The sequence below is a fragment of the Canis lupus genome, chromosome 14 (genome assembly GCF_003254725.2).
Source record: "Canis lupus dingo isolate Sandy chromosome 14, ASM325472v2, whole genome shotgun sequence".
Classification (NCBI taxonomy): domain Eukaryota; kingdom Metazoa; phylum Chordata; class Mammalia; order Carnivora; family Canidae; genus Canis; species Canis lupus.
In genome coordinates, this window is record NC_064256.1 from 6498356 (window position 1) to 6642534 (window position 144179).

At 41.0% G+C, this 144179-nt stretch overlaps 2 protein-coding genes, 1 long non-coding RNA gene and 1 other non-coding gene across 6 annotated transcripts; 3 read left to right on the forward strand and 1 right to left on the reverse strand.

Annotated features, from left to right (window-relative positions):
- Nucleotides 1–4221: 4221 nt before the first annotated feature.
- KLHDC10 (kelch domain containing 10) lies at nucleotides 4222–66165 on the reverse strand. Of its 2 annotated transcripts, XM_025471636.3 has the most exons (10): nucleotides 65878–66165; nucleotides 35295–35381; nucleotides 19608–19829; nucleotides 18139–18293; nucleotides 15622–15770; nucleotides 13954–14038; nucleotides 13044–13110; nucleotides 12427–12474; nucleotides 10274–10413; nucleotides 4222–9391 (listed from the first exon to the last, which is right to left on the reverse strand). In XM_025471636.3, the coding sequence occupies exons 1-10, from the start codon at nucleotides 66047–66049 to the stop codon at nucleotides 9182–9184; spliced, it is 1335 nt and encodes a 444-aa protein (XP_025327421.1). In that variant the 5' UTR covers nucleotides 66050–66165; the 3' UTR covers nucleotides 4222–9181. The 2 variants fall into 2 exon arrangements, with proteins under 2 accessions (XP_025327421.1, XP_048949431.1); XM_049093474.1 differs by lacking the exon at nucleotides 35295–35381 and having other exon boundaries at nucleotides 65878–66164.
- A 17455-nt stretch (nucleotides 66166–83620) lies between these two features.
- Nucleotides 83621–105872, forward strand: ZC3HC1 (zinc finger C3HC-type containing 1). 2 transcript variants are annotated; one of them, XM_025471635.3, is made up of 10 exons: nucleotides 83621–84273; nucleotides 85791–85902; nucleotides 90287–90437; nucleotides 90979–91062; nucleotides 96559–96686; nucleotides 99786–99940; nucleotides 101853–102096; nucleotides 102439–102651; nucleotides 103113–103319; nucleotides 105435–105872. In XM_025471635.3, the coding sequence occupies exons 1-10, from the start codon at nucleotides 84128–84130 to the stop codon at nucleotides 105501–105503; spliced, it is 1509 nt and encodes a 502-aa protein (XP_025327420.1). In that variant the 5' UTR covers nucleotides 83621–84127; the 3' UTR covers nucleotides 105504–105872. The 2 variants fall into 2 exon arrangements, with proteins under 2 accessions (XP_025327420.1, XP_035554504.1); XM_035698611.2 differs by lacking the exons at nucleotides 99786–99940; nucleotides 101853–102096 and having other exon boundaries at nucleotides 83982–84273.
- On the forward strand, nucleotides 86540–86612 carry TRNAM-CAU (transfer RNA methionine (anticodon CAU)). Its single transcript has one exon. It is a non-coding gene; the product is annotated as a tRNA-Met (tRNA).
- A 395-nt stretch (nucleotides 105873–106267) lies between the features above and the next one.
- Nucleotides 106268–114108, forward strand: LOC125752452 (uncharacterized). The gene is made up of 2 exons (XR_007401970.1): nucleotides 106268–108735; nucleotides 113623–114108. It is a non-coding gene; the product is annotated as an uncharacterized LOC125752452 (long non-coding RNA).
- Nucleotides 114109–144179: the final 30071 nt, after the last annotated feature.

Here is a 144179-nt window from a genome sequence, read left to right on the forward strand (position 1 = left end):
CGGAGGTCGCGGCGGGGGGAAGCGGTGCGCCCATCAGGCGCGCCCCCGCCCCAGCACCCTCCGGGTCAGCGTCCTCCGTGGGCGGGAGGTCAGCCTCCTAGTTTCCGGGGCGTCTGCGACGCAGGGGGAGCCAGGGGCGGAGGCCGGCATCAACTGTGGGGGATCCTGGCTGTTCAGCGCACACCCTACCCTGCCTTTCCCTCCAGGGTGAGCTTAGGTGGGGAATAAGCCCCCGGTGCCTGCACCTGTTACTGTGCGGCTGCCGGAGCAAGTAAGCTTGCTCACTTGGAGTGGGGGCGGTGTCGTCATCCCTGGCGGTCACAAGGAGAGCCACCTGAGCGCCGATAGCCAGACAGCTTCAGGTGGAAGGTTCAAGAGGGATGACCTGACCAGTCTGTCCTCTCTAAGGTGACACAGACTTGAGTATCAGCTGCTTTCTCCTCCTTTCACAGTTGCCATTTGCACTCCTGCTCTGCAGCTCCAGCCTGGTGTGGGCTCCTGAAATGGTTAAGCAACCAGAGCCGGCACCTGTCTCTGTCCTTCTCTCCTCCATAGCCCTGGTTACTGCCCTGCCTGCTTTGCCCTGCTTGGCATCTTCCTCCCTGCCAGGAGCTCAGACACACTTATGTGTTTGGAATCTGAGAAAAGTGTCTCACCATTGCATTTGAGATTTTGGGGCCAGAGCCCAAGGCCTTTTACAGGATGGGTGGATTTGCCAGGTCTGCTTTGTAGATCTCTCAGAAGCCCTCCATCTCCTCTCACCTCGCTGTGGAATATAGGAAAGAAAAAGCCTCTAAAGTAATATTCTTGATTTTATGAATGGACAGGATGGTGAGGAATGGGCTTTGGGCAACAGGATAAAACCACATCTAAACCTTGAGAGGCTGTGTTTTGGTTTGTTTTTTACTCTGCATTTTTTCCTCCTACTAGCTCCAAGATGGTTTTTTTTTTTTAAATATTTTATTTATTTACTTGACACAGAGCACAAGCAGGGGAAGCGGCAGGGGGAGAAGCAGAGGGAGAAGCAGCCTCTCCACTAAGCAGGGAGCCTGATGCAGGGCTCGATCCCAGGACTCTGGGATCATGACCTGAGCCGGAGGCAGGTGCTTAACTGCCTGAGCCACCCAGGCACCCCTAAGATTAGCTTTTTTTTTTTTTTTTTAACATTTTTATTTATCTATGAGAGACACACACACACACACAGAGGCAGAGACACAGGCAGAGGGAGAAGCAGGCCCCATGCAGGGAACCCAGCGTGGGACTCAATCCCTTGGTCTCCAGGATCACACCCTGGGTGAAGGCAGCGCTAAACCACTGAGCCACCCGGGCTGCCCAAGATTGGCTTTTAAATCAAAGATTTCCAAATACCAGTCAAGCTACATCTCAATGAAGAACTTAAAAATACTAATACTCCTGGGGTGCCTAGGTGGCTCAGTCTGTTAAGCATCTGACTCTTGATTTTGGCTCAGGCCATGATCTCAAGATTGTGAGACTGAGCCCATGGAATCTGCTTGAGATTCTCTCTCTCACTCTGCCCCTCTTCCTTACCCCACCCTCACACTCCCCTTGTGCACAGGTTCACTCTTCTCTAAAAATAAAAAATAGGGCAGCCCGGGTAGCTCAGCGGTTTAGTGCCGCCTTCAGCCCAGGGCCTGATCCTGGAGACCCAGGATTGAGTCCCACATCCGGCTCCCTGTGTGGAGCCTGCTTCTCCCTCTGCCTGTGTCTCTACCTCTCTCTCTCTCTGTGTCTCTCATGAATGAAGTCTTAAAAAAAAAAAAAATCCTAATACTCCAGCCATACCCTTTGAATAACCCAATTTTTTACAGCCTGATTTGGTCAGAAGGGACCCAGAATCACAGTACCTTGAAGAAGGGCTCAGTTGAAAGACCTGTGAAGGGTTGGAGTTTATAAAGGAGAAAATAGGGGGGAAAATGAACAAAAAACCATAAACATACTTTAAAAATCCAACAGCCCCTACTGTGGCCCTTTGCACCTCCCAGTCCATCTTGCTACTATTAGCTTTTGGGGCTGTTTTTTGTTTAGTTTTGGATACCTTCCTTTATGCCTCTAATTAAAATGCTTTTCTGGTTATTGCTTAATTTTGATACATTCTATATTTTACCTTCCTGCTATGGAAGATGAGATAAGATGCTCACTTATATCACCACCCAACTTCCTCGGTCTCATCCTCTTAGTTTCCTTATCGGTTAACTTTGTAACTTTTAGTAAATACTTCACCTTCACATTTTTTTTTCTTTTTTATTTATGATAGGCACACAGAGAGAGAGAGAGGCAGAGACATAGGCAGAGGGAGAAGCAGGCTCCATGCACCGGGAGCCCGACGTGGGATTCGATCCCGGGTTTCCAGGATCGCGCCCTGGGCCAAAGGCAGGCGCCAAACCGCTGCACCACCCAGGGATCCCAACCTTCATTTCTTATAACAGCAACTAGAGAGAGGGGTAGCAGTAAATATCTAATCATGTTTACTATGTGCCTGACATCCTGCAAAGCGCTTTATATATTATTTAAGCCACACAATAAAACTGACTGAGCCAAGAGCTAAACCTCTCCAGATCATCTCTTTCTAGAACTGCAACTGTGGTAGCCACTAGCCGTGTGTGACTGTTTACATTTAAATAAGTTAAAATTAAATAGAATTAAAAATGTAATTCTTCGGTCACACTAACCACATTTGAAGCGCCGAATAGCCAGTGGCTATCACATACTGGACAGTGCAAATAGAGAACATTCCCACCATCGCAGAAATCTCCTGGTTTTGTGCTGCTCGGGAAGCTAGGGCTTTTGTTTGAAGGTACTATGGAAACTGGATGGTTTAATCAACATCTTTTTCCCTTAAGCAATTACTGAAGAAGATTAACTGCAAGAGAACTGTTCCGTTATAATAGCTTAGTAATGGCATTTTGACAAACTCGAATTTTATACAGGGAACTGGAAGAACAAAACCACCCAAACCAACTAAGCCACAGACACCTCTTCCCACCCAAGATAAGCTGCGGCGTAACTAAGAACCAAATCAGATACAAACAGGAGTTCTTTTCAAAGCTCTGGCTGTCTAAAATCTAAAAGGTGGAGGGTCCACTTCTCATTCCTAGTAGGTGTCAGGGGACTCTACCTTGGAGGAGGTAGGAGAAAGAAAGCAAAGGAAACAAGACTGCTCTGTATAATAAGTGTATTAACTGTAAGGTGGGGCGCCTGGATGGCTCAGTGGGTTAAGTATCTGCATTCAGCTCAGGTCATGACCTCGGGGTCCTGGGATCAAGCCCCACATCGGGCTCCCTGCTTAATGGGGAGCATAGCCTGCTTCTGTCCACTGCTCATGCTCTCTTGCTCTCTTTCTCTCTCAAAGAAAATCTTTAAAAAACAAAACCAAACCTGTAAAGTGGGCTGGGGAGATACACACACACACATATTAAGGGGTAGAAACCAAATCCTGTTGGTTTATGATATCTAAGATTATTAGTCCCAGGAGGGTATATCTGATCCAATGGTTGGTTGATGGGAACACTGAAGACTAAGAGGTGCGTAGGCAATTCTGGATGGGAGACCTTAAAAGTGACCAGACTTGGAGTGTCCACACTGATGGCAGACTTCAGAGCTCGCATAAAAGTACTGCTTAACCTAATAGATGGTGAAGTGACAAAAGCAGAGGTCTTGGAGAAAGGAGCAGCTGGAAGACCAAGGCCAGAGCTAGGAACTGTGGTTTCATCCCCAAAGGACCCCAGAGAAGGGCTCAGCTCCTCTTGAGTCTTTTCTCTGGAATCGGAAACACAGTCGTGACTCCCAATGCTAAAGACTCACATTTTCCCTGTGAATTCCCTTGTAGCCCCCCAGCTCTGCAGAGAAGTCTTGATGTGTCCATACAGACTTGGCTAGGGGTAGCTTGGGGAATATACGGGATGGGACAGGCAAAGGGAATGTGACCTGCCCCCATGGTCATTCACTCCCTTGCTGATGTCCTGAGGGGAACCACGTTCTGCTGAGAGGATTGCGGTGTGTTCCAGAGTTCCAGGGGGTGAGCAGAGGGAAGGAGCCACAGCAGGCAGTGGTGAAGGCAGATGACTCACTGATATTACAGAGTAAAGTGGATGCTCGTGGGTTGGGAAAGGCGCAATGGAGGTGGGTGGCTTCTTCCATCATGGAGGTGAGCTCACAGACACATAAATTACCACCAGATAGTCAAGGCAGCCTTCAACCAAATAGATTTGGATAAGATTTATTGATCAGATTGTTTTTAGAAAACCAACAGCAAAACACTGACAAGGTACATAAATACAGATTGGACATTTTAGGGTAAATTCACTATTTCTCCTACTTGTCTGTAGGAAACCAGGTAAGGTGGAAAAGCTGTCCTGATCATATGGCATGCACACCAGACTGCAAAAGGACTTCCACACTACTTAACAGGACTGTGGCAAATAGCTTTAAAGTAAGGCAAGCATCGTGTGTGGCCTAAGCATACCCTGGACGAAGAGCCAAGCCCAGGCCCGCTCTCAGAGACTGCATGAGAGGTTTCCCTTTCTTGCCTACGTTCTTCTAGTCAAATCCTCATCGGCAGGTGCCTTTACAGGGAGATGCCTGGCGCTGTCCCTGCTCAGACTCTGTGTACAAGGAAGTGGCTTTGGAAAAGTCAGTGTGTTTCTGATGCCTCCTTTGTATTCTAAATGTGCAACTAGTAAAACAGCAATTACTACACCTTGGTGAAACTGCTTCTGACTCACCCTGTACACTGACTAAGCAGGGCCTTTTAAAAACTTCTGTAAAGTGAAAATAAAATAAAATGATGAAAATTATACTAAAAAGATGGTATCACTTTTGAAGCACAACTCAGAACTTCTTGTTGTAACACCAGGTAGGAGAAGAGGTCCCTTTCCGGCAAATCCAGTGACCTCAGAAGGGAAACGCCATCACCGGCACAATTTGTGCAACACACACAGAGAGTCCAGAGCCCTGCAAAGCCTGCCTTGGGCCCTGCCAACGCTCTGAGGGTCCCAAGGAATTTGGGGAACCAAAGCACTTGGAGCTAACAGTGAGTGACCAGTTTGGGGAGCTCACGATCACAGGACCATAAGCCCCCACCTGTCCTGGAGTGCAATGCCAGGACAATGTAGAAGAAGGAAATGGCTTTTGGTGCTACATCAGAGTGCTGGCAGCTGGACAACTTAGTGACGGTGCCACTTCCTAAACATCTGTAAGACCACATAAAAACAAACTGCTTTTACAGAATTAAGACCAACACAGACATAGAAGATAATTTGACCTTTCCTATGTGCCAAGCGATATGGCTGGAAAAGGTATTTCCAAAGGAAGAAATAAGGCTCCTGCAAGAACAGAGGAAAAGCAAGTATTTGTCAAGAGCCGAAGAAATGTGTTCAAATGATGGGATTTCCTCTGCATCACACACAGTAGCTGCTTCTTCCCACAGGCGCTGAGAGCTCTTTGGTGGTTAGAGGAGAGACAGCCTAGAACTCAGGGCAGGAACACTACGCGGAAGCAGAGGGGTGAAGAGTTAACATCTCAACTCAGGATTACCACCCGTGGGTCCTAATTTCAATATTCAACAGCTGTCATCAAATTGACAATTACAGCTAATAGGGCTGCTTATATGCTTGCTGGTTTCTAGCCCTCTGTGATTCTTCTTTTTCATTTCTAACTACTTATTAGCCCCATTCCACTGAAAAGGAGGTGCTTGTGGGAGAGGGCTAGGGAGGAAGAATATAAATGAATCAATTATTTGATAGAAAAGTTGAAACACTGATTATCTATGAATTTCAATTATATGTGCTTTACCCTTGCTACTATGGGTAACCAAAGGTCACTGTTAAAAACCTTTTGCTTAGAAATGTTAATGTTTATTATTATATGTTTAAATCTATGTAATGGACATGAATAATTTAGAGCAAATTTTTACACCATGTCACTAGGGCCCTGAAAAAAATTCTGCCAGTGGAAAGGATTTTAGTTTGGCCCCTGAAGAACAGTTAAAATTTCCATCTATTCTATACTGGTTTATAAATTTTTCCAGAATGTGGAAAATATTTTATTAAATGAAGAAAGCATCGTCTTCATTTAATAAAGCATTATGTTCACAGATAAATTAGTATGTACATGGGAAAACTGATAGTATTAAATATTAGGTTTTAATTCTCCATTTAGGAAATTCCTTACAGGTAGACTTTTTTGTGGGCAAAGAAATGTAGGGAGTTATGAACACATGAGATAGTACAAAGATGACTGGGGAAAAGTCTCAACTCTAACAAACCCTAGGAATATAAAGTCTCTAGGAATCGAAGTAAGAAAACAGACTTGAAAACCCAGACTGACCCAAGAGTTGGCTTACGCTAGCTGATCACACCTCAAATCCTTGACTCTAAAGGAATGAGCTGGCTTCCCCAAAGCAGATTAAAAAAAAAAAAAAAAAAGTAGTCTACCTGCTTTATAGTTACACCCTATATAAATATCTGTATATATTCATATGTGTTTCTATATATTGCACTTCAATTTACAGGACTGCAGTAAGATGGCAGGGAGTGCCTCAAAGAGGCAGAGAAGCAGCAGGCATAAACTTTCCTAAACCAAGTAACTGTCAGGAATTCAGGGTGCTGGTTATAGGTATACTAAATGGCTGGGGACCCCCTATATAAAATTCTAGTCATCTACATCTAAGTCATCATACACACAGACTCATTTGGCATCCAGAACATGTGCATATGTGTGGTTCTATAGCACTCAGAGATGGTCACACTACATCCTTTTCACTAGTGTTATATTAAAAGAAGACACTTCAGACCAAGGATATGTACTTTTATAAAATATAAAAATGTCACACACAAGGTCTTGGATGTCAGGCCTCCAAAGTCTACCTCAGAGAAGACTGCCCTCAGAAGGCTTAAATCCCTTTTTGCTAGCAAGTGTGGATTGAACTAGACCCTCTTTCTAGCTCTCCAGTGTAGCAAAGCTATAGAGACCTGCTTATTTTCCAAGGAGCATGGAAGGATAAGCACAGAGGCTTAGCAGTCAGGCTTTGGTCCCTATATAAATCCATGAAAAAAATCCTTTCACCACCCTAGACAGCACAGCTTATTTAACTGGATATATTCCACCAAATATCCAGAGTGGGCTGGAGTCATGCAGCAAAGCTTTGTTTTGAACTCATGGAGCTGCTCAACCTGACTTGCTCTGGAGAGAGCTCCTCACTGGAGTAAGCTTAGCAGCGGGTGGTAACAGGTTAAATGTCAAACAGACTTGGTCATGGCAAGATGGGGGTGGGACCTCTAGAGGAGTTGCTCCTTTTCCTGCCTCTGCCCCATACCCCTCACTTCCCCAAAAGGATCCAAACTCAGAGAGTAGTGATATTCTAAGACTCTTGCAGACTATTGGCTCCTTGAACTCAACCCAACATGGATGGGACGTCCTAATAAGGCATGAAAGTTAGGAGTCCAAGTCTAGAGACCATAGTTTTCTCTTCCCTAGAACTCCACACTGGATGGTAACTTTTTAGCCGTAACTCAAAGGTGATTTTAAATCCACACATGAGCTAAAGAGATCCCTTCTGGGATGAAGGAAAAAAGAAGACTAACTTTAAAAACTAAGTGGAAAAGAGGCACTTAAAGGAAAAATGTGTCCCAAATCTCCCACTGGAGTCTCCTGTTGTGAGGTGACCAACGGGATGATCAGCACTGTGCCTTCTTGTATGCCTGCAGCACCTTGTGTACACCTGAGGACTTCCAAATGCTCACATCTCAGTGACTTGTTCAATTATCTAGCAGCCTGATGGCAAAGAAGTGAAAATTCAGGTCACTCCTTTTTTAGAGTTAAAATACAAAACAAAACAAACCAGAACTAAAACTTCACACCAAAAAACTAATGATCCTCAGTTTCATTCCTTCCTCATGCTAGTTTTTAAAATGATACTTAGTTCTTTGGGAAGGATGACCTGTGGCTTCCCCTCCCCCCCAAGACCTTTTATCCAATAACTAGACAATTACTCACAGCACCATGCACATTAAAAGCAGACAAAAAAGGAGACAATAAGCTAAGGGGAAAAAAATCAAAGGCCAGTTGGCTTTCTAGAGATAAAATCTGTTGCCTGAGAGAATGGCAGGTGCATGGCTCGGTGTCAGAAAAGAAACAAGTTGTGAAAAGGAAGCGGGCAAAATGACCAGTGGGGCTCATAGCCTGGCACCCAAGCCCACTCTGCCCTGCTCTTCTCTGGCCTCTTACAAGCTTACTTTATGTCCCATGGCATTTCTGCCACATATTTAGGTCTACAAGCCCCCCCACGAAGAAGTCAAAAGAGATACTTGAAACCAATGAGCACAGGAGAATTTTGAAATTGCCCAGAACGAAGAACTTTGACCACCATAAATTCCTTGATTTGAAACGTTCGTGGTGCCATAATTTCTAAGAGCAACAATAAACAGCACGACTACAACACACAGAAGCCTCATGACGAGCCAAATCTAACCATTGCTGGCACCATAAAAATGAGAAAAGAAATCACTGATCAAGAGTTGCTGAGTCGCTTGACTTTCCTCCAAAATCAAAGGATGGGTTTGGGTATCTATGCTGCAAGATGTCGACCAGTGCCGCCATCAGATCCAGCTACTCAATTAGAAGCATCTTGAAAAACAGTAAGTTAAACATCTAGGTTTGCACATAACCTGCACAATTCTCAAGGTTAGCCTTTATCTATCCTGAAACTTCCTATTCTTGTTGCTGGATTTAAATTTTTCTAAATTTTGTTTGTTTTTGTCAGTGATGCTGCTTTAACTTGCAGAACACTGGCTGACATGGTCATAGTTTCAGAGTTCCTTTAAAAAATTCTTTATCTTATCTTGATTCACAACATTATTAAGGTACCTTCAAGACTTTCCCTCAAATCCATCAAGGAGGAGGGAGTATGTGAGTATGTGTGTGTGTGTGTGTGTGTGTGTGTGTGTGTTGGGGCAGGGGGGGAGAGAAGCAAAGAAAGAAGCACAAGGGAAAGTGAGATTTCCATAAACTTAAAACCAATTTACAGAAAGGCATCTGATGTATTTTCTGAATAAGGCCTTGATCAGGGTAACCAATCCTCTTTGTAGCACATTCTACACTGCCCATAAATAAAGGAGTCTCTTTAAATTAACATTTCCAGTATCAATGAACAGTCCAGAAATCCTCATTTCAAGCGCTCGATGAGTCCCTGTGTGAGTCCAAGGTGCAGAAGCTGTGTTCGGGAGAGGTTTGCTAGGTTAGGGAAGGCCGCAAGCAGCTTCTCCCATGCCAGTTCCAGCAGGCTAGGTACCACCAGCCAGATCTTAAACAATGACCCAGTCCGTTTGTTTTCATGGATGTTCACCACTCCTCCATGAATGTACATGCAACCAGCCTACGAACAAATGGCAGTCAAAAGAGGATAAATTCAAATGGGAGTGAAATCAATACCTAGGCTGAAGATTCAGCAAAAAAATATACAGTAGGCCAAACTGAGATGAGGTGAAGCAAAAAAGAATTTCTCACTGATCCCAACACAGTGCAGAGATCAAGAAGGGTTTAAATAATTTATGAGTTACTAGGGGAAAACTAGCTTCTTTTCCTTCCTTCCTACCTTCCTTTCTTCCTTCCTTCCTTCCTTCCTCCTCCCTCCCTCCCTCCCTCCCTCCTTCCCTCCTTCCTTCCTTCCTTCCTTCCTTCCTTCCTTCCTTCCTTCCTTCCTTTCCTTTCCTTTCCTTTCCTTTCCTTTCCTTTCCTTTCCTTTCCTTTCTTTCTTTTTCTCTCTCTCTCTCTTTCTTTCTTCTTCTCCTTCCTTCCTTCCTTCCTTCCCTCCCTCCCTCCCTCCCTTCCTTCCTTCTTTAACTTCAACAAACATTAAACTAACATTAAATTAAGTATTCACTGTGCCAAATACTGGGACTACAAAGATGAAAATAAAGGCCTTTGCTTTTGAGACACTAATGGGATCTTTGACAACAAGGCATCGTGGGGATAGAGCTATTCTGCCCTCCCAGAAAACACATTTTATGTAACGGCCAGGGACTGAACGCCACATGCAGCCTCTCTTTGACATTTATGCTGCTCTTTTAAACCGTGTATGATGGCTTCTCTCCCCTTTTCTCAGAGGAAGGGCCAGCTTTGTCTTGAAGAAAGTTTTAGAAACATATTCTTAATCCAAGGCTGGTAATTTCAAAATCTTTTTTTCTTGCTAGTATCACTAAAAAAATTTCCTTATCACCTGCAACTATGTAAGGAAGATAGGAAAATAAAAACTTACTGGTGTAACAGCTGCACAGTGAAAATAAACTGGCTCTGGCATGGTAGCTGGGAGCTTTACCCATTGGAAAGTCTGCAGATTCAACTTCCAGATATCTCCCAGGATCACTTCTCCATTATAGCCCCCACAAATAAACACATCTATTGAGAAAAGAGAGACCCAGATCACACAAAAGAAGAGAGTCACAGCTACAGCATGTTTTGAGGTACATCACCTGGCTAGCTGCCATGGGACCAGTTCAGTAGATGTGCCCCTACCACACAGGACTTTAGCTGGGTGGTCCCCTCTTGCTGCTGTCTTGTCCCTCAGTAAACTGTAGATATTATGTTGGGATATTTACTAGGCCTAGGGATGCAAGCCTCTAAGTAGGCTTCCTGTCTGGATCCTCAACTTCAAATACCTACAGGTACCAGACACAGGAAGTGAATGAACAAGGTCCAGGGAAAATAAGCAAACAGGAGTGCACATACTCTAAAGGAGGAGATGGTGATGCAGCACCAGCTGCACATGTAGAACTTAAGGTCGGCAACTGCCAGATCTTCCAATTTTTCCAGAGAAGCTGGAAATCTGGATATTTTTTTTTTTAAGTGAAACATTTTGATTTTTTCTTTAACATTTTGATTTTTTGGGCAGCCCAGGTGGCTCAGCGGTTTAGCGCCTGCCTTCAGTCCAGGGCCTGATCCTGGAGACCTGGGATCGAGCCCCACATTGGGCTCCCTGCATGAAGCCTGCTTCTCCCTCTGCCTGTGTCTCTGCCTCTTTTTCTCTCTGTGTGTCTCTCATGAATAAATAAATAAAATCTTTTTTTTTAAATTTTTAAGTGTTATCTGCTAATCCAAACAATTTTAATACATATATGAGCCAGACAAAACATAACTGCAGGCCACCAGTTTGCAAATTCTTCTTTCAAATAATGTCCTAGGAAGGATGGATATTTGTCTGCCCGTACAAACATCCTCTTATGTAGACATTTAACCTGCTGAGAAATATTCACTGCAATGTTCAGTTTGGGGGCATAAGTGGTTCTTCCAAGCTTTCCTTAGCCAAAGGGGACAGTGTGAAGTCCTATTTATCTATACAGTTCCTTACGTTCTTTCAACCTTCCCAAAAAATCAAGGGTTTTTAATTGTTGTTGTTGTTGTTGTTTTGTCAAATTAGATAGCTATAACTGGTCAACTTGTAACAAAGTCTATGTGAACATTCAAACTAAATGCCCCAAACTAAGGCTGAATTCTATTGGTGTGGTGCCTGGCCTCAGTGAATCACATGAATACAAGTCTTAATTCAGGTCTAGATCAAGTTTAAATCAATACTTAATTACACTATAAAATATACTGGAAACTTTTTTGGCTAAGATACAAGAAAATTTCAGTTCCAAAGCAAAGCTGAACAATCCCACTATCTACACATCTTATCCAGAAAGCAGCAACAAAATAAAAAGCGTCTGTACTGGAGATGGCAGCATAATCCTAGTTAAATCCTAACTCAACTGCTGAAAGGATATGGGCTATCAAACTCATTTAGACACACCTTCCTCCCAGGAAAAATGGAAGGTGATTTACCAAATTATAAAATAAGCTGTGAATTAAAAGACAGGAGGGTTGTCCAAAGAGGAGTCATTTATCACACTTGGATGAAGTAGCTGCAGCTGCTTTCTGAAGCCATACAATGCCTCTGTTGTAATAAGGCCAAAGAATGAGCCAAGAGTCCTATTTGGCATCAGATAGAGCACAGAATAAACTTTATGAAACACCACTCTGAAGGAGTTATTGTAATTTTAATACTATGTCCACCGAGGTCACTATTATATGTCAAGATTATCAGTATTACTCACTTACAGCCACAGATTATCTGTTGGGGGTGGGGTGTTAAAAGGTCAGGCAGTATAATAAAAGCTTATTTATCACTGATCTTTGAGATCTCTGGTAACTGAAGGAACCCAAATACCCTACTCATGTACTTAATGAAAACCACTGAGAAAATCATAACTTAACGGATTTCCCTTCAAGTTTAAACTACAAGAAATAGACAATTCTCAAAATTATGCCATATATATACATATATATGTGTGTGTGTGTGTGTGTGTGTATATATATATATATATATATGATATTTTCAGCATATACAATTACAAAGTGAACTAGAAGCCTTACCATTTTTTATTTGAACACAACTGTGACATCTTCGGGCTGCAGGAAAACCTGCCAAACACATAAACACAGATATTCAATTATTCACAGAAAGACGAAGACTAACGTTGATGTGCCACGGTGAAAGACATACTATGAGTAGCTCACTTAAAACAACCCCACTGTTGCCTTAAGCAAACTGACTAGTCCTTCCAATCATTCCTTATTTCAACTAAACTAAGGCCATCTGAGTCTTACCATAACTGGTGAGTCTCACATAACTCACCAACTGTACAATGGCTCTGGTGCCAGGGGAACAAAATGGGATGGTAGGTGCAGGGGTGTAGTGGCTTTCCCAAGCCTTTTAATCCGCAAAAAGACAGGCAGATCTTGATTCAAGTGTCTGCTTCCTAACCCACCCACATTTCCCTGTTTCCATAAAACTCAACAATCCCCATTAAAACTCTCTGCACAATTACAGAGGAAGAATAATAATTGGACTAAGGAATAAAAATAATTTATAATACTAGCATAACAGATATTTTACTTGTCATATAACTCAATAAAAATATTTTTCTCCTCTAAAACAAGTAAATTAAATATATTTATTAAAGATACATGAATCAATATTTTAAATTTACCTATTTTTTCATGGGGTTTTGTGGCAATTTCCTCCCATGCGTTTGTTTCAAGATTGTATGCATGGATCTTGGGGGGGAAAAAAAACAAAAGAAGATACACACACATAAATAATTTTAGCTAGCCTGAAAATTGGATTTTTTAAACATGTATTCTTGGTTGAAAAGTCTTCGTTTCTTTTGCTTTTCTCCATTCTTCCCTAATTTTAATGGAAAGCAAAACATTAAATGAAGCAGTTGAAAATTAAGCAGATATAGGATTCCAATTTTTTTAAATCACAGAAAAAAAAGTTGGAATTCTGCAACTGCCACATTTTTTACAATGAACATTTATCATTTTTATATGAGAAAAAAGTAAGTGTTGATAAGAAAATAGGAGAACACAGTTTTGACAAAACTTGAAAAAGACTAATAACGTTCCAAAGCAGCCCAGGAGCTCTGTAGCCTCATCAAGATTTCTCCTGGGAGATGAGGATTTAGCAATGGATGAATAAAAACTTTTCAGAGCTTCCTAAAGATGCATAGCCCTAGATGTGACCGTTCTTTTTATATACATAGCACTGATGATGATAGAGAGGTCACATTCTGAGCATCATGGCTCCAGTCCTTATTAGTTTCTTCATTCAAGCTACTGTATCTTCCTCTCAGTCACTTTCCTCATCCAGCTTATGCCAGGGATGATTTTCATATATTTTCGTGTGTGATCAATACAATGGTCAGCTGGAATGCATATCAGGGGCACAGAGTGTGGCCATATGTTATAAAGAACATGGAACACAAAATAGGTGTTAACAAAGAAACTGTTCAAAAATTCAACTATCTACAGTAACAGAATTATCTTGCATGTATGAAACATGCCTCTCTCTATCCTTTTCTTTATTATTATTATTATTATTATTATTTTCAAATATACCTTGTTTAAGGAATAAGCTGTCCAGGAAGTACCACCTCCCAAGATGTAAATCCTCTGCCCATCGTGTGCAATTTCATGTCTGTATCTGAAAACATACATAAAATCCATTTATAACTAAGTGAAAAGTGATTTACCTAAGATTTAGCCACAGGCTTTTTATTGGATAATTATTCATAGTAATAAATTATTAGGAATAACCTAAGTATTTAACAATAGTGAATTGGTTAAATGAATTATAGAACATATGTAAAATGGATTAGTGTGCAACCCATAAGAATGTAGGCAGAGAGGACAGTTAATACACTGAGAACTTCTTTTCATGTCATTAACTGAAGAAGAAGTTATGTGGGAGCAGATAGGCTATAATCCATTAAAAACATACAGATACACAAATATCCATAGAAAATGACTACAGAGATACATCCCAAATATTAACCCTGTTTATCTCTAGATTTAGGTTTTGTTTTTTATTTTATTTATTTTGCTTATTTGTATTTTCCAGATTTTCTATCATCTTTTTGTGGTAACTTTGTATAAGGGAGGAAATTACAACAGAATTTTTAAAAAGTGATCTGTCTTACATTTCATTAGAAACCCTAGACGATGGGCTTTCAAATTAAGTTACTTATTTAACAGATACAAAGATATCAGAAAGATTATGTTACATAGAACTGTGAATATAATGTGAAACACCTACCAGAACTTTTATCCAAGCAGTCTAGCTAGAAGCTGAAACAATTTATAATATGTCCATAAAATGATTCAAGAAGGCAACCATGTGAAAATGCTTTGAAAACTTAATCTATTTCCTCCTTCCCCTGAAGGCCCTGGTGCTGATAAAATAAATTACATCAAAATTATTCCAGTAGCAGCCCACCTCCCAAGTCTTCACACGGAAGCTCTGCAATCATCAGCCCACTGACATACTACAATAAAGTTTTCCTTAGCACCTACATGTCCTTTTGTTTAAAGGAAACAAAGAGGGAACTGGATTCATCTAAACCAAGTAAATAAAAAATGTTTACTATCTTTGCTTTTAAACCGGAGGGGAAAAATTTAAGTATTTCACAGAGTTAAATTCTAAGAGGTAATTCCTCTATTAGGAAAGAAAAGTGGAAGGCCTAGGACTGCTCCCAGAAGGCAGCTAGGAGCACCAAGAGATGTTTGCGTGCCTAACAGGGCACTTAAAATGAATGTCCTTCCTCCCATCCACCCACCCATCCATCCATCCATCTGATCAATATTCATTGAGTACCACTATGGTAATTGAGTGCCACAGGCACTCTGGGTGTACAGCTGAGAGCAAATGAGCCAAAGAATCCCAATATGCAAGTTAAGAAGGAAAATCAAAAAGTAACTAGAAAGTAATTGTTTTGTCTGCAATATGATACTTAATTACATTTGCTACCCTTGGTTTATTTTTCAGTGTTACTATCTTCCCAAGGCAGAAAAATTAAAAAGAAATAGTATGAGAAAAAAATCTATAGTTAAGGGGGAAGAATCTTCTGTAACTAGAAGACCTTTCTTGAATGCTGAACTGGGATCTACCAGCTAGTTGGCTATTTTAACCAGACTATAAGAGTTTTCTTTAAATTGTATTACCAATATTCTGAAAAAAGTCAAATCTTAGCAAGAAAGAATAAATATGCTTTGATCCTAGAACCTCACCTCTCTTCTGGCAGATCACAGGATAGGTTGTTTGGTTTCAGTTGTGTCCACTCTCTGGTATTGAGATCTAATTTATGCAGATCTGTGCTGTAAATATAGCCAGTTGTCCCTCCAAAAACATAAAGGGAGCCATTGATGATCGCCATGGCCTGGATATCAAGGAAAAGTGAAAACCACTGACTCATTAACACTTGATTAAAGAATATAAACTTATTAAATACCCCAAAATCAGACTTCATGAAATTCTCTTGTACTTTTTAGCCTTCTAAAAGATCAGATTTTTAAAAGATTAAAGATTTTAGGGCACTTAGGTGGCTCAGTTGGTTGAACATCCAACTTTTGATTTTGGCTCAGATTTTGTCACAGTAGTGGGATCAAGCCCTGCACTGTACTCTCTGCTCAGAGGGGAGTCTGCTTGTCCCTCTCCCTCTGCTCTTCCCCCGACTCACACTCTTTCTCAAATAAATGAATAAAAAACAAAACCTTTAAAAAATATATTTTAAAATAAATAAATAAATGATTAAAGATTTTAGAAAACCCAGAAATCATTTTTAGAAAGGTAAAGCTTTGGGATGCCTGGGTGGTACAGTCAGTTGAGTGTCCAACTCTTGCCTTTGGCTGAGGTCATAGTCTCAGGGACGTGAGATCGAGCCCCGCATCGGGCTACTCAGCGTGGAGTCTACTTCAGACTCTCTCCCTGGGTGCCTGAGTAGCTCAGCTGGCTAAGTGTCTGTCTTTGGCTCAGGGCATGATCTCAGGATCCTGGGACTGAGTCCCACACTGGACTCCCTGCTCAGTGGGAAAGCCTGTTTCTCCCTCTCCCTCTGCCCCTTCCCCTCACATGCATGCACTCTCTCTCTTTCAATCTAAAAACCAAAAAAAAGGTAAATAAACCTTAAAAAAAAAAAAAAGAAAAAAGGAAAGTAAAGCTTTGCTCAACTGGAAAGCAGTTCTACCTAAATAGGCAAGAGGGCTGGATATTCCTTATGGGTCCAAGCAAACCAAAGAATGTATACATCATGGACATGAGCATTTCCATGCAAAGCTGCTTCTCTTTCTCAGCAGTGTGAAAAAGAAGAGGCTCTCAGGAAGAAGAAGCAGATAAGAAAATAAGCCACCAGAAGCCCTTAAGTAAAATAAACTGTCTAGAGTTGGCAGTCCTAAAGACTTCACATTTCCCACCAGACTCCCTTCAGCATAAATTCAGCTTTTGTTATGGTCATTTTTCCAGAGTTTTAATGTCTTCTTGGGTGGAATACTGAGTTATCCACTATGTACCTCTACACATAGCTCAGAAGGTATTTATCAGTACTAATGTTGGCCAGTTGAAAAAGAAGCTAAAGTTGTTTTAAGCTTAGCCCATTACTCTCAAAGGGTCTCTGATGTTAGTGGGTTGTTCTCTAGCTTTTTGGATATAACTTTTCAAACCTAAGGTTTGAACCACTTGAACCTAACTAGAAACTAATCTCCACATAATCTGCATTTTAGCTCAGATTAGTCTATTAGTCTCTTTCCAAGTGCAGAGATCATCTACTGTATTACTTAGGTTAGAAAGCTCTCCAAAAAAATCATATAGTTCTAGAAATGATAGCACCCAGATCGTATGTAGAGCCCAATCTCTACTGGGGGTGAGAGTGGAGGTGAAATGGGTCCTGACATTTAAAAATACTTCTGTATAGATTTATTTTTATTTTTTTAAGATTTTATATATTTATTCATGAGAGACACAGAGAGAGGCAGAGACATAGGCAGAGGGAAAAGCAGGCTCCCTATGGTGAGCCCAATGCAGGACTCGATCCCAGGACCCTGGGATCACAATCTGAGCCAAAGGCATCTAGACACTCAACCACTAAGCCACCCAGGTACTCCTTCTGTATAGATTTAGATCATGATCCCAAATTGGATTAGAAATACAGAGTAAGGAAAAAAAAGGAAAGGAGGTGAGCAACCAGATTTGCAAATTACAACTTCACATTAGAACTGAAAAATCAGGGGGCGCCTTGGCAGCTTAGTCAGTTGAGTGCCTGACTCTTGGTTTGGGCTCAGATAATGATCTCAGGGTCATGACATCAAGCCCTGTATGGGGCTCCGTGTTCAGTGGGGAGTCCTGGAGGATTCTCTCTCCCGCTACCCTCCCCCCTACTCACGTGCATATACTCTTTCTCTAATAAATAAAACTTAAAAAAAAAAAAAGAACTAGGGTGGGGGCACCTGGGTGGCTCAGTTGGTTAAGCATCTGCCTTCAGCTCAGGTTGTGATCCCAGGATCCTGGGATTGAGCCCCTTGTCGGGCTTCCTACTCAGTGGGGAGTCTGCTTCTCCCTCTCCCTTTGCCCTTCGACTTATGCTTTCTCTCTTGTCTCAAATAAATATTTTTTTTAATGAACTGAAAAATCAAATATTAAACTGTGAATTCATACTCTTAAAAAAAAAAGTGGTAACAAATATTCTAACATTGTCCCCAGAACTAGAAAAATGTGCACAAATACAACCACCATGATTGGCCATGGATTAGTACCTGTCCATATATACGACTGGGTTTCTTCCCCCGACAGCTGAGTAAAGCCCATCTCTTATACTTCACGTTACACACGTGGACGTCATTGCCATTGCTCTCACCAAACGGGATGCCTGTACCTCCAAATACCAACAGGTTGTTTCCATGCAGCACAACTGGGGAAGGAGACACACAGATTCCATTTATATACTGGCTACCTGCAGTATGTTTCCACAGGGACCCAGAATTACTGAGACACTACAAAAATGTTCTTAGAAGATAGCTCAAACCACTGACATCTAACTACTATAAAGTTCTGCAGAAAAAGGATTCATTCACATTCTGTGTGAACTATATAATACAGCTGGCTCATTGTTAGTATGGGACATGTATCCAGCACATATTTTTGGAGCTCATGAGACACTGTGCCTAACAATGCTGAATGATATGAACTGCGGTACACCAGTGCCACCAAAGACAGTTCAAGTACGTGGCAAAGTAGAGGAGAATAAAGTATCATCTTTGCCTCAGCAAAGACCCTGCAGGACTCTGGATGAAGGGATAAGGGGATCACTCTGTTTTTTGTCAGGGGAATGAATGATCTCTACATTTTAAATTATGTTTCTATCATCTTAATCTTCCACCAGATAAAAAGAAACACCAATATCCTGCTGGTAACTTTGGTGTTCTTGCCAACACACACACACACACACATTCTTTCTCTAATGACAAATACTCCCCAAATCGTACTACTGTATTATTTCAATGGCATTTTTAAGATTCAGCTCTTCAGTTGATAGAGTGTAAGAGTCAGCATGGGCTCTGGAGCCAGCAAGAGCTAGGTTTTAATTCTCAGGTGACCTCAGTAAAGTTATTCAATCTTTCCAAATTAATCTTCGCAACAACCCTAGGAAGTAAGAACTAATACTATCTTCTCCGCGTTTACAGAAGATGAGATGAAGTGGAGAGTGGTTTAAATACTTGTTGAAGGTTTCCCAAAAAGAACCTTGCCAAGATAGGATTCAAGCAGGCATTCTGGCTCCAGAGCCTGCACTTTTAGCCACTGCTGCAGGGCCTCTCTGTAGCCTTAGTTTCTCATTTGTACAATGGCAATAATTCTAATGTGTGCATCATAGAGATGTTGTGGGGTAAACAGATACTACACGTGCAGTACTTTGTTCAAATGCTATTATTGTCATAATAAGCCCCCTCAGTTGATCCTTGACTACATTTTACCTACATATATGTGATACTTTATATACTGAACCCTATGAGATATTATTAATTCCATTTTACAGGTAAGGAGCTTGAACCTAAAAGTCATCAAGCAAGTAAATGGCACACAGCTAGATTCCAATTCAGGACTAGCCAACTCCCAAGTGATTCTGAATCACCATACTATATTATTACCATAGTAAAAAGTCCATCCCTTAAAAGAGTTTAATCATATTATAGTTGTATTACAAGTTATTGACAACTCTTGCACTCACGTGACATAGATGCCAGTTCCCGGGGCATGTAGCCATCTGTGCCCATCTGGTGCCATACTCCTGTAGCAAAATGATACCTCCAAAGCTCCCTGAAGAGAGGATAGTCTTCATTATCTGGCCCTCCAGATTCATCATAATCTGGGTTATAACCTCCAAACACATAGAGGTTGGTATTATCTGCCACACAACGATGTCCACTTCGTGCTGGTGGAGGTCTGTGGCCTACGAGAGAAGAAGACAGTTTTCCACAGATGGCCAAGCAGATTAAAAGCACAAACAAAATTTGGTCACAATCATTTTAGCTTTAAAAGGGAATCAGGGAAGATTTATAACATGGATTTACTTTTTATTTGCTTAGGTTATTTTTTACATTCACACACACTACTTAAGATTTTAAGGAGCTAGCCTCCATTTCTATTTCATATGACTATTTTCAGATTTTGGTAACTGTAAAAAATTTTTTTCCAAGGGAGGTAAAATAGCATTATAAACTCAAGAGAATGGCGGACAACTTGAAATTTTCAAGAAAAGAAGGAGGGGTTTAATAAGCCAAAAGCTAACAGGGCAAATTTTCTAATTTCCTTAGAGGAGAACAAAAACACAGGCCAACTAAATTAAACTGAAAATATTAGAGTACTACAAAAATATAATCACAAATGTGAATGAGTCATGTATAAATAAAAATACACACACATAAAACCTATGATTTGTCCACAATATATAATTAAACACTTAAAAAAAGAAAACTAGCTTTCAAAATTATAGCAAAATTTAGAATTTAAATACCACTCCAGACATTATGGCAGTTAACAAAAAATATCCTTATAGTTATCTCAAAGAGCATCTTTCATTCTATTAAGAGCTTTACTAAGAAAAGCTATAATTTATATTTAAAAGCTTTCTGAAGTTTAAATTACATCAACTAATTCACCAAAAATTACTTCAAGGTTATTTTAGAGTAAAAAGTCCTAAAATGTTATGTTATTTCTATTATCCTTACAATTTTTTATACCAGCCTACACAAACTCTTACGTAGCTATAGAACCAAGGATGCTTAAGTCCATACTGGATGGAATAAGAAGCTACTATTGTTGTCTCTTGTTGTCTGTTACCCTAGACTCAGCTACTTTCTTATATTAGGAATAGATACTAGTATAACATTAATTAATATTTAGGACAATGCTGGACACCTAACAAACATCTGTTATATAAATAAATACTTATTACCAACCTAACATAGGCTTTATAAATTCTCTTAATCAAAATCCCACATCCTAGGGTATAATTTCCAATAAGAACTAAAAAGAAGTCACACAGACTTAGAGAAACTAAAAAACAAATGAAACATGATCACTGAATCCCTCAACTCCTGTCAGTCCTGCCTGAGAATTTCTGCTGGCTCCTTCCTGCTCAAGTACAGAGTCCTCAGTCTGTTATTTTGAGCCTCTCATGACCTAAGTTTGTCTTGATCTCTCACACTCCTGCTTTAGTTTGTTTCTCTGCTTGGAAAGCCACGTTCTTCCCTTAGCCCTTGGCCTGGTCCCCTACCCTTCAATGCCTACTTGTGGAAATGCCTCTGAGTCCAGCCCTTACAGCTTTCTTGTCAATAAAACCCTAGGGCGGGGGATCCCTGGGTGGCTCAGCGGTTTGGCGCCTGCCTTTGGCCCAGGGCGCGATACTGGAGTCCCGGGATCGAGTCCCACATCGGGTTCCCTGCATGGAGCCTGCTTCTCCCTCTACTTGTGTCTCTGCGCCCCCCCCCCATGAATAAATAAATAAATAAATCTTTAAAAAAATAAAAAATAAAAAAAAATAAAACCCTAGGGCGGTCAGCCCCAGTGGCTCAGCGGTTTGGCTTAGGCCCAGGGTGTGATCCTGGAGTCCGGGGATTGAGTCCCGTGTCGGGCTCCCTGCATGGGGCCTGGTTCTCCCTCTGCCTGTGTCTCTGCCTCTCTCTGTGTGTCTCTCATGAATAAATAAATAAAATTTTTTTTAAATAAATAAAATCTTAAAAAAAAAAAACCTAGGGCCTTTATGGTTCAGTACCCTGCAATTCAAATACACACAACAGGATTATTACACCATAACTATGTAAATACATGAATATAGTATTAGGCAAACTACAGTTAGAAAATTTACTCATGAGCTGTGATTTACCTCAACTAAAAAACTCAATTTCTCTTTCTAGGAATCTTGAAACACAGAAAGTGTGGTGTGGAAGAAAAAGCAAAGGCTCCTACAAATATCTAGATTTGAATCCAGGTTTTTTCTAACTGCTACCTTGAGCAAGTCACTGACCCTCACTGCATCTCAGCTTCCTCATCTGTATAAGGGGATATTATTCTTGTAACTCACAGATTTTTCATATTTCTATTTAAATGTTTATTGGTTTATTTGGAATCTTTCCAAGTATCTGTGAGCTATTTGAAGAAAGAGGAATGTAGTTGCATTCATTCACCTTCCTAGCAGCAAGCCTAAGGCACACACAAAAAAACTAAACAAAAATTTACAAATCTAGTTTTTCTCTACTCATTTTGTTAACATTTGTTTTCTTCTCCAAATAGGTTATAAGCTCCTCAAGGGCAAAGAGCATATATAACAATTATCCTTGTATTACCCACAACACCTGAAACAGTTGGAGTTATAAAAAAGACACTAAGAGCCTCACTGATTTAGTGAAATCAGTTTTCAGGTCAAAGTACACAGTGACAGGGATGATCAAAACAGTGTATAGCTCTCAATGGACTTAAGAGATATAGGATTTCCAGGGCAGGGGATGGAATTGTGCAATAGTCTTCTCAAAGCAGAAATGCTTCTAAAAATCAGGGAGGCAAATTTAAAGAAAAAAACATAACAGAGTTGCTGTGGTCAACAGATGGGAACTCTAAGAATCTCTAAAATGTCATTTGCTTTACCACCTGGAATAAACAGATAATTTTTTAAAATTGCTTTTCAACAAATATGAAAAGACATACAATATATTCTAGGATTTTCTCTCAGTGGCTGGTATATAGCAGATATTCCATTATAAGTTGACAACTATTTTTGTGACAAATGTTAACTTAAAGGTTGAGGAGTTAAAAAAAAAAAAAAAAGGTTGAGGAGTTAGTGAAAAGATGGTTTTATATTTATCTACTCACTGATTCATTAATTAAGCCAAAAATATTAGTGGATACTTGCTATGTACCAGGTACTGTGTAAGGTGCTGGGGATACCGTGGACCACTACCATTTTTGTCCTCTAGAGCTTATTATACTCTAGTTCTGAGTATGTTAATGTTGAGCATTTGAAATGAGGATGGTCCAAACGGAGATATGCTTTCAATGTAAATACCCACTGGATTTCAATAACTTAGTATCCAAAAATGAATATAAAATTACTAATTTTCATATAAAATATGTTGAAATGATATTTTTGATGTCCTGAGTTAAATAAAAAGTATTAAAATTAATGCCACCTGTCTTTTACTCTTTTAATGTGACTACTAGAAATTTTTAAAACATTTCTATTGAACAGAGCTGGTCTAACTCAATTGTTGGCTTTTGTAAGTAATTTCATTATCTATGCAAATTAAATTGCTGGGTAAAGAGCATCTGATCAATGTTTGATAAATATTAAACATGCTGTCAAGAAGTCTGATAGCTGGGAGTAAAGAGGTAACTCTTTTTTCTCTTTAGTAAGTAACTAGAGATTTCTTTGTACATATTTATAGCCCAAGAGTGACTAACGTATCAGAAAGTCAAATTTTATTTTAAATAAATCATGGGAATTGTCAGGGCTAATGCCATGGAGACTAAGCATTGATTTTCATTATGTGGGATATAGCACAGGCTCATCAGCCTTGACCAAAATAAAATTGGGTTTTAGATTGTTAGATAGTTATCTGAATCCTCCCCCAAATTCTCCATGTGCAAATCCTACTTTCCTAAAAATGACTCGCCACTAATAAAATCACCCAGAGAATTAGATTACCTGACTCAGGAACTTCCACTAGAAAATATAAAAAAGTAAAATGTTAAAAAGTCAAAAATTAAAACTGAACTTGTATGCAGAGGTGGACTTCCAGTATCCAGAAGGTAACATCCAGCTAAGGGAGCATGTACCTACGATGTTTGAGCCATTTTCTCTTACATGTGCTCACCTTGTCACAAACACTTACTCTTTACCCCAGGGCAAAAGCAGAAGGTATGGTAACCAGGAAAATGGGCTTTAGTTTCTAGACCAAATAAAGAAGCTAGCTGTCCAACGTAAGGTGACAGATGATTAGGTTGCTACCAATGTTTTCACCATCACAACATTACAACAAAGCTTCCATTACATACGTTCATATACCAATGTGTAAGTTCTTTGGGTTAAAGGAAAATACGCTTTAAATTGTTATAAATACAATGTGATAGAGCCATATTGCTTTCCAAAAAGACTGCAACAATTTATATTCCCAGCAATGCTTTCTGGAAGTGCCTATTTCTTCACCCCTCTTCAACCTTTTTCATTTGTGTCCATCGGTAAGGGTGCAAAGTGGTCTCAGATAATTGATACTTCCCTGATTTTTACTAGTTCACATGTTTATCAGCCCATTTATATTTCTTCTTTGGGGAACTGCACGATCATATCCCTTTCCTACTTTTCCATCTACTGGGTTATCTCACAGGTTTGTGGAAATTATTTATTTATTGTATTTCTTTCGTCCAGCTTGCAGCTTGTCTTTTGTTTATGGCATCTTTTAATGTATGGAAGTTTCCATATAACTGAATCTCTCAATCTTTTTTTTTAAGATTTTTATTTTTATTTATTCATAGAGATGCAGAGAGAGAGAGAGAGAGGCAGAGACACAGGCAGAGGGAGAAGCAGGCTCCATGCAGAGAGCCTGATGTGGGACTCGATCCAGGGTCTCCAGGATCACGCCCTGGGCTGCAGGCGGCGCTAAACCACTGCACCACGGGGGCTGCCCCAATCTCTCAATCTTTTAATAAAAGTTCCTTTGGAAAAAAACAAAAAACAAAAAAACGAAAGAAAGAAAAGAAAAGGACTGCTTTCTATCTCATTTATCTCTGAATCATAGAATTATAAAAATATTTTCATTTACTTCTAGCAATTTTATAGTTTTGATTTTTATACTCGGAACCCAGAACTTATTTTGTGTATTACAGGAGGTAGGGCTCGAATTTTCCCCCCAAAATGGATTGGCAGGCAAACACTATACTGAGTTGAAATGTCACTGTTATCACATACTAAATTGATATTTGGGAAAATCCCAATATCCAGGTCTAATCACAAAATTGGACACAAAATCCATTACTCTTTAAGAAAACACACAATCAGAGTGCCTGGGTAGTGCAGTTGGGTAGTGCAGTCCAACTCTTGGTTTCAGCTCAGGTCCTGATCTTAGGGTTTGTGAGCTCAAGCCCTGTGACCAGCTCCGTGCTCAGCACAGAGTCTGCTTGGGAATCTCTCTCTCTCTTTCATAAATAAATAAATAAGTGAAAGAAAGAAAGGAAGGAAGGAAGGAAGGAAGGAAGGAAGGAAGGAAGGAAGGAAGGAAGGAAGGAAGGAAGGAAGAAAGAAAGAGAAAGAAGAAAAGAAAGAAAAGAAGTCAGTATAAAGCAATACCACAGAATTTTAAATACAAAAGCTTACAAATAAAATAGCATAACATTTATTGCTTAATAAGTCTACTAACAGGATGTATTCATCTCTAAATGTTCTATTAAAAATTTGTGGGGAGGCCATTTTAAAAATGTAAAAACCTTTATTGCTAAAAGTATTAGCTAGTTATAAATATCAAATAGCCTAAAGGATACACTCAGTTTCATTTAACTGGCCACTTTTATTTTTTTTTTTCCCAAATATAAAGCTTTCCATTACCTCTACTGGAGAAGACAGGTCTTCTGTTGTACACCTGGAAGCCTGGACAGGAAAGCCAAGGAAGACTGAGCCAGCTGGCTCCTGCTCCTGGCCAGCAAGCAGACCTTTTTACTACTCCCAGAGTCCAAGCTGCTCAGGCAAAAGCAATCCATTCATATCAGTATGCACTATTACAGTTATGTAAGCATTTCCTACCAAAGGAACTCCTCACCCTGTATGAGATGCATATGTAAGATTTGGCTTCTCAGGGCAGAGTAATCTTAGTGTCTAAGATAGCAGCAATAAAATAAATTTGCTTTGACAGGCTCTGGTGTTGTCCTAAGTTAATCTTAAACGCTGAGCACAGCATACTTGAGATAGCTGTTACACTGTACCTAGTTACATATCATCAATGGCTTCTGGGCTCTATTCAGTTCTGTCAGTTGTGCTGTATATTTATCAACTCCTATACCATTATTACACTGTTTCAATTATGATAGCTTTGAGGTATCTGTCAACATCTAGTAGAACAAATTCCCCTTTGTGTTATTTTTTCAAAAACTTCTTGGCCGTTTTTCTCCATTTACTCTTGCGATGAATTTTGGAATCAGTCTGGTTTAAAAAATAAAAAAAGGCCCTATAAAAAGTCCCTTGGTATAAGACACCATTTTATCCAGGCAATCAAAGTTAACATCATCATAATGGGACAAATCACCACCACTGCAATGGAAATAAACACAATATTACTTCCAGGTGGGGACACCTGGGTGGCTCAGTCAGTTAAGCGTCTGACTCTGATTTTGGCTCAGGTCATGCTCTCAGGGTCATGAGATTGAGCCTCACATGGGGTTCCACACTGGGCACAGAGCCTACTTAAGATTCTCACTCTCCTTCTCCCTTGGCCCCTCCTGGCTCACTCTTTCGTGCTCTAAAAGAAAAAAAAATGACTTCAGGGTATTCCTACCAAAAAGCATAAGATGAATGTAATCATGAAAAAACTTGAGACAAATCCAAACTTCATAAGAGGTATTCCACAATATAACTGGTCTATAATGTTAAAAAAAAATATAAATGTCAAAGCTAAAGAAATGAGAACTGGATACAACACATAATTTGGGATTTTCTTTCACTACAAAGGATGTTGGACCAATTGGCAAAATCTGAAAGGAAAGTCTGTAAGTTAGATACTAGTGGTAATTTTATCCATACCCCTAATGGTAATTTATAGTGTTAATACCCTATTTTGTGTACTAGCTTTGCAGCCAAAGAGAGTATTTGTTTCCCAGGAAGAGACACTAAAGTATTTAGGGGTAACAGGGCATCATGTCTGTAGCTTACCCTCAAATGGTTCAAACAAAACCAATGTGCATGCACATATATATGTATACATGTGCTATATATATATATATATATATAGTGAACAGGGAGAGGAAAAGAGAGGGACCGGGATCAAGCAAATGTGATCACATGTTAACATTTGGGGAAGGGTATAGAATTTTTTTTTTGCCATGCTTATAGCTTCTCTGTTGAGTTTGAAATTATGTCATGAAGGAACATAATCTCTAGTCACTTAACCTCATCTTTTTTGATAACCATCAGTATAGTTTTATTGTTTTCTTCTTGTTTTTTATTTCTAAGTACTTTATAATTTTCCACACAATGGTGAATGGATTATTTCTTTTATTTTCTACTTGAGTTGTTAATATATAGGAAGTAATTTATCTTTGCAAGTTCAAATTTTATCCAGCCAACTGTCTGAACTCTGGTATTAGTTATCATTAAGTATCTTGAATTTTATAGTAGACAATAATGTACATGTTATTAATGACAACATTCAGCTCTTTCTTTCCAATATATGTATGTATCTTTTATTTTTTCCCTTGTCTTCTATGGTATTGGCTGAAACCTCCAGAACAAGGTTGAAGAGTGGAGATGATAGCATTTTTGTCTAATTTTTACTTTAATGAGGATATTGATAATGTTTCACCATTTTATATCCAATATTTGCAGTTGGTTTCTTATAGATAGCCTTTCAATAAAATAAATTTTCCTTTATTCTTGGATGTTTGCATATTTGTTCCTTACTGGAATGGGTATGGTTTTTAATAAAATTTTTATTGAAATGTAATATACAGAAAATTGCAAATAAGAGCTTGATGCAAAAAAAAAGAGAGCTTGATGCATTTTAACAAAATGAACACACTGAGTATCAAATTTTATTAAATGCTTTTTTTTAAATGCTTTTTTTGATATCAAGAAAATCTTACTGGTTTCTCCACTTTTCTGATTTTATTGAAATGATTAAGCTTTCTTATTTTTCCTTCCTTTTCTCCTAAAGATCTACATCCTATTACCTCAAAATATATATTTTTTAAATCCATAAACTTGGGGCACCTGGGTGGCTGGCTCAGTTAAGCAGCCTACTCTTGATTCCAGCTCAGGTCATGATTTCAGGGTCCTTCTGAGCTCCTCACTCAGCAGGGAGTCCACCTGAGGATTTTCTCTCCCTCTCCCTCTGGCCCTCCACTGCTCGCACACACAAGCACCTTCTCTTTCTCTCTCTCAAATAAATAAATCTTTAAACTTTTGTTTTCCTAACAATATTAAGAATAAACCACATACAGGGGCACCTGGGTGGCTTAGTTGGTTAAGCAACCGACTGGTAATTTTGGCTCAGGTCATGATCTCAGAGTCGTGAAATCAGCCAGGCTCACTGTAGAGCCTGGTTAAGATGTTTTCTCTTCTACTCCTCCACATTTTCCCCACCAAGCTCAAGCACATATTCTCTCTTTCTCAAAAAAAAAAAAAAAAGAAGAAGAAGAAGAAACCACATATGGAAAGAAACTTGGCTATTAACAGTGATTACTTCTGAAGAAGGGAATAAGGTGAAGAGTAAAGATGTGAAGCAGGACCTTTGCTTTTTTAAATTTAACCTCTTTTATTGTGAAATATAACACATGTACAGGAACACATGTAACTATAAATGCATAGCTTAATAAATTATCAAAGGTAGTCATCACTCAGGTTAAAATACTGAACACTACCAGCACTAAGATGCCCCCAAAAGGTCACAACTCTCTCCATCCCACCTCCTTCACTTCTAGAGGAAATTTATTTCCTATTTTTATGGTAACCATAAAATTTACTTTCTTTTAATAGCTCTATTATACCTAAGTATGCATCCCTAAACAGTATTTTGGCCTAGTTTTGAAGTATATTTTAGTAGAATGATAAAGTATGTATTCTTTCTGGGCTCTTTCATTCATAGTTATGTTTCTGAGATTCAATCTTGTTGTTCAAGGTGAAGGAGTCTGTTTATTTCCGTTGTCAAATAGTATTTCTTTGTATGAATATATACCACGATTTATCCACTCTATGTCGCATGAATGGACATTTGGGTTGTTTCAAATTAGTGACGCTTAATGCTGCTATAAACATTTTTATACATGTCTTCAGGTGCACAGGGACCCACATTTGTTGGCTGTAAACCTAGAAATGTTTCTGAGTCACAATATATGGAAATCTTTACTTTTTTTAAAATTTATTTATTTATTTATTTATTATTTATGATAGTCACAAAGAGAGAGAGAGAGAGGCAGAGACACAGGCAGAGGGAGAAGCAGGCTCCATGCACCGGGAGCCTGACGTGGGATTCGATCCCGGGTCTCCAGGATCGTGCCCTGGGCCAAAGGCAGGCGCTAAACCGCTGCGCCACCCAGGGATCCCGGAAATCTTTACCTTTGCTAGATAAAGCCAAACTGTTTACAAAATACTTATTATTGGTATTGTCAGTCTTTTTAATTTACCAATTCCTATCAGTTTGTAGACCTATTCCATTGTGGTTTTAATAGGCATTTGTCTCATTACTAATGAGACTGAGCACCTTTTCCTGTTTATTGGCTAACTGGATTTTTTTTCTTTTGAGAAATGCCTGCTCAAGCCTTCAATACATTCTTCTACTGAGATGTCTGTCTTTTTCTTACTAATCTGTTCAAATTTGTTATAAATGCTTGAGATAAGGACCTTCATTTTTATGTATTTCCAAGTTATTTGAATTTTAATAAGCCAATATTACACCCATAAATTCTAAAACAAAGTCAGATGATCTTGAGCAATTTTACTGTCTCCCTACCCCCAATTTGTTTAAATCATCTGAGATGTTATAGAATGTTACTTACATCTATTTATACAAACATATAAATATACACACACACATACATACATTTGTATTTATATTATTCTGTATTTTTAGTTATAGAATGTTATGTATATATAAAACATATACACACACATACATACACACATTAATATTATTCTTCTGTATTTTCATACATCTTTTCTTAAATAATTAAACTCAGCTTCAAGTTTAATTGTTTGGATGCAACTCTACGTTTTACTGGTTTCTTTGCACACTGTTGCTTCCTATATCCCAACCTTCTTCTTTCTTGGATTTTTCATTTTACTGAGAGTATCTCTTCAAAGTAATTTTATCAAAAAGAATATGTAAACTTCCAGAGTTCTCATTTATTTTTACCCCACTTAAACATTAGTGAGGCTGGGTACAAAGTTCTGTTCAAAATAATTTTCTCTCAGAACACTGAAGGTATTATCATCTAGCAAATCATGTTGCCGGTGAGAAATTCAAAACCAGTCTGATTCTTAGTCTTGGTCTAAGATTAAGAAAATGTAAACTACGTTCTTTCTCTGGAATCATAAGGAAGTCAGCAATATATAGCTAGATGTTTTTGTTTTTGTGTTCTTCCTGCCCTTTATACTTGAAAAGTCAGCCTTTCTTCAGTATAGGGAAACATTCTGTATTTCTTTATTTTCTGCCTTCCACTGTCTGATCTTTCCTTCTGTAACTCTATGAAATGGATACTGGATCACTTAGATTTATCCTCAAAGTATTAATTTCTCTCATGTATTTTCTCCTTTGGTCTTCATGATGGTCTCTATATTTCTTCTTTTTAATTTTCATAAAAATTGGTCTTAAACTTATCTTTTAACACTCCAACTGCATTTTTATGTCAGCAATCAAGACTTCAACACAGAAGTAATTCTTTAATCATTCATTTTTCTCCACAGTAGCTGTTTTTTTATTTATGGACCCTATTCACTCTTGACTCTGAGGAAACCTCTTATGATCAGAACTTCCTAAAGTTCCATTCTGCCTCCTCATTATCTCTGTTTCCACCAATTCAGCTATTTCATTTGTTCATCTTAGTTATACTCTTTCAAGTTTAATCTCCCTCCAATGTCTGATGGGTCTGGATCACCCACTTATATTAATAAATGAAGGACTACTTGGTTAGTAATTGCAAGAGACATGGTTTCCTCAACTATTGAATTACTCTGTCTACAAACCTCCAAATGGGAGGTCTCTCTCACTGTGGGCCTCTGCAGGTAAATGGTACACTGACAGACGAGTTGCCCTTTAGAAGTAAAGAAGAGGTAAGTAGCTTTGCCTTAGTACTGCCAGATGAGAAAGGTCGTATTTTTGTGGTACAGTCCTGTAATGCACGTCACACCTTGATGGAGCTCCCTTTCTTTTCCTGCCCCTATTCCACCTTCCTCATCCCAAACTCTGCTTTGTATCTCCACTCTCTCTCTCTAATCCCAGTCCATAGCATAGGAACATTGCCTGCTCAACCTCCCCCAAAGTAAATCCTCTAACTCTGCCTGAGGAGCTGTCCTCATAGCTTTCTTTATCCTAGGAATGAACGCTGTTGCCAGAGCTATTTATATGAAAAGAGAGAGGGGAACTGTTTTGGCAAAAGTCCCCTAATTATTTGCCTTGATGTTCCATTTTTCCTATACTTGCTCCCTACTCCCACACTTGCTGATGCTGGGCTTGGAGTTTCAGGAAAGAGGCCCTACTAAGAATTCTCTGACTTCCAGCATGCAGCAGGAGCACCTATTTTGGGTTGCATTTTATTCTGTTCTGATTTCTCAATCAATATAATTCCAACTGCTTTCTATTACCCTAAAATTCCTTAGACTTTCTGGTATTATAAAATAATAAATGAAAGCAGCTAAGATTAACTCAACACTGGGTAAACGTAAAAACTCAAGTGCTTTGTACATAATATCTCTTGATCTTCACAATAACCCTATGAGGTAGGTACTACTATCATCATCCTTATTTTACAGATGAGGAAATTGAAGACAAAAATTAAAAAAAAAAAAAAGAGTAAGAAACTTGCCCAAAGTCACATAGTTGGTAAATGTTAGAGCCTGGATTCAGACATAGATAATCTGGGTTCAAAGCCTTCCTATTGTACAATTATGATTTGTTCTTTTTCTTATGTCTGCCTTTTCTTTTGCAATGGTATTAAGAAACATAGAAAGGTAAATGGGTATGTTTAGGCCATCATTTTGTAATGAAAACCCATTGTTTTTATTACACCAGTACTGTTTTCACACCACACTTTTAATTGATAGAGAGATCTTTCAGAGAAAATGCAGCATCTAGTGAAGGAATCCAGTGACAGAAAACAAGCCCTTTGAAACTGTTAAATCAGAATAAACAGAGGTAATATATAGGATTCCCAAAATGAGAGACTTGAAAGTAGCAATTTCAAAAGTATAGGTTTTTTTTTTTTATCTAAGAAAACAATAAACAAAAGTATTTTTGTATTCTCAACAACCCATTAGTTACTGTCACACCACCAGAGAGAAGTTGAGGATGTACAAAAATTTTAGTGCCATCCTATTCCCTGACAGTGGCCTTCTTAATAATTCAATTGGACTATAATACAAATGATATACCTACCACATGCACTGTACTATGACTGGAAATGAAATGAAAGGCACTGTCCCACTATCCCTGCCCTTACAGAGCTTACAGTCTAATGGCAGGCATGGACAAGGAAACAAATGACTATAATTCTATGTGATAAGTGATATAATACAGGGAGGTACCCTGAGGGTGTCATCAGAACAGAGATAGGCCTTCCAAGGAGCTTTCCCTGGAAATAACTCTTAAACTAAGGGGTCAAAAATGCATTATTATTGGTTTGGGGAGATCATAAACTGAATTTATCATCTTTTCTCTCAAATCTACCCCACTACCCACCTATATAACACATACAAAGAGCACAAAGGTCCACACAAAGAGCTCCTCTTCAATGTTAGTTAAACCAATCAAGTCTCATCAGATTCTTCTTCCTTATATATCAAATTAATTCCCTACTCTCTGCTTCTAATACAGCTATCTTCGCTGCAGCCTCCATCATTTCTCACCTTGATAACTGTAATAACCTCATAATTGGTCTTTCAGTAAAATCAATTGTTAAAAAAACAAAAGGATTCTGAAAACTCCTGTTGGGTGGCATCCCACTTAATCTGGCTTTCTCCAGCTTCTTTTCTCCATACTCTTTCCCACTATGCTGAACTCCCTATAGTTCTCTGAGAGACTAGGCTCTGTTTTGCCTAACTCCCTATATTTAAGCTATGTGATCCCCATGATTAGAGATGTTCTAACCCTCTTTTGCTCATTAACACCTACTCAGCCTTTAAGTACATCTCTTCTGAAGTCATCCTGATGGCCACTCTTCTCTATGCTCCCCACAAGTGGAGTCAGGTACCTCTTCTGTGTAATTTCATACCATACTACCTCATAGGACACTTATCACAAAGAATTACACTCAGGTTAATTTCTGTAATTGTTTCTTTATCTGATCCTCTATTATCTAGATACTGAGCTAGTACACTGCCTGTTACACAGGAGGCAATCAAGAAATATTAAAAGAATGAAAGAATGAACGAACGAACGAAGAGAATTAAGTCTGTGAAGGCTGATGAGAGAACCAAAGGAGAGAGATAATGGAGAGGAGGACAGAACGCTGGAGCGGTACCCACCTCTAGTGGGGAGGAAGAAAGAAGCTAGTGAAGGAAACAGAATGAACAATCAAAGAGAAGAAGAAAACATCTAAGATTGTACAGTGAAGTAACCTAAAAGAAGAGGGAAATTTAAGAAGGTGCAGGTGGTCAACAGCATCAAACACTACAAACAGGTCAAAGAAGGCGAGAACTAAGACAAGACCACTGACGGAGAGGCAGTCACTGGTGGCTGATGATGGTGATGCTGGGTTTACTCCCGCCTCCCTCAGCACTGGCAGAAGCCACCTTCCTCAGCCATTGTTGGAGGCAGGTTAGGGCTTACAACAAAATAATCCATGGTGTCCGACTTACCTGCGCTAAGCTTTTTTCCATAATTAAAAAATTGAAAAAAAGAATACTCCAAAGAAAATAAAATCTCACCAGATATATGGTTATTTCACTACTTTGGGTGTTTTTTTTTTAAATATTTATAGTTGTACAAAACTGGTATTAAGTTCTATACCCTAATTTATAAATGTCTTAATTGTAATTAAATTTAGTTAGCCCAAGTTAGCTTTCTCATTGTAAATTAATAAATTAGCATCTTAGTTTATTTATTTATTTTTTTTATTTTTTATTTTTTTTTTAGCATCTTAGTTTATAAGTAGAAAAAAAATATTATAGATGTGCCTGCATGGCCACATATGCACAGTGGTCCTTGTCATATAATGCTAAAACTAGATCTTAATTTGTATCAAGAAAATTATTATTTATTAAGGATAACATATCACCCTAAGTATCTTATCTTGACCCATTTAGTCTAGATTTTATTCTTTCTATGCTGTGGAACATGGCTGTCAAAAATAGATTCGGTACTAGATATAGAAACATCTATAGCAGCTGCAAGACTTTTTTTTAAATAATCTTCAGTCAAAATTAGATATAGCGGGTTAAAAATAATTTAATAAAGTCTAAATCACCACATTAAGCATGCTTGTCTGACAATTTGTTATATCTAGAAAAATATTTTTTTTTTTTGGTATGGAGTATGTTTTGGTGGAAAAAAATAAGAAATAGAAGGAATGCAACATTTCTAAGAGTAAGAATTACTAGGCCAAAGGATGTCAACATTTTTAAGGCTTTCTACATCATATTGCCAAATTAAATCCAGATACGCTGTGTTAAATTTACACTTCCCTCAGTGTATGAGCTTCATATCACCATATTCTTGTCCACACTTGGTATTCTTATTTTTAGTCTTTAGCCAACCTCACAGATGAAAATGATATCTTATTTTAGTTGTCATGTTTATATAACTGTGAAAAGAAATATTTGTTCATGTTTATTGACTTTTCCTTTTTATGAATTGATTATTCATGTCTTTTTACCTATTTCTCTAGTGGGCATTTGCTTTTAAACTATTGATTTATAAGAGCTCTTTATATATTCATGATAGTAACCATTTGTTACAAATATTTCCCTTTTTAAAATTTATCTTGTTTTTTATGTTTTTTTTTTTTTTTTTTTTAAGTTTATTGAATACACTGCAAGGGAACGGCAGGCCAGACAACAAAGGAGAGATTGCTGTTATTTATGGTTTTTGACATAAGGGTGTTTTTTGTTTTGTTTTGTTGACATAAGGGGTTTTATACAGTCAAATAAACTAATCTTTATTTCTTCCTCAGAATGGTATTTAGAAAAATTCTTTCCCACACCCATGTTTTATAGATTACCCACTCAAAGTTCTTTTTCATATATTTATAGTAGAATAATACTGATTTCAGTTAGATGATTTATTTCTACCACCTAATACACATTAAGTGATTCTAACTCCCTAAAACTTGTAATTACAATTCCAACAGTGGTCAATATGAAACACAGATTTAAAATTAAGTTCTAGACTTTTCTTACTCCAATTTTAGCTGTTTAGACAATTTTTAAAAACCAGAGATTTGAGTTTAGAAAATTCAAAGTTCCCTTTAACCCATATGAAGCACAGATCTCTTGCTAGTTATCACCCACCTCTCAAAAACCTGTTAGGGATCCTTATGATGGGACAGGACTGAATGAAGCGCCTCCTAACTGGGTCCCATCGTATTTTCTTCTTACCTGTTACCACAATTATCAGCAATAAGTCAGACACATACAACACATGGCAAATAATACAGTTACTGTAGTTATAAAGACAGAAAAACAGGAAACAAAACAATACTTGAATACAGAAAGAAATGATGTAAAGTAGCATTTAACCCTGTTTTGGAAGTCAAAACAAAATTAAATTAATATATAAGCAGTGATGAAGGTATTCAACTCATCCTCAAAGAATATGAACAACATGTGCACCATTTTTCAGAATTCTGATTCAACAGAACATGCATTCAATAATCACCAATGCCATCTTGTGGCAAAAATTCACCAGTAGCTTTACAAACAGATTAGAAATTATGACATTTTAAAAAAATCAGTGAATGTCAAAAAAGGAGCTCTGGCTAAAATTAATTTGGCACAATATGGGCTCCTGTTTTCTTCCAGGTTTGGTATTCTCTTATTAGTTATATGGTTAAGAGGATAAAGCAATGGGCACCATTCTTTGAATATGAAATAAGCCGATTAAAATGCTATAATTAAAATGTTATGATGACAACCAAATAAAGCAAACATTTAGTATCTTGGCGCTTCCACTGGGGGAGAGAGAGAAAAAAAGGAAATTCAGCTCCATATTAATCCCAATTAAAACTTATTTTGTTATAGTAGAAAAATACAAGACATTATCGAACTGTTAAATGGGATAATTCTATCTCTTCCCAAAATTTTGATAGCTCCCAAAGACAGCTTTTACTGGCAATACAAATAACATTTGTATAGAGCTTAAAGTTTACAAAGAGCTTCCACACATATTACCTCAGTTGATCCTCACAACAATCCTGTATGGATTCAACAGTCATTTCATTAAGCATCTGCTATGCCATGAGCCCTAGGCTAGGCCCTAGGGTAGTACAAGAAGGACTCCTACCCTCAACAGCTTTTGGTCTTATGAGGAAGGCAGGTGTCTAAACAAATAACTATATTACAGTGAAGTAATTGCTGTAACAGTGGCCATAAAAACACTTTGAGGAAGATATTATCATCTTAATTTTACAAGTCAGGAAGCCAAAGGACAATTAAGTGACTTAATGCCTGACCCAGCATCCAAGCTGAGTCTGTCTGACTTTAAAACCTGCCTTCTTTCCACTATACTACACCACACTTACCCTGTCTTAAGTTCCTTAGAAAGTGGGTTTGGCAATTGAAAATATATTTAGATGTTCATCAGCAAGGTCTGGTTTGTTTACTGTAGTACTTTTATATAGAGATACACAAATTGTGTGTAATGAAATGGCATTACTGCTGCATATGTATTTATTATTGTAGAGAAAACAGACTCTTTGGCATATGTATTTATTATTGTAGAGAAAACAGACTCTTTGGCAAGGGGAAGAATTATTTGTTTTTGCAAAAGGGTTATTTTTTAATTGTCTAAGTCTTTTAAATCAGCAATGCCCAAATGTTGGTCCGCAGACCACTGCTAGCCCTAAGGTGAAGACTGACCAGTCCCAAACAAAAAATAAAAAATGGAAAAGGCAGTGATTTTTTTTTTTTAAGGTAAAATGTTCCATGTAAAGGCCTGTCCTTTGTTCAGAGATTAGGAATTTTTTGTTATTAAATATGCTTTATTTTATGAGATGAAGGTGCTAGGAAATAGGTAGTTGGTTTTGGTTTTATTATTCTTTCTTGGAAAAACAAAACTTACAAGCCTATGTGTAGCCCCAAAATACATTTATTTTTTAAATTACAAGTTAATGACATCCAAAAGTCTGGAGAACCACAGCTTTAAATCAATACAATTTGTGTTGATGACTCCTAAGTCCAACATTGTAAACCATACTGTCAAAGGATACATAAGATGTATAAGAAACTTCCCTTGCCCTCAAGAAGCTTATAGTCTAATTAGGGAGACAAGACAGACACATAAAACAATTAGATAGCAATACAAGACAGAATATAACAAGTGATTAGCTTAAAATTTGACATTTTTATGCATCAAAAGTGTTAAAATGTACATACCCTTTGACCCAGCTATTCCACTTCTAGGAATTTATTCCTAAAGAAACAATCACAGATGCATGGAAAGATGTATGGACAAAAATATTCACTATGATATTATTTATAATGGTAAAAAATTAGAAACACTTTTAATGTCCAATGATAGGGAGATGGTTAAGTATGCCGAGTAAACATACTTAAATATGGTCATATTCCACACACCACTAAAAAGTATATACAATAATATTTATTAACATGAGAAAACATTCACAATATATTACAAACAAAAAATCCAAGTACAAAATTGTACCAGAGTATGACACCATATTAATAAAGAAAAAAGTGCTTGAAAAATTCATGAAAAATACAGGAAGGATATATACATCAATTTTTAATTGTGGTTATCTTTGGTTGGTTATTATGAGTGATTTTTGGATTTTTTCTCCTTAATGCTGGTCTTTATTTTCCAAGCTTTCCCATTGAGTAGCATTACTTTTGGACTGGAAGAAAAATAATACCATATTATTTTATTTTTTTAAACTATGCTTAAAAAAATACTGTAAAGAAATATACCAAAGTGTTAGCAGTGGTTATGATTAGGGTTGAGGGTTATCGTCTCCTTCATATTATCCAAAAATTCCATGACATATTTTATAATGGAAAAATATAAACAAATTTAGAAGAATACTAAGGGAATAACATTGAAAATTACTGAACCAAAATTATAATTTTAAAAAATCCCTTTGATGTTTTCTCAGAGCTCTGTCAAACATCTTTGGCCTGTTTCTCTGTCAACCACCAACATAAGTCTGTCATAGGTGCAGGTTAATGTTGACTCTACAGAGGTTATTAACGAAAAGTAGGCACTGACTTCAGAACCCATGTTTTCTTCCTTCACCCAAAGATCAGAAACAGACAGAAACCAGCAACATAGCAAATATATGTGTTTCCAATTGCATATAGATATATTCCTGTTCTGCAGTTTTGTTTATTGAAGCTTTTTTATATATTCAAACTGCCAACCTTCATTTGATTGCTTCTACTCTTCAAAACAAAAACAAAAAACATGTCTTCAATGATATTAATATTTAATTTTTTGCTAATGTTGATAATTTTTTAAAAAGAAATCTCTATGCCCGACACAGAGCTCAAACTCATGAACCCAAGATCAAGAGTCATGGCTCTACTGACTGAGCCAGCCTAGCACCCCTATTTTTTGCTAATTTAAAATTTTTTCTACTTCCTACTAAATTTATTTCATTAATAATATGACATAAGCATTGACTGAAATATAATAGAGTGGTAGGCTGAGCACACTCCCCTTTCCCCAAAGCCTAGCAAATAACACAGAAGCCATTAAAAAAAAAAATCTATAATCAAAAGAAAGCAAGAAATGTCTTTAGTGGACTAATGCTATGAGGAATCACTGAAACACAAAAAACACGGTCCTATACACCCAGAGTAGAGGGCTACTGCAAATGGTCAGAGCAGCCCTTACAGTAAAATAAGCCCAAAGGCAAAAAATAGCAAGAAGAACTAAAACTTAGAGAGTTTACAGATTGGGGGGTGGCACAGAAGTTACAAAGCAAATCAGCCTGTCTCCCATTAACCTCTTTGGGTCAAGCATTATGGAATAGGGGTATTTGCTTCCAGATGGGAATAGCGGCATCAAAAAAGACAGGTAGGAACAATGAGTATAAACATTGGATCAGAGATAAGACAGAACCCTGGATGGATATTAATCCCCAGGTAGAAGAGGGGACAGATATACTAAAGAAGACTTGTAATGGGGCAGCCCCGGTGGCTTAGGAGTTTAGCGCCGCTTTCAGCCCAGGGCATGATCCTGGAGACCTGGGATTGAGTCCCACGTCGGGCTCCCTTCATGGAGACTGCTTCTCCCTCTGCTTGTGTCTCTGTTTCTCTCTCTCTCTCTAATGAATAAATAAATAAAATCTTAAAAAAAAAAAGACTTGTAATGGTACACTCTATCTCACTGCACATTTCATCTCTACCCACGATCAGTGGAGACCTACTGCAATAATAGACATAACATTCACAGGAAGGCTAACAAAGACTCTCAAATAAAGATGAATGAGCACAAAACCAAGACCCAAACATGAAAAAGAGGCATGAGTGTGACAAACAGAACAACTCACACCCAAAGAGAGTTGATAGGTTAAATGGGGTAAGACCTTAGATCAATATAACTAATATCCTCAGAGATATGCAAGATAATAATACATTTATTTTAAAAAGAAATCAACTGGAACTCTTAGAAAATAAATTTTGACCACTGAACTAAAAAACCTAACAACTGAAAAGATATAGTTAATGAGCAAACTAAATTAGTACAATGAAAGATGGAGCCAAGAAACTCAGCAGAACACAGTACAGAAGAAAAGTAGAAAGTATTTCACAAAGTTAAGATTAAAAGAATTAAGCAATCTCTAACAAAACTCCAGCTGCCTTTTTTTCCAGAAATAGACAAGCTAATTGTAAACTTCATATGGAAATTCAAGGAACCCAGAAAACCAAAGCAATCTTGAACTAAATTGGAAGATTCGCAGTTCCTGACTTCAAAACTTACTATAAAGATACAGTACTCAAAACAGTTTAGTACTGGCATACGATGGACATATACATCAATGGAACAGAATTTAGAGTCCACAGGTAAACCCAAAAATCTATGGTCAATTGACTTTTGACAAAGGTGACAAGACTACTCAATGGGGAAGAACAGTCTTTTCAACAGATGGTCCACATTCTATATCTACTAAAACTTTTAATTGTGAGTGTGAAATTAAGACATTTTTTAATGTACAAGGACACAAAAATTTTGTTTCCCTCAGACTTCTGGTGAAAGAATTACTCAACGATATATACCTGGAGTTTAAAAAATTAATCCAAAAACAATAACAAGGTATAAGAAAGGAGTAAGGAGAGAAACCAGTAAGGCCTTGAAGTTAAGTGCTAATTGGGAAAAGAACAAAATACAAAAGTTTACTAATATTTATTTTTTTAAGATTTATTTATTTATTAATGAGAGAGAGAGAGAGGCAGAGACACAGGCAGAGAGTGAAGCAGGCTACCCTCAGGGAGCCTGATGCGGGACTCTATCCCAGACACGGGATCACGCCCTGAGCCAAAGGCAGATGCCCAACCGCTGAGCCACTCAGGTGTCCCAGTTTACTAATATTTAAAACTACAATGTCAGATGGTATTGAAGGAATGATTGTGAGGGCAATAAGGTTGAGAGAAGGAAAAGCAGAATGATAAAGTCTTTGCCTTGTTCAGAAGAAAGATATAGAAAGTGATTAACTCAGATATTGATAGGAAAATACAAATTCGGTATTGTGTAAAAAGTTTAAGAGAACTAGATGGCTTCATTCCAAACGTTTAAGGAAGATATAATACTTATCTTACACAATGTTTTCAGAGAACAGAGAAACTTTTTAATGAGACTAATAGAACCTTGATATCAAAATCTGATAATGATATTAAGAATAACTACAGGTCAACATCTCTTATAAACAGGCACAAAAATTCCAAATAAAATATTACCAAGTAAAATCAAATTATATAAAAGGATAATACATCATGATCAAGTGAAATTTATTCCAAGAATTCTTTTTATTTAAATTCAGTTTGCCAACACATAGTATAACACCCAGTGCTCATCACATCATGTTATTCCAAGAATTTAAGGCTGATTTAAAACCAGTACAACTCATCACATTAGCAGAATAAAGAGAAAAACCATATGATCATCTCAATCAATGAAGAAAAGGCACTTGGTAAAATTCAATACCCAGCAAACTGGGAAAAAAAGAAACGTATGCTCACACAAAAACCCATACATAAATGTTCACTGTAGCTTCTTCAATAATAGCCAAAATCTGGAAAACACCTTCCAATGAATGAGTGGTTTAATTGTGGTATATCCATACCATGGCATAATGTTCAATATTAATGAACTACTGATCTATGTTAACAACTTGGATGGCTCCCAAGGGAATTGTGCTGAATGAAAAAAGTCAATGTCAAAAAGGTTACATATTGTAGGATTCCATTTATATAACATTCTTGAAATGACAAAATTGTAAGGATGGAAAACAGATTAGTGGTTGCCAGGGGCTTACCGGGGAGGTGGCTGTGGCTATAAAAGGATAACATGAGGAGTCACTGCAATTGATCTGTTCTGTATCTTAATTAGGTGGTCACACAAATCTACACATGTGATAGATGTACCCAGATCTCAATACAAACGTACACACAAATGAATGCGCGTAAAACTAATGAAATCAGTAAGGTCAGTGGGTGGTATCAATGTCACTTCTCGGCTGTGTTATCATACATTAGAAACAAGATGTTATCATTTGGGGAAACTAGATGAAGGGTATGTGGAGCATTCTGTATTATTTCTTACAACTGCATGTGAATCTACAGTATCTTGAAGTATAAAAACTTTTTAATGAAAAAACTTGACATGGGACAGATTACCCTCAAAATGATATATCTGAAAGAATTATATTTTTAAAGATAGAACTATTTAACATGATCTGAAAATTCTTTTTTTTTTTTTTTAAAGATTTATTTATTTATTCATGAGAGACACAAGACTGAGAGGCAGAGACAGGCAGAGGGAGAAGCAGGCTCCTTGCAGGGAGCCTGATGCAGGACTCAATCCCGAATCCTGGGATTATGACCTGAGCCGAAGGCAGGCGCCCAACTGCTGAGCCACCCAGGCATCCCAACATGATCTAAAAATTCTGATTTAGGTGGCTATGCCACATGGTATGGTCCTATTGCTTTATAGAATTCAGTGCTGTTTCAAAAGAGAAGCAAATTAATACTGTATTCAGAATCGATGCACAGTTGTGTAGATTGCTCACTTTCCAAGCACTCCATGCCAAAGGGCTAAGTGGGGCTAAAATCCAGTCTGCACTCTACTCCCCAGTGCACCCACAGGGCTATGTTTACCCAGAAGAGACATTTTTATTTATTTATTCATTTATTTAAAGTTTTTTTTTTAATATTTAAGTAATCTCTATGCCCAATGCGGGGCTTGAACTCACAACTCCAAGATTAAGAGTCACATGCTCCACCAACCAAGCCAGCCAAGTATGCCTAGAAGAGGTGTTTTTAAATAATGTGCACAATGGCACACTTTGGGCTAGTGGTGACCCACTTATTAAGTAAATCACTTTCTTTTACACTTATGAGAATTATTGAGTATCTATTCCCAGCACTTAAACACACTCATCTTTAAGTTTCTGCCTTTTGCTATTCAAAGCAAGAAGATCTGAACCCTACCTTAATTCGGTTGTGTTGGATGAATATATAGTATTCTTTAGGAGGCTTTAGTTCTGTCTCAAATCCTTTTTGAAACAAAGTGGTATATAAATCAATACAAACTAAAATATAGAGTGCTACATTGTACTGTTATGGCTTTATATATACATACATATATATAAAGAAGTGCATTCCCTTAATAACAATACCGTTCTAAGAACTCATTTAATCAGGGTGCCTGGGTGGCTCAGTTTGTTAAGCATCTGCCTTTGGGTCAGGTCATGATCCCAGGGTCCTGGAATTGAGCCTCACATCAGGCTCTCTTCTCAGCAGGGAATCTGATTCTCTCTCTCCCTTGCTCCTCCCCCTGCTTGTGCCCTCTCATGCTCTATTTCTCAAATAAATAAATAAAATCTTTAAAAAAAAAGAACTCACTTAATCTTCACCACAACTCTTTGAGGTAGGTAATACTATGATTCCCAATTACAGATAAGGAAACAAAGACAGATTAAGTAATTTTCCCAAGGTCACTTAGCTAAGCAAATGAAAAATCTGGGATTCAAATCCATACAGTTTAGATCCAAATCACTCTTTAAACATTTTTAAAAAGATTTTATTTATTTATTCATGAGAGACACAGAGAGAGGGAGGCAGAGACATAGGCAGAGGGAGAAGCTGGTTCCATGCAGGGGGCCCAATGTGGGACTCCATCCTGGGTCTCTGGGATCACGACCTAAGCCGAAGGCAGATGCTTAACCGCTGAGCCACCCAGGCGTCCTTAAACTTTTTTTTTTAATTTTTTTTTTAAGTTTTATTTATTTAAGTAATCCCTACATTCAAAGTGGGGCCCAAACTCATGACCCTGAGATCAAGAGTCAAATGTTCTACAGACTGTGCCACCCAGGTATTCCAGGGAGTCACAGTATTGAGGCAAAAGCACCTATATGTCCCTCAGCTATCAGATATGTTATATTGCCTGTTTTAACTATACCATTTACTTATTTATTTTTTAAAACATTATTTTTCTTCTAAGGTTTTTGTTTTTTAAGATTTATTTATTCATTTTAGAGAAAGAGAAAGAGAGCGCGTGCCTGAGCTGGAGGGGAAGCAGGAGAGGAAGCAGACTCCCCACTGAGCAGGGAGACCAACATAGGGCTCAATCCCAGGACCCTGGGCTCATTAACCCACTCAGCCACCCAGGTACCCCTAAGATATTTTAAGTTTTATTTATTTAAGTAATCTCTACACTCCACGTGGGGCTTGAATTCTGGACCCCGAGATCGAAGAGTCATACATTTTATCAACTAAGGCAGCTGGGTGCCCCTATTTATTTAAAACATTCTGTTTTCATCTATATTTCTGTTTATAAACCAACTCAGTTATTTTTGACACTAAGAGAGGAATAAATGGTAAGTGAATGAAAATGCTGGTTCTTGCTATCTCTGTTGCTCGACATTTCTGTTGTTCATTAAAACATGTTCATCTCCCCGGCCGCACTTCATTTTTCTTTTTTTTTTTTCCTCACATTAGTCTCTTGTTTCTTCTGACTTTACTCTTTGCTGACATTTGCAGCAAAAAGTAGGCCTATCATGCATAGGCTTCTATAAAAGTGGAGTAATCACAGGACATTGAAAGATCTTTTCAAACCTTAAGATGCTCTTTGTCATTTGGTTTATGCTATTAGTTATTCAAGCATGGGAGCCCGGGTGGCTCAGTGGTTTAGCGCTGCCTTTAGCCCAGGATGTGGTCCTGGAGACCCGGGATCAAGTCCCACATCGGGCTCCCTGCATGGAGCCTGCTGCTCCCTCTGCCTGTGTCTCTGCCTCTCTCACTGTCTCTCATGAATAAATAAATAAAATTAAAAAAAATAGTTATTCAAGCATTACTGAAGAAAAGAAAAAAGCCTTTGGTTAAGGAGTTTTGTCTTTGGGGAAGGCAGGCAGGCACAGGAGTTGTACAAGGCTCAAACTGTTCCAAAAGCTAGATGGGATATTAAAACCAGTATTCATTAAAGACTGAATGCTAAGCCATACTGTCCTTCCTTAGAAATAGTAAAAATGGGGCACCTGGATGGCTAGTCAGTTGAGTGTCTGCCTTTGGCTCAGGTCATGATCCCGGGGTCCTGGGATGGAGCCCCATTTCGGGCTCTCTGCTCAGCGGGAAACCTGCTTCTCCCTCTTCCTTTGCCCCTCTCCCTGTTCATGCTTGTGTTCTCTTTCTTTCTCTCAAATAAATAAATAAAATCTTTAAAAGAAAAAAAAAGGGGAATGCCTGGGTAGCTCAGTGGTTGAGCATCTGCCTTTGGCTCAGGGAGTGACCCAGTCTGGGGATCAAGTCCCACATCGAGCTTCCTGTGAGGAGACTGCTTCTCCCTCTGCCTGAGTCTCTGCCTCTCTGTGTCTCTCATGGATAAATAAATAAAAACTTAAAAAAAAAAAAAAAAAGGGAAGGAAGGAAGGAAGGAAGGAAGGAAGGAAGGAAGGAAGGAAGGAAGGAAGTTAAAACAAGATAGGGCTAAAAACTTTACAGATTAAAAATTAATAAAAAAGCCTAATTCAGGGCAGCCCTGGTGGTTCAGAGGTTTAGCGCCACCTTCAGCCAGGGCATGATCCTGGAGACCTGGGATCCAGTCCCACGTTGGGTTCCTGGCAGGGAGCCTGCTTCTCCCTCTGCCTGTCTCTCTCTGTCTCTCTCTTTCTCTCTGTCATGAATAAATAAATAAAATCTTAAGAAAAAAGAAAAAGCCTAATTCATAAACCTAGATTTGTGCTAGATTAAAATATTAAATTTACCAAAAAAATCTTCGGAACACTTCTGATTTAAAATAGCACCACATTCTTAATGTTTATGAATGGCTGCCAAGACTTTGAAATAAATTTTAAAATAAAAACCTCACCCTTTTGGATCAGCTTAATCTTTTGATAGAAAGAATTAACTATAAATATACCATAAACTATATGCATACTAGATGGTCTCTAAAGCTCTAAAAATTCTACAACTCTCAATGGAATCAGAAATGCTCCAAGAGTCTTGGAAATTAACTAGAGCAATAGTTCCTGAAATGTTGGACTAGCTGGCTCATTGCAAACTTATTAAAAACAATAAAAATAAAAACAAAACCAAAAGTCAAATTACCAGGTCCATCTAGGTAGGTCTGGCACATTAATTTTGGTGGGGAATCAGGTTCTATTGAGGCTAATAAAATTATTGGCTCTCTTCCCGTTTTTCCCAGAAAAATGCCTATATACTCAAAATTTTATATAAGATAGAATTCCCTAAAGACTAGCCACATATTCATGAATTGATGAACCTCAGGTTATGAAGTAAAAAAGAATTCCGACCCAGAATGTTATAAATATTTTCCAAAGGCTGGTTAAATGGAAGAAGGAATAGATTTATTCCATATTCTACAAGAAGACACAACTGGCAGAAAGTCATAAAATCTGCTGAATTTAAGGCAAGTCTTTGTAATAATTACTCAACAAACAATCTGACAGCCTTCTGCACAATATAATGGGCAGCCCATCAATCTAAAGGTCAAAATAAGTAGGCCTCTTTATTTATTTTTTTATTTTTGTTTTTGTTTTTTTTTTAGTAGGCCTCTTTAAAATAGAGATTTAGGGGATCCCTGGGTGGCGCAGCGGTTTAGCGCCTGCCTTTGGCCCAGGGCGCGATCCTGGAGACCCGGGATCGAATCCCACATCAGACTCCCGGTGCATGGAGCCTGCCTCTGCCTGTGTCTCTGCCTCTCTCTCTCGCTCTCTCTCTCTCTCTCTGTGACTATCATGAATAAATAAAAATAAAAATAAATAAATAAATAAAATAAAATAGAGATTTAGGAGCACCTGGCTGGCTCAGTCAGTAAAGCATGTGACTTCTGATCTTGGAGTCATGAGTTCAAGTCCCTAACTTATGCATAGATACTTTTTAAACAAAATTAAAATAGAGATTAAAAAAAAAAAAGATTAAAGCTATTGTGGGAAGGATTCCCATACTAGATAGAAGATAAGGTAAAATAATTTTTAAGGTCTTTTTCAATTTTAATATTTTATGGTTCTAAAGAGTTTTAGAAGAGGGGGAAAAGTAAAAAGTTAATTTTAAAACTTTTTTGGGGGATCCCTGGGTGGCGCAGCGGTTTGGCGCTTGCCTTTGGCCCAGGGCGCGATCCTGGAGACCTGGGATCAAATCCCACGTCGGGCTCCCAGTGCATGGAGCCTGCTTCTCTCTCTGCCTGTGTCTCTGCTTCTCCCTCTCTCTCTGTGTGACTATCATAAATAAATAAAAATTAAAAAATAAATAAATAAAATAAAATAAAACTTTTTTGGGGGGTGACCCCTGGGTAGCTCAGTGGTTGAGCATCTGCCTTTAGCTCAGGGCGTGATCCTGGAGTTCTGGGATTGAGTCCCACATTGGGCTCCCTGCATGGAGCCTGCTTCCACCTCTCTCTGTGTATGGCTCATGAATAAATAAAATAAAATAAAATAAAATAAAATAAAATAATATAAAATAAAATATTTTTTTAAAATTTAAATTTAAATTTAAAAAATGAGCTGAAACCAATACTGAACTGTCAACTAACTAACATGTCAACTAACTGGAATTTAAATTAAATAAATAATTAATTAAAAAATAAAAATGAATATGGCATACATCATACAACCCTAGAAATAACTTTATCATGGAATGCCTGGGTAGCTCAGCGGTTGAGCATCTGCCTTCAGCTCAGGTGGTGATCCCTCAGTCCCAGGATCAAGTTTCATACTGGGCTCCTTGCAAGGAGCCTGGTGTCCCTCTGCCTATGTCTCTGCCTGTGTCTCTCACGAATAAATAAATAAAATCTTAAAAAAAAAAAAAAATCAGCTTACTTTCTAACTAAATATTCGAATCCTAATATACTAAAATAAAGATGTACAGTAATAATCCAGAGTCAGAGTACATGACTTGGTGTTTTCTGGGTTTCCTACACTCTAACAGAGTATGATCTCTCTTCCTAAAAACATCCTTGAGGGAGAGAGAGAAAGACTATGTATTGGGTGAGTGTAGATACAAGAGACTAAATATAAAAAACAGATTTTTTAAATCAATACACTCTGATAATGCCTGATGAACTAAAATTTTGCAACCTCCCTCCTTTAAGGAGCACCAAAGATAGGCAGCTCTTTAGAGACACAAAACCCTCCCTATTTCTGCAAGTGAAACTAAGGAACCAAGCAGAAGGAAATTTGCATATTCTAATCGTTAAATGACCATATCTAGAAATATCACTTATTACTTGATTCTGTTTCCTGATTACAATTAGAAAAGTAATCAATTTTAAAGTGAAGACACAACTGTTCTTCATGAACTCACTTTCCCGTCTCTCAGGTCATCATTTTCTGTTGGCAAGTGCAATGTATTCAAAGAAAATACCTAGACATGACCAAGGGCAATAAAAGCTTGTGTTGGATCAAATCTGGCAAAAAAGCAACAAAATATTCATGAAATAGCAAATTTCTAATGTCTGCTACCTAATCTAAAACTGTTTTTAGGGGAACCTGGGAGGCTCAGCCAGTTGGGTGACCGACTCTTGATTTCAGCTCGTCATGATCTCAGGGTCATGAGATGAAGCCCCATGTCAGGCTCCATGCTGAGCATGGAGTCTGCCTGGGATTCTCCTTCTGTTCCTCCCTGCTCAAACATACGTGCACTCTCTCTCTCTCTCTAAAATAAATTATTTTAAAACCTGTTTTTAAGGGGATCCCTGGGTGGCGCAGCGGTTTGGCGCTTGCCTTTGGCCCAGGGCGCAATCCTGGAGACCCGGGATCGAGTCCCACATCGGGCTCCCGGTGCATGGAGCCTGCTTCTCCCTCTGCCTGTGTCTCTGCCTCTCTCTCTCTTTCTCTCTGTGACTATCATAAATAAATAAAAATTAAAAAAAAAAAAAAAACCTGTTTTTAAAAGCTTAATAGTTAAAATCAAGTTATTTTGAAACATTGGTAACAATCCTGTTATGTAGCAAGTAGACAAGCAATAAGAAAAACTTAAATGCAAAAGTAAAAAATATCAGATATGAATACAGCCAAAGTAGACATGACTGCTAGTAAGATACCTGCATGAAGCATTATATTAAAAAATAACAGCTATTCTAAAAAAACTCAGCTATTCTTTACTCAGAAATAAAAATTTCAAAAGATACCATTTCACAAGAACATTTCCATTGTAGCATTTTTTCCATAAATGCAGTTTAAGTTTCATATTTAAAATCAAAATTGAACATAAAAAATTTTATGTAGCTTTAAAAAGTTATTTTTCTTCCCAAATGGTTTTCTCAATGTTTAGTTTTATATATGTATGTGTATTTAAAACTAAATATGTTACTTCTTTCTAAAGTACTCAGTCTGGAGTGCACTTGAAAAATTCCATATTCCTGGAATGTTTGGGTAGCTTTGTCAGTTAAGTGGCCAACTCTTGGTTTTGGTCCAGATCGTGATCTCAGGGTCCTTGGATGGAGCCCCACATTCAGCTCCATGCTCAGTGGGGAGTCTGCTTGAGATTCTCTCTCCCTCTCCCTCTCCCCCTCCCCCTGTTCTCTATTTCTCTTGAAAATAATTTTTAAAATAAAAATAAATAAGATTGTATGAATTTATTCATGAGAGACACAGAGAGGCAGAGACATAGGCAGAGGGAGAAGCAGGCTCCCTGAGTCAGGAGCCTGATGTGGGACTCAATCCCTGGACCCCAGGATCATGCCCTGAGCCGAAGGCAGGCTCTCAACCACTGAGCCACCCAGGCATCCTGAAAATAAATAAACAAACAAATAAATAAATAAGAAAGAACGAAAAGAAAGAAAGAAATTCCATATTCCTGCATGAGGTTTGTGTGTTTGTGTGTTTTAAGGAATTTGTCTTATGTGACACCACGATGCTTGTGGTTGGCATTTTCTGATCAATTACACAACTGATTCAAATTCATTGAGTTGACAGTTTGTTGATGAAACCATATGGCAGGAGCTACTGTGGGTAAAAAGGGAAATAACTCAAAGAAAAGCACCATTCAACTCCAAAGACTATTTATCTCATTTTTTTGCGAGTCATCACACTTCTAATTTCATTACCTAGTCTTATAAACAACTCAATGCTCGGTAGTATCTTAGATAAACCTTGGAGTAAATTCACTGACAGTATAGTGAATATGAAAAGGAAGAACATAGGTTGAATTCTAAATGCAGCAAGAAGCCACTGAAAGATTCTGATCTGAGAAACACACCCCAAATAACCATAGTTGTGCTTTAGGAAGATTAATATTGTTTCAGTATATAGAGTAGAATAGGAGAGGAGACTAGAAAGGACAAAAACATTATTAGTATAGTACAGTCTAAGCAGTGAAGGCTATAACTGAGGAGAATAGGCAGCAAGGAACACAGCACAGGGTTACAAGCATGGACTTTAGAACCACACTGCCTGTTCCAAATCTAAGCTCTGTCCCTTGCTACTAATGGCCTTAGACAAGATTTTCACTCTGGGCCTTAGCTTCCTTCTCTGTAAAAAGGGAACATCAATAGTACTTATTCTTCACTGGGTTAGGTTTATAAAAGTTCCTGGCTAATAGTATTATTATGGGGATAAAACATAAAGACTCACAAACAAGGTGGATGGGAAACTGAGTAAAAATACAGGGATAAATACAAGTGCGAGTTTTTAATGGGGTAATTTGAAGAAAGTTTTTAAAAAGACACTAAATGGGCAAGTTGGCAATATTTATCACTAGGCAATGCAGCAATGTTTTCAAATAGTGGAAGACCAGGAGCAATCTAGGTATCTATTCAATGGATGGTATATTATTGTTCATCCATATAACACAATACTTTCAGCCGTGAAGAAGAATCAGATCAATCTAAATATGGTAACACAGAACTATTCCCAAAATACATTTTTAGTTTAAAAAAAAAAAAGGATAGGTGCAGAAAGAATACTTTATGTTGTACTCTAATTGCTTAAAAATAAAGATAACATGCATCTGTATGCATATATATGCAAACTCTATTTCTGGAAAGATACACCAGAAATACTAACAGATGATACTTCTGGGGAGAGTCTAGGGAAATAGGGATCTAGGGCAGAAGGGACACTTTGTCCCCTTTGTATACTATTTGATTTTACCATATTTATGTAGAGTTCTTCAGTTAAAAAATTCATGAAAAATATGAGGGGATAGGATGGGATGAGTTCAATAACAGGAAATCATCTTTACATATTTAGCTGAACATAAATTTTATGTGTTCTACAAGCTTGCCCTGTATAGATAACTAGTAACAGTCTAATGATCTGAGGGTTCAAAACCACTAAAGACTTCTTTTAAAAAGGCCTTAAAAATAGTTTAGGGAGAAAAAAACAAAGTGCTTCTTAAAAAGTATAGAGGCTATTAAAAGTTAGGCTGCATTTCAACATTCTAAATTTATATGCCAGTTTGTGGTATGAAACTGAGCATTTTTTTTCCATGTTCTAGTTAATAGGTCCCTAGGCCAGCCCACAAAAGCCTACTCTACCAACAATAAAAACTATAGTACTGTAGTAATAGTATTACAGAGTCAACCATTTTAGAGTCTTGGACAAGGTGACCTCTGCCTCCTTCTGGAAACACTCTCTTCTCTTGTCTTCTGTGAAATCAAGTAGTCCTGGTTTTCCTCTTAATTTATTGACCTCCTTTGCTTGCTTCTCCTTTCCCTCTCACCTTCAAGTCACAGTCTTCTGCCCTTATTTTTCTTTAATCCTCCTTGGTGATCTCATCCAGCCCAGAGGCTTTTAAATACCATCTGTATGCTAATAATTCCAAAACTTGCATTTTGAGCCACTACCTTTCCTTGAGTTTAATTTATATATGAAGATTGTCACCCTATATCCTCACTTGGAGGTCAAGTAGGCGTCTTATGCTTAACATAATCAAAACAGAACTCTAGATTTACCTCCACAATCCTTCTCCTTCCAGTGTGTCCCATCTCATTTCATGACACCATTATCCATCCAATTACTTAAGACAAAAGCATATGAGTCATCTTGATTCCTCTCTTTCCTTCATACCTCACAATAAACTCTGTTAATGCTACTTTCAAAATACGTCTCATATTAAATCACTTCTCACCACCTATACCACTGTACTCTAGTCCAGACTGCCATCATCCTTTGAGAAGACTACAGCAAGTCTTCCAAATGGCTTTTATGCTTCACTTCTACCGATTCTCATACTCCATTCTCCATCCAGTAGGTAAAAAAAGAGCTTTAAAAAAATGTAAATCACTGGGCTGGCTCAGTTGGTTTAGCATCTGGTTCTTGATTTCAGCTCAGGTTGTGATCTCAAATTCGTGAGATGAGCCCCTTGTTGGGCTCCATGCTTAGTGGGGAGTCTACCGGAGATTCTTTCCCTCTGTCCCTCCCCTCACTTGTGCACATCCATGTGCAGTCTCTCTCAAATCAATAAACAAATCTTTAAAAGAATGTCTGTCATTGACTTAAGTTTTGCTTAGCCTAATACTGTCTAGCTCCATCCATGTTGCTGCAAATGCCAAGGTTTCATTCTTTTTGTTATGGCTGAGTAATATCCCAGTGTCGTGTGTGTGTATGTGTGTGTGTGTGTGTATGCACGTGCACACACACACGCAGGGCACACTGGGCTATTAAGTAACTCAGGGATACACAAATACCATATGATTTCACTCATATGTGGAATTTAAGAAACAAACAAGCAAAGGGGAAAAAAGAAAGAGAGAGGGGCAAACCAAGAACACTCTTAACTATAGAGAACAAACTGATGGTAGAGGGAGGTAGGTGGAGGGATTGGGGAGGTAAGGGTTGGAGATTAAAGAAGGCACTTGTGACCAGCACCGGGTGAGGTACAAAAGTGTTGAATCACCTGAAACTAATATTACACTGTATTTTAACTAACTAGAATTTAAATAAAAACATCTTAAAAATATAAATTACATCATATCGCTCCCCTGCTTAAAACTGTCCAATAGGGCAGCCTGGGTGGCTAGGCAGTTTAGCACCACCTTTGGCCCCGGGGTGTGATCCTGGAGTCCCGGGATCGAGTCCCACTTCAGGCTCCTTGCATGGAGCCTGCTTCTCCCTCTGCCTTTGTCTCTGCCCCCCTCTCTCTCTGTCTCTGTCTCTGTCTCTCTCTGTCTCTCATGAATGAATAAATAAAATCTTAAAAAAAAAAAACTGTCCAATAGCTCCCTTCACCATTAGAATAAAGAAAGGTCACAAATTCAGTTTCAGACATGCTGAACTTGAGGGGGTATAAGGATGTAAGTTGAGACATCAAGAGACCAAGTATATGGCCCTCAAGAAAGATTTGGGCAGGGGAAGTTACAAAGTGGCCTTATTTATTGGCATATGGATAGAAATTGAAAACCAAAGATTTGGAAGAGAATACTTAAAATTTAAATTGAAATAAAGAAGGGTGGCGGCATAGACTTGAGAACTCACGTTAAGGCCCGGGAGAAAAGGAAGAGTTGACAAAGAAGACTGAGTGTGAGAGACTAGACTCACAAAAAAGAAAACTAGACCCAATATTTCGGAAGCTGAGGAAAAAGGAGGTTTTAAAATGAAGAGAAGGGCACCTGGGTGGCTCAGACGGTTAAGCAGCCAACTCTTGATTTTGGCTCAGGCCATAATCTCAGGGTCGTGGGATAGAGCCCCGTGAGCCCCACTCAGCAGGGAACCTGCTTCTCTCCCTCTCTCTCCTTCTCCCTCTACCCCACCTCCCCTTGCCTGCATGCTTGCTCTCTCTAAAATAAACAAACAAAACTTTAATAAAATAAAACGAAGAGAGATCAAGTAAGATGGTGATTGAAAAACATCATTTAGTTTGACAACAGATGTCATTTGTGAAATTAGCAAAACCAACTTCAAAGAGGTGATGAGGAGGTATGGCGATGAGACAGCAACTCTAGCCAATGTCTTCACAAAGCTAGCTATAAAAGGAAAAGGAGAGATTAGAAGAGATAAAACCTAAAGCTCAAAGACTATAGGAATGACTTGATGGAGAGAAAAAGGGTGAAGACACAGGACAGAGAAATTATAATAATGTAAATTTTCTGAATAGGCAGGAAGGCATAGAACCAAGGCACAGACAGAAGAATGCTACAACTATTTCTGATAATATTCAACATAAAATATACTTGGGATAAAAAAAAATATTTAGAAAAGCCATACAAAAATTATATGTGCTAAGGGCACCTGGGTGGCTCAGTTGGTTAAGTGTCTGCCTTCAGCTCAGTTCCTGATGGTCCTGGGATCGAGCCCCACATCAGGCTCCCTCCTCAGTGGGGAATCTGCCCTCCCCTCCCAACTCATGCATACTCTCTCCCTCTAATAAATAAATAAAATCTTTTAAAGAAATTGTATGTGCTAAATTCCTTAGTTAAAAAAAAAAAGGATTTTAGACTATGTAATGTAAAATAAGTCTCTTGCATGAATAACTGCAGATGTTGATAATTACTCAGTCAATAAACATTTACTAAAAGCCTACTAAAAGTTGGACAGCATTCTAGTCTCTGTAGAATATGGTAAAGAAAAAACTTATTTTTGTCTTTAAGAAACCCACACTTTTTTTTTTAATGACTTTATTTATTTATTCATGAGAGACACACACAGAGAGGCAGAGACACAGACAGAGGGAGAAGCAGGCTCCATGCGGGGAGCCCAATGTGGGACTTGATCCCAGGACCCTGGGATCACGCCCTGAGCCAAAAGCAGACGCTCGACCACGAGCCACCCAGGTACCCCAAAGAACACACACTTAGTAAGTAGATAAGTTGAGAAGCAAACAATTGCAATTCAGTATATCTAAGTACTATGACCATTTGTGTATATGTACACAAAGGACCGTGGTGGCACATAGAAGAAGTAGATGAGCATAGGCTTTGAAGTCCAACAGACTGGTCTGAATCTGAACTCTGACATTAATTAGCTATAGAACTTTAGGCAAGTAATGTAGTTTCTCATTAAGCCTCAGTTCCTCATCAGAGAAGAGGATGCAAAAGTTACTTACCTCACAAGGTTATGAGGAGAAAGAAGTTAATGGTTGTAAAACACCTTGAACAGGGCCAGATACATTGTAACTAATCTGTACAAGTAACCATTAAAAGAGAGAATTTTATTTTTTTTGAAGATTTTTATTTCTTTATTCATGAGAGACACAGAGACATAGGCAGAGGGAGAAGCAGACTCCCCATGGGAAGCCTGATGCAGCACTCGATCCCAGGACCCCGGGATCACGACCTGAGCCAAAGGCAGATGCTCAACTACTGAGCCACTCAGGTAGGTGCCCCTAAAAGAGAGAATTTTAAAAAGCCGTGTAAAGTATACTTGAGTCTTAGAAGACAATTAGAATAATGGAACTCTAGAGGGAAGAAAATAAGATGTATGGAATCAGGACATGATGTGGGACTGCAGTACATTACAAGTTTGATTTTTTTTTAAGATTTCATTCATTTATTCATGAGAGACACAGAGAGAGTGGTAGAGACACAGGCAGAAGGAGAAGCAGGCTCCATGCAGGGAGCCCGATGCGGGACTCGATCCCTGGACTCTGGGATCACAACTTGAGCCAAAGGCAGACACTAAACTGCTGAGCCACCCAGGCATCCCCAGTTTGATGGTTCTTCAAAGAGTTAAGCATAATATTACCATAAGACCCCACAATTCCCCTCTGAGGTATATACCCTAAAGCAGTAAAAACAGATGCTCAAACAAGTGCATGTCTGTGTGCTTGTTTAATCTCTCTCCTTGTTCTAAGAATTTAAGTTACTAGCTACAAATACTTCTATATAGTTGAAATATAAAATGAAAACATCAAAGGTGAGCATGGAGAAGTAAAAAGGACAAAGAGAAGAACTAGGGTAAAGAGGAGAAATATGTAATCGACTAGATAAGGAATGAGCAAAAGGAAGGAATCTACTGTGATTCTCAGGTTTCTAGCTTGAGTTACTAAATTGATGAGTTAGCCATGAAGCTCAGTTGGGATAAGGAGCAAAGAAGGAAGCACAGGTTTGACAGGAAAGATGATGAAATTATTTTTGGACATGTTGAATTTAGTGTACTCTTCAGTAATTTAGGTAATACTGTCTAATAGCTATTGGCAAACAAACTATGAAAATAGGTCTGGGCTCGAGACAGATTTAGGCACTGTTGGGAGATTAATAATATCACCCAGGGAAAATCTAAGAGTAGGAAGGGAAAACAAATAAACAAGTATTTATTCTCAGATACTAAGACTAAGGGGCAGATAAAGGAAAACTAACGAGAAGTTCAAGATCTAAAAGGATAACTAAGAGCTCTCCAGGAATAGAGACTTTGTCTAATTATGATGTATTCCTAGGCTCTAGTCCAGGAGGTAGTCAAAATAAAAATCTAGAGAAGTTGGGTAGGATGATATCTAATGGATTTAGCAATTAGGAAGTTATCAGCTTAACAAGAGCACTTGAGTGGAATGAAGAAGGCAGAAGTAAGACTGCAATAGATTGAAGAGAAAAAAAAAAGAAATTAAAATAAATAAGTCTATTTTTTCTGCAAGCTTGGCTGTGAATGAAAGAAATAAAATAAGACATCAGCTAGAAGAAAATCGAAAAGGTAATTCATATAATAAATTGAGGAGAAACAGATTCTTCCTGGTGAAATAAGAGAAAATAAAAATGAGTGTTTATGAGTAAAACATTTAAATATAGAACAGTTTTAATAGAATCTCAAGTTGCTGCCAGTAATACGTAATTACTTACATAGTATTAAATAAAACATAATTTGGGGATCCCTGGGTGGCTCAGCGGCTTAGCGCCTGCCTTTGGCCCAGGGCGCGATCCTGGAGTCCCAGGATTGAGTCCTGCGTTGGGCTCCCGGCATGGAGCCTGCTTCTCCCTCTGCCTGTGTTTCTGCCTCTCTCTCTCTCTCTGTCTATCATGAATAAATAAAATCTTTAAAAATAAAATATAAATAAATAAATAAATAAATAAATAAATAAATAAAACATAATTCACTGATAAAGAACTAAGAGGGAAGCAAAATATCAAAATGTTGATAAAGGGCAGCCCTGGTGGCCCAGCAGTTTAGCGCCACCTTCAGCCAGGGGTGTGATCCTGGAGACCGGGGATAGAGTCCCATGTCAGGAGCCTGCTTCTCCCTCTCTGCCTCTCAATCTCTCAATCAATCTCTCTCATGAATAAATAAATAAAATCTTTTTTAAAAATGTTGATACAGTAGTCTTTATGGGGAATTAGTATGGATGACTTTCAAGTTCTCACTCAATGTTTTTCAAATTTTAATAATGAATTTGTATTTCTTTTGTGGTGGTGGTAGAAAGTGGAAGACAATAAACTGTATGAAAATTAATGATTATTTCAAAAGCAGAAAAGATTTAACAGATTCTAACTCAAAGAAGATAGACCACAGAAGGGAGGAAATATAAGCAGGCTGAAAGCAGGAAAGAAACAGAAGGAAAAGGGGCACCTGAGTGGCTTAGTCAGTTAAGTGTCTGCCTTCGGCTCAGGTCATGATCCCAAGGTCCTGGAATCAAGCCCTGCATCGGGTTCCTTGCTCCGTGGGGCGCCTGCTTCTCCCTCTGCCTCCCTGCTGCTCCCCCTGCTTATGTGCTCGTTCTCTCTCTCTGTCAAATAAATAAATAAAATCTATTTATTTTAGAAAAAATAAAACAAACACAGATATAACATCTTCATTGCACACAGCATAAAGGAGTACAAACACTGTTGAAAACATAGTAAAAGACAAGGACATCAGGACTGAGAAAGGCAAGTAAGATATAAATGACTTCTGAAAACCATAGAACACTGTTGAAAGAATTAAAGATCTAGATAAATGAAAAACATCCCATGTTCAGGGATTAGAAGACAACATTACTAAGATGGTAATATCCCCCAAACTGATGTACAGATTCAATGTAAATCCCTATAAGAAGCTCTGAGTTCATACAAATTGACAGACCGGTCCTCGAATTTATATGGAATTGCTAGGGACCTAGAATAGCCAAAACAATCCTGGAAAAGAATAAAATAGTAAGAAAAACACTTTCTGATTTCAAAACTTGCTACAAAGCAACAGTATGGGAGACAGTGTGGTACTGGCACATGGACAGACATACAGATCAATAGAATAGAATCAAGAGTCCTGAAGTAAACCTGAATGCTTATGGTCAACTAAGTTTTGACAAGAATGTGAAGGCTATTCCATGGAGAATTTCTAACAAATGGTGCTGGGACAATAGGGCAGACAGTTGAGATAACCCTTACCCACACCAAACATAAAAACTAATTCAAAAAGAATCGAAGACATAAATGTAAAAGTAAAACAATAAAACTCTTAGAAAAGAAACACAGGGACAAGTTTTCATGACCTTAGATTTGGCAATAGTTTTAGATATGATAAATTGGACTTCACCAAAATTTAAAATTTTTGTGCTTCAAACAACACAATTAAGGAAGTGAAAAGGCAACACAGAACATGAAGAACACTTGCAAATCATGTATCTTATAAAGAACTTGTATTTAGAATATGTAAAGAGTTCTTAAATTCAATAGTAAAAAGACAACTCAAAAAAAGAGCAGGGCAAACAATTTGACTAGCTCAATTGGTAGAGCATTTGATTCTTGATCAGGGTCATGAGTTCGAGCCCCACACTGGGTGGAGAGTTTACTTTTAAAAATATAGATAAATTGGGGCAGCCTGGGTGGCTCAACAGTTTAGCACTGCCTTCAGCCCAGGGTGTGATCCTGGAGACCGGGATCAAGTACCATGTCGGGCTCCCTGCATGGAGCCTTGCTTCTCCCTCTGCCTGTGTCTCTGCCTCTGTCTCTGTGTCTCTCATGAATAAATAAATAAAATATTTTAAAAATATATATAAATTAAATGGGGCAAAGTAGCTAAAAGACATTTCTCCAAAGAAGACATATAATTAGTTAACAGGCACGTGAAAAGATGCTCTATGTCAATTACACCTCAAAAAAGTTGGAAGAGAAAGAAAACAAATGCTTGACATCATGAGTCATCAGAGAAATGCAAATCAAAAACCACAATGAGATGCCACTTTACACACACTAGGATGGTTAGAATTAAAAAGTCAGATGGATAATAACAAATGTTAAAGAGAGTATATATATGAAATTGGAACCCCATTCACTGCTGGTAGGAATGTAAAATTCCAGCCACTTTGGAAAAGTTTGACAGTTCCTCAAATGAATAAACCTAGAGCACAGAGTTACCATATGACCTAACAATTTCATTCCTAGGTATATACCTAAGAGAAATGAAAACACATGTTCACATAGAAACCTCTATGCAAATTATGGCCACATTATTCATAATAGCCAAAAAGTAGAAACAGTCTAAATGTTCATCAATGGACAAATTAATACACAAAATGTAGTTTATCTATACAATGGAACATTATTTAGCCATAAAAAAGGAATGAAGTATTGATATCTGCCACTTTAACATGGATGAACTTTGAAACCATGCAAAGTAAAAAAAAAAAAAAAAAAAGGGCAGTCACAAAAGATTCCGTTCATATGAGAAAGTCCATAATAGGGAAATCTATAGAGACAAAAGATAGATTAGTGGTTCCTTAGGGGTGGAATGGGGATGAGGTAGGTAATGGAAGCAGGAGGATAAGAGAGTAAAGCTAAAAGACATGGGGTTTCTTCTTGAGGTGATAAAAATGCTCTAAAATTGACTGTGATAATAACTGCATATATCTGACTATACTATAAACCACTGGTTTTTAAATGGTGAATGGTGAATTTATATGGTGAATTGTATGGCATGTGAATTCTATCTCAAGCAATTAAAAACATAAATGGAAATGTTAAGAAAAAGTTTAAAAGGATTAACTACTCATACTAAGAAAATAAATCAAAAATGGAATTGCAAGATATTAAGGAAATAACTACAACAGGAAGCCCATAACTTACAGAACATAACTAAAGCAGAATTCAAAGAAATCTTATAATTTAATTACTTAGAAAGAATGAAAAGAACAATAAACATCCAGAATGAGAAGATAGAAAAGTAAAAGGATTTCTTTATTTGAGAGAGAGGGTGAGTAGGAGGGAGAGAAGGAGAGAATCTCAGGCAGACTCCTGCTGAGACTGGAACCAGATGCAGGGCTCGATCTCACTACCCTGAGATTTCAACCTCACCTAAAACCAAGAGTCAGATGCTCAACCCACTGCACCACCCAGGCGTCCCAAAATTTACTAAAAAATCTTAATAAAATGGCAATAGTGGACTACTTTAACATGATAAAGTATGTACACTTCATTTTTTAAAATAAATTTATTTTTTATTGGTGTTCAATTTACCAACATACAGAATAACACCCAGTGCTCATCCCGTCAAGTGTCCCCCTAAGTGCCCGTCACCCACTCACCCCCACCCCCCGCCCTCCTCCCCTTCCGCCACCCCTAGTTCGTTTCCCAGAGTTAGGAGTCTTCATGTTCTGTCTCCCTTTCTGATATTTTCCACACATTTCTTCTCCCTTCCCTTATATTCCCTTTCACTATTATTTATATTCCCCAAATGAATGAGAACATATAATGTTTGTCCTTCTCTGATTGACTTACTTCACTCAGCAGTATGTACACTTCAATTTAAAGCTCAGGTCTAGGGGGATCTCTGGGTGGCTCAGCGGTTTGGCGCGTGCCTTTGGCCCAGGGCGTGATCCTGGAGTCCTGGGATTGAGCCCATGTCAGGCTCCCTACATGGAGCCTGATTCTCCCTCTGTCTGTGTCTGTGTCTCTGCCTCTCTCTGTGTGTCTCTCATGAATAAATAAATAAAATTTAAAAAAATCAGGTCTAATCTTAACAGGAAAGCACAAAAAACATACCATTAAAGTCAGGAATAAGACAAAGATCCACTACTGTCTTACTCTTTAATATTTTTGGAAAGTACTAGCAAAATTAATTGACAAAAGAAAGAAGTAAGTATAAAAATTGGAAAGGAGGAGATAAAATTATCTTTATTTGGTAATAATGTGACCATTTAACTGCAAAGCCCTAGAAAAACAACTGGCAAACTATTATAGATAGTATTAGAATTCTAAAGTGGCTAGTTACACAAGAGAAAAGACATAATAAAAGTAGGAACTCCATTTACAATAGCAACAAAAAAAGATAAAATACCAGGGGCTAAACATAACAAGAAATGTGAAAGGTCTTTATGAAAAAACTTTAAAATGTTATTGAGAGATGCGAAAGAAGACTTGAACAAGAAATGAATATATTCCCTGCTCTTTTTTTTTTTTTTTTAATTTATGATAGTCACAGAGAGAGAGAGAGAGAGAGAGAGAGAGAGAGGCAGAGACATAGGCAGAGGGAGAAGCATGCTCCATGCACCGGGAGCCTGATGTGGGATTCGATCCCGGGTCTCCAGGATCGCGCCCTGGGCCAAAGGCAGGCGCCAAACCGCTGCACCACCCAGGGATCCTTATTCCCTGCTCTTAAACAAGAGTTTGAACCTCAAAAAGACATCAAATAGCACTAAATCAATCTATAATGTTCTACCAATAAGACTATCAATAGGATGGAGAAGAGGAGAAAAAGCAAGAATATCCAGGAAAACTCTGGAAAGTAGAAGAGAGGATTATAAACAAAGAATGTGGTCATTAAGGTATAAATAGGTGAACTGATCCATGGAACAGAATAAAAGTCCCAGTAAGAACCCCACATTATATGTAGGAACTAAGTACATTTATAGACAATATTTCAATGCTGTGGTAACTCAGTAGCCATTTGGAAAAAAGCTGCATTCCTACCTTAATACTTTACATAATTTATATTTTGAATAGATAAGTACATTTAATTTAAAATTATAAAAGTACCAGGAAAAAAATAAGAATTTTCATTTCATTCAGAAGTAACAGTTAAATAGGGGAAGACTTTCTTAGGATGCAAAAAAGCTAAAATCCACAAAAATATTGATAATTACAACTACCAAAAATTTTTAAAATTTCTGCTGAAAAAATACAACATAAAGTCAAAAGCGAACTGACAAACTGAAAAGTATCTGTAACATATCAAAGACAACTAATTTCCTTAAAACACAGAGTTCCTATAGAAAATATTAAACATCCTAATAGAATAATGAACAAAAAAATATAACCAGAGGAATAAAAAATATAAGCAAATGTTATAAATAAATTGAAAATACAAAGGAAAATATTCCTATTAAATTGGCAATTTAAAAAAGTTTGATAACCCACTCTATTACCAAGGGTATGGGAGGCCAGCACTCCAACACCAACAGTGAAACATAAACTGGTACAACCTCTATGGAAGGCAATTTGACAATATCTGTCAAAACTTAAATAGTACGTAGTCTTTGACCCAGCAATCGCATTTCCAGGAATTTATTCTAAAGACAGACTAACTCATATGCAAAAACATACAGAGGGATACTCATTGAATCATCATTTATATTAGCAAGTCTGTAAACATTTTAAATGCCCATCCAAACAAAGAAATGCTACCATTTTTCTCTACACACACACACACACACACACACACACACAATTGATCACTGGTTGCTTCTAGGGAAGGAAGCCAATTAGCTGAAGTCAAAGGTAGAAGGAAAAGTTACCTTTTATCATATGCTCTTCTGTACTATTTGGATTTCATATCATGAACATATATCACAATTCATATTTTTAAATTAAGATTTCAATGCTATTTTTGCCCGGCTTTACCAGTTGTTACATTTTTCCTTCTGTCAGTTTTTCAGTTTTCATTAGCAGCAATGTTTAACTGTTATCTCAAGTAATACATGGTATTTAATCAAACTCACACAGTGAAATTACAATAGTAACCTGGATTCTATTATCCCCATGATCTCCTTGTCCCTGAGTTCTACCTCTGCATACTTATTCTACAAAAATGTTCCCTGTTCTTTACTGGGTGTATACAGAGATTATGAGTTAGACATTCAGGACCAACAAGCTATAAATTTCTTGGCCTATGGGACAAACACATAATCACTATTGCATTCAGGAGACAGCAAAAAGATAAGAAGCTGCTCAAAGTTTCATAAAATATCATTTGTGTTCTCACCATGAATGCAGAGTCTAATCTACCTTTATGTGTAAGAATTTTATTTTATCCATTTGTCCAGAGTCAATGGGGCTATAGCAGATTGAACCACACTAATCAACCAAATTCACAAGGAATAATTGCTTACATATTAATGGCAACATACTCATTTAGAATTTAGAATATATATGCATATGTACACATGTACATACACATATATACTTTGTGTGTGTGTATCAAGAATAGCAAATCCTTCATTTGAAGGAATCACATATAAACGATAAGTATGCCCAAGAAGAACTTCATGGCACTATGAGTGTGTATAGGGAGAAGAGATAAATCAGAGAAGGTCAAAGGAGGCTTCCCTGAAAACACAGCGTGATTGAGCTAAGTCCCAATGGAAGAGAAACTACAAAAAAAAAAAAAAAAAAAAAAGGAAAAGAATGAGGAGTAAGAGAGTTCTTGTATGATGGGATAGTATGTGCAACGACCCTGTGGCAGAAGAGAACATGTTATGTCTAAGGAAGCAGAAAACGATCAAAGAGGAAGACCACGTGATGTAGAATTAACTTGAGAATTAGACAGACAATGCAATACTTTTTAGGCTGTGTTTAAGATTTTTTGCCTTACCCTAAAAGCAATGAAGAGCTAGTAAAGGGTTGTAAGCAGAGACCAGAATAGATTTGTGCTTACAAAAGAGGAGTGTGCTGTATGCCCTGAAGGGCAAAAGTAGAAACAGGAAGACTGCTTAGAAAGCTACTGCAGGGAAAAAAAAGAAAGCAAGCTACTGCAGAAAACCTAACTGAGGGATGATGACAGCATGAACTGGAGTTATAGTAGAAATAAAATAAACAGAACTAGGTGATTAACTACACTTGAAATGCAAGGGAAAAGAAAATTTAAGGAAGTTGGCCAAGTTTCAGGTTTGCATAACTGTACAGATAAAGATGCTATTACTAAAGGATATAGAGAACACTCCAGGAAGACCAGGTTGTTTTGTTTCACCAGGGACTAGATGGAGGGTGCACAAAAAAGTAAGAAAGTGTTCTGGATGCTAAGTATCTGAAGTGTTGGTAGAGAAGGATGAAAAAGGAAAATGGAATTAGAGTTCAATGGAAAAAGTTAGCTACAAAAACTTAAAAAAAAAAAAAAAAGTTTCTTTAACCTCCAGGGTCAGCCATAAAATGGGCCTAGACCTTTCTCTATCTCTCACCATAACCTAAAATCTTTTTAAACACTTCAATACACAACCTTTCAATGGATGGGGAGGGGGACTTAAAATGCAATGCTGGAGAAAATAATGAATTGCCGTAAAAGAATTTCAAACACATTGAGATAGCATATGTTCCCGATTCTAATAGTGAAGTAATGACAGAGGCCACCTACTTGGAAAGGAAGAATGAAGTGCCAATCAAGGGCGAAAGAAAGTGGAAAGAAGAGGCTGATCACTCCGTTGCATGAATTTTCACAGCTCAAACAGATTTATCTTTACCTCTGGACAAATGGCTGTTCTTGGCCTTGTGTGCTAAGGAAATGCAGAAATAGCTCCACACCTAAGCCCCACATCAGAAATCATGGCTTCCACTGCCATCAGGTGGTGGCAGTGAGGAAGTGCACCAACCAGGTTCTTGGAGCCTGGGAATGGCTATTATCCAGCCCATGGTATAATTAATTTGAGATCAAAGACCTAAAAATTAGTAATAGTAGAGGGCAAACTGGTAATAGTCTTTGGTAAGAGATTTATCTTAAAATCTGTCAATACACCAGAATATAAGTTTTCGCTATTAATTTGGGGTTAAGAAAAAGGATTTCTCCTTTTTTTTTTTTCTTTTTTTAAAGATCACATATTTAGAATACCCAGTCTAATACTATTACCTCAAATCCAACTCCTGGTATATTATATATTTGCCTCATTAAAACTGCTTCAATGTCCATTTTAATGTCACGTATAAATGCTTAATGTGCATTTCTAACACACATCAATAACCTCATCGCAAAACAAGTGACTGTCTCATTCAATGTGCAAAATTCCCTTTGTTATCTTCAAATTAATCAAATAAATTTTGATTACTTAGAAGTACAGGCATGGCAGTAAAAGGAATTCAAAAACCATCATGTTCTCAAAACTCATTGGTTAAACAAATACATCACCGATAAAATCAACATTATTCACAAACAATATGGTGAATGATTAACACATCATTCCTGATTGTTCTCTTTAAGGTAAAAATAAGCTTGCCCAATATATTATTTGACATTCTGTGCAATATTTACTTCTCTACCTTCCCCTACTATACTTCACTTACAAATGTATCTTTTAAAAATTGTCTGCACACACACACATCGATTTGTCTTTGTTTTTTTAAGGCATCTGAACTCAAGGACAGGAAACTGTAGGCCAAAACGTAAAATAATCACATTGGGTGCTTTTTTCCAATCTTCAGTTGTTTTTACATAGTGGAGACAGCATAATTTTGTCACTAAGTATATTCTTGATCTTCATTTTCTTCCCTTAAAATCCAGATCACGCTATCCATTCTGTCTTTGGACATTCCAAAATATTAGTAATTTAACTAGTTTTTCCTAATTCTCTTGGTTCTGTTTCCCACCCACATCCCAACGCCCCCCTCCCGTCCCCCACCCCCCACCCCGCGCCTTTCCTCCTCCTTTCTTGTCTCAGAATGCCTAACTCTTACACACTCGGGGTGGTTTTTACAAAATCACTCTTTGGAATGCTTTTCCCTCTTGTCTCCCCGATCTAGCACCCCTTTAAAAAGAATTTCCCACAGCTAGGAGTCAATGTCTTTCTTTTAAAAGATCAAACTGCGGAAGAGGACGAGACTGGGAACAGAATAGGCGAAACATTTGGGAATGTCAATGAAACAGCGGCCTCTCCTTTGAAAAAAAAACAAACAAACACAACTCTCAGCCCAGAGCTTCCAACAAAGCAAAAAATACTTCTTTTCTCTGTGTTTCTGCTCCCTCCCTGGCCTCAAAGACACCCTTCCTCTCCGGGAAGCCCCAGTCCCTCTGCTACGCGTGGAGCCTGCCTTTCCTCCTCCCAGGGGGAAAAAAAAAAAAAAAAAGGCTAGGGAGAAAAGGAAAGGTGGCAGCCGCCCTCCCATCGCGCCCGCAACCTGTCAGGACCCGGCCCCACGACTCACCTGGCAGGTGCGGCCGCCCGGAGAGCTGCACGAAGCGGTTGAGCTGGCCAGTCCCCCGACCCCCGCTGCCCCCGCTGCCCCCGCCCGCCCCGCTACCTCCGCCGCCGCCGCCACTGCCCGCGGCGCCTCCTCCCCGCCGCCGGTTCCTGTCCCAGCCCTGGGCGGCCGACATGACCCGTAACGATTGCCGCAGCCGGGTCCCGGCAGCCCCTGGCCCGGCGGCACTAGCGGAGCCTCCTTCCTGGGCTCCTCGAGAGACCCGGGAGACAGGGGCCGGGGGAGCGCCCTGTCCTCACCAGTGACCAATGACTGGCTTACTTGGTGACAGGCAGCCAATGGCCAGTCGCCTTGTTGGTAGGTGGGGGGAGGCGGGGAGAGACGTGGTAACCATAGCTATGGCTAAAAAAAAGTGGGGGGAGAGACAGACAGAAGCAGCCACTCGACACACGCATCGACCGCGCTGAACCAGCCCGTGTCGCGGCGACGCCTGCGGGATCAGGCGGGCCAATCGAAGGCCGAGCGAGGGAGGCCCCTCCTGCAGAGCGAGTCCGCGTGATCGCCGGTCCTGCGGGCGCGGGTCGGGTTCGGGAGCCCTTTCCAGAAACACCGGAATCCGAACGAGGATAAGCACATGCTACACGTATTTGGGGCAAATACAGTGTTTCGCCGGCTTGGCCGACTGAGAGCCCTTTCCCTGACAGTTGACACACACAAAGGGCTCGGATGGAGGAGGAAAAAAACCCAAAGACGGGGGGTGGTCAAAGCTTAAATGTAAGAGGTATTCCTGGGTTTCGTTTATCTTGTCTTCGAAATGGCTGGCTGAGCTCCTCCCTAATGAAATACAAGCCACTTCCTAAGCAAACAATTTTCGGCTTGGTTAATAAACATGGAAAAAAAAAAAAAGTTCAAGCTCATCAGTGATCACAGAAATACAAGTGGAGACCCCAGTGAGAAACCATTTCTGGCTTATTACGTTGGTAAAGATTTTTAAAATAACACATAGCAGTGAGAAGAGTGCCAAGAAAAAGGTACTTTCATAGATGACCGATGGCTATGAAAATGTTTTTGTTCAATAAACTTTTTTTTTCCTCACAGAAAATTTGACTCACCTTAAAGACAAACAGGTACGGAAGATCAAAATCGAGGAAAAATGCAGATGTATAGATCAGAAATTCCTGTTGTTCCAAAATTAAACCGAAAACTTGGCTTCGAACATACTGGGCGCTGTGCTAAGCACAAAAATAAATCTAGTTCACTGACGTTTATGAATGATAAGGGAGAAGCGTATATATTCTTCAAGGAAAACAAAACTTTACAAGGTTCTTGGGTATTGTGGCTTATTTTTTTTTTAATGTAAACCTTTTTAGAAGAGAATCTTGGGCAGCCCGGGTGGCGCAGCGGTTTAGCGCCGCCTGCAGCCAGGGCATGATCCTGGAGTCCCGGGATTGAGTCCCACATCCGGCTCCCTGCATGGAGCCTGCTTCTCCCTCTGCCTGTGTCTCTGCCTCTCTCTTCACTCTCTCTGAATGAATAAATAAGTAAATCTTAAAAAAAAAAAAAAAAAAAAACAAACCTTACGTGGTACAAGAAAAAGAAAAAAAAAGGAGAGAAAATCTGCTATAGCTGAGGATACACATGCTTTTGGTCAAATTTCATGTCACCACTGGGCCAGCCTCCTTATTTTCCTTTCAGTCCCTCCCAGCAGGTGTTTTACCCAGTAAGCGCTTTATAGTACACTACTTAAGAAAATGTTTGAGGCCTGAAAAAAAAAAGTTGATGGCTCTAAAATACGAAAGTCAAAATCAGTAAGTGTTAATTTTTCTAAAGAAATTGTACCATTGAGTAAACCAAACAGAAGAAGGAAATTTTCTTTTTATAGTATTCCAAGTGTAAATAATGATACAATATTACCATTTTGCAACCCTTAGTAAATTTAGCAGTGAACCCATTGAACATCACCCACTGCTAGCATCACAAAATGAAAGATAACATATCAAGGTGCTTGGGTGGCTTGGTCAGTGCCTTTGGCTTGGGTTGTGATCCTCTGGTTCTGGGATCAGCTCTGCCTGGGGCTCACTTCTCAACAGGGAGTCTGCTTCTCCTGTCTCTCCCCCTGGCTTGTGCTCTCCTGCTCCCTCTCTCAAATGAATAAATAAAAAATATTTTTTAGGGATCCCTGGGTGGCGCAGCGGTTTGGCGCCTGCCTTTGGCCCAGGGCGCGATCCTGGAGGAGACCCGGGATCGAATCCCACGTCGGGCTCCCAGTGCATGGAGCCTGCTTCTCCCTCTGCCTGTGTCTCTGCCTCTCTCTCTCTCTCTCTCTCTCTCTCTCTGTGTGACTATCATAAAGAAATCAAAATTAAAAAAAATATATATTTTTTTTTAAAAAAGATGACATACATGTGCTTCTAGAACACATACTAACAATGAAGTAGTCTTGTTGAAGAAAAAAAAATGAACCTGGGATGCCTGGGTGGCTCAGTGGTTGAGTGTCTGCCTTCAGCTTAGGGCATGATCCCAGAGTCCTGAGATCGAGTCCCGCTTCCGGCTCCCTGCTTCTCTTCCCTCTGCCTATGTCTCTGCCTCTATGTCTCTTATGAATAAACAAATGAAATCTAAAAAAAAAAAAAAGAAAGAAAAAGAAAAAATTGAACCCGAATCTCATCAGATATCTATATCTAACTACCAATTTATAGGAAATACAGAGGAGAGGAATATAAAAAATATTATGAGAGATGCAAACAGCAAAATCCAGAGAAGTTGCAGCCCAAACTTTTTACTGTGGAATATAAGTATACTTTGATAGATATTTACATGATTTGCAGAGGAGTCTTCAAAATAAGTATGGAGGCACCTGGGTGGCTCAGTCAGTTGGGCATCTGCCTTCAGCTCAGGTCATAATCCCAGGATCCTGGGATCGAGCTCCATGTCAGTCTCCCTGCTTAGCGGGAAACTTGCTTCTCCCTCTTCCTTTGCCTGTGCTCTGCCTGCTTGTGTTCTCTTTCTCTCACTCTCTCTGTTAAATAACGGAATCTTTAAAAAAAAAAAAAAAATGTGTGCAGGAGTACCTAAGTGATTCAGTTGGTTGAGCCTCCGGCTCTTGATTTCAGCTCAGGTCATGATCTCAGGGTCATGAGATCCAGCCCTGAATTTGGCTCCATGCTCAGTGGGGAGTCTGCTTGAGATTCTATCTCTCCATGTCCTTCTGCTCCTCCCACCCCCCCACTCCCACTCTCTCTTAAATACATAAACAAATCTTTAAAAATAAGTAAATAAGTGTGTGCAGGCACATCTGACTGGCTTAGTTGTAGAGCATGCAACTCTTGACCTTGGGGCTGTGAGTTGGGAGCCCCATATTAGATGTAGAGATCACTTAAAAAAAAAAAAAAATGTTAACAGGGCAGCCTGGGTGGCTCAGTGGTCTAATGCCGCCTTCCGCCCAGGATGTGATCCTGGAGACCCAGGATTGGGTCCCACATCAGGCTCCCTGCCTGGAACCTGCTTCTCCCTCTGCCTGTGTCTCTGCCTCTCTCTCTCTCTCTCTCTCTCTCTCTGTCTTCTATGAATAAATAAATAAAATCTTAAAAAAATTTTTTTAAAGTTAACAAAAATAAGTGCAAGCAGACAATATGTACCTGCTAACGTAACATAATATGAAGTACATGATAACACCTATGAAGTCATCATATCAAAAACATGCACTAGAATCTTATCAAGATTTAAACTCTAACATTCAGTTTACAGGAATTTTCAGGGCACAAAGGAAGATTTAAATGACACATGAAACAATCAAACAAATCCAAGGGGGACAATCTTCGCCATATCTAGTCTGGTTTCGTCAATAAGTCAATGTTATGAAAAACAAAATAAAATAACACAAAACAATGGGCAGGTTGTGACCCCTAAGTAAATAATAGTGGTAGGCAATAATAATCAATGGCTGCTAGCATAACAAAAAAGAAACAAGTGGGCAGTATGTGTGTGCTGACAAGTACAACTATTGGTGAAGTATTCTTGCCAAAAAATGAATCCAAATAAAGTCAAACCTTAGCTCAATCAGTTTATAGGAAATAAAGGGGACAGAGACTATGTTAAATTATATCTTGGAGATGTAATCTGCAAAATATAGAATGTGGATAATTCTATAGAACAAATAGCCTGTTTTCTTCAACTTGATATTTCAAGAAGAAGGAAAAGGAACCCACAGATTAATAGAGTTTATCAACGAAACTCTACATTTATCAACCAAATGCAGTGTGTGGGCCTTGTTTGCATTTTGGTTAGAATAAGCCAGCTATTTTTTTAATGGGAAAATTTAATTGGATATTGGATTATATTTGGGAACCATTATTAAAATTTTAAGGTATTATGGACATATACATGTCTTTTTAAAAAGCTATCTTTTAGAGAAAAGACAATGAAATATTTATAGGTAAAATGCTATGATGTCTAGAGTTTGCTTCAAAATAATCCAGGAAGTGGGGCATGGGAGACAGAATGAGAATACAGATGGAACAAAGATGGCCTGGAGTTAATGTTTCATGTAGCTGGGTGATGGGTAGTTGGAGTTCACAGCACTATTCTCTCTCCTTTTCTTAATTTTTCCCTCATACCAAGGTTTTTCAAAATAGTCCTCAAAAGAACAGTGCTAAATTAAATGCAATTTATAGCCAAATGTATGGGATCCTCCTGAACAAATCAACATTAAAAGATAATTTGCGGACAATTGGGAAATTTCCCCAATTGGAATTTGGAAAGGTTATAGGGGATATTGGGAAATAACATTATAGTTGTTAGATATGATAATGATATCAAGGTTACAGTTTCTTAATCTCTTTTTTAAATTATTCATAATTAAATATTTAAGGGCGGATTATCATAACACCTCGAGATGGCAGGACAATCTCTACTCTCTTTGAAGCTTACTGATAAAAATAGCCTGACAAGCAGTTAGAGCCTGCAGTTCACACTAACTTAGAAAACCAGTCAGTTAGAATTAGCAAGAAGTCTGCATTGACAGTATTTTCCAGGAAATTGTTTTATAAATGTTGAACACAAACAATGATTCAAACATATTTCCAGGATTTTCCATCAGAGCTTCTATAATTACAACATTTGATAGTTAGAGAGCAGAGGATTGGAGAGGGTTAAAAAGTACACATCACAGTAGGAAATCTAGTTGTATTTATCATATTGACATCTTACGCTCAGCACTGTGTAACCCAGTGCCTCTGACCCCTGACTGCACACTGGACTCACATGAGGCTGTTTTGGAAAAACAGTGATGTTCAATTTCCATACAGACCATTTGGATCAGAATCTCTAGAGCATAGGCACTGGCTATATTTTTTTTTAAGATTTATTTATTCATGAGAGACACAGAGAGGCAGAGATGTAGGCAAAAGGAGAACTAGGATCCCTACAGGAAGCCTGATGCAGGCAGGATTCAATGCCAGGACCCCAGGATCACAACCTGAGCCAAAGGCAGACACTCCAACTACGGAGCCACCCAGGTGCCCCACTGGCCATAATTTTAAAGTTCCCTGAGTTATTCTAATTTATAGCCATGGTTGAGAACACAGGTGTAGTCCTCTGTACTACATGCAAAAAAACTGTACCCTAGTTTTACTACATGCAAATGATAGTAATATCTTCCTTTTTAACACCATGTGAGTTAGTATGAGAGACCAATAAAATAGTATTAGTGGAAGTACGTAGAAGGGCCCCTGGCTGGCTCAATCGGAGCATGTGACTCTTGACCTTGGTTGGGGTGGTGAGTTCGAGCCCTATGTTGGGTGTGGAGCCTACTTAAAAAGAAAAAGAAAGTACATGGAAAAGTATAATGTTTTATGTAAATATAAAGTCTTATTCTCACATTAGCAATCAATAGATGTATCAACGTATGGCAATCCTTTAAAAAATGTTTACTTCGGGATCCCTGGGTGGCGCAGCGGTTTGGCGCCTGCCTTTGGCCCAGGGCGTGATCCTTGAGACGCGGGATCAAATCCCACGTCGGGCTCCCGGTGCATGGAGCCTGCTTCTCCCTCTGCCTGTGTCTCTGCCTCTCTCTCTGTGTGTGACTATCATAAATAAATAAAAAATTTAAAAAAAAATGTTTACTTCTTGGACTGTTCGTTAGTTTGTTGCAGATTAAATATCACCCAGAATCATATAAATTCCTTGGTTGATAGTCAAAGGTGACTAATTGCTTGTCGTTAGCCCAGATCAAATCAGCATTCATATTGGGAAGCCCAAACTAATGAGTCTTTGGTGTACTTGATTATAAAAATTACAAGCATCTATATACATAAAAGCATTATACACACAAGCTTTATATGTATAGATGTCATAGAAACATAAAGTATAAATTGTACTTAAGGTTAAGTTTGGCTGCCCCAAGAAAAGAAGGAAGAAGGCTCACATTTACTGATCACCTTTTGTGAACTAGGCACTTTTATGCATATCATCTTTTTTAATAGGCAGATTAACCTATATAGTATTTTTGAAACATTAAGTCTTGAAATCAGTCCAATGGGACCTGACCAGTATTTCCTGAAAGAAGAATAAAAATATAAGAGTGCAAGAGAAGGGATCCCTGGGTGGCGCAGCGGTTTAGCGCCTGCCTTTGGCCCAGGGCGCGATCCTGGAGACCCAGGATCGAATCCCACGTCGGGCTCCCGGTGCATGGAGCCTGCTTCTCCCTCTGCCTGTGTCTCTGCCTCTCTCTCTCTCTGTGACTATCATAAGTAAATAAAAAAAAAAAAAAAAAAGAATTAAAAAAAAAAAAAGAGTGCAAGAGAAAAAGGAGTAGGGGGACAAAGGGATCCAGGTAGGTCTTGAAACACTTTGTCTCCAGATATTTAAATTGAAAGCGCCTGAAGCCTTATACAAACCTTAAGCTCCCCTCTCACAATGTTTAGGCAGCCATTTGATCAACATAAGGGTAGATGACCAATGTGTTTACCAGCATTTTAGGTTCTCAGAGGCCCAGTAACTTCAGTCCTAAGAAATTGATATGGAAATTCTGAAGGCAACTCTTGCCCCTATCCCACCCCCATTTAAACACAGACACACAGACACACACACACACACACATACACACACAGACCACTAATTTCAAAGCTTCCATGTTTCTTTGTGTAGCTCTAAATATAAGAGCCTAAATTTGCCTCTGATATTTGGGAAAAAAGACCTTGGGCTTTATAAAGGTAAAACCAAGATTTCATTCTGGAATAGAAAAGTAGTTAAACAATTCTGCTTGGGACAAACACGGGGAAGGCAAACCGCATTAAGGAGTTTAGACTGAAGCCATTGAAGTCCTTAAGAAAAGAGATGACATGATCAGATAAATGTTTTCTTTTTTTTTTTTTTAATTTTTATTTATTTATGATAGTCACAGAGAGAGAGAGGCACAGAGACACAGGCAGAGGGAGAAGCAGGCTCCATGCACCGGGAGCCCGACGTGGGATTCGATCCCGGGTCTCCAGGATCGCGCCCTGGGCCAAAGGCAGGCGCCAAACCGCTGCGCCACCCAGGGATCCCTAGATAAATGTTTTCAAAGACCACTACAGTGAATTGAGTTGAGGACTTCTTTTTTTTTTTTTTTCTTTCTAAGATTTAATTTATTTGAGAGAGAATGAGAGTTGGGGAGAGGCAGAGGGAGAAGCAGACTCCCCGTAGGACTCCAGGATCAGCCACTTAACCGGTTGAGCCATCCAGACACCCTGGATTGAGGATTTTTTTTAAATTTAAGATTTTATTTATTTATTAATGAGAGACACAGAGAGAGAGAAGCAGAGACACAGGCAGAGGGGGAAGCAGGCTCCATGCAGGGAGCCTGATGTGGGATTCAATCCCAGATCCTGGGATCAGCCCTGAGCCAAAGGCAGACGCCCAACCACTGAACCACGCCCAATCCCAGGCATCCCAGGATTGAGGATTTCAATGGGAGCCTCCTCATTGCCATGAGTGAACCTGCCCTATAGGCAGCAGCCTCAGGGAAAAGACTTCTGCTCCCAGGGATCTTCTACCTGTTACACTGAAGATCTATCATGTCACATCATGCATGTTTGAGAGCAGTATCACAAAAGATTGGAATTCTTGTTTAGGCCATGGTTTAAATGCAATATTGTTCTAGTGCTAAGCCATGTAGTCTTAGAATCATCAACTATAAAAACAGGGTGGGGGCACCAGGGTGGCTCAGTGGTTGAGTGTCTGCCTTTGGCTCAAGGCGTGATCCCAGGGTCCTGGGATCGAGTCCTGCATTGGGCTCCCCACAGGGAGCCTGCTTCTCTCTCTGCCTATGTCTCTCATGAATAAATAAATAAAATCTTAAAAAAAAAAAAAAAAAAAAAGAAACAAAAAATGCTCTTGGGGTACCTGGCTAGCTCAGTCAACTCTTGATCTTAGGGCCATGAGTTCAAGCCCCATGTTGGGCATAGCACTTACATTAAAAAGTACAGATAAACAAACAAACAAATAAACCTTTAAAAAAAGAAGGTAATACTCATGTAGTGGTGTTTTATAACTGAAAGGCTGAAACAGAATTGAACTCTATTGTTATTGAGTAAGTTTAGTTTTACACTTGACATCTGGAAAATGACTTGATGAGATGCAGTAATATATTACATTAGTTGTTGAAGGTTCATGAGAAGAGGACAGGGCTGCCACGGCACATGAACATGCACCTCTGTCAAATGACAGCTGCATGACGTTACAGCAGGCAATGCAAAAGCAAGTTTCACAGTGGTCCTAATGTTCCAAGTCCAATAAAAAATGGAAGTTTCTAAAAAAAAAAAAAAATGGAAGTTTCTAAAGAAAACTGAATAATGGTCAATCATTCTTATTTTGATTTATATTTTGGGGGGAGGGACAAAAGAGGAGGGAGAGAGAGACTCTTGAGCGGGTTCTACATGGGCTGAGATCATGACCTGAGCTGAAAACAAGAGCTGGACGCTTAACCAACTGAGCCACCCAGGTGCTACCACCTCTTTTTTTTTATGGTCATTCATTTTTCAAGTTTTGTGAATGAGTCATTTGAGTGTTTACTTATTAACTTCAACAATCTAATAGAAAGCTCTGGGCTAAATCTAGACATTTTTTTCCAAAATCTGCGATATTGAACTTGAAGTCCAGATATTATTTCCTGTTACCAATTGCAGCAATAATTGTCATATATTCATTTGATTCAGATTAAAGTGACTCTAACTTGCAGTTGCAAGGGAACAAGACAGTTTTATGAAGATATTAAATGACAGCTCAGTAAATTGACTTTAGGAGAACACTCTCTGGCAAAGATTTATAAAATATTAAGTCTGATTATCCCAAACAAGTAAACAAACCTTAAAACTATTAATATCATTTTGTATTTTCGATATGGTAAGCTTATATGAACAGGCACTCTCTGCATGTGTTAATACTATTGAAAGTAAATTACACGAGATTAAAGAACCTAAACTGGGCCCTATTTTTCTACTTTTCTCCAACATCGGTGATTGTAACTCAGCAAATATCATTTATTCATGAGAACTGTTTCGAATTTATGGTTATTTAATTTATAAGTTTATTCTGATTTGTCTTCTAAGCACTACAAGGTTATAAATAATTTATGCATTGAAGTAACTTGATAAAAATAACATGCCAACATTGAGGAGGAGGCTTTTTTCTGTGTAAAACAAGACGAATAAAATCAAAAGGTGGAATGAACATTAATCATTTTAAGCAACATTGTTCTACCAAACGCTCCTTCTTAAAATAGATTAAATTGGGTTTGTCACCCAAGGCCAATGAAATCCTAATCGATATACTACCTCTAGAGTTGTAGGAAACAGATGCAAACCATATAGTTATGGTCTCAATGCAAATATGAGCTATTGCCTACACAAAGTATATTCCTTTTTTTTTTTTTTTTTTTTTACAAAGTATATTCTTAAGAAGTGCTTTCTAATTAGCTGGGAGACGTGAAATAAGATAATAATACATAAGATTGTAATAGTCCCAAGATTGGCCCAATAGCCATATGAGTAATGATTTTGAGTCTTTAAATCAAACTCTAATTTTAAAGTAATGAATACATCTTTATTGTGTAATCTTCTGTAAGTAGAACATAGAAAAAGCAAAACTCTCTCCCTCACTTGCTACCCCATCCTACTTCCGAAAAGACTGTTAACGATTTGATGTCTATTTTTCTAGATCTTTTTCTATGTATTTACAGAAATATTTACAGAAAATGTATTCTATTTTAGCTTGTTACATAGATGAGATTATACAGAGTGTAGTCTACAGGTGGCTTTTATTCTCCTATACAATATGTCTTAGACACATTGTTACTAATTTTTTTCATTGTTATTATTTTTTTTAAAGATTTTATTTATGTACTCATGAGAGACACAGAGAGAAGCAGAGACACAGGCAGAGGGAAAAGCAGGTTCCATGCAGGGAGCCCGATGTGGGACTCGATCCCAGGACTCCATGATCACACCCTGGGCCAAAGGCAGGCACTAAACCACTGAGCCACCCAGGGATCCCCATTGTTATTATTTTTTAACAGGATTTTGTTATTCTTTTTTTTTTTTTTTAAACCTCCGGCCATTCTTCTGTCCTTTGGTAGCAACAGTAAGAGTGAAGATCTCTTAGTTCCAAAGCAGTACATTGTCTTCTAGGATGTAAGTTTACAAAGGCAGCAATAAACAAATAAAAATATTGATGGAAATGCTAAATTTGGGATGCCTGGGTGGCTCAGCAGTTGGGCGTCTGCCTTCGGTTCAGGGCGTGATCCTGGAGTCCCGGAATCAGGTCCTATATCAGGCTCCCTGTGTGGAGCCTGCTTCTTCTCCCTCTGCCTGTGTCTCTCTGCCTCTTGTGAATAAATGAATAAAATCTTAAAAAAGAAGGAAAGGAAGGAAGGAAGGAAGGAAGGAAGGAAGGAAGGAAGGAAGGAAGGAAGGAAGGAAGGGAGGGAGGGAGGGAGGAAGGAAGAAAGAGAGGAAGAAAGAAAAAGAAAGAAAGAAATGCTAAATGCTAAATTTTAATTAGGGGATTGTGAAAATAATGGTACTTGTTTTCCCTAACTATATCAGTTTCCTTGGTATATTAGTTTGCTAGAGCTGCCAAAATACTGGTGGTTGCAATCCTTGACATTCCATAGTTTCCAGCTGCATCACCCCAGTCTTATCACTTGATGCTTTCCCTGTGTATCTCTGTGTCCAAATTTTCCTCTTTCTATAAGGACACCAGTCATATTGGATTTAGTCATACTCAAATCCAGTATGACCTCAACTTAATTACATCTGCAAAGACTCATTTCCAAATAAGGTCATCTTCATAGGTTCTAGGTAGACATAAATTCTGGAGAGGGACACTATTCAACCCAGTATACTGTCTAAGTTTACAGACTTCTTGGTTTAAGTGGAATCTGTACCAAATCTGAAAGACAGAAATGATGAACAATGCTAATGGTGTGAAATTATGGATTTTTTCTTCTTATCTCTCTTTTCAGAATGTTGTAGAACATGATTTTTATTACTTTTAGAATTAAAAAATGAAGATATAATATGTTATTGATTTTAAGCATTGGCAACTTTTTAGGTAACAAAATTGCCTTTGAATTTGGCCTTGGATAATTTTATCAGCATAAAGGCAAAGGGACCTGGGCAGGTAAAAGGGGTCAGGCTCCTGGTTTATATATCTGTGAAGTTACAAATTATCTGAAAAATCTCTCTCAAGAAAAAACATAGAGTCATGTTTAATTCTTTTAGTATAAAAAGAATACGGCTGAGTGAAGTAAGTCAGTCGGAGAAGGACAAACATTATATGATCTCATTCATGTGGGGAATATAAATAATAGTGAAAGGGAATATAAGGGAAGGGAGAAAAAATGTGTGGGAAATATCAGAAAGGGAGACAGAACGTAAAGACTGCTAACTCTGGGAAACGAAGTAGGGGTGGTAGAAGGGGAGGAGGGCCGGGGGTGGGAGTGATTGGGTGACGGGCACTGGGGGTTATTCTGTATGTTGGTAAATTGAACACCAATAAAAAATAAATTAAAAAAAAAAAGAATACATACAAAATCTCATAGACTTAAGGGATTCTTGGATAAATACAAACTATGAAAGCCATAAAACAATGACATTTAAAAACACTAGTAAACATCCTCATTAAAAAGAGATAGAGACCTCCATATTTGTGGCCATTGTATTTTTGACAAGGATGTCACTACATTCTGTGCAGAAATAACAGTCTTAATAAAAGGTGCTGGAAGAACTGGATTTCCACATGCTAAAGAATTAAGTTGAACTTCTACCTTAGACCATAGATAAAAATAAACCCAAAATGGATCACTGACCTAAATATAAGTTCTAAAACCATAAAGAACTTATTACAAGAAAACATAGAGGTGAATCTTCATGATCTTGGCTTGGCAAGAAATTTTTTTTTAATTTTTTATTTATTTATGATAGTCACACAGAGAGAGAGAGAGGCAGAGACATAGGCAGAGGGAGAAGCAGGCTCCATGCACTGGGAGCCCGACGTGGGATTCGATCCCGGGTCTCCAGGATCGCGCCCTGGGCCAAAGGCAGGTACTAAACTGCTGCGCCACCCAGGGATCCCTGGCAAGAAATTCTTAGATATGACACCAAAGGAGTCAATGAGTAACAAAAGATAAAATAGATAAATTGGATCTCATCAAAATGTAAAGTTAAAATGTATCCACCCAGGAACATTATCAGGAAAGTAAAGACAGCCTACAAGATAGGAGAATATATTTGCAATATATCTGAGGTTTTAATATCATAAATGTATTAAGAACTCCTAAAATTCAACAAAAAGACAAATGGGCAAAGGATCTGAATAGACACCTCTCCAAAGAAGAATGGCCAATAAGCACATGAAAAGATGCTTGACAACCCTATGATTAGGGAAATGCAAATCAAAACCACATAGGATACCACTTCACATTCCCTAGGATAGTTAAAATAAAAGACAATAGGGGCACCTGGGTGGCTCAGTCAGTTAAACATCTGGCTCTTAATTTCAGCTCAGATCTTGATCTCAGGGTCATGAGATTGAGTCCTGCATAGAGCCCCATGTCATGCTCCATCCATGCTCAGTGGGGAGTCTGCTTGAGATTCTCTCCCTCCTCCTCTCCCTCTGACCCTCCACCCTTCGCTGAACAGTCTCCCTCTTTCTTTCAAATAAATAAATAAATAAAATTTTTTAAAGGTAGATAATAATAAGTGTTGACAAGAAGTAAAGAGATTAGAACCCTCATACACTGCTAGTGGGATTGTAAAATGGTACAGCTACCTTAGAAAAGTTTGAGAGTTTCTCAAAGGGTTAAACATAGAGTTACCAGATGACTCCAATTTTATTCCTTGATATACATCCATGAGAACTGAAAACATATGTCCACACAAAAAGACTGACACACAAATATCGATAACAGTATTATTCATAATAGCCAAAAAAATGTAAACAACACAAATGTCTATCAATTGATGAATGGAAAACCAAAATAAGGTATATCCATCAGTACAATAGAATATTACTCAGCCATAAAAAATGACGTACTAATACATGCTACATCATGAATGAACCTTGAAAGCATTATGTGAGATGAAAGAAGCTAAACATAAAAGCACTTGGAGGCACCTGGCTGGTTCAGTTGGTGAAGCATGTGACTCTTGAACTCATGGTTGTAGTTCAAGCCCCATGTTGGGGGTAGAGATTACTTAAAAATAAAATCTTTTTTTAAAAAGCCACATATTAAAAAAATAAATAAATAAAATAAAAAAAAATAAAAAAATAAAAAGCCACATATTATATGATTCCATTCATATGAAATGTCTAGAATAAACAAATCCATAGTGACCAATAGATTAGTGGTTAATTATAATTAGTGGTTAATTATATTAGTGGACTGGCGGAAGTAATGGGGAATAACTGCTGACAAGTATGGGGTTTCTCTAGGAAGAGATGGAATGTTTAAGAATTAGATAGTGGTGATGGTTGCACAACTCTGTGAGTATAGTAAAAACCACTTTATTAAAGGGTGATTTTTATGTTATATAAGTTACAGATCAACAAAAAATAGCCCATAAGAAATCAAAATGTTTGATAAATGTGTCCCCACTTAAAAACTTATCAAATGTCAGGATCCCTGGGTGGCGCAGCGGTTTGGCGCCTGCCTTTGGCCCAGGGTGCGATCCTGGAGACCTGGGATCGAATCCCACATCGGGCTTCCGGTGCATGGAGCCTGCTTCTCCCTCTGCCTGTGTCTCTGCCTCTCTCTCTCTCTCTGTGTGTGTGACTATCATAAATAAATAAAAATTAAAAAAAAAAAACTTATCAAATGTCACATTTTACAGAAATTAAATTTTTACTAAAAATGTCAATTTAGCTGTCTGACACATTTTTGTGGTTCATTAAAGAATTATACTAGCAAACATAGTATGTTTGACTCATTCTTTTTTTTTTAAGATTTTATTTATTTATTCATGAGACACACAGAGAGAGAAGCAGAGACATAGGCAGAGGGAGAAGCAGGCTCCCTTCCAGAGCCTGATGCAGGAGGGACTCAATCCCAGGACCCCAGGATCACACCCTGAGTCAAAGGCTCAAATGCTAAGCCACCCAGGCATCCCTGTTTGACTCATTCTTAAGAGGTCCTACATAGCATAAAATGCTTAGCTACATAAATTTTTGTATATTCTCACATTAAAAAACCACACATACAAGGGCACCTGGCTGGCTCAGTCAGAAGAGCATGCAGCTCTTGCTCTCAGGGGTCATGAGTTCGAGTTCCACATTGAGTAGAGGTTACTAGAAAAAAACAAATTTTTTTTTTTAAAGATTTTATTTATTTATTCATGAGAGACACAGAGAGAGAGAGAGAGAGAGAGGCAGATACACAGGCAGAGGGAGAAGCAGGCTCCATGCAGGGATCCCGACATGGGACTCGATCCCAGGTCTCCAGGATCACGCCCTGGGCTGAAGGTGGCGCTAAACCTCTGAGCCACCAGGGCTGCCCTAGAAAAAAACAAATTAAAAAAAAAAACTCACAGGCAATAAAGACAGTCTGACAGCCAGAGCTATCAGAGGAGCTGTCTGCTTCCATGGGATAAACAAAATGGATAAACTGACCCTGAGAGTGAGATTAGCAGTCCAGAGGAATTAAGAGAAGGGCACACCATGGAAAGGAGGAGGCTGCAGGATAGGACAGGGGGAGAAGGTGGAATGCGATGAAGTCTCAAAGTTGGCCCCAGAGGATCCTATGGGAAATTCTAAGGCTGGTTGGCCCTTCAGCCATTTTCTCAACATCTATTATGTACCAGGCATTGTGAAATTATAGAAAAAAAGACAAAATGTCTGCACAGAATTAACAGCCCCCATGACGTCAAGAATATAGAGACAAATAAGCATGTCCTGCATTTTTCTTTAACCATTTTCAGTTGATTGAGTGCAGGAGCAGAGAGGTAGGTGGAGAGTTGAACTCAACTGGGAGTGAAGTTTTGCCAAATGAGTACTATAAGGCAAGAGACGTTAAGGAAATTGAGAGGATATTCATGAAAATGTGTTATTTTTAGCTTATTTACTTTGCTTTTTATTATGATGTTGTCAATGATAGAATGATATAATGAACTCCCATGAGTCCATCACCCAAATCCAACAATTAAAAACATTTTGCAATCTTCTTTCATCTATTCCTCCATACATTTTTCTCTTCAAGAATTTTTTTTTAAAGATTTTATTTTTGGGCACCTGGGTGGCTCAGTGGTTGAGCATCAGCCTTCAGCTCAGGTTGTGATCCTGGGGTCCTGGGATCAAGCAGGGAGCCTCCTTCTCCCTCTGCCTATGTCTCTGCCTCTCTCTGTGGCTCTCATGAATAAATAAAATCTAAAAAAAAAAAAAAAAAATTTTCTTTTTAAGTAATCTCTGCACCCAACATGGGGCTCAAACTCACAACCTCTAGATCAAGAGTCCAAAGCTCCACCAACTGAGCCAGCCAGGTGTCCTTCTGTTCAATAATTTTAGGGATCCGGGGTGGCTCAGTGGTTAAACGTTGGCCTTTGGCTCAGGTCGTGATCCTGGGGTCCTGGGATTGAGTCCTACATTGGGCTGCCTGCAGGGAGCCTGCTTCTCCCTCTGCTTATGTTTCTCTCTGTGTGTGTCTCTCATGAGTAAATAAATAAATAAAATTTTTTTAAAAAATTAAAAAAAAAAAGAATTTTAAAGCAAATCCCAGACATCATCCCATAATACCATAAATACTTTGGGATGTATCTCTTTTAAGTCCTTATTCTTTTTTTTTATTTTTGTTTTTGTTTTTAAGGCCTTGTTTTTAAAGTAAGTAATTTTTTTAAAAAACCATCATAACAGGGGATCCCTGGGTGGCGCAGCGGTTTGGCGCCTGCCTTTGGCCCAGGGCGCGATCCTGGAGACCCGGGATCGAATCCCACGTCGGGCTCCCGGTGCATGGAGCCTGCTTCTCCCTCTGCCTATGTCTCTGCCTGCCTCTCTCTCTCTTTCTCTCTCTCTCTCTCTCTCTCTGTGACTATCATAAATAAATAAATTTAAAAAAAAATCATAACAGGGATGCCCAGGCTCAGCGGTTAAGTGAGTCTGCCTTCCGCGCAGGGCCTGATCCTGGAGATCGAGTTCCGCATCGGGCTCCCTGAATAGAGCCTGCTTCTCCCTCTGCCTACGTCTCTGCGTCTCTTTTTCTGTGTGCCTCATGAACAAATAAATAAAATCTAAAAAAAAAAAAATCATTAACAATGCCATTTATCAAATATGACACACTAACAATAATGCTTCAATCTGGGATCCCTGGGTGGCGCAGCGGTTTGGCGCCTGCCTTTGGCCCAGGGCGCGATCCTGGAGACCCGGGATCGAATCCCACATCGGGCTCCCGGTGCATGGAGCCTGCTTCTCCCTCTGCCTGTGTCTCTGCCTCTCTCTCTCTCTGTGACTATCATAAATAAATAAATAAATAAATAAATAAAGCTTCAATCTTAACTAATTCTGAGCAGATATTAAAAATTTGCAAAGACATGATGATGATGATGATGATGAGTGGCAATGAACTTAGCTGGCTAGGGAGGGAAGGGAGGCTCCGGACCATGGAAAGGAGGCTGGATCAATAGACTGAAGGTCCTGGCTGGCGGGGACATTACTGGAGTCAGAAGCCCACAGAAGTGAGCTGGAGGGGTGGGGGTGGTCCCACTTTCATCTCTGTCTATGCCTCAGTCACAAGTCTTCTTTTCCAATTGATCAGAGACAAACTCCTTCCAACTGGATCTCTTTCCCATAATCTCATCCATTCTAGCTCCAGCACCTGGAAGTCTGGCAAAACTTGCAGACTAAATTAGGCCCTCCTTGTGTACACTCAGTACCTCTTTGGGGCACTTTTTTTCTTTTTTTAAGATTTTATGTATTTATTCGTGAGAGACACACAGGGAGAGGCAGAGGGAGAAGCAGGCTACCTGCTTGATCCCAGGGCCCCGGGATCACAACCTGAGCCAAAGGCAGACGCTCAACCACCGAGCCACCCCGGCGTCCCTTCCAGGGCACTCCTGATCCTAAGCTCAAAACTACAGGAACATGTATTTGTCTGCGGTCCTGTTCACTAACATTGGTCTCCGTTCACTGCTGTCACTGCGAGCGCCCAGCGCAGCGCAGCCCAGCCCAGCGCAGCCCAGCGCAGCCCAGCGCAGCCCAGCGCAGCGCAGCGTGGGCAGGGGGCGCTCCACACACCGGACAAAGGAGGGAGGCTGTGCGGTGAGGCCAAGTGCCACGGACTTCTAGCCCCACCGGTAACGCGGTTTCTAAGAAAGCTTCTAGATCATGTACGCTCAGGGGACGGTCGCCATCCCTTCACTTGTAAAAAAGATGTGACTTAGGAGGGCCATTTCAGTTAATTACTGTAAGACTAAACGTGGCCCCTGGACCCTATCGAATTCGGAGAAACGGCGCTCTAAAAACCCCTTATCGGCCCAAACGTGCTCGTGCATAAAGGAAACAGGGAGTCTAGGTTTAAATACCGGGGCCTCCCGTGGTAGTTTAACTCGTTCTAAAATGAGGGTTTACCTCGTTCTAAGATGGCCACGACCGGGTGGGCCCCGCGGCCGGATTCTGCGAGTCGCGTGGGCAAACGCGCGGGACCGCGCCTCCAGAGGAGGACCTTCACCCCGCAGAACGGAAGTTCCTGAGCCTTCAGACCCGCGGGGAAGCAACTCGGCAGCGGACCAAGATGGCGGCGCCCAGTGAGGGGCAAGCGTTTGCCTCGGGGGTTGAAAAGACTTGGGGTGCGGTTGTTCGCTCCCCAGAAGGGACCCCTCAAAAGGTCCGGCAGCTGATAGATGAGGGGATTGCCCCGGAAGAGGGAGGCGCCGAAGCGTGAGTTCGGGAGTCCACCCTGGGTCCCGCACCGGCGGATCGGAGGGGGTTTGGGGAGCGCGGGCCTGGGCGGGGAGTGGGGGGATCCCCTGGGTCGGCACCTCGGTTGGTGGCATTGGCTACCTCCTGGGTTTTGAAGGAGAATGGGTTTACTGCGTTTACTTGGCTTTAATATTATGGGGATATACTGGATTCCACACCACCCGTGGAATTTTGCCACAAGACAGGTTTTGGGGGGGAAGAGGGAAAAAAAAGAGGACCACTAACAATATGCACCTGACATCTCTTAGTTGGGTTTCTTAACCTTTTTTTTTTTGAGCCTTAGACACCTTTGGCAGCCTCGTAAAGCCTATGAACCCTTCTCAGAATATTTTTTTCTCAGAGTATTTTTAAGCGCATAAATTACATAGGATTATAAAAAACCAATTATATTGGAATGCAGCTATCAAGATAGTAAAAGAAAAAAGGGAGGCAGTAACATGCTTCATTTTATTAAAGAGTTAAGTAACATCTAGTAATTCTATTATCTACCACACTTCTGAACATAAATGGTATTTCAAAACATGTGCAACAACCATAATGTTGGTGACAAAATCTGATTTCCATTGGTGACAAATTCACAGGTACTGCTGATGCTATATTTTGTGGGGTTTTTAATACCTTCATTCATAATTGAAGGAAATGCTAAATTTCAATTAAAGGTTAGTAAGTTAAAAAAAAAAAGTCACCTTTAACTCATTCAGGTTTATGGATCCTCTCAATTTCTTTCAAGAAGCACACCTCCCTGAGGCTCTCTGACTCTCAGAAAGATTCTTAGAATGAGTTTATTTCTTTTGAGTTATAATAGCTGGTGTCACCCTATTTTTATTAAGATGACTTTTGTCCTCAGCAGTTCCTCTCTCTACTCCTCTCAGGCACTGTTGAAATGCCTTTCACCGAAAATAAGATAATTGTTTTGTTGGTTTTTTTTCCTCCCTGAATTTTTTTCATGAAATTGCCTAAAGATTTCTACTTTGATTTGAAATTTTTAATTAGTTTTTTTCTGGGAGAGTGGGTATCAAGAGTCAGACCCAGGTAGAAATATCAAAATTATCTCTGTGTTAAAAGAGTTAAATTTCTAAGGTGTTTCGAATTGTATAGTGCATAGAAGCCTTGAGTCCAGTGTTGTGTCTACTAAAGTTGCATAAAATACTGTTGGAGAACAGTAAGCTACAACAGTTTGCTGGTATATAGAATTAGTGGAGCACTCTGGAGGTAGAAATTATTTGAAATTTAAGTATAGCCAAACTGTAAAGAGATTTGAATGCCAGACTGAAGAATTTGGATTCTATTTAGTAAGTATTATGAAACCATTGACAATTTTAAGCAAAGGAATGACATAACTGAAATGATTTTTAGAAAGGTTAAAATCCAGCATTGCATGATTGGTGCTATGATGTGCCAAGAGGTGAGATAAAGATGTTTGGGCAAAGTGATGCTGTGAAAGGATTACCAAGAGTTCTGCCACTTTATTTTAGGAAGGACACATCTGCCACATTCCAGTCAGTTAATGGGTCACCCCAAGCAGAACAGCCGCCATTGGAATCTACAAGTAAAGAAGCCTTCTTTAGCAGAGTGGAAACATTTTCTATATCCTTTTTTATTAGGTCATGTGAACTGCACTTTCTGCCTGCTCTTGGAACTGTTATTCCTCCACTTACTCTGATGCTTTATTTTTTTTTCTATTCTATTTTATTTTTTTTAATTTATTTTTTATTGGTGTTCAATTTACCAACATACAGAATAACCCCCAGTGCCCGTCACCCATTCACTCCCACCCCCCGCCCTCCTCCCCTTCTACCACCCCTACTTCGTTTCCCAGAGTTAGCAGTCTTTACGTTCTGTCTCCCTTTCTGATATTTCCCACACATTTCTTCTCCCTTCCCTTATATTCCCTTTCACTATTATTTATATTCCCCAAATGAATGAGAACATATAATGTTTGTCCTTCTCTGATTGACTTACTTCACTCAGCTACTCTGATGCTTTAATTTAAGAATTAAACTTGGTAAGAGGGGGGGATCCCTGGGTGGCTCAGCAGTTTAGTGCCTGCCTTTGGCCCAGGGCGCGATCCTGGAGTCCCGGGATTGAGTCCTGCGTCGGGCTCCCGGCGTGGAGCCTGCTTCTCCCTCCTCCTGTGTCTCTGCCTCTCTCTCTCTCTCTCTCTCTATCATAAATAAATAAATAAATCTTTAAAAAAAAAAAAAAAAAAAACTTGGTAAGAGGTGCCTGGCTGGCTCAGTTGGTAGAGCATGTGATTCATAATCTCAGGGTCATGAGTTCAAGTCCCATTTCGGGCATGGAGCCTAGTTAAGATTGAAAAAGAAGAATTGGTAAGAAATTTTATAGGAAAATTAGCATCATAAAATGTTATTCCTCAGGATGCCTGGGTAGCTCAGCAGTTGAGCATCTTCCTTTGGCTCAGGGCGTGATCCCAGATTCCAGAGATGGAGTCCTGCGTCAGGCTCCCTGCATGGAGCCTACTTCTCCCTCTGCCTGTGTCTCTGCCTCTCTTTCTGTGTCTCTCATGAATAAATAAATAAAATCTTTTTTTAAAAAAATGTTATTCCTCAAAGGGATATTTGAGATGACCTGACGTTTTCTTTTCACAGAAGAAAACACCAAGAGCTTGAGAGGAGAAGAAATAATAACTAATGCTTATATGTAGTGTGCTTTCACATATATTATTACATTTGATCTTCACTTTAAACCTATGAAAATAGGTATTATTATTATTATTATTATTATACTCATTTACAGAAGAGGAAGCAGTTTCAGGTAGGTTATCTGACTTGCCTCTGATCAACCTGCTAGCAAATGGCAGAGCCAGGATTACAGTGTAAGGCTGTTGGTACCCAAACCTAATGTTTTTTGAGACTGTGCATAATACACTTCCTGTCTTTAGATTTCCCTGTGTATATTAATTATCTATTATTGCATAATAAATTACACTACAATTTAGTGGCTTACAAACAACAACATTTATGTCACAGTTTGTATGGGTCAGGAATGTAGGTGTGGCTTAGTTGGGTCCTCTGGCTTAGGGTCTCTTACAGACTGCAATCGAGGTGGCAGCTGACCTGCAACCATCTCCAGGCTGCACTAGGAAAAGATGCACTTCCAAGCTCACTCACATGACTGTTGGATTGAGGGCTTCAGGTCTCTAGTGGCTCTTGGCTGGAGACCTCCCTACATTCCTTACAACATGGGCCTCTCCACACAGACAACTGGTTTCCATCAGAGTGAGTGAATAAAAGGGAACAAGATAAAAGCTAGACTGTTTGTGACCTAATCTCAGAGGTGATGTTCCATCACTTTTGCCCTTTTCTATTCAGTAGAGTGATTTTTTAAAAAATATAAAACAATTATAGACCTAGAGAAAGGTTGCACAGGTTACAAAGAACTTCCTCTTTGAGCCACTTATAAATAAGTTGTCAAAGTGATACCTCATTACCCCCAAATATTTCCTACAAACAAGGACTTTTTCCTACATAACTGCAATGCAACAATCAAAATCAGGAAATTTCGCCTAATAAATTATTACTGTCTAACCCTCAGAGTCTAATCATTTCATCAGTTTTCCTAATACTATTCTTTATAGCAAAAGGATCCAGTTGAGATTCCTGTTTTTCTTTGAATTTCATGATTGTGATACTTTTGGAGATCATAGGCAAGTTGTTTTGTACAGTGTATGTCAATTCACATCTGTATGATATTTCCTTAGGGTTGGATTCAGGTAGTGTAGGAGCATCACAGAATGGTGCTGTATTCTCACTGCAGCTTTTCAGGTGGCATAATAATTTTGATTTATTCCTTTCCTGGCAAGGTTCCTTTGATCACTTGATTAAAGGAATGTCTCCCCATCTTTTCTCCATTGTAAAGTAACTCTCTTCTTCCTTTGTAAATTAAAAAGTGTTTTGTGCAGAAGTGCTTTGAAACTATGCAAATATCCCATTCCTCATCAAATTTTAGTAACTAAGTAGTAATTTATTGATAGCAAGGGCTGCTTATTTAATTCATTGATTATATAATCCATTACTATCATGATATATTTTGGTACTCCAGTTATCCCTGATTTGTGACTGGGGCTCCATGGTGATGTTCTTTATATCCTACTTGGCTTCAGCACTTCAAGGTGATCAGCCCCTTTTTCCCCAACTTGGGTTCTGACACCTGGCACTGAGCTGCTTCCCCTCACCCTCCTGGCTGTCCTCCTCCTTGCTTACCACCTGGTAGCTTTAGGAATAAATTGCTCAGGAAGAGGAATTTTATTTTATTTTATTTTTTTTTAAAGATTTTATTTATTTATTTGAGAGAGAGAGAGAGCATGAGTAGGGGGAGGGGGAAGCAGACTCCCTGCTGAGCAAGGAGCCTGATGTGGGGCTTGATCCCAGGACCTGAGATCATGACCTGAACGAAGGCAGATGCTTAACCAACTGAGCCACCCAGGAGCCCCGAGGAATTTTATTTTAACTGTCCTTCTACTGCTACTCCTTAGACTAATTCCTGATTATGCTGCAGTATTTAGAACTGTTTTCTTTGATTCTTTTTTGTTTTCATTGGATATAAATTGATCACTGCTTTGGATATGACATTTATTTAACTTAGCTACTAAATGATTCTATTACTTTTATTTATTTTTATTTTATTTACTTTTTTTTAAGTAGACTCCACACCCAATATGGAGCTCAGTACAGGGCTTGAACTTACAACCCTGAGATCCAGATGTAAGCTGAGAGATCAAGAGTTAGACCTTCAACCGACTGAGCCACTCAGGCGCCCCCCCCCCATTCCTATAATTTAGATAATGCCAGCTCCTTTAATGTTTATAACTAAATTCCATTTTCTAGCCATTAGGCCCTCTTTTGCTGATATTGGAATGTTTTCAAATTACCATATCCCTTATAAAAATATAGAACTTTCCAGCATCTTCTTTCATATTTAATGTGTGTGTGTATTCTGTGAAAAAGAGCTCTTTAGGTAAAATATAAAAAACTAAGTGTTGAATATTAAAGATTAGTAAATGTTTTAGGACATTTTTCCAAGCACATATTTAGAGATTCCTGTGTGCTGTTAGCCTATTTAAGACACATAGTCTAGATACACACATTAGTACAAATCAAATTTTAGGGGAATAATGAAGAATACTATTAATTTTACTGACTATTCTTTAAAATGTAAAAGTAGATATGGTACAATAGGAGAGCACAGATGAGTGGCAGGAAAAATTTCTGCTTGTTATTGCTTAGGCATATCTCTGTGCTTTTACTAGTGCTCTTAATCTTTAGTATTTCACAATAAGTGAAAGTGAATGGCTTCTATATTCGCCCCCACAGCCAATAATAACTTAAGTATTTATTTATTTATTTTTTAAGATTTTATTTATCCATTCATGAGAAACACAGAGAGAGAGGCAGAGACATAGACAGAGGGAGAAGCAGGCTCCCCACAGGGTGGAACTCCAGGATCATGCCCTGAGCCGAAGACAGAAGCTCAACCACTGAGCCACCCAGGCATACTCACTTACACATTTTAAACATAAAATACACAGGGCTTTGTAGAGGAGAAGTTCATAATTTTTTCCCCTTTGGTTATTACTCAGATGACTTTTCATTATTCTGTAAAGTATGTGTGCTTTAAAAATAGCTTTTCAAGGGCACCTGGGCAGCTCAGTCTGTTAAGTGCCTGCCTTTGGCTCGGGTCATAATCCCAGTGTCTTGAGATCAAGCCCCACATTAGGCCCCCTGCTCAGCAGAGAGCCTGCTTCTCTCTCCCTCTGCTTGTGCTCTCTCTCTACCAAATAAATAAAATATTTAAAAAGAAAAGAAGAGTTTTCCAAATTTTTCTTACTGCTTTTCTTCTTAATGTAACTGTAAAAGAATAAGTTAAAAGTTTTAATTTCTGACTTACTCATTTTTTTTTTTACTTACTCATTTTAATATACTTGCAGCCTTGTTTTCCTTAACATGAATACTCTCTGAAATGGGCAGGTAAGCCCGCCGAGCTGTCTCCACTTGTCTGTGCAAAATATGGCTGGGTCACAGTTGAATGTGATATGCTCAAGTGCTCCAGTTGTCAGGCTTTTCTCTGTGCCAGTTTGCAACCAGCTTTTGATTTTGACCGATGTAAGTATAAAGTACAAATTATATTTTCCTCCATATTCAAAGATGTATTAGACTAGTTTTTCTAAAAAGACAAGTCATGTGTTTGATCAAAGAATGCATACTATTATATATAGCAAAGTGAATTTGTGATCATTTTCATCTATAATTATTAGCTTCAGTTAATATTTAAAAAAAAAACTAAACTACTTTAGACTGAACCTGACTTAATGCATTCTGGGAATCTAACAACAGGGTATGTTTACACTATGGTTCTAAAAATGTATACTTAGATAAAGAGACAGCTCTTTGATGAAGCCTTGTGTTTTGGAATGCTCTGCCTTATAAAATACATACTGTCTCCTTTGTTATTGATCCTAGAATCATGATTTAGAACTTGTTTTGTGAAAAATATTAAGATGTAGTTACTAATATTTTTATATCTTTTTAAATTATCTTGGTTGTTTTTATTTTTAATTCTGTGCATACTCCTAAAGGTTCTTGGCCATTCGATTTTGAATCTACATAATGTTTTCTAAGGCATTGCTCCCTGTGTGGGTTTCAGATAAGGACCGATGTGCCGAGCTGAAGAAGGCCTTGTGCACTGCCCATGAAAAGTTCTGTTTCTGGCCAGACAGCCCCTCCCCAGGTACTTATTTCCAAGATTTCCCATTTACCATCTCTCCTTGGTTATTGCATTTCTAGTATTGTCTATTTCTTTGTGAAAATCTAGTCTTTGAAGTTTCTTTCCTTCCTTTCTCTTTGTGCTTTTCAAGGAGAATTTACACTCATCTACCTATTAGGTTATTACTTAACTTTATTAAGGGTATTTGACATGCCAACAGCTTAGCCATGCATACGTTATCCCGTTTAATCCTCACAGGGACCCTGGGAAGTAGATTATCAACCCAGTTTTGGGGGTGAGGAAACAGAATCAGAGATCTTAAAACCAACTGGTAAGGAGGCAAAACTGGTTTTATCAGATTTCCTTTTTTTTTTTTTTTTTATGATAGTCACAGAGAGAGAGAGAGAGAGAGAGAGGCAGAGACACAGGCAGAGGGAGAAGCAGGCTCCATGCACCACCAGGAGCCCGATGTGGGATTCGATCCCGGGTCTCCAGGATCGCGCCCTGGGCCAAAGGCGGGCGCCAAACCGCTGCGCCACCCAGGGATCCCCCTTATCAGATTTCTAATTGCTTTTCCCACCGTAACAAGCAGTCCCATGTTCTCCCCAGGCTTCCTTTGGTACACTAATGGTGGCAGTTAAATGGGGTTCTATTGCTCAAGCCAACTCACAGGAAGCCAGATGAGAGTGATTACAAATGTATAGTTTATCACAGTGAAATGACACATTGTAACAGCATTGAAGCCAAAGACTGCTTGTATAAAGGCCTTGACAGGGCGCACTCTCTTGAATCAGGTGCATTTTGATTATCTTCATTCTAGTTATTAACTTCAGTCATTACTATTTTATTTTATTATATTTTATTTTATTTTATTTTTTTATTTTTTTATTTTTTAGAACTAAGCTACTTTAGAGTGAACCTGACTATGTATTCTGTGAAACTAACAGCAGGGTATGTTTTCTCTGTGGTTCCAAAATTTATACTTAGGCTAAGAGACACAAGAGTTTTATGAAGCCTCACACTCTAGAATGCCCTGCCTTATAAGATACATGATGATACCTCCTTTGTTACTGATCTTAGGATCTTGATTTAGAACTTGTTTTGTGAAAAATATTAAGATGCGTTGCTAATATTTTTGTATCTTTTATTTTTAGTTGTATCTGTACTCATAAAGGCTCTTTGCCTTTAAATGTTTGTCTACACAAAAAGCCCAGAATGTAGTAACAAGTGGGATTTTTTTTTTATTTATTTACCCATTTTATTTTATTTTTTTTATATTTTATTTATTTATTTGAGAGAGAGCACAAGACAAAGGAGGGTCAGAGGGAGAAGCAGACTCCCTGCTGTGCGGGAAGCCTGATGTAGGGCTTGATCTTGGGACTCCATGATCATGGCCTGAACTGAAGGCAGACGCTTAACTGACTTAGCCACTCAGGCACCCTTATTTACCCATTTCAGAGAGAGAGAAATTGTCCAAAAGTGGGGAGAGGGGCAGAGGGAGAAAATCTTCAAGCAGACTCTCCACTGAGTACCGATCCTGATGTGGAGCTCAATCCCATGACCCAGAGATCATGACCTCAGCTGAATCAAAAGTTAGACACTTAACTGACTGAGCCACCCAGGCGCCCCAGAAGTGCCATTTTTTAAGTATTTTATTTACTGGCTGGGCACTTGGATGATGCAGTTGGTTAAGCTTTGGACTTTTGGTTTCAGCTCAGGTTGTGATCTCAGGGTGGTGATATCAAGCCCCAGGTCAGGCTCAGCACTCAGTGCAGAATCTGCTTAAGATTCTCGGATCTCTGGTAGCCCTGGTGGAGCAGTGGTTTAGTGCCGCCTGCAGCCCAGGGCGTGATCCTGGAGACCCTGGATCAAGTCCCACGTCAGGCTCTCTGCATGGACCCTGCTTCTCCCTCTGCCTGTGTCTCTGCCTCTCTCTCTGTCTCTATGAATAAATAAATAAAATCTTAAAAAAAAAAAAAAAAGATTCTCGGATCTCCCTCTGCCCCTCCTCACTATGCTGTCTCTGTCTCTCTCTCTCTCAAATAAATAAACCCTTTTTAAAATAAATAAATATTTTGGGGTACCTGGGTGGCTTAGTTGGTTAAGCATCTGCCTTCGGCTCAAATCATGATCCCAGGGTCCTGGGATTGGGCCCTACATCGGGCTCCCTGCTGAGTGGGGAGCTTGCTTCTCCCTCTGCCTCTGCCTCTCTCCACCTCTCACATGCTCTCTCTCAAATAAATAAATAAAATCTTTAGAAAATAAATAAAATAAATATATATATTTTACTGATCACATAGGCGTACTCTGCTAACTAGGCTCCAAAGCAGAACTCTCTGGAGGGCTTACCAAGACTAGGTACAGAACTTCGTGCCTGACCAGATTAGTGCCATGTGGGTGTAGTTTTTATTTCAATAGGACAGTTCAGGCCAATTCCAGGGTCACTGATGACTGGGGATATTCCACAAACCACTGAGAGGAAAAAAGAGATTGAAAGTGTCCATAGAGTACCATTTACTGATAATGATGGGGTGACAGAAAGGGACTGTTAAGGAAAAACATTTTTAAGTGAAGATGATATGTAACAAGGAGTTTTTGCTATTGGTCTAGTTATTTCACTGTGTAGTACAACTGAACTCCGGCCCAAGAGGATGTGAATGTTTCTCTCAGTGTACCTGGTCCAGGTTTTTAGGATCTGCCCAGGACTCTGCTGGGGTCCTGACTTATGACTAGACTCTGGTTTCTTAGTCCATCTACTTACAGACTTCTAACTCCTATCCAGACTTTTCTTTTGAGCTTGACTCATTTTCAACTACCTTCTAAACGTTTTCGTGTTGTATCTTGCTGTAGATACCTGGAATTCAATATATACAAAACTGAAGTCTTTGTTTTATACTAAAACTTACTTCTCTTCTTATATTTTCTCCGTCTTAAATGGTACTGACCTCCCCTCTAGTTCTCCTAGCAAGAAACCTGGAAGTCACTTTAGCTTCCTTTCCATATCCTCACCACCCAGTCCTATCCATTCTGCCTCCTAAATAGATCTCAAATGTGACCTTTCAATTATACCATTCCTTGGTTTGGTTCTTTCACATTCCGGAGACTTTAGTGTGAAGAGAGGAACACCTGCAACTATTTTTTTTTTTCTTTTTTTTTCCCCCACAACTATTTCTATTTCAATGCTTACATTTATTAAGCGTATCTGATAACAATTTTGAAAGTAATTTTTTCTAACATTTACCAACTAAATTAAATCTCTTTAAACATTTTAATTTATAATTATTAATTTGCTAGACTGATTATTTTGAACATATCAAACACTGAAATAGACAAAATCCATGTATTAATTATAAAACATATATTTTAACTTATGTTAAAACATTTTCATGGTGGGTTTAATTTCTTCTGTTTGCTCTTTTGCCTTTATCAATATTTACTAGTATTTTCTTCAGACTGTAGGAATCAGACCAAACGTTATTGTTAAACCTCACTTTATTGATTGATTGATGGATTGATTGGAGGGTGTGGGGGGAGAAGAAGCAGAAAAGACTCAAGCAGGTTCCACGCTGAGCAGGGAGCACAGTGTGAGGCTGGATCTCACAACCCTGAGATCATGACCTGAGCTGAAACCAAGAGTTGGGACACTCAACCAACTGAGCCACCTTGGCACCCCTTTACTTGATTTTTAAAAATCCATACCTTTTTTTGTTCATTTTGGTTTTTTTATATTGGACTTTTCTAGTAAAATGATGCATCTTTTTAAATTGTTGGCATGTGTTTTGGCATATATGATTACTTGCAACAACTTTTCATAGTTTGATAATATTTACTAAATTAGAGACCAAAATGTGGTTGCTAATGATACAATAAATGGTGAACAAAGTGCTATTTTTACTGCTTTTGTACCTCGTAATAACAAAACTGGAAAAGAGATTTTTTTTTAAATTTTTTTTAAGCAGCCTTATGATTGAGTAATAACTGGCATAAAATAAACTGCACATATTAAGTGTACTGTTAGGTAAGTTTTGACGTATTTGTGTGCTCGTGAAACTGTCACGGCTAGATTTCTATTTAACATCATTGGTTTAGGGCAGCCCGGGTGTCTCAGCAGTTTAGTGCCACCTTTGGCCCAGGGGGCGTGATCCTGGAGACCTGGGATCGAGTCCTGCGTCGGGCTCCCTGCATGGAGCCTGCTTCTCCCTCTGCCTGTGTCTCTGCCTCTCTGTGTCTCTCATGAATAAATAAATAAAATCTTAAAAAAAAATCATAGGTTTATTTTCATTTTCCTAATTTAGCACTGTATATTACTTTGCCCTATATTTCTTACAATAGGAGATTTTATTGATCATTAAGAGTTTTATAACATTGATGATCTTTCTCTCCATCCCTCTGCCACTAGTACCTAACAGGGATTATTACCTTAAATCACTGTTATTTATTTTTAAAGATTTTATTTATTTATTCATGAGAGACACAGAGGGAGAGGCAGAGACATAGACAGAGGGAGAAGCAGGCTCCTCGCAGGGAGCTCGATTTGGGACTTGAGATCCCAGGATCACGCCTGAGCCAAAGGCAGATGCTTAACCACTGAGCCACCCAGGCATCCCTACCTCAAATCATTTTAATGGGGGCACCTGGTTGACTCATTTGGTTAAGCATTTGCCTTCAGCTCAGGTCATGATCCCAGGGTCCCAGGATCGAGCCCCACGTCGGGTTCCCTGCTTCTCCCTCTCCTTCTGCTGCTCCCCCTTCTTGTGCTTGCACGCGCATGCTCTCTGTAAAATACATAAATAAAATCTTAAAAAAAAAAAAAAAAACATCCTTCAAGGGTGCCTGGGTGGCCCAGTTAGTTAGGCATCTGCCTTCAGCTGAGGGCGTGGTCATGATACCAGGAGGATTGGCCAGCATCAGGAAGCCTGCTTTTCCTTCTGCCTGCCCTTGCCTCTGCTTGTGCATGTATGTGTGCTGTGCACTCACTCGCTCTCAAATAAGTAAATGAAATCCTTTTTTTAATCCTTTAAAAAAATAATTTAATATCTGTTAAGCTTATTTTTTTACATCCCAACTGACCCCTTACAATCTCTATTCTAATGCATATTTTCGTAATATCACTCCCTTAAAAAAAATCTTTCAGTAATTTCTCATCACATACATTAGTAAAGTCATGGCTAGTTACTCTTTACACTTTAGCCCATCTCCTACTCCCTTTCCCTATAGGCACACTGTGTTCCAATCCTGTGAACCTATTTAGAGTTCCCCACCTGTGCCATCCTTAGGGCCTTTGCTTTTACACACTGTCGTTGGTCTTTAAATTCAGCTGACTACTCCTGAGAAACCCTTCTTAAGAATCTTCTTTTTTGAATACTATCAGAAAAATATCATCATAGCCCCATCAAAAAAAGTCAGTAATTCTTAATACCTTCAAATATTTTATCAGTACCTATCCCACGTTGTTTTATACACATTTTGTATTTTTTACAATTTGCATCAATATGACCTTCCAGTGTACTTTGTCCACAGATCGATTTGGGATGTTGCCATTGGATGAGCCTGCTGTTCTTGTTAGCGAATTCCTAGATCGTTTTCAAAGCCTTTGTCACTTGGACCTCCAGCTTCCTTCCCTGAGGCCAGAGGACTTGAAAACTATGGTGAGTTCTTCTTGGCTAGCCTACAGTGGCCTTCAGTTGTCACTACCATTTGTACATAAAGTATTTCTTTACATGACAGAGGATTAAGATTGCTATGGAGAGAACTAGTGGTCCCTCAACTGACCTCTTCCAGTCTCCATCAAAAGGGCATCAGAGTTTAAATAATGGGTTCCATTGAAACTTCTAGATATGATTCTTTAAATGGCATACATCCAATTTTATCTTGATTTAGTACTTATTTAACAGAAGAAATGAAATTTGAGGGGATCCCTGGGTGGCTCAGTGGTTTAGTGCCTGCCTTCCGCCCAGGGCGTGATCCTGGAGACCCAAGATCGAGTCCCACATCGGGCTTCCTGCATGGAGCCTGCTTCTCACTCTGCCTAGGTCTCTGCCTCTCTCTCTCTCTCTCTCTCTCTGTCTCTCATGAATAAATAAGTAAATAAATCTTTAAAAAAAGAAAAAAAGAAACAAATTTGACTTCATATGGTCAAATATCATTTCCCAAAGAAAATACTACAGGAGAAATTATAAACTCCTTTCTCCCCTGTGAATAGAAATTAGAAATGCACTGGGGCATATGTACTTCGAAACTGAATATCTGATGTCCCATTTCATCACCCTGTAGAGACTCCAAAGACAAACTTTATTATAGGAAAATAGAAGCTATTATTTTGCTTCTTCTAGTTGAGAGGCTGTTTAGATTTTAACCAAAGTTTGACCTCTGTGCCTATTTTACTTTATTTATTTAAGATGTATTTATTTATTTTAGAAAGAAAACATGGGGGGAGGGGCAAAGGGAGAGGGAGAGAAAGTCTTTTTTTTTTTTTTTTCTTCCAGTTTTCATTTATTTTTGGCTCTTGGGGCAATGGTATATTTTCAATATGAAAAAAAAGCAAGTTCAACACAAAGTAGAAATTTGAAATGTAGGACAGGACAAAAAAAATCAAGGGTGTGTGGGGAAAGGGAATAGCAGACGGAAGAGCTGAGGTGTTGCCAAAAGGTGGAGGGTCTCCTTGTCCCCTCTGGAAGAATGACTCAAATGATTTAGGTGGCAATATACACTTTTCCATATGTACACAGCAGAGCTGGAGTTTTGTTAAGAAAAAGTGGGGGGGAAAAAAAGTGGGGAGTGGGAGGGAGCCTTTCCAGAGACTTTAGGGATCAAGGCTAGTCCCTCTTTCCCCAGGGGAAAAGGAAGAAATCCAACATGTGAAGCAGTTTATGTAGGAGGGAAGGATCCCACTCAACAAAGTGGCGCAGACCCCTACAAAAGAAACAGCTCAGGACAGAGCTTGAGAAGACTAAAAATAGATATAATACTGTCAACATCTCCCCTGAAGCTGAGAGGAGCAGGAAGATTCCTGGATTTGGACTTCAAGAGCCTGGATATCCCTTTCTAAAACTGCTCTAGAATAGAAAACCCTACCTTCTTGATATGTACCTCTACTGCTATGAGGTAGCTTGGTTTCCTTTCCCCTGGGCTACCACATGGGCTTAGGATGGTGGCCATGTTTTCAGCACATGTTCTAAATGGGATCTAACGAGACCAGCTTCTCAGAGAATAACCTTAAAAAACAAAGGGAAATATCAACTGCACAAATGGGAAAAGTGGACACCTAAAGAAAATACAGAGTCACCCAGAACAGAAGAAATCTAGGTTTCCCAGAGTGGAAGAAAGGAGACATTCAACAAACGACAAGTATTTATTGAGCAGCTGTTATGTGCCAGGCACTGTTCTAGGAACCCCCCCTCCAAAGAAGGGGGGAAAAAAGAGGCAGAGAATGCAAATTCTGAGGGAGAGGACAGGGGCAGCTGAGGAAGACGGAATGGAGAAGCCTGAGGTGATGGTACTCTGCCTTAAGCCTCCGAGGGAGAGAAAGTCTTAAGCAGACTCCCAAGCTGAGCACAGAACCCAATACCAGGGGACACCTGGGTGGCTCAGTGGTTGAGCATCTGCCTTTGGCTCAGGGTGTGATCCTGGAGTTGGGGAATCAAGTCCCACATCAGGCTCCCTGTGAGAAACCTGCTTCTCCCTCTGCATGTGTCTCTACTTCTCTTTCTGTGTCTCTCATGGATAAATACATAAAAATCTTTTAAAAAAGAAAGAGAAAGAGAGAGAGAGAGAAAAAGAAAGAAAGAAAGAAAGAAAGAAAGAAAGAAAGAAAGAAAGAAAGAAAGAAAGAAGAAAAGAAAGAAGAAAAGAAAGAAAGAAAGAAAGAAAGAAAGAAAGAAAGAAAGAAAGAAAGAAAGAAAGAAAGAAAGAAAGAAAAAGAAAGAAAAGGGAGGGATGGAGGAAGGTAGGTTCAGTATCATTAAAAAACAACAACAACAACAAAACAATACCAGGGTCGATCTCATGTCCCCAGGATCATTCCCCAGGCTGAAACCAAGAGTTGGACATTCAGCCAGTTGAGCCACCCAGGTGCCCCAGCTCTGTGCCTATTTTAAATGTCCCTCGTCCCTAGCCAAGGCAGCTTTTTTGTTCACTTTATCACTACCTTATTATTCTTAGAATAAAAATAAAGACTGTGACAAGTTCTCTTGTTCTCATAAGAAATAAATTCACTGTCAGGCTAAGATATGAATAGTAATCTGTTTTCATTATTTGGGTTTTGAAGTTTGCAAGTTTCAGAGAAAATCTGTAATTGGTAAGTTGAAAACAAATTAAGGGGATCCCTGGGTGGCTCAGTGGTTGAGTGCCTTCGGCCCAGGGCGTGATCCTGGAGACCCGGGATCGAGTCCCATGTCGGGCTCCCTGCATGGAGCCTGCTTCTCCCTCTGCCTCTCTCTATCTCTCTCTCATGAATAAATAAATAAAATCTTTATAAAAAAAGAAAAAAGAAAACAAATTAAAACTAAGAAAAGATTTGGTAGCTCTAGGAAAATTGCCACTTTCCTCAATCAGCAGATCCAGGGCAATTCAGAAAGCTTCTATGTAAAACCTTATTGCAGTCTTAGAACTAAGCCTTCCATAATGAAGAGAATTGTCTTCATGTTTGGCAATTCTTTCATGACTTTTGCCTTGTACCCTCTAGGTACATCCTCGTATGTGATTTTTGTGGTTGGAAATTTCAGTTTGTTACCTTGATTCTTTTGTAGTGTTTGACAGAAGACAAGATCAGTCTTCTTCTGCACTTGCTTGAAGATGAACTTGATTGCCGAACTGAAGAGAGAAAAACTACAAGCAAATTAGGCTCAGACATCCAAGTCCATGTCACTGCATGTGTTCTCTCTGTATGTGGCTGGGCCTGTAGGTTAGTCACTGAATTTGCAAGAAAATGAGAACTCTGACACGATCATACACTGGTCCACATCAGTCACTAATAGCATTTGGAGATCTCATGGTATTTCCTGTCAGAAAAACAGACAAGGAAAACTCGAGGGAGGGGTGCCTGGGTGGCTCAGTTGATTAAGCAAGCAGATGCTTTTGGCTCAGGTCATGATCCCAGGGTCCTAGGATCAAGCCCTGCATCAGGTTCCCTGCTCAGTGGGAAGCCTGCTTCTCCCTCTCCTCTGCCTCTCCCTGCTTGTGCATGTGTGCTTGTTCGTGCTCTCTCTCTCTCTCTCTCTCTCTAATCAATCAATCAATCTCTAAAAAAAGAAAGAAAACCTGAGAGAATGGTGAGGGGATGGTAAGAATCTAACAAAACCAGAATTAGAACTCAGGAATTGCTGGAAACACCTGAATTTTAGTTTTGGTTTTGGTTTTGTTTAATTTATTTTTAAGATATTATTCATTTATTTGACAGCACAAGCAGGGGCAGCAGCAGACAGAGGGAGAGAAAGAAGCAGGCTTCTTGCTGAGCAAGGATCCAGACGTGGGACTTGATCCCAGGACTCCAGGATCATGACCTGAGCCAAAGGCAGATGCCCAGCGGACTAAGCAACCCAGGCGCCCGAGTTTTTTTTGTTTTGTTTTGTTTTTACTATCACTTCCCAGCTGAGAGTTCATGTTCCTGTAAACAGTGCAACTCCTTTCTGTTTATAGAAAGTAAAAAAAATGGGGATCCCTGGGTGGTCTCAGCGGTTTAGCACCTCCCTTTGGCCCAGGGCGCAATCCTGGAGTCTTGGGATTGAGTCCTGCGTGGGGCTCCTGGAATGGAGCCTGCTTCTCCCTCCTCCTGTGTCTCTGCCTCTCTCTCTCTGTGTATCATAAATAAATAAATCTGAAAGAAAGAAAAGAAAGAAAGAAAGAAAGAAAGAAAGAAAGAAAGAAAGAAAGAAAGAAAGAAAGAAAGAAAGAGGGAGGGAGGGAGGGAGGGAGGAAGGAGGAAGGAGAGAAGAAGAAAGAAGAAAGAAAGAAAGAAAGAAAGAAAGAAAGAAAGAAAGAAAGAAAGAAGAAAGAAAGAAAGAAAGAAAGAAAGAAAGAAAGAAAGAAAGAAAGACAGAAAGAAAGAAAGAAAGAAAGAAAAGAAAGGAAAAAAGAAAAAGAAAAAGAGAGAGAAGGAGGGAGGGAGGGAGGAAGAAAGAAAAAAGAAAAGAAAAGAAAAGAGAAAAATCAGTTGAATTCATAAAACCTACCAAAGGAAATACCAGCTGGAGTCAAGTCCCCATATTGGTATTTCCATTCTAGCTTCTCAATTTGGCATAAACTCCCTCTGAGATAGAAAACTATTGGAACTGGGGCACCTGGCTGGCTCAGTCCGGGGAGCATTGACTCTTAGTGTTGTGAGTTCAAGCTCCACATTAGGTGTAGAGATTACAAAAAATAAAACCTGGAAAGGAAGGAAAAGAAAAGAAAACTGTTGGAACCAATCTAGATTTACTTTTTTTTTTTTAAGATTTTATTTATTTATTTGACAGAGAACACAAGCAGGAGGCAGCAGCAGACAAAGGGAGAGGGGGAATGAGGCTCCCTGCCAAGCAGAGAGCCCAATGTGGGGCTCGATCCTAGGACTCTGGGATCATGACCTGAGCCGAAGGCAGACATCCAACCAACTGAGCCACCCAGGCATCCAACCCTTTAATCTTTCTACAGGAACTTTATGAGAGAGAATGGAGTTGGGGTCCTGAGATCACAGGACAGGGCCCTGAGATGACATGATTCCCAGTCCACTGGACTGTTCCAGAGATTTGTTTGATAAGATAAAACTGTCTCACAAATAATTTCACTTAATCCCTTGGAAAGGTTACTCTTTGAGAAAACTCTTTTCTGTTCCTGCCTAGTTCTTCTTTGGAACCCATGCAGCTCTCCCTAATAACGTGTTCACAGTGTATGAGGAAGGTGGGGCTCTGGGGCTTCCAGCAGATTGAGTCATCCATGACCGACCTGGATGCATCCTTTGGCCTGACCAGCTCCCCCATCCCAGGCCCTGAGGGACGGCCAGAGCGCTTCCCTCTTGTGCCTGAGTCTCCTCGGAGGATGATGACTCGGAGCCAGGATGCCACATGTTCTCCTGGCTCAGAGCAGGTATAAACTTAATCAACTTTCTTGGGATGACCTTTTCAAAAGCAGCATTTTTGCCAAAAGTGTGGTGGAAAAGTTGAAAATTACTTTAGGCAAGTAAGCTTCTCTTCTGACTACATTGATCAGAATACTGTGTTTTTATTTGCCAGTTGCATTACAGAAGCTAAATTCATGATTTTGTATAAAAATCTATCATTTTTTGAAGAGTTTAGTTATGTCAATAGTTCAGAAAGTAAATTCTTAGACTTAATTGTAAAGAATTAGCTTTTACTTGCTTCTAGAAATATTTCTTCTGACCATTGTCATTTATATTGTTGTACTTCTGTTACCTCTTCTTCCCTTCAGGCTGAAAGGAGCCCAGGTCCCATTGTCTCCCGAACTCGGAGCTGGGACTCTTCCAGTCCTGTTGACCGTCCTGAGCCAGAGGCCGCTAGCCCCACCACCAGAACCCGTCCTGTGACCCGAAGTATGGGAACAGGAGACAGTAGTGGCCTGGAAGTGCCGTCTAGTCCTCTCCGGAGAGCCAAACGAGCTCGCCTCTGCTCTTCTAGCAGCTCAGTGAGTCCATCTGTGTGTAGAAGTTACTGAGCACAGGCAGCACACCAGGCCCTCACTGGGTCAAACAGAGAAGCAGGCCTGACCCCTTCCCGGGTCCTGTGGCTAAAGTAGACAGTGTGAATAAGTTTGAAGATGGAACAGCTGGGTATCCAAAGGGAAAAAAATTTAAGAGGTTTGTCCTTTATTTCTTTGGAATGGATTCTGGAGAGGTAGTATTTCAGGCATGTGGGGATGGCATGAGGTAAGGGGGACAGACCTGATCAGGCGCTATTGGTTTAACATGAAGGGAATGAAAGTATTCATAAAGAGAGCAGCCACAACATAGACAGTGTTTAAAGGAGAATATCCAACTGGAGACCTGGGCAGTTGAGAGATTCTGGACTGGACAACTCATAGCAGTGCCTTCCTGAATTGACATGGCATCTGCCCTTCATCAACACTGTTTCTCTTCTTCCTCTCAGGACACATCTTCCCGAAGCTGCTTTGACCCCACCTCTCAGCATAGAGACTGGTGCCCTTGGGTAAATGTGACACTTGGCAAGGAAACCAGGGAGCATGGTGGAACGGAGACAGATGCCAGTATCTCTACAGAGCCAGGCTGGAAGGCTGTGCTGAACATCCTCTTGGCCCACAAGCAGTCCAACCAGCCAGCTGAAACAGACTCCATGGTGAGATAAGCCACTGCCTGTGTGTGTGCAGCACTTGCTGTTTATGGGATAAGGAACAGAGGCTGGTACTATAATTAGCACCCTGCCTGCCCTCAGCTTTCGGAAGTCAAGTTAGACAGAATCAGGTTTCGTCCTAGAGAATCGACATGGAACTGATTCAGTCTTCCTGTAGCTTAGCATTTGGCCTTCCCTAAAATTATGGTAAATTCTTTGTCTTCTCAACTAAAATGACTCCAAGCAGAGAAGTACAAAAACAGAAATAGATGGAGAGGCAGCTGCTCCGGCCTCTTGTTGCAGAACAGCTGCTTTTTCTATCAGTTGCTGTCACTTGCATTTGGAGCCTGGCCAGTTAGCTGTCTGGAGCACTGTACTCTGACCCCAGAATTAGTTTCGTTCCTCACAGTGGCACATTACTTTGCCTCAGCTAGCCATTGCAGTCATGCTTGCTGCTATTTACAAAATGTGGGCAGATGCAAATCCATCATGACAGCTGAGAAAACAAGTCAATTGTTTACTCTGTGTAAAGGGTGGAAGTGATAGGAGTGTGGACTTGAAGGAATCATGGCAACTGGGTTCTCTTTCTTTTGTTGGTTTATTCCCAAATTTGCCTTATAGTGTGGTATGAATAGAATAATTTCTGAGCCCTGTGTCCTCCAAGGGCAAAGTAAAATAATACATGCCAATAGCTGTTTATAAGAAGCACTCCCAGGTTTGTGGGATTCTACTGGAGAAGAATATAACTGTGCTAAAAGCCTAAGACTGTACATTTGTACCCTCGGTAAATAACATAAATGAAGGCTTCCCAAAGTTTTTCCACAGGAAAAAAAAAAGCTGTATCTTTCCAATTTAAAAAACTTTTAAAAATATGTAAAGCTATCTAAAGACAAATGTCTGCATGTATCTTCTCTGCCTAGATCTTTATGAAACAGAGTCTTATTGACTGACCTCTGTCACTGTCTTACGAACAAGAAATCCTACAGGGTTTTTGTGGGGGTTTTTGTTTGGTGGTTTTTTTGTTTTGTTTTGTATTTGTAGTGGGAGAAGTTGGCCTCATAATTGACCCTGGGTTCCAGGACTTGAGATGCTTTTTGGTTTTATGTTTAACCTTTCCATAGCTGCAATGACGGGGAAATTCAGAGTTTAATAAGACTGGACCAAAGATATTGATGTTAGAAGAAAGTTATTTTTCTCAACTTAAGTTTCTTTTAACTTTGTCAGTATGTTCAGTAAATTCCCCTCCATCATTAAGAAGAGCTCACATTCTTCCCAACCCCCTACCCCGGGACTTTTATTTTTTTGAAACATTCATCCAGCAAAGAGGATAAGAAGACATATCTTCTGATGTCAGAAGCTGGAGGCAACTTTATCGATTATCTTGCTAGATTATTATTTATATTCTCACTGAGACCCTGTGCTCTTCACTGTGACTCTCAAAGTCAGAGAGAACCAAGTGTTCTGATTCACTGAGAACTTTTATCTTTCAGTAAATAGCTTTGTCTCCCTGTAACACCATTTCTCAGAATCTCAGATCACTTCATAGGCACGATCAAGTGGCAATGAGAGTCTTCCTATTATTAGCTCTGCTGGCTAAAAATGAAGCTGAGAAGGCCAGGGTCATAGTTTAAAGAGTCATTAAATCTGTTTTACCCTTTGGTCTTGGTTTATACTATTAACCCCAGTGAGGCATCATGTAAATGTGAATCCTTGTTCACAAGAAATAATGAACTAGGGCCCATTCAGCATCACTAATGGAAACCAGTGCAACCTGTGTGCCCCACTAATGGTGGGTCAGTAGTGTCAGCCTCACACAACAAGGTTAGGACAGATGCAGCTACGTGGAGGGAGGACGTGAGCTGCGTTTGAGAGGGTCAGAGTGTGTTAGCAGTAGTCTAACTGTAGAACGCAGGCTATCTTGATTTTTAGTCTGGTGTTAGGTGTATATTACATATATATGATATAAAGTAGTAATAGAAAATTAACTAGTTTCTCTCAATCCTAGACCTATTTAGATCACCATGGGAGAAATTTTCAGACCAACCCTTAAAGCTGTTATTACCCCATCATTCATCTCTATAAAAGAATTTAATCTCTAATAATGAGCTTTTTTACCTATAGAGTCTCTCTGAGAAATCCAGGAAAGTATTCCGAATATTCCGGCAGTGGGAATCTTTATGCTCATCCTGAAGACATTCTAGCCCTTCCCAGAGAGAAGCAGAATGAATGACTTTGGGAAATGAAGTCTGAATTTCTTTGTGGTCAGCTGATGCCAAGTTTTTTCCATTCTGGTATAACCATCAGAAGCCATCATCCTTGCAAAAGGCAGTGAGTGTCACTCTCTGCATCTGACTGAAGGGAAGCCTGTTTCCATGCGGGGGTGTGGACAGGTGAGGTACAACACATGTGGTCCTATTAAAAGAGTGTGGGGTCACTTCAACCAGACAGAAGACCAAGGCCCTGAGCACGTTTAGTGTCTTTCCGTACTGGGCAGTGTCTCAAGGGCTCTTGTATACTGGGAATATGACAATATGTATTAATAAAATATTTGTGAATATTCTTACTGCTGGAGAGCTGTGTTCCTTCTTGCCTCCTGGGCTGATGTTTATAAATAAGGCAGACCTTCAGAAAACTTCAGTGGAGCACTAAGCAAAATCAAAATTTTATTTTATTTTTGTTTTATTTTTAAAAAGATTTATTTGAGAGAGAGAAAGCATGAACAATAGGGAGGAGCAGAGGGAGAGGCAGACTCCCCACTGAGCTTGATCCCAGGACCTTGAGATCAGGACCTGAGCCAAAGGCAGACACTTAACCAACTGAGCTACCCAGGCGCCCCAACAAAATCAAAATTTGAGTTTGCAGATTGGCTGCAAAGCCTGACATGTGTTAATTTACTTGAGATTCTAGTCAAAGAGGTATTTCTTTTTTTTTTTCTCATCTTTTTTTATAGGTGGGGGAGGGATAAAGGAAAGAGGGAGAGAGAGAATCCCAAGCAGACCCTGCTCTGAACACAGAGTCCTACGTGGGGCTCAATCTCATCACCCTGAGATCATGACCTGAGCTAAAATCACAAGTTGGACACTGAGCCACCCAGGTGCCCCCAAAGAGGTATTTCTGAACCAGAGAGTGTTTGTTATGTCCCCAGGAGATTTCCTGATGTGTTATAGTGAATGATAGGCTGACAATGTTCTCTCTTCATTTTGACAATAACTGAATGAGAGGCAGAAGGACCTGCCTCTCCATGTGCCTTCTGTATATGGCTCCCTTGAGTGGGGCTCCCCAAGGCTCTTTCACTGCTGGTGGGAAGCATCAGTGTCTGTGGTGAAGAAGATTGACCCTGACCTGCCCCATCTAAATAAGACTACCCACTGATAAAGGGGCCGGGAAAGCTAGAAAGTAGTTATTGTCTGAAATGTCCTATTTTCTTTTAGTAACTTTGGTTGGATTTCTGATTCACTTTTATACTGAAATATTTTAAAGAAAATACTAGACATCATTATATTCTACCCATGCTGAACTTCAATTTCCATCTTTCAACAGTACATTGTTTCTGTATTCTTCACCCAAAAAAATTAATGACCCCTTAACATCATCTAGTACCCACCTGGTCCATATGTAAAATTCCTAAGTATTCCAAGATGTTCTTCACATTTGATTTGCCCAAACCAGGTCCAATTCAGGATCATAGGTTGCATAAATCTCTAGTCTGAAGGACAGTCCCTTTTTTTTCATGCATGCCAGATTTTTAAATTTGTCATCTTTCAATCCTAATTTTTAAGAGAGTAAATAGTGTTGATAGCTCTCCTAAATCAAACTTCTATCAGTGGATGAGACCCAGAGGCTGCTTCTAGGTTATTTTTGTAAGGGTACTCTTTTGCCTTTGGCATGAGTGTTCATTGTCAGTTTCCGTGGTCCCCCTTAGATATTGATTGGCAGACAGCTCTCAAACATTCACAGAGATGAGACTTAGAGCCCCAGAGTGGAAACCTTTCACTAACTGGTGACTAAATGAGTTTGAAGTCTGCCCTCTAGAAGCTCACATCTTCTAGGTCACTGCTTTAGGAGTAGTGTAGAATCATTAACGTTGACAAGATGTAGTTCAAAAGGACTACAACCCTAATTCCAGGTTCTAATAGTGTGGATGAATTTTTTAAAGTCTCTCCACTGCAATTTTTATTTATTTTTTATTTTTTTAAGATTTTATTTATTTATTCATGAGAGACACAGAGACACAGGCAGAGGGAGCAGCAGGTTCCATGCAGGGAGCCCGACGTGGGACTCAATCCCAGGAGTCCGGGATCATGCCCTGGGCCGAAGGCAGGTGCTAAACTGCTGAGCTACCCAGGCGTCCTGAGCTTTGCTTATTTTAAAGAAATTTGAGTACTTTCCTCGGAGGGAAATAGAGATTAAAAATTGCAGTGGAGAGGGCTCAACAGGAGTTCGTCAAGGAGTTCGTCATCCAGGCTGGAAGACACGTTTCTACACAAATGTTGCACAAGAATGCTCAGTACAGGGCAGCCCAGGTGGCTCAGTGATTTAGCGCCGCCTTCAGTCCAGGGTGTGATTCTGGGATCCTGGGATCGAGTCCCACATCAGGCTCCCTGCATGGATCCTGCTTCTCCCTCTACCTCTGTCTCTGCCATTCTCTCTCCTGTGTCTCTCATGAATAAATAAATAAAATCTTTTTTTTTTTTTTTTTTTTTTAGTGCTCAATACACCAGGAGAAGTATAAAAAGAAGTGAGGGGCACCAGCTGGCTCAGTTGGCAGAGGGCGCGACTTTTTTTTTCTTTAAGATGTGAGAGACAGCATGAGTGGGAGGGGTAGAGGGAGAGAGCAGTCTCAAGCAGACTTCCCACTGAGCGCAGAGCCTGATGTGGAGCTGGATCTCACAACCCTGAGATTATGACCTTAGCCAAAACAGAGTCAGACATTCTACCAACTGAGCCACCTAGGTGCCCTGAACGTGTGACCCTTGATCTCAGCATTGTGAGTTCAAGACCCACTTAGGGTGTAGAGCCTCTTTAAAAAGTGTTTTCTCATGAATGGAATTGGAGAGAGTTTCCAGGAAGTGGGTAGATTTGATCTGGACTTGGAGATGAGTAGGAGATGTAGGTTCTGGGAGAACTGGGACCTTGTCCATCTTTTTTTTTTTTTTTAATAAAGTCTATTTCTAACATGGGTCTCGAACTCATGACCCCAAGATCAAGTGTCAATATGCTCTGCCAACTGAGCCAGCCAGGCTCCCCACTGTCTGTCTTGTCATCTCAGCACTTGAAACTGCCTGGCATACAGTAGACAATGAAATGATGTCATTTGAGGCTGAAGGAATGTTGTGAGCAAATGGACAGAATTTCCTATGTTCCTGAAAGAGCAAGTATTCTGCTGTGGCTAGATCTGTACATTGAGGAGTTGAAGAGAGAGGTGAGAGAATAGAAGTTGGGCCAGATTGGAGTCTTTTGTGTTCTCCAGAGGACTGTGGTCTTGATTCTGTGAGAAAAGGAAACCTTGGTGAATTTTTTAGTAGGGAAATGACATTTGTACTGAGGAAGATAATTGTGGTGTGTGTGGATAGCACCTTAGGGGAGACAGAAAAAAGCTCTAAGGGAGGTGTGATGGCAGAGACAATGGATGACTTGACAGCAACGTCAGTGACAACTTTAACATGAACAATGTGGGCATGAGGAAGAGGGAGGAATCAAGGGTGACCTCATGGTCTGTGGCCAACCGTTTCAGATCGAGAACCCAAGTGGAGAGGGAACACAACAGTTGTATTTTTAACATTTTGAGTTCAGTGTCTACAAACAATGTCCCAGGGCGCAGAAGAGGAGGACCCAGTGTGCTGCAGTCGAGGGTCATTGTTTCAAATGCTCACAATCTAGAGAGCTGAGTAGAAGTAAAGCCATCCACCTTACATCAGCCTGTGTTACCATGTACCAAAGCTCGAGACTACCTGTCCGAGTTTCTGGTGACTACACTACTAGACTGGACTTTCAAACAGTAGTGGGTGTTCTCAGATAGAGTGATGGTTAATTTTCTGTGTCAGCTTAACTCGTCTGAGGGATGACCAGATAGCTGAGAAAATATTATTTCTGGACATATAAGTGAGGGTGTTTCAGGAAGAGATGAGCTTTTGAATTGGCGAAGAAGTAAAGTGGATCACCCTCACCAATGCAAGTGGGGATGGTCCAATCATTGAGGGCCTGAATGGAACAAAAGACAGGGGAAGGGTGAATGTGTTTTTTTGCTCAAGCTGTGACATCTGTCTTCTGTTCTTGGACCTCGGAGCTCCTGGGTCTCGGGCCTTCGGGCTTGGATTGGAGCTGCACCACCGGCTTTCCTTCACCTCCAACTATCATGAGACAGATTGGGGGCTCCTCAGCCTCTGAAATCGTGTGGGCCAATTCCCCTAGTAAATCTTTGTATCTATACATATCATACCACTTCTCTTTCCCTGGAAAACGCTGATACAAATGGAATTGAGCTCATGAACCTCTTCCCAAAGCTGCTGTTCTCTCTTCCACACACCAGGACATCACTTCAAACCCAGGCTGAAGTGTTCTTCTTGTTCCCATAAAAGTTTGGTGTGGCCTTTCTAGGAACCCACTTTTCCTGATTTGATTCTTTATTTGAAAATACATTTTTTTTTCTTCTTTTGGCAGATTCTTTTAAAGAAGATAATTGCCTAAAATGTCATTTTTGCTACTTTACCATCCCCAGAGTTGGCACTATAAATCATCACTGTAAGGAATTTTCTTGCTTTCATTAACCACGGTAGGTAGCTCATGAGGATGCTGTGTAATCTCTGTGTTAGTCATCTGCTGGCAAACAGAACTTCCATGGCCTTCCTCTCTACTTCACAGCTGAGAACCTTCTTTTGCAGTCTTGGTGCCAGCAACAGGGTGGAGACCCCCTGGTATTTTAGGCTGTTTAGACTCCCTGGTTCGGCCAATCCTTCCTGCTTTCAGATTATTCCCCTTACTGTTTTTCTCCACTGGGGTCTCTAAGATTCTATGTTTTGTTTTAACAAAAATTACACTTCCCATCCAAGGAGACTTTGTTTCTACAAAGGGAAAGACTGAGTTCCATGGCCTTTACAACAAGCTCCATCATAATGGCTAGAATGTGGCAGAGCTGCATTTGACCCATTCTTCCCAGCCTTCTGAACTTTCCATTATGATACAGCTGGGAATATCTTTCAGTGCCATGGCTCTGTGATCTTCCTTCCCTGGGCACAAAGTTGAGATCTGTGTCTCACAGCTGACAGGAATATCTTGTAACTGCTCATGGGATACTGGTATCCAGACGTGAGTCTCTCACCTGGCTCTTTTTAAAGTTTAGCCAAGTTTAAGAGACTAAGTTAGCAGGTGCAACATGCTCTTTGGGGGCTTTCCTCTTTTACTCGTCACACCCTTAGACCAGTTGTGGCTGCTTCAGAGCCAGCTTTTAAATCCCTTCCACCCTGTTCCATCTTAGTAACAAAAACAGCTTGACCAACAGCAAAAGTACAAACACTGCCTCCTCAGTTTTCCTTGCTATTTATAGTTTTATCCCTACCCTGGTCTTCTTTGGCTTTAGGTAGCTGGTATCTGGGTCAATTGACCCATGCCCTCCGAAGTGAATGCTGCAGCTTTAATCAGAGGCCACTCATTCCATCTTTGTCTCATTCTCTCTTTTCTCTTGTTGCTTATTGGCTAAAGTGTTCCTAGTGGCTACTGGTTTTCTTTACACTGTGCCAATCTGCATCAGTTGGCTGTTGTGTAGCAGAAGCCAATGAGGAAGAGAAAGAAGGCAGGGGAACCAAGTTTGTATGGTCTCTGGGGAGGAGTGGTAGGCCATGGAGACATGGTAGTTTAGTCAGACCATCCAAAGATTCAGGCCATTTTAATAATACACTTTTCAGCTCTGTGTCCTCATTTCTGTCAGCTGCCTGTTCCTATTGCAGTAGGTAGATATGGGGGGTGGGGGTAGGGTTGTTTCCCACAGTAGGTCAGTAACAACCTTCAAGAGGATGCAAGTCGAAACATAAATGTCTGACCAGGAAATAATTCCAGGTTCACCTCCGGGACTCTCAGAGTTCTCGTGAGGAAAACCAAGATCCCAGAGACAAGAAAATCATCTTTAGATTCCATGTCCGTTTCCTAGTGAGTCTTGTCCAGCCAAGACCAGAACCAAAGGAGAAGAAGGAAATACACACACGGATGGCTTGGTGGTGGGTGGGTTTCGAGCCATTTTGAAGCGATAGTGAAGCAAAGCCTGCAGCTAGAGCCTGCCGTTTTAGTGTGACCTGAACCGGGGACAGGAACAATCTTGAATAGAAGCCCTAAAAATTGAATTTGCTACCACTACAAATAGCTCTCAATCCAAGGAAGCACTGTGGGCATGTACTATTCTAAACACTACATTTTTTACCTCACTGAATCCTCATAGCAAGTGAGAAAGAGACACTATCTCCATGTTACAAACAAGCAAATTAAAGTGTAATTTAATGACTCTGCTAACACTCTCTCTGCCTCCTAACCAAGAATATAGTTCAAAAGAAGAAAAGGGATTTATAGGAAAATGTTCACTCGATGGTAACTTCTAAGAAGAAACTGAACATAACCTAAACATCTAACAGCTTCACAGAGTACAAATCAGTGTAATATGATTCAAAAAGTTATAATAATTTATAATAATTGTAATAAACCTGTTGCAGGGAGGAAAGTCATTCGTGACATACGTGGGCAATGGTGCAGGGGCATGTACCTCTCTCTGGTGGGGTTTATATAGCCATGACTAGAAGAGAACTTGAGAGAATGAAAAGATAATGTATTCAAATGGGACATGTGATGTCCTTTGGATTTTGTTTTAATCTTCATCCTACTGCTTATACAATAAATTAAAACTTGTGTCTCCTTCATCTTTATAATTCTATAACCAGTATTCAGTGGCCTAGCAAACATTTCTGGTAACTTTATGTTCTCTCCACCACCACCCCCAGGTATCTAAGTTTTCACACTTTATTGTTTCTGCTGTTCCCTTTTGTCTGCCTTTGACATAAGGTAGGTGAGAAACAGTAAAAGTAGCAATAAATCACCATGTTCAGATAGAATAACAATAAAGCTTTATCTTGAAAGTTTCCAAGTAAGTTATTACCTAGTTCTGCTACATATTTGATACGTGAACAAATATACAAAAAACAGGGGATCCCTGGGTGGCTCAGCAGTTTGGTGCCTGCATTCAGCCTGGGGTGCGATCCTGGAGACTCGGTATTGAGTCCCACATCGGGCTCCCTGCATGGGGCCTGCTTCTCTCTCTCTGCCTGTGTCTCTGCCCCTCTCTCTCTCTCAGTCTCTCATTAATAAATAAATAAAATCTTTTTAAAAAATATACAAAAAACATTCTTTGTAGCTTCCTAGCTCATACCATGTATTCTTTTTCACAGTTTATAGACTGGATAGGAAGGTGACCTGTTCTAAATAATATGGGAATGGATATAGAGAGTGCTCTGTCCCCCTTCCCTCCCTTTCTTCCATTCATCTTCAATTCACCTTCACTCCACTGTGGAATCTAATTCATCCTTTTCTGAGCTGAGTCTCTTCATGGAGAGAGACTGTTAATAAAGGAATGGCTACACACCCATGTTCACTGCAGCGTTGTTCAATAGCCAAGAGGTGGAAGCAAACTAAGTGTCCATGGACAGATAAACGAATAAAGAAAACTGTGGTATCTGCATACTATGGAACATTATTTAGCCATTAAAAAAAAAAAAAAAAAAAAGGAAGTCCTGTCAGGCACTAGAACATGGATGACCCTTGAGGACATTATGCTGAGTGAAATAAGCCAGTCACAAAAAGACAAAATCTGTATGATTCTGCTTCTATCTGAAGGAGTCAGATTCATAGAAACAGAAAGGAGAATGTGGTTTCCAGGTACTAGGAGGAGGGGGAAATGGGGACTTCAGTGTGTATAGAGTTTCAGTTGTGTAAGACAAAAAAGTTCTAGAGATCTATGCACAACAATATGCATGTAGTTACCACTACTTACTGTACTCTCAAAAATGGTTAAGATGGTATATTTTTTAAAGATTTCATTTATTTATTCATGAGAGAGGCAGAGACATAGGCCGAGAGAGAAGCAGGCTCCCTGCGAGAAGTCTGCTGTGGACTTGATCCCAGGATCCCAGGATCATGATCTGAGGCAAAGGTAGATGCTCAACCACTGAGCCACCCAGGCACCCCCAAGATGGTATGTTTTATATGTGTTTTACCACATTAAAAAGAAAACAAATGGCTACTTTTGTAGAACCTTTTAATCCTTCCCATCTAGATTTGGGCAGTATCGTCCATCATCCCTTTTCCTTTCATCGACATGTCTGGGTACATCTTTGCTCTGAAACCCTCGAGCTGTGCCATGGTCTTCGTCTTCGTCTTCTATGAAGACTCCTCCTTCTCTATTAGGGGAAGAAAACGGATGTGAAACCTTTCTTCTGTAGATCTAAGGAAGTTATCTGTCAAGTGAAAGGTGATGTATCAGATATTAAGTGACTGGAAAAGCTCACCTCCTTAACCATCATGTGACGTTGGGCGGGAAGTCCCCAAGTCACTGTAACAGACTTTGAGGGTCAAGATCAGGTGTGTGGCCTTAGTGCTGAGCAGAAATGCAGCAGTACCTTCTGGAGCCACCAGATGGCCCCCATGCTCCACATCTGACTTCCTCAGGGGCCTGAATTGAACACGAATTGCAGAGACCAGACAAGCCTTGCCTCTCCACTTCATATTAATCACTAACAGATCGACCGTGGCAGATATTACAGCTCTTTCTTTCTCACTCGGCTTATTCTCATTTTCAGCATCATTCTTACATTTGTCCTCACTTTGCTACGGTCTTTTCTCCCAACCAAACTGATATTCCTTAAAGGCTGCAGCTGCCTTGCTTCCTCCATAGGCTTATACAGGGATTGGGAAAAGAGATGGTCAGAAAACACAAGACAGTCGGTGGGGAGAGAGAAAAATGGAGAGAATGGATGTTTACTGAGAAGCCAGAGAAGAAAGAAAAACACCTTAAGGTAGGTGTAGGACACTGTGTCCAGGGTTAGAGGCAAGAGTAGCATGGCCAAGAAGCCAGTTTGAATAGGAATTCAGCTGCGAGAGGAATCCCAGAGCATGATAGGCCATTGGCAACTACATTGGCATCAATGAGGTGGCCTTCCTGAGGTGTCATCCTCATGCCAGTTTCAGCACCAGCACTTGAAGCTAGGTCACCTAAGGGTCAACCCATAGAGTTAGGCAAGCCACTAATGAAGCTTTGAGGACACATTCATAGGGGCATGGGCCAGAATGTGTGTCATCACGGCCACAGTGCAGCGAGGACCCAGCAGATGACCTCTCCTTGTGAAGATTCCAAAGCCTGTGACTAATACTAATTAACCCTGACTCACTGTAACAGAGCACAAAGTAGTCATTGTCTCCACTGAATCCAGTAGGGAAACTGATGTGTGGAGTGGGGAAGCAGCTTTGCTCCCTCTGGCAGGGGTACCAGGCCATGAGCTTATCACTGCCCTGTCCAAATGCTCTTGACGCTGCCCTTGATAATCAGGAGTAAACACTTCCAGTGGGCTGTCCAGAGGAGAAGAGTGGGATCTTTCCTCAGGGCTGTTTCCATGTGCCCCAGAGCCATAGACTGAGAAACTCCCGGTTGCAAAGACTCCTTGGCCCAACACCTGTACACAGTCTCTGCTTCTACAGTGAGGGATCCGAAGGCCAGAGTGATAGCCAACATCACACCGTGGGTGTAGTGAGTGGGCCAGGCCTAGAATCCTAAATTTCTGTGTACAGCCCCCTTGAACAGCCCCAGTGACAGCAGAAGAGAGGCAGGACCATGGGAGTGATAAGCATGGGCTTCAGGTCAGTAGTCAGGGTTCAAATTCTGGATTCTTTGGTTACTAGCTATGTGCTTCCGAGCTAGCTACTCCATGCCCCAGTTTTTCTATCTATAAAATGAAGCTAAGGCTAGTAGCTACATCATAGGGATGTTTTGAGAAGCAAAGCAGATACGTAAAGTGCTCAGTAAATACTAGCTCTTTTTAAAATATTATTTAAATAAGGCAGATACAACAATTCGTAGCTGCGCACCTGGCATTCAATTACCCTACTGGCTTCCACCCAACCATCCCTCTGGCCATTTCTCCAGTTTTCCTGGTCTTCTGGGTCTCCTGAGGGAAGGGTGCAATGAAAGGATGGGTGTCGGGCTCAAGAGAAAGAGGCTCACCAGAATTACTTCACATTATTCTTGCTCTGAGTAGGCTCTTTGAGTCCAGCAGCCTCCATGACATCATCATACAACGCAGGTGCTGCTGGCTCAGCTCCAAGCCCAGCTCTAGAAGCATCAAGAAGAATCCTAGGCAACAAGATACAGACCAAGATAACCACATTCCTGCCAACCTCCCTGGCTGCAGGCCTGGCAAGTCCACCCTCAGAAGGTGGTGGTATAATGACGACACAAAAGCTAATTACTGTCATCACTCTACTGGGTTGAGAATACTAGTCTGTTTGTCCAGCACAACATATGTGAGTCATCCATCCTGTGGCCTGTAGCCACCTGGGCCTGGACCTGAACCAGCAGGCTGCCAGGAGTCTAGAACACCTTCTGCGTGCTGACCCTGGTGAGCGCTAGCCCTTCCTCCTTGTTCTCCCCTCAGAGAGCAAGTCAAGGCAGTGTGGCTTGGGACACACAGCTCCAAACTGAGCGAGGAGCCTGGCCCAGGCCTCATTCTGGGGTGAGCAAGACCAGGGTAGAGGCCTCACAGCCTTTGGAAAATCACTTCCATGGATCAGAAATGAGATCAGGAGTTAGAAGACTGCCAGGCAGTGGCTTCCTCACCGCCTCCTTGCCACCTGCAGCCTCACCCCTGGGCTACTCCCTGGGCCCCACCCAGGAGTCCCCACGCCCCAGGCCCCCTAACCTTCCCTAGGCCAACCCAGCAGGCCAGCAGGGAACTAGGCTCCACTCCCACTAGCTCCACCTGGGGTTTGTTCCAAAGTAAAATGTGGAAGAAAATTGATGCTCTAGTTCACAGAAATATTTTCAAGTTGGAACTAGAAAATACTTTTTCGAAAGTATAAAAAAAAAAGTAGGAATGAAGTCCCCTACCCACTCTGACTCACAGAGTAAGGGAAACGAGAAGGATGTGGCAAGAGGAGAGATGTGGACTCCGTCCCTGGGGCTGGAGGAAGAAGTTTACAGCCTGGAGGTGATTTCCACGGAAGGACCATCTGTGGCACAGCTGGTAAAGGGGACCCAAGAAGGTCAAATGGGGACACCTGTGGGTGGGTCTGGGGACACAGGAAGCAGTGCTTTAAGGCAGCAATCCCCAAAACCTAGGCATGTAGCTCCTCCAAGAAAAGAGCAGAAGAGCCCCATAAAACGAAGTGCAGGCCAAGAGGCCAGCTTTCCCCGGGGCCTCGGGGACCTGAGTGGTGGCGTTGCCTCAGGCCCTGCCCCCCCACAGCTGTGGTTACTGCTGGTCTCCCTGCAGCACCCCCCCCCCAAGTAATTAGGGGCTTGGCAGTCATGTCTCCTACAGTACAATCTGCTCCCCATTAAAGCCTCAGCATTCCTGGTGCCACCCACTGCCCCTCACGCTTTCTAGTTTGGCAGGAAGCGAGGCTGATGACAGATTATCCCCGCAGGGAAGGGAGAAGCCAGTCGGGAGGGTGGAGGAAGACCTAGTTCAGGACTTGCTCACTAGAACATGACCTCAGTGTCATCGCGACTGGCATTCTGGTTAACTTGCTAACCGAGGGCGACTCCCAGGCTTGACCTTTATGACGGCCTCGTAAAGGATTGTGTGGCTCCCGGCAGGCAGGGAGCAGGCCTGGGCTTCACCCGACGAGCTCTGCCGGCGCCGGCCCAGCGCTCCTCCTCCAGGCCTCGCGGCTTGACCCCTCAGGACGGGCCTGGACCCTGCGGGCCCGGAAGACTCCTTCACCACCGCGCATTCTGAGGAAAAACTTGACATGTGTGACCTAACAAGGGGGACTGTGTTTGTGAAAATATTATAGTTTAGGGGCCGCCAGGGGCTCAGTCGGTTAGGCATCTGCCTTCAGCTGCAGGCATGGTCCCAGGGTCCTGGGATGGAGCCTCGCATCGGCTTCCTGCTCCCTAGGGAGCCTGCCTCTCCCTCTCCCTCTGCTGCTGCCCCTGCTTGTGTTCTCTCTCTTACCCACTCTCTCTCTCTCAAATAAATAAATCTTTTTTTTTAAAGATTTTATTTATTCATGAGAGACACAGAGAGAGAGTCAGAGACACAGGCAGAGGGAGAAGTCTCCCTGCAGGGAGCCTGATGGGGGACTCGATCCCAGGACCCCAGGATCATGCCCTGAGATGAAGGCAGATGCTCAACCGCTGAGCCACCCAGGTGCTCCCATAAATAAAACCTTAAAAAAAATAAAACAATGACAGTTCAGAACCGCCCTAGAAGACATGAGACAGTCTGTGCATGCCTGGTACACTGCCTACAGGAAGTACTGTGGTGTGGAGATGACAGGCCTGGAATGTGGGGCCTGGCCGTCCCACTGCCCCAACACCAGGTCACCCTGGAGACCTTGGGCAAGTCAATCTCCATGTCTGTCCAGTGGGGTAATCATGAATATTTAACTTGTCCAGAACTTACTGGTGATGCCAAGAGGCCTCTGGGAAAAGTTTGAAAGTATCTGTCTGTCTCTGTCTCCATCTCTGTCTCACACACCCCTCCCCGCACCTGAGCTGTGAGGAGTCACAGCTGGACTTGATCTGGGGATGAGAGGTGCTACCACAAGGACGGGGGTGGGGTGCAGACAGCAGCTGGCATCTAAGACAAAACCAGGGAAAGAGCAGAAGGGAGAGATGGCCGTGGAAAGTTGAGGACCAAGGAAAAAACCCTGAGAAGTCAGGCCCAGAAGCTCTGGGGCTGTGGTTTGGAAGAAGAAGGGGTATCAGGTGGTGCCTTGGGCAGAGTGATGTTCTTCCCCTCGGTGGCTGAGGTTTCCCCTTCTGAGATGCATGCAGACCTGAAGCTGGTGCCCAGCCTGCCCGCCAAGGAGCAGGCTGTTTGGGTGCTGGGCTGTACCCCATCCCTGAGCACTGCCTGCTAAGCCAGAAACAGACAGTAGAAGCCTAGAGACCGTGGGGTGTGAATGCCAGAGCTGGCACTAGCTCAGCAGAGCAGGTCACCACCTCGTGGTTTGTGGTCCATCTTAGGCAAATAAGACAATCCTTTGAAAATTCTGATTTTTTTCTTAAGATTTAATTTTTATTCTTTTTAAACATTTGAATTATGGGACATCTGGGTGGCTCAGTGATTATGAGTGTCTGCCTTCAGCTATGGGGCATGATCCCAGGGTCCTGGGACTGAGCCAAACCTTGGGCTCCCTCTTCAGCGAGGAGCCTGCTTCTCCCTCTGCCTCTGCCTCTGCCTGCCACTTCCCCACTTGTACTTTCTCACTGTGGAGCAGGAAGCCCAGTACAGGGCTCGATCCCAGGACCCTGAGATCATGACCTGAGCCGAAGGCAGACCAGGTCCCCAGATCTCTCAGGGAGTCCCAAAAGGGTGCTTCATGTGCATCCACAAGCCAGTCTGCCATGGGGCAGCCAGCCTCCATCAGCTCCCACTGGCTGACCACACATACCCCTAAGGCCACTTGAGGGAGCCCAAACTGCCATGCTTCTGGGTGCCCGCAAGAAGTGGGGTTCTCTGTGTGAGGATAATGCCCCTCACCCTGATTCGGTGCCAAGCTTTGTCAATGCACCCCAAAGCTTCAGTGTATGGTCCAAGTCTCCCAAAGTCATTTGTGAACCATTTGGTTGTGCTTCTGGCCCTGGTCCTCAAACCATGGGGATGGGAATGGAGACCATGGATCTGCTGGGTGAGAGACATAACTTCCTCCTCTCCACAGACCTCTGCTCTTGGCCTTCAGCATCCTAAGGCTGATTTGGCTTCTCGTAGTCAGAACACATTCAACATCTTCATTTTGGAAAAAGCTCTGCCTTTGTATTTCCATATGTACAAGACCAATTTTAGCACTTTTTCCTGAAACAAAGGACCTGGGTGCCCTCGAGGCATACTGAAGCTTTGTACAGGAACAGCTTTCCAATAAGAAGCTGATTTTGATTGTTCCCCTGGGTTCCAAAAATCCTGGGCCTGAGTTTCTCCGGGACACAACATTACATAAGGGTGTGAGAAATAAAGAAAAGGAACCAAGCAACTGAGCACTGAAAAAATGCAAAATTGCGCATAAGATGACTTTCATCTCTCGGAACTTCTGAACTACTTTATGTCTTCCCCATTCCTGTATCCCCAGTACTCAGCCCTGTGCCTGACCCAGAGACAGTGCTCCAGAAGTAATTGCTGCATAAATGAGCAAACAGACATTGATAGTTGGTATAGGAGTTTGGAAGCAGAGCTCATTTTGTCTTGCACATAGGGGCACCTGGGTGGCTCAGTGGTTGAGCATCTGCCTTTGGCTTGGGTCATGATCCTGGGATCGAGTCCCGCATCAGGATCCCTGCAGGGAGCCTGCTCCTCCCTCTGCCTATGTCTCTGTCTCTTTGTGTCTCTCATGAAAACAAGCAAACAAACAAAAAACCACAACAATGGACAGCATAGAGATGAACGGTTTCATTCTGGTCCCTTGAAGAATCTACTTTGATTGGGGTCTGGAAGACATGCTTTGGCCTCAAGAGGGCCAACCAGGTGGGAAGTGGAGAAGGAAATTAGCCGTGTGCTAGGAAGGGGAAATTTGGGGCTGTGTTTAGGCTGAGAAATGAAGGGCGGAGTGCCCCAGCAGGTGTGTAGTCTGACTTTCCCACATGAGGAAGGTTGTAACAGGGCAGCCCGGGTGGCTCAGTGGTTTAGCACCGCCTTTGGCTCAGGGTCTGATCCTGGAGACCCAGGATCAAGTCCCACATCAGGCTCCCTGCATGGAGTCTGCTTCTCCCTCTGTCTGTGTTTCTGCCTCTACCCCCCCCCCTTCTGTCTCTGTCTCTCATGAATAAATGAATAAAATCTTTAAAAAATTTTTTTTTTTTTAAAAAAGGAAGGTTGTAACATAAGACACCTCTCCAGCTCATCTAACATTCTCAGCATGGGGTAGGTACATGAGAGGGCTTCTGTGCAAGTACATGGGTTTAGCTTTTGTTGTTGTTGTTGTTTTTTATATTTTCTTCTTAAAGCAATCTCTACACCCAATGTAGGGCTCGAACTTACAACTCCAAGATCAAGAGTCCTATGCTCCACCGACTGAGCAAGCCAGGCACCCTATTTAGTTTTTATTAAGATAAGGGTAAGTAGCCTTGCAAAGAGCTTTATCACTCACAAACCTCTCATAAGTGCATTGTCTGATCCGACCTACAAAAACTCCATAGAATTAGGTAAATAGACATTAGTCTCAACTTCCTTTTGCAGATGAGAGAAGTGAGAATTGCAGAGTCAGTAAATGGAGTAAAGATCTGAGCCCATCCAACTCAGGACCTGGACTGTTTCTACTTTAGTTTACTTTTTATTGATTGCATCACTATTGTTAAAACACTACAATGGAAAATTCAAGATAAAGGTAGTTTTGAAAGCACCTTGTAAAACATAAAGCTTTACATATACATAAGATATTTTTTTAAGTTGTGATACAGCATATGGTCAGGGTTGCTGCTGGCCCACCCCTACGAAGTCTTTCTAGCAGAGCATGGCCTCTACCATGGTGAACAGCCTGCCCAACTATACATGGCAAATCTTTGGGGTGTAGGGCAAGGTAACAACAGATATGAGGTCACAAAACCTGGGATTTAGTTCCAGGATTTAGTTCCTATTAGCCTTTGCAGCATTAAGCACATCATTTCACCTCTCAACTTCAATTTCTGCATTTATGAAACTTAAATATTAGTTATGCTATTGTCTTTATCACAGCATTATGAGGTTTAAGTGAAGTAAGATACTATGTGAATACTATATGAATGTTATTTTACAGATGAAGAAAGATTTGCGTGTGTGTGTATATATATGTATGTATATGCATGTGTGTGTGTGTGTGTGTGTGTGTGTGTGTAGTGATCTATACACTGTATCTGGTTTTTGCCTTTTACTCTTATTTTCATTTGGGTAGAGGGATGTTAGCAATGGGCTAGTATAGTAGACCAGTCATCACCCACCCAGCACACATTTCTCTTCTTCCTTTTTCTTCCCAAAGGACACAGCTTTTTTTTTTCTTGGATTCAGGGGTAGGTAGGCTTGTTTATCTACCTTCCAGCAGGGGAGGGTAAGGGCTCTACAGCCTTGTATCTATTGAGGGTGTATATTTACCCTGTGGACAGAGATGAATGTGCAGCCCTCACCAGTTTTGGAACTGCAATTTTTCAGGGTGTATAACAGAGGATCTGCATAGTCTGGGCCCTGCTTGCTCTTCATTCAATAAAGAATGCCAGTTGGGGTTTGGGTGTGAGCTCAGAGAAAGGAAAAGACCAAGAAAGGAGCATATTTGAGGGGGTGTCAAGAGTTTTCATCTGGCCATAGTTAACTTAGAGATGCTCATTAGAAATCCATGGCAAGGGGCACCTGGTTGGCTCAGTCCATTGAGCGTCAGCCTTCAGCTCAGGTTATGACTCCTGGGTCCTGGGATGGAGAGCCCCATATTGGGCTCTCTGCTCAGTGGGGAGTCTTCTTCTTCTCTCTCTCTCTCAAATAAAATTTTAGGAAAGAAGAAAGAAAGAGAGAAAGAAGAAAGAAGAAAAGAAAGAAAGAAAGAAAGAAAGAAAAAAAGAAAGAAAGAAAGAAAGAAAGAAAGAAAGAAAGAAAGAAAGAAAGAAAGAAAAAAAAGAAAGAAAAGGAAAGAAAGGAAAAAAGAAAGAAATCCCTAGCAAGACATCACAAAAGCACTTAGGACTATGGGATTCATTTTCTATAGATTTTCTATACATTTGAAAGAAAAGATGGAAGGAAGGAAAAATTACAGTACATGAGCCTGGGCCCCCAGGAAGAGGCCAGGTTAGAGGTATAAACTTGGTATTAAAGTAATGGGCCTGGGGATCCCTGGGTGGCTCAGTGGTTTAGCGCCTGCCTTTGGCCCAGGGTGCGATCCTGGAGTCCTGGAATCGAGTCCTGCGTCAGGCTCCCTGCATGGAGCCTGCTTCTCCCTGTGTCTCTGTGTCTCTGCCTCTGTCTGTCTGTCTGTCTCTCTCTCTCTCTCGTCTATCATAAATAAATAAATAAATAAATAAATAAATAAATCTTTAAATAAATAAATAAAGTCATGGGCCTGGAGGAAGTCACCTGGGAGAGTCAAGGAACCAAGCTCTGGGAACCCTGATATTTAAAAGCCGGGATGCCTGGCTGGGCAGAGGCATCTGCCCAAGAGGGATGCCTGGATGGCTTAGCGGTTGAGCATCTGCCTTTGACTCAGGTCGTGATCTCGGGGTCCTGGGATCGAGTCTCACATCGGGCTCCTTGTGGGGAGCCTGCTTCTCCCTCTGCCTGTGTCTCTGCCTCTCTGTGTCTCTCATGAATAAATAAAATATTTTTTTAAATAAAAATAAGGGATCCCTGGGTGGCGCAGCGGTTTGGTGCCTGCCTTTGGCCCAGGGCGCGATCCTGGAGACCCGGGATCGAATCCCACGTCAGGCTCCCGGTGCATGGAGCCTGCTTCTCCCTCTGCCTGTGTCTCTGCCTCTCTCTCTCTCTGTAACTATCATAAATAAATAAAAATTAAAAAAAAAATAAAAATAAAAATATTAAATAAAAATAAATAAAAGCCAAGAAGAGGGGAGGTGGAGGGACCTAGGACATGAAAGGACGTGTCCTGAAAGACAGACAGGTGATGAAGAAGTTTTAAGGGAGGATGATCAATGGTGTCATTTGACTAAGATGAGGGCTGAGGACTGATGGTGACCTTGGGAAGCTGGAGGCTGTGGTTTCAGTGCAGTGGTGGGGGCGAAGTCCAGATGGGATGGGGGTGAAGAGACCAATGAGAGGTGTGTGTGTGTGTGTGTGTGTGTGTGTGTGTGTGTGTGTAACGAAAACAGATACAGATAACACCACTGATGGGCTTTTGCTCTAAGGGGAATGGGAGTGGTGGCTAGAAGAGCACTTTACTTGTTTTTGTTGCGAGAGAAAGGATGTTACTGAGTGTCTTATGCTGAGGGAATGATCCAGTAGTGAGGGGAGGGGCAGACATGACAAACAGTGCTGATATGAGAGAACAAGAGAAAGAGGGAGAGTGTGTGTGTTAACTGCAGGAGCACCGTGTTTGAGAAGAAAGTAGGGGCAAGAGTACCCAAGCAGAAAAGAGCCAGAGGAGGAAACAGTCTCTCTTCCCTTCGCACAGCTCATGTCCACATGTGAGCCTGGGGCCACGGGGGCCCCTTGCAGCCAGCCTGAGGATGAAGTCTGTGCTAAATGTGGCAGAACGGAGAGACAGAAAGAACCTAAATTCTCTGACATTGTGGGGTCACTGGACCACTAACCTGTAGCCTGTCTTGCCCTGGACTTACTCTTATGGGAAATAATAAACTACCATACTACGTAAACCTGTTCAAGTCAGGTGGTGGTGGTTGCTTTTAACTTTATTTTAAAATAATTTTAGGGATCCCTGGGTGGCGCAGCAGTTTAGCGCCTGCCTTTGGCCCAGGGCGTGATCCTGGAGACCCGGGATTGAATCCCATGTCGGGCTCCCGGTGCATGGAGCCTGCTTCTCCCTCTGCCTGTGTCTCTGCCTCTCTCTCTCTCTCTCTCTCTCTCTCTGTGACTATCATAAATACATACAAATTAAAATAAAATAAAATAAAATAATTTTACTGGGGATCCCTGGGTGGCTCAGAGGTTTAGTGCCTGCCTTCGGTCTGGGGCATGGTCCTGGAGGCCCAGGATCGAGTCCCACATGGGGCTCCCTGCGTGGAGCCTGCTTCTCCCTCTGCCTGTGTCTCTGCCTCTCTCTCTGTATGTGTGTGTCTCTCATGAATAAATAAATAAAATCTTTAAAAAAAATAAACAAAATAAAATAATTTTACTTTCGGGGAGCCTGGGTGGCTCAGTTGGTTAAGTGGCTGCCTTCGGCTCAGGTCATGGTCCCAGGGTCCTGGGATCAAGTCCCATATCAGGCTCCCTGCTCAGCGGGGAGCCTGCTTCTCCCTCTCCGTCTGCCCCTCCCCCTGCTTGTGCTCTCTGTCAAATATATAGATAAAATATTTTTTAAATAATAATTTTTCTTCCAAAGAAGTTACAAAAATAGTAAAGAAAACACTCATAAACCTTTCCTCAAGTTCCCAACTTGTAACACTTTATCATAGTTGTTTTCTTTTAATCTTTTTTTTTTTAAGGATTGATTGATTGATTTGAGAGAGAGGGAGAGAGAGAGAGCATGACTGCGGGAAGGGGAAGAGGACGAGGGAGAGCGACTCTCAAGCAGACTCCCCAGTGAGTGTGGCTCGATCTCTGGACCCTGAGAACAAGACCTGAGCCGAAACCAAGAGTGAGATGCTTAACCAACTGAACCACCCAGGCACTCCTGCCATGTTTGTTTTCTAAGCCTTCCTTTATACATACACGGACAACTTTTTTCCCCCTGATATTGAGAGTAGACTACATATCTCATGTCCCTTTATTATCTATACTCCTTCAGTGTATTTCCTAAGAACAAAGATAGCCTCTTACACAATCATAGTCCAGTTATGAAATCCAGGAGAGCATACTGACACAATAATCTTATTTAATCCATAGTCCATATTCTAATTTTGTCAACAGTCTCAATGTTGTCTCATATTTGTTTTTCCTATCCTAGGATCTCATTCAGGATGACCTATTACATTTCATTGTCATCACTGTTCAGTCTTCTTTAATATGTAACCATTTCTTCGCCTTTGAGTTTTTCTGTTTGTTTTTGTGGGTTTTTTTTTTTTTTTTTTTTGTCTTTCATGATCTCAAGACCCTTTTTCTTTTTTAACATTTTATTTATTTATGAGAGAGAGCACACATGAGAAAGAGAGAGCAAGAGAGAGAGAGAGCAGAGAGAAAGAAAGAGAGAGAGAGAGAGAGAGCCAGGGGGAGGGTAGAGGGAAAGGGAGAAGCAGGCTCCTAGCTGAGCAGAGAGCTCAATGCGGGACTCGATCCCAGGACCCTGGGATTATAACCTGAGCCAAAGGCAGACCCCAACCAACTGAACCACCCACGTGCCCGTCAAGACCCTTTTGAAAAGGCCTGTTATTCAGTTATTTTACTTTATAAAATGTTCCTCAATTTGGTTTGTTTGATGTTTCCTCATTATTAGTTTCAGGTTACACATTCTTTTTTTCAAACTGGATTTTTTTTTTTTTTAGTTTTGTTTATTTATTCTTAAGTAATCTCTACACCAACATGGGGCTCGAACTCATGACCCCAGGTCAAGAGTCACTCACTCTTCCCACTGAGCCAGCCAGATGCCCCACAGGTTACACATTTTTGACCTGAATATTACATAAGTGACATAATGTCCTCAGGTACCACGATGGGAGATACATGGTATCTTTTCACCCCACAATGAAATGTTAGTTTTGGTCCCTTGGTGAGAGTATTGTCTGATTTCTCTACCATATGGTTCTTCTTTTTTTTTTTTAAGATTTTATTTATTTATTCATGAGAGACATACAGAGAGAGGCAGAGACACAGACAGAGGGAGAAGCAGGCTCCATGCAGGGAACCTGATGCGGGACTCGATCTCAGGACCCTGGGATCACTCCATGAGCAGATGCTCAACCACTGAGCCACCCAGGCATCCCTACCATATGGTTATTCTTAATCCTTTTGTAATTAATAAGTAATTTATGGGGACATAGTTTGAGACTGCATAGTATCTTGTTCCTCATTAAGTCCCTTCCACTAGTTACTCTTGCCTGAACCAATTTTTATTACGATGGTTTTTGGATTTTTTTTTTTTTTAATTTCTTGTGGCCCCAAACCTTCTAGCCAACAGATCTTAGAAAATGTTTGGTATGAAAAATACAACCTTGTCCTCTGAAGTAGAGAGAAAGGACATATTTGTACCCTAAGTCGGGCTGGGAGGGGTCAGCCCTCTACCTGGGTGGCAGCAGGAGGGTGGCAGTTGCTCAGCAGGCCTGGGACCCTCCGGTGGATAGGGGTCAGAGAGCACTGAGGCTGCAAGAGGGGTTCTGGGGGGCCTCTCCTTGACAAGCTCTTTGTTTTCTTTTTCTTTCTTTTTTTTAATTTTTATTTATTTATGATAGTCACAGAGAGAGAGAGAGGCAGAGACACAGGCAGAGGGAGAAGCAGGCTCCATGCACCGGGAGCCCGATGTGGGACTCGATCCCGGGTCTCCAGGATCGTGCCCTGGGCCAAAGGCAGGAGCCAAACTGCTGCGTCACCCAGGGATCCCTCTTTCTTTTCTTTATAAGATTTCTTGTACTTTTCTTTCTCTAGCCCAGATTTTTGCCTGGTGCTTTGTCTACATTTCTAACAATCTCCTGGATGTTGCCATTTGGATGCCGTGTTGTCACCTCAAATTCATTCAATGTGACCCATGTCACTTCTTGCCTTCCATCACTGACATCATAATCATCTAGTCACTTGGGCTGGAGCTTCAGAGTCATCTTTGGAATTTGTGTGTCCTTCTCTCTAGCCACTCTCGGTCAGTCTCCTCCCTATTGCCTGGTCTCTCCTGCCTCCCTTGCAGCCTCAAGCATCTCTTTCCCACCTGTGCTGTTCTCCCTTGCAGGCCCAAACCCCCCTGGCACCCTGTCTACATTGCTGTCCACATTGACTCTGCTCCAGACCTTTGCCTGGTCTAACCCATCCTGCACACACTCCTGCCAGATGATCACTCCAAAATGCTCTTTTACCCAGTCCCTGTCATTTTCAAAATCTTTCAACGATTCCTCATTACCTATGGAACAGGAGCTTTCCCAGTCTGATTTCACAACTTTTGTAAATTTAAATTCCACAGGAAGAGTCTGCTGTAGCCAGCCTGGTCTGCGTATAAACTTCCTGAGCAAACCATACTTAGGCTGCCTCCATGCCCTTCCTGTGTCTCTCTCCCCACCTAGACTGTATCCACCCTTTAAAGATCCAGCTTCGGGTAGACCTGGTGGCACAGCGGTTTAGCGCCGCCTGCAGCCCGGGGTGTGATCCTGGAGATCCTGGATCGAGTCCCACGTCCGGCTCCCTGAGTGAAGCCTGCTTCTCCCTCTGCCTGTGTCTCTGCCCCTCTCTCTCTCCTCTCTGTGTATACTCATGAATAAATAAATAAAATCTTAAAAAAAAAAAAAAGATCCAGCTTCAGGGCACCCGGGTAACTCAGCAGTTGAGGTCTGTTTTTGGCTCAGGTTGTGATCCCAGGGTCCTGGGATTGAGTCCCATGCCAGGGTCCCCACAGAGAGCCTGCTTCTCCCTTGGCCTCTGCCTCTGTCTCTCTCAGGATAAAATAAAAATCTTAAAAAAAAAAAAAAAAGTTCAGCTTTAATCTTTAGGGGCTCCTGGCTGGCTCAGTTGGTAGGATATGCAGCTCTTGATCACAGGGTCCTGAGTTCAGCCCCATGTTTGGTATAGAGCCTACTTAAAATTGAGAAAAAAAAAAAAAAGATTCAGCTTTAATCCAGCCTCACATCAGTTCACATGATTCTTTGCTCTGAACTCCCATAGTATCTGCTACCTGTAACACCCACATTTATTTCTTGGTTACTTATTATCTTGCAACATCTTTGCTCTACCATGATGATTTAGAATGTGAGCTCCAGAGGGGTGCCTGGCTGGCTCACTTGGTGGCGTATGCAACTATTGATCTTGGAGTGGTGAGTTCAAGCCCCATGTTGAGTGCAGAGATTATTTAAAAACAAAATCTTAAAAAAAAAAAAAAAAAAGAATGTAAGCTCCGGGGGTGGGGGAAGGATTTAGGTTTTGGAGTGAGATTCCCTGAGTTGCTGACTTTGTCATTTATAAGCTATGTGACCTTGACTAAGTTACCTAACTTCTCTGTGCTCATTCATATGAAGAAGATACTAATGCTAATTACTTTATAAGATCTGATGTGATGGTTAAGTGACTTATTACACAAAAATACTTATAAAGATAGAATTACCAAATGATCCAGCAATTCCCAATTAGCCCAAAGAATTAAAAGCAAGGATTCAGACAGATACCTGCACATTGATGTCCATAGCAGCACTATTTACATAGATCAAAAGTTGGAAACAACCCAAAATGTCCAACAACAGACGAATGGATAAACCAAAGGTGATATTATATACACTGGAATACTATTCAGCTTTGAAATTGCTGGGATTCTGACACCTGCTATAACATGGATGAACCTTGAAAACATTACCCTAATGAAAGAAGCCAGACGTACAAGCACAAGTATCATATGGTTCCTCTTATATGAGGCACCTAAAATAGGCTAGTTCATAGAGGTGGAGAGTAGAATAGAGATTACAAGGGGCTGGGGAAGGAGAAATGGGCAGTCACTGGGTACAAGTTTCTGTTTGGGATGATGAAAAACTTTAGGAAATGAATGGTGGTGATAGCTGTACAACATTTTGAATGTACTTAACGTCACAAATCACACACTTAAAAATGGCTAAACCAGTACATTTTGTGCTTTGTGTATTTTATCACAATTTAAACCCCCCTTCTCCCAGGAAAGTGCTTAGAACAGTACGTGGCATAGAGTAAGTGCTCAATAGTTGCTACTATTGTTATCATCTCTCAAATTACCATCTTCACTAAAGCTACAGAGGTCCAAGGCAGAAGGTGGCAGTCATTTGGGGATTACTGTGGCCAACACAGATCTGGAAGCATGATTCGTCACTGCATCTGGGGTTCACCAGGCTCAAGAGAATCCACTTGTATCAACTCGTGTGAGGTAAATTCCCTGGAATTTGATCAACCAGATGTCCAAACGCCCATTCTCAGAAAGCCTCCTGGAAAACAGACTGTTGTCAAAAGATTCTTTACAGTGTGGAATCAGAGGCCAAGGAGCAGGAGATTTTAACCACTGGTGGCATTGAGGCCTGGCCACTCCGGTTTCCCTTGACTCTGCAGGGATGGCTTTTGCTGCCTGGCGTACTGCTCAGAGCACCCTCTTCATGAGCTCTGTCACCGGAGGTCACACCAACTAGTGTCTCCTCTTCAACGTGCTAGTTTCCAAATTGCAGGTGGATCCCCCCCATGCCTGCACTCGAATAGGACATCCTGTCCTTAGCCAAGTGACAAAACCATTAGTTCTCTGACATGCCCTTTTAGTTCTAGATCTGACTGTGCACTGTTAATGGTTTTGAGGGTTGCCCCAGTCTTCAATGGCAGCGTATCCACAAACCTACTTCAAAGGGGAATAATTTTACCTCTGGTGTGATTGATTTTCATTCTCCTGGGAAGGTAACCATCTCTTAAGTTCTGAGGATACACCACGGGCATAGGCTGCCTACTGTCTTCCTTTAATGGTCATAGCACCTATTATTACTTGGTGTATCATTTCATTCATTCAACAAGCTTTTTTAAGATTTTATTTATTTATTCATGAGAGACACACACAGAGAGACAGAGACATAGGCAGAGGGAGAAGCAGGCTCCCTGTGAAGAGCCTGATGTGGGACCCGATCCCAGGACCCTGGGATCACGACCTGAGCCAAAGGCAAAATCTCAACCGCTGAGCCACCCAGGCGTCCCTCATTCAACAAGCTTTATTGAGCACCTGCTGTGGGTCAGGTATTATGCTAGGTGCTGGGGATACAAAGGTGGGCAAAATGAACATCTGCCCCCAGAGTGTGTAGCCTAGTGGACAGAAAATGGTCATAAGGCAGTGAGATTGTTTTTGGTTTTGTTTTGAGATTGGTATTTCTAACAAACATACAGAATGGAGATTTCTAAATGAGTCCTCTCCTTTAAAAGTCACCACAGGAGATGATCCCCACCCCCCTGACCTTCTAACAAGGCTGCCACTGATCAGGAAGTTTTGTTTGGGGGCACCTGGGTGGCTCAGCTGCTTCTTGGTTTCGGCTCATGTCATGATCTCAGGGTCCTGGGATTGAGCCCAGCATCAGGCTCTGCAGTCAGTAGAGAGTCTGCTTGAGGATTTCTCTCCCTCTCCCTCTGCCCCTCCTCCTGCTCACATACACACACTCTCTATCTAAAATAAATATTTTTTTAAAGAAAGTTTTGTTTGGTTCAGTTTGGTTTTTTTAGCTTTTCACAAGGAATAGTGTTTGGAGACTTTGGAACATTCTTTGAATAACCTCAGTGGTGGCAAAACTGTGAGTGGTGTGCAGTGGATCTGACTCTCAGAAATAGAAGACATTCGGTGTGAAGTCTGGCAGGTAATTGGTGTGATAAAGCTAGGTAATAACACTGTGGGTAGGAAAATTAAAAAATAAATGTGACTCTTGGGGCCGATTCTTGTCATGCTCAAAAACAGTCTCTGGAAGCAGCTCCAAAACTGGAAAGCCAAGAATGTTTGGAACCACAACAGCATCACTGTGTGGCCTTCAAAGGTTAAAAGGGCAACAGTCACTCAGATGTGAAGTTCCAGAGAACAGCTAGCTTGTTGGTCTCCACAACCTTTGCATTCTTTGTGAACTGGAGAGCCCCGGGTTTTATTTTTGTGTAAAATGTGATCTAAGTACTTCATAGTTATGAATTCCCAGGAGGAGGAAGGGGCCTGAGGCAACATCTTCCCAACCCCAAGTCTGCAGGTCATGATCTCAGGGTTGTGAGATCGAGTCCCATTTTGGGCTCTGAGCACAACAGAGTCTGCTTGAGAAGCTCTCTCTCTCCTTCTCCCTCTGCTCCTCCCCTTGTGCTTGCGCTTTCTCTCTCTTTCTCTCTCTCTCCCTCTCTCCAACCCACACTCTGTGCCAAACACACTGAGGACAGTCTAGCACCAGAATGATGGTCCAGCCTTGGGTACCTGCAACTGGATTCAAACCCCAGTTCTGTCCCTCATTATCTGTGGCCTAGGTCTCTCTCTGCTTCAGTATCTTCATCTTGATTTATTTTCATTTATTTGTTTTTTAGATTTTATTTATTTATTCATAAGAGACACAGAGAGAGGCAAAGACACAGGCAGAGGGAGAAGCAGGCTCCCTGTGGGGAGCCCCATGTGGGACTCCATCCCAGGACACTGGGATCGTGACCTGAGCTGATGCTCAACCACTGAGCCACCCAGGAGTCCCAGTGTCTTCATCTTTAGAGAGGAAATAATAATTGTGACCACCTTATAACTGCTACATAAGATAATTGTGAAAATCAAATGAGTTAGGGTATTGGAAGGCCTTGAGAACAGTGCCTGGCACATGGTCGAGCTCAGTGAGCGAGTAACTTTCCCAGCACATTGCAAGTTCTCCAGGAGCAGGGACCAGAGCTGTTCTTTTGTGCTTCATGGTCCCCAGCATGGATCTATCAACAAGGTACATCATCCATAAAAACATTTATTTAAAAAAATTTTTTTTACATTTATTTAAAAAAAGTTATTAAGGGCGCCTGAGTGGCTTAGTTGGTTAAGCATCTGCCTTTGGCTGAGGTCATGATCCCAGGGTCCTGGGATTGAGCCCCACATTGGGCTCCCTGCTCAACAGTGAGCCTACTTCTCCCTCTCTTGCTTCCTCTGCTTGTGCTGTCTTTCTATCAAATAAATACAGTCTTAAAAAAATAAATTAAAAAACTTTCAAAAATAGTTTTTCATCTGTATTAGTATATATTAAGATTTTATTGATGTAAAAATCAAATTGTTGTAATAAAAATCTCTCTGGATTAAAAAAAAAACTTAAAAAAAATTCTAGGATAAAGCACACACACATACACCTCTAAGAGCTCAAGGTCCCAACACACAGATCTGCTTCAGCAGATAGCAGCCCCTTGCCAACTCCTTTCCCCTTGGGTATGTTTACTGTGATAATGTCTCCCCTCCACCTTGGTTCTCTATGGTATGAACAAATGAAGAGACTGAGGCAGTTCTCTGCTCTCTGGAAGGCAGGGTGAGCCAAGAGTGAAGTAGGAGTGGGAAACAGAGGGCCCTCTATTTTAAGTACTTGCTTCAACTGTTCCATGGGGACCATCCTGTCACAATTTAAAATAGAGCCCCACCATGGGGCTCCTGGGTCGCTCAGCTGGTTAAGTGTCTGACTCTTGATTTCAACTCAGGTCTTAATCTCTGTGTCATGAGTTTAAGCCCTACGTTGGGCTCCATGCTGGATATGGGGCCTACTTAAATAATAATAGTAATAAGTATAAATAAACACATACATAAATATAAAATAAAATAAAATAAAATAAATAAAATAAAATAAAATAAAATAAAATAATCCTCCTGGTGGCCAGGGCAGACTCAAAAGGCCCACTGGAACCCAACTGACCCAACATGACAGTAGAGCTGAACCTGCATGGCTGGCTGCTCCAGAGAAGAGTGGCTTTGTTTCGGGGTCAGGTGGTAGCTACCTGACACAGTGGGAGCTGCCAAGGGCCAGGCTGAAAAGAAGGCTATGGTTTCCAGAGGGCTGCAATGCCTCAGAGGTATCTCCATCACGCAGGAAGGCCTCAGGATCACTAACCAGCTGGCTTCTTGCTGGCTTGGTTCTATTTTTAGACACGTGTGGCAGGTTGGATTATCTCCAGTCCTCACGTACTCCCAAGCTACCGGCAGAAGTTTCAGTAACTCAAGCCAGGTCTGTTCCCTCCTTAGAACTGACCAGAAAACAGAAAATGTAAGGGTCAGAGAAAAGGATAGCAGGTCAAAGGTCCAGCCTCCTGTTGGAGGGGGCAGGTCTGGGCCTGAGGTAATCACCTGCTCTTCATGCTTGATGTGGTCCAAACACCTTCAGGCCCAACTGGACCTAAACAGAAAGGTGGTCCCAACCTCTAAGCCTTCTGGCCTTCACGGACCTGACTCAAGTTTCCCTCGCAGCCTGAGGCCTTAGAGCAGCTGAATCCCCTCTCTTCCCAGCCCTCCTCAGTTCAGACTCCTTCCTGGTCAGGCGTGTCTCAAAACATAGGTAGCTTGTTAAAGTTACCTGGATGGCTTGTTAAACATACAGATGCCTGGGCTCCACGTTAAACTCGTTAAATCAGAGTCCATGTGGTGGAGCCAGGCATCTGAATTATTTAAACAAGTTTCCGGGTGATTCTGATTCACGCCAACCTCAGAGTCAATGCCCTTACCCGTCACGCTCTCTTTGAGCTCACTTCCTTGTTGGATTGCAACTGGAAATCCCCAACGCTTTGATTGGAGCCAAACATCATTTCTGCCCCTCTAAAAAGTAAGGTTTCTGTTGAAATTATGCAGACACCAAATCTCCAAAATAAAGAATTTCCTACTTGCCTAGGAAATCGTGGTCCAAGCCAAAGTCAGACGCGTAACTGACTGGGCTACCCAGGTGCCCCTGAAGGGTGTTTTGAAGTTCCAGTCATCCCACTCAGGACAAAATTCTCTGGAAGGAAAGAGGGACTGTTTCATGCCACGTTTCTCCTTTTCAGAAACTAAAAGAGGATTTCCCAGGAGTCCCCCAATAGATTTCCCTCATCTTTCATTGGTCAGGACATCATCACATATCAGTCCCAAACTGGCAAGGGGACTGGGAGCACCAGAATTGGCTCAGGCTAATTAGGATTCACTCCTGAGGGCAGCCCGGGTGGCTCAGAGGTTTAGTGCCGCCTTGGGCCCAGGGCATGATCCTGAAGACCTGGGATCGAGTCCCACGTCGGGCTCCCTGCATGGAGCCTGCTTCTCCCTCTGCCTGTGTCTCTGCCTCTCTCCTGTGTATTCTCATGAATAAATAAAATCTTTAAAAAAAAAAAAAATTCACTCCTGAGATGAGTGGGGGTGGGAAGAGTCACCTGAACAAAATCAGAGTTCTGTTGGCTAGGCAGAAGGGGGATGGCCTTTGGGGAGACAGGTAACAGTGCCGGCTATGAAGTACTCTGCAGAAAATAAAAGTGCATGATAAAGAGTGGGGGTGGGGTGGGATGGAGGCAACCGTGTTAGAGGAGGAGGTTGGGAAGGCCTCTCTGAGAAGCTGACATTTCAGCTGATCCCTGATAGACAGGAAGGAGACAGTGAGCAAAACCAGGCATGAAGCATTCCAGGCAGTGGAACTGCAAAGGCCCGGGGTTGAAGCAAGCTGGCTATATATCCCAGCTTCCGGAAGGTATAGAACTGCACGCCTCTAGCCAAACCTACCCTTAGCTCCTCTCTTCTCTCCCTTCTTCCTCTCCTCCCTCTCTGCCTCCGTCTACCTACCCCAAAACAAGGCTCAATGACAACACAGTCACCCCTATATTCCTGAGTAATTACCAGGGGTGGACAGTTACTGCCACAAGGAGGTCACAGTCCCTGGAACAGTCACACACCTGGGGCACATGCCTTCTCTGTAGCCTTCTTTTCTTCAGACTGTAAATTCTTCCCCAGTGGGAAAGCTCCATGGTACTCGCTCACCAGGACACCTGCACAGGCCTCCATCTGGAGTTTTCCATCTCCCTGGGTACTTGGGGAAACGTGTGCCTGGTCCTCCGGGAAGGTAACTTTCACCTGCCATCTGTCTGCACCTCTCTCCATCTCATGCCCATCACCTCTGCCTGGGCAGGGAGGCGGGGAGATTGTAGGGAGCAAACCCCAGTCTCTCAGGAGAACTCAGGAAGGAGTATGTGTCCAGCATCAAGGCAGAGGTATGGCCTCACTGAATGTCAGGCTGGAAGGGACATCAGGGGTCACCTGTCCCCCTGCTTCATCTATCATTTTTCTTTTCTCACTTAAAAATATTTCTTTATGGGGATCCCTGGGTGGCTCAGCGGTTTGGCGCCTGCCTTTGGCCCAGGGCGCAATCCTGGAGTCCCAGGATCGAGTCCCGCGTCGGGCTCCCGGCATGGAGCCTGCTTCTCCCTCCGCCTCTGCCTCTGCCTCTCTCTCTCTCTCTCTCTCTCTCTCTCTCTCTATGTCTATCATAAATAAATAAATAAATAAATATTTTAAAAAATATTTCTTTAGGGCTCCTGGGTGGCTCCGTCGGTTAAGCATCTGCCTTTGGCTCAGGTCATGATCCTGGGGTCTTGGGATCAAGTCCCATATCTGACTCCGTGCTCAGCAAGGAGCCTGCTTCTCCCTCTCCCTCTGCCTGCCGTGCCCCACTTGTGCTTTCTGTGTGTGTGTATGTGTGTGTGTGAAATAAATGAATAAAACGTTTAAAAATATTTATAGTCTCATAAAAAGTGAACAGAAAGCAGTCATAAATAGGGCTAAACAGGTAAAAGTCCCATTGGTAATGTTGGTACAGCCACTCTGGAAGGTAACCTTACCCCATCAAGGTGAGCAGGTCCTTATCCCATGACCAGGCAACTGCACTCCAAGGTATGTACCCAGAGAAAGAGAGAAAGTTATATACACTTGCACCAGAAGATGCACGCAGGAATACGCGTGGTGGCACCGTTCCAGGGGCATAAAACTGACAACCATGCAAACATCATTGAAGATAGAGTATCCAGGGGCACCTGGGGGGCTCAGTGGTTGAGTGTCTGCCTTTGGCTGAGGTCGTGATCCCGGGGTCCTGGGATCGAGTCCTGCATCGGGCTCCCCACAGGGAGTCTGCTTCTCCCTCTACTTATATCTCTGCCTCTCTGTCTCCCGTTGAACAAATAAATAAAATCTTTAAAAAACTAAAAAATAAATAAAAGAGTATCTATGTGAACCGTAGTACATTCATACAAGGGATTACGATACAGCAACGAATACATAAATGATAGCCGCTCTCACCTGCATTGGTGAACTCATGATACACCACTGAGTGAGGAAGGCTGACCGGATAATACAGCATGGTCCCAATTATATAAGGTTTAAAAGATAATCCAATGTCATTTAAGCAAATATGCACGTGTGGGAAACTATAAAGAAAGTAGAGGAGGGACTCCTGGGTGGCTCAGCGGTTAAGTGTCTTGCCTTTGGCTCAGGTTGTGATCCCAGAATCCCAGGATCGAGTCCCACGTCAGGCTTCCTGCATGGAGCCTGCTTCTCCCTCTTCCTGTGTCTCTGCCTCTCTCTCTCTCTCTCTCTGTCTATCATGAATAAATAAATAAATCTTTAAAATAATAATACTAAATAAATATTTTATTTATTTATTCATGAGAGACACAGAGAGGCAGAGACACAGGCAGAGGGAGAAGCAGGCTCCATGCCGGGAGCCCGACGCAGGACTCGATCCCGGGTCTCCAGGATCACGCCCTGGGCTGAAGGTGGTGCTAAACCGCTGAGCCACCCGGGCTGCCCAATAAATAAAATCTTAAAAAAAATAAAAAAAAAAAAGAGAGAGAGAAAGTGGAGGGAAGAGGTTCCCACTGGAAGCCACCTGAGAAGGGACAGCCAGAGGCACACAGGCACAGCAGATATGTTCTTTCTCAGGCTAAGTGCAAGGTAATTGGTGGTCATTTTGCAAAATTTTTCTTCGAAGAACTTCGGCTTCTCAGAAGATGTAGTAGACAAACGTTTCCCTGTTCTTCCCACTGCTGCAACTAAAAGCCCCAGCTATTATTTTTTATTTTTTAAAGATTTGTATTGATTTATTCATGAGAGACAGAGCGAGGGAGGCAGAGAGAGAGAGGGAGAAGCAGGCTCCCTGAGAAGCAGGGAGCCTGATGCAGGACTTGATCCCAAGACCCTGGGATCACCACCTGAGCCAAGGGCAGACATTTAACCAACTGAGCCACCAGGTGCCCAAAGCCCCAGCTATTCAACATGAAATAAATATAAGAAGATTTTGAAAGGTGGGCAGAAGTCAAGCCAGAAAGGGACTTCATATCCCAAAGAATGATACTCTGGTGAGTTCCCTGGATCTTTTTTTTCCTCATATATCTCAGAGATGGAGCTGAAGAAGGCAGAAACCAGAAAAGTGAATGGGCACTGATGAAGTTCCGCCAGAAGCCTGCTTTCTCTGACCCAAAGACCAGAAAAGTGCCACTAAGAAAACTTTCAGGGGTGCCTGGGTGACTCAGTGATTGAGCACCTGCCTTCGTCTCAGGTCATGATCCCGGGGTCCTGGGATCGAGTTCCGCATCGGGCTTCCCACAGGGAGTCTGCTTCTCCCTCTGCCTAAGTCTCTGCCTCTCTCTGTATCTCTCATGAATAAGTTGAAAAAAAAGAAAAAAGAAAGAAAAAACTTTCAGACAATAAGCACTGACTCCAGTGCCAACACTGTGGGAAAAGCTGAAGCTCTTACAGTCCAGGGCCAAATATCTCAGGCTTTTTTGGTTACAGGGACAGAGGTTTTTTCAAGAGGAAGGAAGGAGGATTGTTGAAGGAAGAGGAACCTCCTCTAGCCCAGTAGAGGAGCCAAGAAAGCCAGAAAGTGGGGAGCCTTCTGTGTCCACCCCTGCCCCCGATCTCACGGCCTTTCTGTGCCAGGCTGCTCTTTCTTGCCCTACTGTGCCCCTCACCTTTGCATGATCCCATCTTGAACACTAGCCCCAGTGGCTCCCCCATTCCATGGCTACTCTTGAGGCAGTCTTTCTTTCAGCTTCTATCCCTATTGCTAACTGACTCAGTTTCTCAATTCTCTACTTTTAAATTCCCAACAAAGATATCTGAGGGTAGCCTGATGGCTCAGCAGTTTAGCGCCACCTTCAGCCCAGGGTGGGATCCTGGGATCCGGGGGTCAAGTCCCATGTCGGGCTCCCTGCATGGAGCCTGCTTCTCCCTCTGCCTGTGCCTCTGCCTCTCTCTGTCTCTCTCTGTGTCTCTCATGAATAAATTAAAAAATAAAATAAAATAAAATAAAATAAAATAAAATAAAATTAAATTAAATTAAATTAAAAAGATATCTGATTGCCTTGGTTTATCTTCTGGAGGCGGCTGCAAGTCACAGTTGATGGTCAGCCTACTGATAGCCGTCCTTGGCTCAGGCTCCAGCTCTAGCCCAGTTAGTTGTGGACACAGGTAGCAGAGTCCTGTCTGAAATACAGCTCCTGGGATCCCTGGGTGGCGCAGCGGTTTGGCGCCTGCCTTTGGCCCAGGGCGCGATCCTGGAGATCCGGGATCGAATCCCACATCAGGCTCCCGGTGCATGGAGCCTGCTTCTCCCTCTGCCTGTGTCTCTGCCTCTCTCTCTCTCACTGTGTGCCTATCATGAATAAAAATAAAAAAAAAAGATTTGAAATACAGCTCCTTCCGTGCCTGTGAGAGAAGGTGTTTTTCCAAAAAGGGACACTGAAGGGCGTGTCCCTAAAATATACCAACTTTTAGAGGTAAACAAGCAAGAACATAAATTATGGCAGATATGATTGGCACCAAACAATGAGCCAAGGTCTGAGTGAATCCAGCCCTGGGGGTTAGGGAGAGCTTCACAGAGGCAAAGGTCATTTGAAGGGGGAGCAAGTGTCTGCCCAGGAAATAAAGAAAGGAGGGCATTCCAGGTAGAAGAATGTATGGGCAAATATAAGTTGTTATAGAGAGTCAAGGCTTGTTTAGAGCAATGAGAGCACTTCAGGAAGGGTGGAGTGAGAGTGTGGGGGTGGCAGACAGGGGAGGGAAGCAGGGGAGAGAAAGTGAGATCAGATTGCAAATGACTTTGTAGACCGAGCAAAGGAGTTGGGGTTTTATCCCATAGCCAGTGCGGGCCAGCCTATGTTTATCAAGCCAGGAGGTGACATAACTGTTTTCTAGAATCAGCCTCCACATTGCACATGGAATCATCCCTTCCTGTCTTGGCTGGGCTCTGCTACAATATCACAGCTACTGCACTGGGCTTTTTATCCTATCAGCGAATGGTCTTTCTTTGGGGATGGGAGCCTTCTGTCGCCCTCCCCACAATCCCATCAGTAATATCTACCATGTCTTCAATTGTGGACGAGGTTCTGGTAGACACCCAGAAGGAGAGTTTCAAGGACTTTAGACCCAAGGGCTAGGCACCCACCTTTAGGAAGGCAGGAAGCTTGGCAGCAGGGCAAAGGGTAACTCAGAAGGGAATGTAAAAGAAGAGGGCACGGGCAGCTGCTATAATGGGTGGGATCTGGGCAGGAGATAAAGACCTGGCTCAGGCCTGCAGGAGAGAGGGCTAGAAGACCTTCTCCAGGTGGAATCCATGGCACTTGATAATGGATAGGGCAAGGGGAAGGCAGGGGGCAGAGGCATCTAAGCTGGGTAAGTAGGAAGATAAGAGTGCTGTGAATACACACAGGGGACACTGGAGCAGGATTGAGAGAAAGACACTGGATGGGGTTTCAAGCATGTTGTTTGGAGATTTCCAACAGACACCTGGAAATGTACACCTGGGGTTCGTGAAAGAAGCTTCCTTCTTCACCCTCATTTCAATCTACTCTACATGATCAGCAAAGTTGTTATCACTCACTTGCTGTGTGTGTGTAACCATGGCTGGTCACCTCAATGCCTTCCAGGCTTTGACATCACTTCATTCATGCAAGCTGATGTCTGATCCTGGAACTGTAGTCTCTACCCAGGCTAGTGGTGGTTCTGTACCTTTTATTTTTTTTAAGGTTTTTAAATTTGGGGGCTTGGATGGCTCAAATGCTTAAGCATCTGTCTTTGGCTCAGGTCATGATCTCTGTGTCCTGGAATCGAGCCCTAAGTTGGGCTCCCTGCTTACTGGGGATTCTGCTTTTCCCTCTCCCTCTGCCTCTCCCCTGACTCATGCTCTCTGTCTTTCTCAAATGAATAAATAAAATACATTTCTAAAGATTTTTAAATTTTATTTATTTGGTTTTTTCGAGGTGGGGGAGAGGCAGAGGGAGAGGCAAAGAATACAAAGCAGGCTCTGCGCTGAGTGTGGAGGCCAACGTGGGGCTCGATCCTACTACCCAGAGATCATGACCGGAGCCAAAACCAAGAGTCCAGTGTTCAACCAAAAGAGCCACCCAGGCACCCCAGTGATTCTACATCTTATCTTTCAAAATCTACTCCTACTTTTGAGTCTTTCCTGTTCAATCAACTCAGAGCACTTACACATATCCTCCCAAATTGCCTGAGTGACTCTCCTTTCTGTGCCCCTCTTCTTTGGTAACAGTCCTGTAGCTAGGTGAGGAGCTCTTCCTTTTGGCAAAAAAGATGACTCTTCCTCAGCCCTGGGGTGAAAGGAAAGGAAGGAGCAGGTGCAGAGCAGCCGGGGCCCTCACTCTTCCTCTCGCTCGTCTGGAAACCTGTTGGTGGATCCCTTCGGGGACTACGTTCCCAAAGTCCATGATGGAGGTATCTCTGATGGGCAGTTCACCTTGAATGTCTCTGCTCTATGACCTCCCCTGTCCCCAAGAAATTCACACACACACACACACACACACACGCACGCATGCACGCACACATGCATGTACGCACACCTGGGACCTGGAGGGAAGTTAGAGTAGCTCCTAAATCAGATTCTCTAGCCAAGATTGGGAGGTGGAAATAAGCCTTGCTCTCACCCTCTACCACAGGCTTGCTCTGAAGTCTCTGTGCATCTGTTGCTTCTACCGTCATGCTTCCTGTGGTAGAGATATTGCTCCGACCTCCCTGTCCTCCCCACCCTCCATACATCTCTAAAGTTCCTTTCTCTCTTTTTAAAAAGATTTTATTTAGTTAATTGACAGAGAGAGAAAGAGAGCACAAGCAGGGGGAGTGGCAGACAGATGGAGAGGGAGAAGCAGACTCCCCACTGAGAGGGACCCCAAGGTGGGGCTCAATCCCAGGACTCTGGGGTCATGACCTGAGTCAAAGGCAGACGCCTAACCAACTGAGTCACCCAGGTACCCCTCTCTAAACTTCTTCCAGCCCTAGAGCTTCACCCCACACAACTGATTTTGAGGAAGTTCAGTGTCTTAGCTTGGGCTGCTGTAACAAAATACCATAGACTGGGGAGCTTAAACAACATTTATTTCTCACCATTGTGGAAGCTGGGAACCATTGTGGAAGCTGGGAAGTCCAAGACAAAGGTGCTGGCAGATTCTGTGTCTGGTGAGTGCCTGCTTCCTGGTTTGCAGATGGCTGCCTTCTTGCTGTCTCCTCATACGCTGGAGAGAGAGAGCACTCTGGTCTCTTCATTTTATAAGGACACTTAATCCCATCCATCATAGGGGGCCATTCTCATGACTTCATCCAACTCTCTTTCTCTCTCTCTCTTTTTTTAAGATTTTATTTACTTATACATAAGAGACACAGAGAGAGGCAGAGGGAGAAGCAGGCTCCATGCAAGGAGCCCAATGTGGAACTCGATTCCATGACTCCAGGATCATGCCCTGAGCCGAAGGCAGATGCTCAACCACTGAGCCACCCCAGCGTCCTGACTTTATCCAAATGTAATTACCTTCCAAAGGTCCCATATGGGTTTGGGGTGGATGCAAACACTCAGAACTCAGCCTCTTAGGTCGAACTTGGGAGGAGAGTAAGGTTGCAAATACTTGTGCTCTAATACTTTTGACCTTGTTACATTCTATTTCAGAATTTTCTTATTTCTGCATATGTCTAGAACTGCTCTTGTTTTTTCATTACTAGATTGAAAAGTCCTTGAGCCCAGGTAATGTATCTATATTAAATACATTTGAAGGGTAGCCCGGGTGGCTCAGTGGTTTAGCGCCACCTTCAGTCTAGGGCGTGATCCTAGAGACCTGGGATCAAGTCCCACGTCAGGCTCCCTGCATGGAGCTTGCTTCTTCTTCTCCCTCTGCCTGTGTCTCTGCCTCTCATGAATAAATAAATAAAATATTTAAAAATATATACATACATACGTTTGAAGACCCCAGCACATAATCATCTCTCTACGGGAATCTCAACACCTAAGAGCGTGGAGATCTGGGCCATGACCTTGCTTGCCCTTACAGAATCAGGGGTGGCCTGGAGTGAGAAGATCAAGGCTCAGTACCTGAGTAGCTCTGTACACAGGATGTGGTGGGCAATCCAATGTCTCTCCTCATAAAAAATTAAGATAAATAACACCTGTACTGTCTTTTTCACAGGATTCCTGTGAAAATTAAATATGGAAACATTTGTAAAAACCCTTTGTAAAGCGTGTAAAATTATATACAATGTGAGATATTGTGATCATTATCTGGGGCACCAGCTCTGGAAGGTAAGTGTTCTACAGTCTCTTATCTATTTAGGATTGTATGCCTACCCTGTATGACTTAGCTCCTGAATACGTATGACCAGAGTGTCCATTTTCTCAGCTTGCTAATGATCCAAAGTAGTACCAGTTGGAGCCTGAGAGAGAGACAGACAGAGAGACAGAGAGACAGAAACAGAGATAAAAGGGGAGATTTTACCTAACTTCAGGGCTGAGAATTTACGGGGGTGTGGGGGTGTGGGGGTCGGGTATCAGCATACTCTGTGCCTTGCTTACACTATTCAACAAAGAACAACTGTCATGGTTTGGGTCTGAGCTGAGGCAGAGACACAGGCAGAGGGAGAAGCAGGCTCCCTGCAAGAGCCCAATGCAGGACTCAATCCTGGAACTCCGGGATCATGCCCTGAGCTAAAGGCAGATGCTCAACTGTTGAGCCACCCAGGCATCCCCCAAATCCATATTTTGAAGTCCCAGTCCCCAGTACTTCAAAGTGTAACTGTATTTGTGGCTAACATCTTTAAAGGGGCAATTAAGTTAAAATAAGACCCATAGGATAGAGCCCTAATCCAATCCGAGTGGGGTTTGTATAAGAGGAAGACACACAAGGGCCACAAGGAGATGACTGTGGGAGGAAACAACAAGAGGGTGGCCCTCTGCAAGCCCAGCAGAGAGACCTCAGATGAAACCAATCATTCTGACACCTTAATCTTGGCCTTCCAGCCTCCAAAACTATGAGAAAATAAATTCCTGTTGTTTAAGTTACCCAGTCTATGAGATTTTGCTATGGCAGACCTAGCAAACAAATACAGCAATGGACCAAGGAACCTAAGTGGATAAGAAGGATGTAAGTACCTGAAGAGGGTGTGGACAGTGACACTGCAGTGTTGTCCTGATGACGATGAACGATCCATGGAGTGGAAGGTCCCAGAGCAAGTGAGCTAGCAAAGTAGGAAGTGATGGTCAAGAGTAACAGATTGTCATATCCTCAAAGTGTCAAGCCACCTTCTGGCTGGCTTCTCAAATGGCCCCTAAGATGGTTGACCCAGCTCCAGAGTCACAAGCAGACCCACTAACATCTCTCAAAAGAGGAGGCTCCGTTTCTTCCACTGCATTTTAGGAACAAAGAGCTCTTTCCCAGAAGGCCTGCATTGTCTCCATTTTATGTCTCAGAGGTCAGAAATTGTATTACATTCTATTCTGAAATCTCTAGCACGGGAAAGAGATGATTATTATTGGTTTAGCGTATCACTTCACACTGACATGTATCAGTGTGAAGGAAGATGGATTTCCCCAACAAAATTGGAGTTATCCTAGCTAGAAGGAAAGGAAGGCTGTGTGCTCAGTACTTTTTGCTACCAAAGGCTGGCAGCTGTCATAGACTGATAGCTTACGCTTTGAGGAGATGGGGGTTCTGGGCAAGGACAGAGAAGTGGTTTGGGAACATCCTGAAAGTTACCTGACCTACCTCTAGACCCTGTGGTAGATGGAATATGGAACTTCTTCTTCTCTCCTCCCTCCCTGCTCCCCAGCCTCCCTGAACTACCAGGAGCCCATCTAACATGTTCTGTTGTGTTCTAGGTACCCCATTGTCTCCCCTCATGCCCTTTAACTGTGCCTCTTGTTCCCTAAATACTTCTTTTTTTGCTATCCCAAATCCCTCCTTAGCCTGGCTCATTTAGATGTTCTAGCTCTCAGCTAAAGGGTCACCTCCTCCAGGAAGCCCTCCTTGAAATTCCTCACTTTGGGCTACATGTCCAGACTGAGCATCCTGCACAGGTAGCAGATATGAACTGTTCAACAACAGTGAGAGTGTCAGTTATGTTATTTTTTTAAAAAGGCGGGGGAATCCCTGGGTGATTCAGCAGTTT

Coding starts and splice junctions, on each gene's coding strand:
- KLHDC10 (XM_025471636.3), bottom strand. CDS start 66,049: ATGTCGGCCGCCCAGGGCTGGGACAGGAACCGGCGGCGGGGAGGAGGC. Junction 18,294..19,607: donor GGAACTGGCATCTATGTCAC/GTGAGTGCAAGA, acceptor CTCCTTCCCCAG/TTGTGCTGCATGGAAACAAC. Junction 14,039..15,621: donor TGTGATCTGCCAGAAGAGAG/GTGAGGTTCTAG, acceptor GTATGTTTTCAG/ATACAGACATGAAATTGCAC.
- ZC3HC1 (XM_025471635.3), top strand. CDS start 84,128: ATGGCGGCGCCCAGTGAGGGGCAAGCGTTTGCCTCGGGGGTTGAAAAG. Junction 96,687..99,785: donor CAGAGGACTTGAAAACTATG/GTGAGTTCTTCT, acceptor ATTCTTTTGTAG/TGTTTGACAGAAGACAAGAT. Junction 102,652..103,112: donor TCTGCTCTTCTAGCAGCTCA/GTGAGTCCATCT, acceptor TCTTCCTCTCAG/GACACATCTTCCCGAAGCTG.